The 144,179-nt window shown below is 39.4% G+C and overlaps 1 protein-coding gene across 2 annotated transcripts; it reads right to left on the bottom strand.

Annotated features, from left to right (window-relative positions):
• Positions 1 to 62,748: 62,748 nt before the first annotated feature.
• LOC130855523 (cytochrome b5 reductase 4) lies at positions 62,749 to 143,963 on the bottom strand. Of its 2 annotated transcripts, none has more exons than XR_009054329.1 (16): positions 143,751 to 143,963; positions 138,221 to 138,374; positions 116,781 to 116,881; positions 111,839 to 111,920; positions 102,404 to 102,433; positions 99,319 to 99,379; positions 97,556 to 97,613; positions 95,907 to 96,000; positions 93,813 to 93,845; positions 91,518 to 91,640; positions 79,412 to 79,552; positions 77,845 to 77,997; positions 74,926 to 75,076; positions 74,530 to 74,616; positions 65,514 to 65,652; positions 62,749 to 63,339 (listed from the first exon to the last, which is right to left on the bottom strand). XR_009054329.1 is itself a non-coding variant. In XM_057739253.1 (16 exons), exons 1-16 carry the CDS (start codon positions 143,823 to 143,825, stop codon positions 63,285 to 63,287), a joined length of 1,563 nt encoding a protein of 520 aa, XP_057595236.1. In that variant the 5' UTR covers positions 143,826 to 143,963; the 3' UTR covers positions 62,749 to 63,284. The 2 variants fall into 2 exon arrangements, 1 of the variants encoding a protein (XP_057595236.1); XM_057739253.1 differs by having other exon boundaries at positions 65,514 to 65,678.
• Between the last annotated feature and the right edge of the window lie 216 nt (positions 143,964 to 144,179).

Below are 144,179 nucleotides of genomic sequence, written 5' to 3'. Positions count from 1 at the left end.
CATATGCAGAAACATGGAAGAAAATGCATTCAGAGAAGGGCTACAGCAAGTCAAGAGGGCTGCAGCCTGGGGGGAGAGGTATTGAGATGAGGCTGGAAAGGTAAGCAGAGCCGAACCACGGGTGGTCCGCACATTAGCTTCATGGAGTCCATTACCCGCTGAGCGTGTGTGGAATCATGGATGTCTATGTATGGAAACTTTTCACAGGAGAGGTTTGTTGGCTTTCCTCAAATTCTCCAGGGGCTGAACCAGGGCTGGGAGGTAGGGAGGTCCGTTTCCCTTGCCATGGCCTGCTGCCCAACGCATGGACTACAGGGGACCCCGAAAGGGCTGCAGCATCAGCCAGGATGCTCTGGATCCCTGGGCGTGGGGACAAGGCCAAGCCCTGCCACATCACCTCAAAACATGCCGTGGTGTTTCCAGTCCTGGGCAAGGATGGCTCGACCCCGACCCTCCCAGCAGCCACACCCAGGTCCACTCTAAAGGCAAAAGGAGGGGGTAGCTAACTGGTATCTTTATAAGAAGAAGCAATTAGGACACAGAGAGAGACCGGGGCACGTGTGTGCAGAGGGACAACCATGTGAAGAGGCAGCGAGAGGATGGATCTCTGCAAGTCAACGAGAGACCTGGGACAGATCCTGCCCTTTTCTTTCCTCAGAGGAAACCAACCCAGCTGGCTCCTTGATCCTGCAGTTCCAGTCTCCAGAACTCTGAGAAAAAAAATTTCTGTTCTGTAAACCATCCAGTGCCTGGTGTTTTGTTATGGCAGGCTAGCAAACTCACAGGTGATCAAAACACAAATTCAAAATTCAAAGGTAAAATTTTTCAGAATTTGTTAATTTGGTCAATATGGTGACCACAGAGCATTAAACCTCAAATGAGGCCCTGCTAAGCGTGGAGTCCTAGCCCCCGTGCTGGCCACACGCCCATGATGCCAGGTCTTGGGAATACGGGAACAGGGACCTGAAGACAGCTTGGGATTCATCAGTGAAGAGATGAGGTGGCAGCCATGAGAAGCAGTGACATTGCTCCCTGGGAACATGAAGTGAAAACACGAGAGGGCTGGTATCAGGAGCTTAGAAGGAAGGGAGGGAGGGAGGGAGGAAGGGAGAGAAAGAGCAACTAGAGAAATTGGGGGTAGGCAAGAGGAGGAAGGTGGAACCCGATGGAGAAATGGGCACTTGTGTCTAAGGCCCAAAGTTTCGTGATTAAGAACCAAAGCCCATTGGCCTTTGCATGGAGATCGTGTGGTGGGAGTTGAGGCCAGGTTGCTCCTCGGTCAGGAATAAGGGCTGCAGTTACAGGCTACTCCTCTAAGGAGGCTGGGGAGTGGGGTGGGGGTGGGGAGGGGATGGTAGGAGTACTGAGGACCTTTGTGCAGGACTATGGAGGCCCAGGGGACCAGGAGACTGGAATCCAGCCCACACTGTCACCAACGTGCATCAGCCTGCAGGGTGGGCCAGTGGAAAGTCTCCTAACAAAGGCACCAAATGGCCTCGCCTTGAATAATAGAGCTGCAGCTAGAGCTTTCCATATTTGTGTATTTATCATCTGCACCCCCTCACTAGCTGTATGAGAGCAGCTGTTCTGTCTCCTTCTGGCGCCGGCAGCAATACTGGCACAGAGCAGGCCCAGTAACAGAGGTTGGATAAATGAATGGGATGCAGAGTTAAGGGAGAAGCTGTGTGTATTTTATCTCTGTTCGTTTGTTTCCAATGAAAGAGGCTTAAACCTGTTTATCGATTGAGAGCAAGAGACCCAGAAGGAAGAGAAAAATTGAAGGCAGAGTTGAGAGAGGAAATCATTGATGGAATAAGACACTAGAGAATAGAGTAAGAAAATCAATGAAGAAAACAGCTTGGGGCCAAAGAAAAGTTATCTGACTTACCTTTGAGAAATTCAGTAATTTGTTCATTCATTGGTGAGTACCTTGCTTTATCCTGAATCCTACTGGGGATGGGGAACTTTGAGGAAGGAAGGGTGGATATATAAGAAAACAGAAGAGAGATTCCCTACCAGCTGCTCAAGATGACGACAACTGGTGAAGAAATTTCTCGTGGAAAAAGATAAACGATGAAAGACAGCAAGGGGATCCCCAAGTGTCTGAGCAACAAGGGAAGATTTGGAAGAGGAATGAACTGGGGAAAAAAACCTGGAGACATTAGGAAAGTCACTGCAGAGATGAAGAGAGGATAGGGAAAAGGAAAGGGAGAGTAAAGAGGGGAGTGTGGTCCCGGTGGCGATGGCCAGTGGGCAGCTTCCAGGACCTGCAGGCAGGGCTCAGTGTTGGCCCAAGACCTGGGACAGCTCCATTTATTTTCCGGTTGGCCAGGAGCCATGCCAATGGGCCAGCAGGAAGCAGTAAAAAATCCAGACTTGTCTCAGAGAAGGACACATCCCTAATAGCTAATGTGTCTGGGTGAGGGAAACTTGGCAGCGATTCAGTGAGTCCCGTAATGAGGCGAGGATCAACTGAAGAAAAGGATGGGAACGAAAAATTGACATTGTTTTCAGATGTTAAACTAGATAACACAATAGTGTTACCCCTGTAACTCAACTGTTCCCAAAGAACTGGATAATCTATCATAAAAACATTATGCAGTTTCCAAACAGCTTATATTTTAATCAGAAAGATGGTGTAAAATATATAATTTGTCCTTAACCATTGTTTGCCAACTCTTCCCTTCAATGCAAAATATAATAAAATTTCCTATTTAAGAGAAAAAAAATGTAACCATGGTCAAAAAAAAAATCAATCCAAATCGAAGGCAAAAATCACACACACACACACAGTCCACTATGCAAAGTTATCCAAGGGAGCAGAAAGTACAATTGCCTCTATATAGTTGTTCAGTTAAGTTTCCTAAAAGAAACAGAAAGATACGTGTTCAGAAATCTATGACGTGAGGAGCACAGGCTGTAGCTGGCCATGTTCTAATAGAGAATCTCTCCCAAGTCACCCATGGTAGGAGCTCTCCACCAATTTTCTCAGGTGATTTGAGAATTGTCACCTTTTCCTTTCTCTTTGCGTAACTTGGATTTCATTGCCTTTTCTTGGTTATCCTGTGGCTCTTTTCAAATTAGCACAGTTGTTCCTGAGTACATGTAAACTGCTCTCCCTCACCAATTGTTCCCTTTTATTGCATGTAGCAAACACACGCCAGGGAACACCACCCACACACCTGTGCACACACAGACCCCCTCCACGGGATACCCACCCTATTCCTTCCCTCCTGAGACTTGAGCATTTGCTTGGAGCTCTCCTCTTGCCGTTAATCCTGCTGTTTCTCCAGCAGAACGGCACAGACGTCCACCCACAGACGGGGCACCAGGCAGACAAAACATCTAATGTATTTTAGTTCATGTTTGGCATTCAATCAAGACAGCGGAGCTGCCAGCCACTCTGAAATGTCAGCTAGAATACATTACACACCATCAGGCAGAGAGAGAGAGAGTGGCCCCGGGAGAGACTGTGGCCTTGTGGTGATAACTTGTAGCTAGAAACCCTAATGCTCGCATGTTTCTTTTCCTCCAAACCAAATTGTGAGCTTTGGAGTGAATTTCTGGTGGCTGCTTACTTGTTTACTATCACACAACAGTGAGGAAGATTCAGTCTGTTGACTCTGGGCTGATCGAGTCTGACAGCAAATAAGAAAGAGAGATTGGCTTGTCCTGGCTTATTTGCACCTTATTTTTCCTTAAATTGTATCACAGCCAATATAAGGCGTGCAGGAATTATTCCAAAGTAAAAAACCATACAGACTCCAGCTCTGACCTTGGAGGCTACAGCCATGTGGGTGTTCCTTACCTGCGCATGCCTCTCTCTGTCTGCATACTACCTACCTGCATGGCAACCCCACCAGTGAGAGCAAGGTGAGGTCTTGCAGCCCTGCATGGCTTCATCTTCCCACGGAGCCCACCTCCCTTCCACCTTCCTCTTCCTGGTACGTTTGCCTCAGGGGAATTTTGCACTCAACAGAGAACACACACTGACCCGGATGCAGTCCCCCAAGTGCCTGCTTAAATAGGAGCCCACCACCCCTAGCCTTCACTGGATTCCTGCAGGCTTCTTAGCAGTGCTGGGCCAGTACCCGGCCAGTCCGTTCCACACCCTCTGTGTTTCTCCCTTATCTCCCAGGAGCTTCAGGTAGTCTGGCTCTGTGTGAACTTGCCTGGGGGAGGCCGCCTCTACCCCTCAGCCACAGTCCCAACACCCGTGGCCCCCTTCCCCCTGGCCTACCTTGACACCTCACATTTATACACGCGCGCGCACACACACTTTCAATCCATTGTAATTTTATAATGATCTCAGAGATCATTAATACTCAAAAGCACTAATACTCAGAGCACTTACTCCATGCCATGCCAAGTGCTTTGCAGATGTCACATCCAGTCCTCACAACAATCCTATGAAATTGCTGCTGTTGTTATTCTTATCCCCAGTTTACAGATGTGGAAATTAGTGCTTTACAAGGATAGGAATATAACCTTAGGTGCTGAAGGCGTTCAGCATACTTCTGCCTCTCCTCAAACTATCCCTAAAACTATGCCTAACATTTCTGGCTCCACCAAAATGCACGGCTCTACTTTGTAGAAACTGACTCAAAGTGAAGGAGATGAATAATAAGGAAGAGATGTGTGTGGATATGTGTGTGTGTGTGTGTATACGCATCTGGGTATGCGTGTTTATGTATAAAATCTCAGAAAGAAATATTTAAATAAATGTAAAAACATTTAAATTCTTATTATTTTAAAAGTAACCCCAGCACTTCATAGAAAGAGATAAAGAAGAAAATTATATATCACTTCACTACCGTAAAACTACCAATGATAGCATTTTGCCCTTACTGTTAGACTGCGGCAAAGCATGGCTGTTTACAGTTGTGTTTACCTCATAATCCCAAGGTGCTCACAAATTTGTATATGTGTTTTCACTTAATCCCATCATATTGTAGGCATTTTCTATTTTATTATATAATCTTCATGACCATCACTTTTAATAGCTGTAACACTTCATTGAGTAGGTGCCACAATTTACCTCATACTGATTGATTGGTGGAGTCCACTTTTTTTCTACTATAAGTTTTGCTGCAATGATATTTGTGTTTATCTCATATAGGGGCAGATATGACAAAATTCACAGCAACTATTCTCTCAGCACTTGAATGTTCATTGTACATTTGCGGACATTTTTCAGATGTCTGCCAATAGGTGGCGCCAGCGATGTCTACCTTTGCAAGAGCCGGAGGTGGGTAACTGCAGTGAGGTACTAGCAAGAGTTTTGTTTTGTTTAAAAATTCTAAATTTCTACGTATCTCAACAATAAGAAATATAGTTATGAAGTACCCTAAGTTTGTAAGTGAGAAATTACTCAATTTAGCCTGGATGTGATAAATCTGATAACTTTACTAAGTGAAGGGGGAGAAGTTGGGAGAGAATTGTTCTGTGACCCCAAGTGGAGGCAGGTCTCAGCTGAGTGAGAACGTCTACCGAGTGACCCGGAGAGAGGCTGTGATCTGGAACAGGGTGGACAGGCCCCTAAGCAAGGACTCAAGAGGAACTGAAGTCACCCTGCAAGGCTGGGCTGGGTGCTCTGTAAGATCTCTTCCAGCTGTGAGATGCGGTGACTCTAGAAGTTATACAAAATGAGTTTTTCTTGTTGTAAAATAGAAAAGAATCAATTAGCATAACAGAATAGCTTCAAGTGAAAAGGCAAGTTCTTTTATTACGGAGCGCATTCATTCAATACACATGCACGGTGCATCTATCATGATTTGGGCATTGTTTTAGATGCTAGGCATGCAAGAGTGAGCAAAACAGGAAAAAAAAAAAAAAACCCAAAACAAAAAACCAGACTTTGTGGGGCTTATAGATACCTGACACAGTCTTCAAAATGTTTTTGTGTGTTTTTTCTTATTTGACCTCACGATGATGGCGTGAGGTGGGCAAATCTGGGATTCTCCCCAATACGCACGAGAAAGCAAAGGCTTAGAGGGTCCAGTGACTGGCCCAGGAGTACACCCTGAGTTGTGGGGGAAGGAGAAAAACCCAGCCCTATGAGCCCCTGCCCCAGGGCTCCGTGCAAGCCGTGGTGTCCTGAGCTGTGGGACTGGATTTCTGCTGTCCCAACTCTGACTTCCCAAGTGGGCAACACACCCTGAATTCCTTGAAAATTGCTGCATTTTTAACATTGCAAAGAGGTTAAACCTCAGAAGCAGTGCTCATTATGAGCCTCATATATTCTCATTTCTAAGCGATGAGGTTCTCAAGGGCTGACTGTATTTTATCCATGTTTTTAAACTCCATGCCCAGCACATAGCATGTGCTTTATCAGCGTTTGTTCATGGAAAACCATAACTCACAAATATCAAATGCTGTTCTTACACTGTGTTTTTAAAGCATGCTGTTTTCATGAAATTATAGCACCTGTATAAGTTATGCCATGGTCTTGTGACTTCAAAGAAACTAGAAGCGTAAGATAAGACTCTGGGTATCAATAACAGAAATGCTTTGTACAGAAATGCTGGCCCATGTGTAGGACTGATGTCTGGGTGAAACGGATCTGACTTCATTTCCATCTTCAAGCACTGGTTATTGTGAGCATTGCGTGATTATTTTTTTCAGTGATTTCAGTCTGTTCTGTTTAATGAAATGCTGCCCTTTCGCTGCCCAGTAGTTTAACTAAGTTCTTCACTATTGTAACTGGATTGTATTTACCCAGGATGAGAGTCATCTTGTGACATCACAGACATTCTCTGCACTTGGAAATTAAGTAAACATATCTTTCCCTGGCAGGTTTCTAGCAGGTCTTTTTTTAGAGGGAAAAGTTAATGAAAGACGGCAGCCTGCTCCCTCTTCAAGTCCTCATTACCTGAGGACAAAGCCAGATTAGACCTAGACTAGGAGGAATATATATATGCACACACACAAAAATGTATATATGTACATACGCATATACATGTGTATGCATACATATATAAATATAAACATATCATATATTTATAAATATATATACTACAGTTATATACTATATGTAATATAGTATATGTAATATATGACAAAGAATGAATAGTCACTGGAAAGGAAAGGATATCAGGTGAAAATAAGGTAAAACTCACATCTATCTAGGTAGATGGGAAACTCTGTAAAAGCTCAATGCTGAAGAGAGCTCTAAATTCACAGTGTCTGTGCCCTGGTAAAATCATTGCTCACTCTTGTTCATTTGAGAATAAAAAATGTTAAAAATCAGCTAATGGAATGAAGTTGTTTGATGGGATCTGAGCAGTGAAAGAGATAATCAACAAGGACCTACTGTATAGCACAGGAAACTATATCCAATGTCTTGTTATAACCTATATCTTTTCCATCATATATATGTATGTGTATATATATATAATATCTGAATCACTTTGCTGTGCACCACAAACTAACACAACATTGTAAATCAACTATACTTCAATTTAAAAAAAAAAAAAAAGCTTCACCCTGAGGTCTGAGTGGATTTTGCCTCCAGTAGGCTTTCTGTGAAACTAGAGCCTCTCCCATAAAGACGATGCAGTTGCTCGCTGTAGTTCATGTGCAGTGTTGTGGTTTTTCTCTGTGCCCAAGAGCATCTTCTAGAGCTGGGTTGCTTCCCTTTCACAAGACGTGATAATGGCTCGAGGAACTCAAACTCTGGTACACAAGCAACATATGAGGGGGAAAGAATCCCCAGACAGAAGTGTTCTCAACTCAAATAGAAAAGAATTTTTTCACTATCTGCTGTTTTGGGAGATCTCATCACATGGCTCCTTCCTTTGCTGAGAAGAATGGATTCTGACGTCTGCTCTCAGCATGGATTCCCCAGAGCAGTGCTCCCTCAGGCTTTCTAAGGGAGAAGCCGCTTCTTCTCTGGGAGAACAAGATTAAACAGCAGGTCTGCAACACACTCTCCTCATTAAGGAGACAGAGGTGCCCCCCAGGAAACCAAGAAGGTAGCTTGGTCTAATCTCCTTGTAAAGATGCTAACGACAGGTCTCCTGCCAAACAGAGTAATTGAATTGCTGGTGGGAGAGTCCTTCTCTAAGGAAGGGTTCAACCGTGGGTACCAGGTTGCCTAGGAATCCTTCTGCTAAACAAACATGGGCTTTGTGAACTTCAGGGGCAGGGCTCCCTGTCACAGGCATTTAAGTTCTGTAATCAGCTGAACATAAAAAAGAGAGATTTGAAGACTACAACAGTCCTCTTCTGTAAGTGATCTGACCTGGGCACGTCCCTTAGAGACCTCCTGTATTTGGCTAAGCTAGAGTGGGTCCAGGACTTCAAGAAGGGGCCTGAAGACCTGTGTTGACAGTCCTAGGCTGGTCCCTGTTTACCCTGTGCCTCTTGATTAGTTGTTGCCTTGAAATTATCAGGAAAGCTTGACCCTGGGTAAGATCTCTGATTCCTGTGAGTCTGACTGGACAGTCCCATCTGGTGATCAGTCAGGAGTCTGGTAAATGAAGAGGGAGGGGTTTGTTCAGTGTCAAATAGTAGGCATCAGTCTGTAAGGCGAGCATCACGCCTTCTCAGAAGGGTTCATAAGCCCAAGGCCGTGCCCCTTTGGAATCAACTGTGGGATCTGCCAGAGGTAAGGACCTGGGACTTGGTCTACCACGATAGGCTAGATGAGTATCAACAGGAGAAAGGGATGGAATTTAGAAAAAGTGGAGATGCCATTCCCATCAGACTAATTTCTCTCACATTCAAAATAAAGGGCCTTCATGATAAACTGCTCTCGGAATCTGAATTCAGCTAAACTCATAACATCAGAGCAGGGCCAGTGATACCAAACAGTGTCAAATCTAGCCAGATGAATGGAATATTTGAATAAAAGCAGTCAATCAGGCACATGGGACTTCCCTGGCAGTACAGTGGTTAAGACTTTGCCTTCCAGTGCAAGGGTGTGGGTTCAATCCCTGGTCAGGAAACTAGGATCCCATATGTCTTACAGCCAAGGGGCCAAGGCATAAGACAGAAGCAATGTTGTGGCAAATTCAATGAAGACTTTAAAAATGGTCCACATCAAAAAAAAACAAAAACAAAAAAAAAACTTAAAAAAAAAAAAAAAGCACAACAACCATGCCAAGCAGGAATGCAGGAATTTTCCAGGTAGCACACAGATCAGAGGATCCCTGGACACCCAGCCCTTCATCCTGCCTCCAGCTCTGCCTCTTACCAAGCCCATCACTTGAGTCCATAGAGTCTACCTTTGTCCCTGGACTTCCCAATTATTTTAATTTTCTACCCATGTCCTTTTTCATTTTTATCCCTCTGGGTTCATTCAGCCTTGGCAAGATATCTGCCTTATAAGAAGAAACCAAAGTTCATAAAACACTTTCTTCCTCATGAGGGTGGGAAAATTAGTTCCCTTTAATCTTCTGGAGAGGATTCTGCTGTACAACTTAAATGAATCTGTAAATAATGTCACTTGATTAAATTCAGATTGTGAATGTGCCTGTAGTTCCTTTGGTCACCAGAAACAGCTATCCGTAGAGCATGGATGGGACACTGAGCTGTCAGTTTCCTCCCAGGACCAGGTGAAATCATTTAACTCAAAAATCAGACAAATGGGGCAAGCTCTGTCTTTAGATGGCAATTACATTGCTTGAAAACCAGTTCTTCCCTCCAGTTTCTGAGGAAAACTCAGAGCTTGTACTGCTGATTAGAGAGCAGAGTCTTTGCCAAACTCTAATGGATGTTATGCCAGATTTTGGAAGCAGAATGAACACTGAATCATCAAAGAGCTATCAACTGTGGGCTCCATTTCAGATGTCTCTTTGGGCGGGAGAGGTTTAGCTCTATACCAGATGGAAGGTTTAAATCAATAACTCACGCTTCCTTAAATCTCACATAGACATCATTGGATTTTTTGCATTTTCTAGAGATATACAGAATATTTGCAACAGAATAAGAGATCTCAGATGCTAAGATACAAAGGAGTATCCTTATCTTCTTTCTCCTAAAGACAATTGCTTGTTTATATTTAACATTTATGTATCATTTATTGTTATCTGTTCTTTATAAAGATGAACTCATTTTGTCCACATTACAACCAAATGAAGTAGGACAGGTGTTGTTATTATCTTCATTTCCATTTTACAAATGAGGAAACTGAGGCCCAGAGAGTTTAAATAACTTGCCCCAGGTCACACAGCCTGCCCGATTCAAATCTAGAGTCTGCCCCAGAATCTATACTCTCATCCACTCTGCTCTCCTGACTTAAGTATTTTAATCATAAAATTTTAAAGCATTTAACACACTATCTTGAAATATTTCTTCTCTCTGTAAAGATACACACATGGAAACCTCCCTCGGCATGTGGGTTCGGGATGCTTCAGCAGAAAGTGGGCAGGGATCACTCCCATGATGGTGGACAAAGTGGGCACTGGCTGCTTTGACTCAACCATCTCGTCAAGGCCTGGAAAGCTCCCTCTTAGGTCTGAGTAGAGGGTACCACCTGTTTCCCTGTTCCCAGTTCCACGCCCAGGCTCCCAAGTTACTGTTGCCTCTTGGACACCAAATAACCCTCCCAAGATCACATATTCATTCAATCCACAAATTTCTTCCAGGTGCCAAGCCTGTACTTGGCACAAAGACTAATTGAGAGCATCTTCTAGGTGAGTGAAAATATAAGGATGCTACTGGAAATGTAATAAAATAAAATCAAAAGTATAATTTAAAATGAGACTGGAAAGCCCTGAAGTTACTGCCAAGTTAACCTAGCGTATGTCAGACAGACCAAAAGACAGAAATTCATCCCACTTTTATTAAGTACCAGTGCTAGACACTATGATAGTGGTAATCAAAATGAACATTATTAACTACCTTTACATTCCTGGCTCTGTACTAGGTTCTGCGGCTATATTAGTGAACAAGATAAACACAGTCCCTGCTTCCCAGAACATACAGGCTTTGGGGAAGACTGCCAAAATAAAGCAATTACAGGTGAAGTATAAATTACAAACATTCTAAATCATCTTTCTAGCTCTGATTACGTCAAATGCTGAGATTCCCTGATCCGGCAGTTATATTCTCAGGAACTCCTTCTCCAGTCTGACAATTCCTCATTTTAGAACTTTTGGAAGATACATGATACTGGGCACTAAGCAGCAATAATTTAATTGTAATCTGTGGAGTCGATCTTGCTGGGCAGGGAGAGAGATTCAATAGTTGCAACAGGCAGTGTGTGGTGGGGGGCACGGGGGAGTATCCAGGCAGAGGGATTCTTTCCACCAAAGGGGCTAGAGACGGAAAGTCAGCCACAGCCAGAGCAGACTGGGGATGGGGAGCGGGGGGAGCAAACCGTCCCCAAGAAGTCAACTGACAAAGATTCAGTACAGAAACTCTGTTGTTGGAACAAATTAAGAAAAATTTTTTTAAAGACAGAGACTTTCTGAGCAAAAGGCAGACATGAACCCAGGACAGATGGTGAGGACAAGAACCACATGGACACACACGTGAATCCAGACTGTCCTGCAACCAAGACAACCCTGAAGGATGAGCAGCGGCGATCGGCACTAGGATCCACCCTGCCGTCTTTGTAGACTGTTACTGAAGTGTAATGAACATACATCTTCTTCTCAGAATGGACAATTATTTCTTCCTGTAATCTTCATAAATTTATATCTATGTTCCTAGAGATGGTGGGCCCTTCCCAACAGGAATGAAACAAACTAGATAAGCAGAACCCTGAAGAGAGCAGCCTCTTCTCCACCAGAGCTGTGTTCTCTGTTCTCAGCTTCATTTGGCTACACATGGCAAGTGTCTGAAGGGGGACCATCTTATCAAGCAAAAATCTTTCTCTTTACATTAAGCTCCATTATTTCTTCTCAGAAAAGCATCTTGGCTCCAAGGAAAATGGCCAAGTCTTAAGCCTTGTGTATGGTTAGCATTTCACATTCATACTCTCTAGGCAAAGCCCCAATACCTTTTGGAAGACTTCATTCACTTAAGAGAGATTTACTGAAATGTGTCTAAGTATGTACAGCCAATGATAAATGTGCCAACCAGTGTGATAGGGCACATCTAACTGAAGGATGTCTCCCTATGGAGAATCTCAGTGCCCTAAACAGCGTGGAAAGGAGCCCTTGGCACAGCTACAGACTGATGACTGCCTAAGCCTCTTTAAGGAAAAGCTATTGGGGCCTCTGTGTTCAGTGGCCCAGGCAGGCTTTCAGAATTTGGTTAAACAACTTCCAGGGCAGTCCAAGCCATTAGATTTGCTTCTCTGGGATAATAACAGGAGTTTGGAAAAGGAGGTAGGAAGAGAGATCTGAGCAGTGCCCTGCGGTAACCACAGAGCCACTGACAGAGTCGCATACCAAGAATAAAGTTCTGAGACCCCAGGCCCCTTAGGCAAGTAAAGTAAGGCTGGTCAAATTCAGCACGAAAAGGCAATGAAATGTACAAACAACAACTGCCAAAAATCCCCAGGCTTCACACTGATGGAGCTGGCAGATTTACTTTCCAAAGAGGCCAACTTTCCCCAACCCCCAGCAAATATAAGTCGTCCGTAATGATAACTGGTTAAATTATTTGTGTTGTTTAACTGGTCTGGGATTCAAAGTACATACAGGCAATGTGTTGGTAAACAGAACGTGTTAAGAGACCATAGAACCTTGAAAGAAAAAGCAATTATGGGCTCAGAAATTGTTTTTATGTCATTTCCATTTCCAAAGCAAGACCTGAAGAAAAGATACTTAAAAACAAACAAAAAATCCCCTCCATTCTAGTGGACAAGTGAGAGCCTTTTTTTTCTCACATCTTTATTGGAATATAATTGCTTTACAGTGTTGTCTTAGTTTCTGCTGTACAACAAAGTGAATCAGCTATATGTATACCTATATCCCCATATCCCCTCCCTCTTGAGCCTCCCTCCCACCCTCCCTATCCCACCCCTCTAGGTCATCACAAAGCATCCAGCTGATCTCCCTGTGCTATGCAGCAGCTTCCCATTAATATACCACTGTATTTTAATTCCTATACCCTTACAATGTGTTTCAATAATTCGTAAGACTGGTTGGTACTCAACTTTTTTTTTCAGAATTTCCCTAGTTATTACTTCTTTTGTTGTTTTTTGTTAGTGGTTTTTTTTTTTTTATCATTTTTGTTTGTTTGTTCTTCCTTTTTATAAGCTCTTTATTGGAATATAATTGCTTTACACTCTTGTACCAGCTTTTGAGGTACACTGAAGTCAATCAGCTGTATTTATACATATATCTCCATATCCCCTCCCCCTTGAGCCTCCCTCCCACCCTCCCTATCCCATCCCTCTAGGTCATCAGCAATCATTGAGTTGATCTCCCTGTGTTAGGCAGTTGCTTCCCACTGGCCATCTGTTTTACATTTGGTAGTGTACAAATGTCAATACTACTTTTTCACTTTGTTCCAGCTTCTCCTTCCCCACCTCCCCATGTCCTCAAGTCTGTTCTCAACTTCACATGAGGGCTTTAATTCATAGTGCATAAGAAAGAAATATGGGTAAGGAAAAGATGTCCAATCAATACTTCCTTTCCAACCCCATTGGATATAGAGACAAAGATTTGAGAGGCAAAACCTAAAACCATGGACCTGATGACATAGCCTCTGACTAGTTTAGAGTTTGGGATTCAGAAGACCACTTGGCTTATAGAGCCCCAACCAAAAATGTCCCCGGCTCTCCCAATATCACCCAATATAATGGTTCCATCAAATTCCCCTTCAGCCATAACCTGGACCCTTTGATATCCTGGCAGAAAAGTACAGTTACAAGCTCACGCTTGTTTTACCAGCCTCTGTTCCTTAGCAGTAAGAGCAGTACCCTTGGGTTCTACGTGTCTCTTTAGAACATGAGGCCCCTAGAACACAAAGACAGGGAAAAAATTCAATCATAATTTTTGATGCTGTGATTCAAAGTGCTAGTTGCTCCCTTGAGAGAGCTACAAAGATAGCCAGAAGTCGAGACTCCCAGGGTAGTCAGCTGGCAGTAGAGGGAAGGCATTTTTTAGCGGTTATAGAAGCTTGAGAAAACATTGTTTTGAAGCTCTTCATCAGGCAATTTCTGACTCCTATCATTCCCAGGATGACCTTGCTTGTCCCAAGCCATACACCTTGCAATACCCAGGTAATTCAAAGCATTTTCTTCTAGCCAATTAGTAATCATGTTTAACCCAATGAACAAGTGACCCTAAAGTCTGGGAAAGTTCAAAGGCCTCATTTCCTGATGCCCAGAAATACAGTTTCCCCACTCTATGTCTCTCTGAAAGAATAAAGGAAAAGGAAAATTGCAATAGAATTTTTTTTTTGTAAGTTTGTTTCTTTTTGTTTTTTTTAATTTTATTTATTTATTATTTTTTGGGGGGTACACCAAGTTCAATCATCTGTTTTTATACACATATCCCCGTACTCCCTCCCTCCCTCGACTCCCCCCCCACCCTCCCTCGAGTCCCCCCAACGGAAAATTGCAATAGAATTTTACTCTTACTTTCATCCTTTGCCAAATTCTAAGGACTTTACCATGAAAATCACAAAAAATGAAGGAAATTCTGCCCACAGTTCTAAATGATTTTTATAAATCTCATTTTTTTTGTTTCTAAAGAGAAAAATATCAAAATTGTATGTGTATTTGTGTTCCCTTTTCAAGTCCAAGGCTGGGAAAATATAAATTCAGTGAGGAAACTCAAGACAAAAGTAGGAAAAAACTTCTTTAAAACAAGCCAGAAGCTGACTTAAATTGTGTTTGACTTTTTAGAAAATTATTTCTCCATTACTTCTTTCATTTGGAGGAAGCAAGCCTGTTAGCAGGGAGAGTACAAATTCCTCCAAAGGAGTTATAACCACCCTTCTCTGAGCAAAACCGATATCCGACCCAGAATGTCTTGCTGGAATCACCACCCACACATTAGCTCCTGCTTCTGCTGATGAATTTTCACCTGTATTTTTATTTTATGGGCTTTTCTAATTGAAGTTGAAAGCATCACTGACAGGCTGGTGTGACTCTAAGAAATGAAGAAATGAGCAGCGGGATTGTAGAAAACAGGAGGAGGTTATTCATCATTATATTGACCTTTGAAGTTATGCCTACAGGACCCCATAGTTTTGGTTGGTGTAGTATTTTCTTAGGGCTACCAGAGAAAAGCCCCATAAATGCGATGGCTTAAAACAATAGAGATTTATTCTTCCACAGTTCTGGAAGCTAGAAATCAGAAATCAAGGTGCCAGCAAGTTTGGTTCCTTCTGGAAGGTTCTGAGGGAGATTCTGTTCCAGGCCTCTCTCCTAGCCTGTGGTGGTTGCCAATAATCTTGGCTTGTAGATGCATCACTCAAATATCTGTGTCTCCATCACCACATGTGTGTCTATGTCTCTGGTTTCTCTTCTTACAAGGATGCTAGTCATATTGAATAAGGGGTCCATCCTACCCTAGAATGACTTCATCTTAACTTATATCTTAATTACATGTGCAAAGACTCTGTTCCCAAATAAGGTCACATTGACAGGTCCCAGAGGTTAGGACTTAAACGTATCTTTCTGTGGGACACAATTCAACTCACAATAGCTAGAAACAAATTTTTCTGATTTTAACAAAAAATGAATAAAGGGCAAGAAACCATTCTGTATAAACCATTTTATGGACCTATTTACCCCTAAAAATGTAAAGCTTTGGCTTAACCTATGAAATTTTGATATCAGCAAGTTATGTTTTATATAGAAGGCCAAAACTGATGGGCGGCTTTTAAAAGAAGCCCATCAGGTCAGTGCCCTTTGGCCTCATTGAAATAATCCATTTGAGTTGTTACACTTGGCAATCTCTAGAAATTTCCTGTTTGAAGTTGGCTTCTAGCATCAGACTTACCATGTATGATAAGAGATCAAAATTTAGGGTGTTGGAGTTTATGCAAGCCAGATATTAGAAGCTCAAGGAGGGAATCAAAGTTGGGTATCCACTTTGGAATTTTCCTACATGACCCACCAAACTTGGACTGCTTCCGGTGGAATTCCAGAACAAGAATGCTTAGAGAGTAGTTTTTCTAATTTTAGAACAGTAACTGGAGATATGCTTTAGCAGCAATTCCACTGAAGCTGGCCCATTGGGTGTTGTTCCTGTCATCCTTTGAGGGATCCTGGCCAGAAGTACGTTGTCATGGACATTCAAGTTTAGACAACCCAAACTTTGAACCAAGCAAGCCAATCAGGTGGCTTTGAGAAAAAGGCAGAGTCATCAGGTAAAAAGACAAATCATTAGGCATTTGTGACTGACTCCTCCATTTTTACCTGTTGAAATCAAATGTACAAAGCCCTTAATTTGGGAACATTATAAATGCCATGAAATCGACAACTACATAATAATTGCTTTGACTTCCACAATTTTCCCCAACATTTTACAGTGAAATATTTCAAGCATACAGCAAAATTGAAAGAATTTTATGGTGAACATCACCTAGATTCTGTCATTAACACTTCACTACATTTGCTTTTTCATATACCTATCCATTGGTCCAACCTTCTATCTACCTATGGATTTATCTTATTTTTATGCATTTCAAAGTAAATTATAGACATTAGTACATGACCTCCTAAATACCTCAGCATGCATATCATTAACTGGGAATTTCACAGCTTTTGAAGCTGTGGAACAGGCCACATAAACTATGAGGTATTTATAGCATAGCACCTCCATAAGGATAGTTTGTTTCATGGTAAGTGTCCAGGTAGCATATTACTTTCTTTGAGCATTTTAGTGAATATCTAAGATACAAGACAAGACAAACATGCTTATAAAGTTTATATTAAGATACTTTATTAACAAAATATTTAAAAAATCATTGAGGACTTCCCAGGTGGCGCAGTGGTTAAGAATCCACCTGTTAATGCAGGGGACACGGTTTCGATCCCTGGGCCGGGAAGATTCCACATGCCGCGGAGCAAACTAAGCCCGTGCACCACAACTACTGAGCCTGCACTCTAGAGCCTGCAAGCCACAACTATTGAGCCCATGTGCCACAACTACTGAAGCTTGCACGCCTAGAGCCCATGCTCTGCAACTAGAGAAGCCACCGCAATGAGAAGGCCACGCACCGCAATGAAGAGTAGCCCCCGCTTGCCACAACTAGAGAAAGCCCACACAGCAATGAAGACCCAACATAGCAAATAAATAAAATTAATAAAAATAAAAACATTAAAAAAATCATTGAGACATCTTATTTATAAATATTGGTACTATATCACTTCCTGGGTATATATACAAGAATTTGGGTTGGTATTGCTTCAGAATTCAGGCCTCACAAGTTCCCAGCTGTCCTATAACTACATTGAATGTGCTGATTTAAGTTCTCTCCAAAGACCAGAATCATTCTCTCTCTTCTAGGGCATCTCTCACACTGCTTTCTGATATAACAATCCTCTCAAATACACGCTTAAATTCTAGGTCTCACCAATAAAAACTCCTTAAAGCATTATCTTATATTTTATTAATATTTGTCAAACACTATCTTTCCATTAAAAAGAAAGCACTCTTGCCCCTTCTATTTTCATGGGTTGCTGACATTGCAGGGGTTGTCTGGATAATGTAGCCCTGCTCTGACAGAAAAAGATTCAAGTAAAACACAGCATTTAAGTGGAGAGAGATAACAGGGATAGGAAGCCATTCATAAACTTAAAAATTGAATGAAGCAATTCCTTCTTTATAAGAAGAGCAGTAAACAGAAAACAAACCTATGGTTACCAAAGGGGAAATGGCAGGGAGGGATAAATTAGGAGTTTGGGATTAGCAGATATATACTACTATATATAATATAGATAAACAAAAAGGTTATATATATAGATATATAGATATATGACTGAATCACTATGTTGTACACCAGCAACTAACACAGCATTGTAAATCAACTATACTTTAATAAATAAATAAATAAATATTAAGCACCCCCCCCCCAACCCTGCCAAAAAGAAGAAAACAGAAATGTTGGAACTCAGGGAACAGATGGCAAAGCAATGGGAGGAGATGAAACAAGAACTGGTGGAGACCAGCAAAGAACTGGAAAAGTGAGCCGAAGGATGTCATTTAAGGCTGTAAAATGAAGTAATATAAATACCAACATATATAAATCATACAAAGATACATTTTAAAAATCATTTTTTTACCAAAATTAGGAGGTGTGGGTCAGCAAGTTGAAGGGAGAATGTGACAATAAGCTTAGTTTATTATTGCACATAGTAAGGAAAAATAGATACCTTCTCTAAAGAATAAAGGGCTAATAGTATTAATATCTATAATTACACAAGTAACCACAAAATGAAAACTTCCTAAATATCAGATGAATCATCCACAGTATAAAATAAAGAAAGATCACAGACTGAAATACATTTTAAAAACTATATGGGCTTCCCTGGTGGGGCAGTGGTTAAGAATCTGCCTGCCCATGTAGGGGACACGGGTTTGAATCCTGGTCCAGGAGAATCCCACATGCCGTGGAACAACTAAGCCCATGTGCCACAACTATTGAGCCCACACACCGCAACTACTGAAGCCCGAGCACCTAGAACCTTTGCTCCACAACAAGAGAAGCCCCCGAATAAGAAGTCCGTGCACAGCAATGGAAGAGTAGCTCCCGCTCTCCACAACTGCAGAAAGCCTGCTCAGCAGCTAAGACACAATGCAGCCAATGAATAAAAAACAAAATTAATTAATTTAAAAAAACTATGAAGGGAATTCCCTGGTGGTCTAGTGGTTAGGACTCTTGTCTTTCACTGCCAAGGGACCAGCTTCAATTCCTGGTCGGGGAACTAAGATCCTGCAAGCCATGCAGCATGGTCAATAAGTAAGTAAGTAAATAGATAAATAAATAAACACTATAAAAGCCACATATATTAAAAAAATAACAGAATGAAGACAACATATGTCTTTTAAATAAATATAAATGGACTGAACACATCTATTAAAAGAAAAAGAATTCTAGACAAGTTAAAAAATTAAAACATAACTCCAAGCTGTGTATAAAATACTCATTTAAAACAAAGTGATTCAGAAAGATTGAAAATAAAAGCATGGGAAAAGTTATACCAGGTAGATATAAACCAAAAGAAAGCAGAGGTCCCAATCATAAAATCAGAATAGATGGAGTATCAGAAAAAGAATATTAAATGAAACAATAAAAGGGCATTTTATAATCCTAAAACTTGCAATTAACAGTGACTATGTAATAGCTATAAATATTCACTTGAGCATACAAAAACATAGCATTAATTTTCATAATTCAGAAAGTATAGGAAATACCAGAAAGGTTGATAAAAACATGTTTCTAGTAGAAGTTTAATTTCTGTCTCAGTCCATGAGAGATAAATTGACAAAACAATGAGTGAGGATTTAGAAGACTTAAATAATAAAATTAATATGGGAGATAAATTAATAAAAATTCAATACCCAGAAACTAGAGAATACATTTCCTTTTCAAGCATTCATGGTACAGTCAACCAAAATTGACCAGACTAGGCTACAAAGAAAATCTCAATAAATTCTTTATGATAGTGAGCTTTGCCATCCAAAAAAATCAATGGCTTTCCATTTGTCCGAATCCTTTTTTTCCTTCAGGAATATTCTATCATTTACTTCACATAGGTCTTTGCCTCATTGTTGATACACTTATTTCTTGATATTTTAATCTTATTCACTACATTATTAATAGACTCATTCCATTAAATTGTTAAACTAACTGTATACATGGATACATAGAGAAATATATATATGTGCGTAAGTATATATACATTTCTGAATATTAGTGTTATACCATACTCCTTTACTGAACTCTAGATTTTTCAGCTGCTTTTGTGGCCGAATACCCAGGAACTGCAGTCGACGTCACAGCAACCTGTAGTCCTGAGGAAGGTGGCCAGCAGAGGAAGTCCCTGCCAAGACTCAGAGCAGCCACTCATCTGCCTTCACTGCTGGGAGAGAACATGATTTCTTCCTTCTTTCCACCCTCCAAATTCATATAGTGTATATTTTATTCATACGGTATAAATTGCACCCAGAGGGGGAGAGCAAGTCTAGCGCAAGTACTCTCTGGCTTCCAATTCACCTGATATAGGAGAGGGCATACCAGGGGGTGGGAATGAACGCTGGTTGCCAAGACGAAAATACTATCCAGCATGAACATAAAATATATAAAAGTCCTTAAGAGGTCAATAAGATATAGAAAAATGGCCAAAGGATATAAACAGTTTGCCAAAAAACTGGTAAAGGTATGAATAACAATTCACAGAAAAGGATGCCTATTAACTGTCTCTTAAATGTATTTAAAGGATGTCCACACTCACTCACAAGAAGAGAAAAGCAAATGGAAAGTATCCCTAGATACCAGTTTCCATGGTTTGGAAACATCATAAAGTTGGCAACACACCATACTGGTGAGTGTGTGAGGAAACAGGTACTGGGTGAGTGTGTGAGGAAACAGGAACTCTCTGTGTATGTAGTGGGAGAGTGCAATTTGGTATCCCCTACCAAAATTACAGTGGCACACAAATATTTCACTTCACTTAGAAATCCCACTTCAAAGAATTTACCCTGTAGGTATATTTACACACGTGAAACTGAAAGAGCCAACAGCTGCATACAACCTACCTGTCCATCAAGAGGGGGTGGTTAAACAAATTATGGTATAGTCTTCAGTGGATTGTTATGTATCTTAAAAGAGAATGAAGAAAAACTTTGTGAACCACTTTAGAAATAGTTTCAGGACATTAAGTGACAAAATCAAGGTGCAGAACTTTATGAAGAGAAATCTAACCTTTAAAAAAACAAAAGAGGAAAAATCACATATTATTGCATTGGCTTTTATATGCTAAAAATTCTGGAGCTGCAAATAGGAAACTAACCATAGTGATTACCTTCGCGAGAGGACAATAAGAAATGGGCAGATGGAGGACAGGGTGGGAAAGATGTAATACTATTGGGATTTATGGTTGAATTGTATAAATGTGTCACCTAGTCAAAAATGAATAAATGATTTTTTAAATGAAGAAGATTGAAGGAAGAAAAGAATTTGGCAGAAGTTCAGGGGAAGGCTATAAAGGCAATATCGAATGACTTGAGAATAAGCCCATGAGGAGTGAGTCTGTGGTTCCGCCTAGAAAAGGGAAAGCTGAGAGGTGATAGAGCAGAATTCCGACATACAAGATGGCTGCTGGCCATTTGCCATCTTCCCTAGAAACATGTTTTAGCTCGAATATCCAAATTAGACAATGAAAACAAGAGCTAGGTTATAAAGAGAATATATACACTTGCCTTCACTGAAGCCAACCAGTCCTTGAAATACAGAGCTCTCAGTTCACTTGCTTAAATACCCTTGCACTGGCTTTTGGTCCAATTGCTTTAGAACAGAGTATAAAGCCCTTCATAACCTGCACAAGTCTACCTTTTAAACTATTGCTGTTGCTAAACACCTTTTTGCTTTCATCCCTCTCCACGATATACTCTCACCTCTGGTCTGGTTATAACTTCCTGTTTTTAAAATCTCCTGTGCATTTTCAGACCTCTATGCTTTTGCTGGTGCTGGTCTCAGTTTCTGGAATATCCTACTTCTCTTCCTAAAGGGCCCCTACTACCCACTCTCAAGACCCACTAAGTAACCCCTTTGTGAAACTGTTTTGGAGCCCTCCCTACTTACGGCATAATTTTCTGGGTCCTCCTATGCCTTCCTAAGCTGAATGCCCATATCTCTGTTTTACTGTTCACTAGGCTACACGATGATTAGTGGAATAGAGTTTTGGTGCCCCATTAAAGTTGGCAGATACCAGATGTTATCTTTTTATCCTTAGAAACCAATATTGTGGTCCATAGTTAGCACAGCACCTGGCCTCAAATTATGCTTACTGTATGGAGTGTGAGGTATAACAAAATGTAATTGGAAACAAGAAAATTTAGGCACTCATTCTGTGCTTATATATTTCAAACACTTCGATGGAATGATTACTAGTCTGTTCTCCTATGTTTACAACTTTGGGGGCAGAATCCAAGGCAATTTGTGGGATGTACTAAACAAATCCCGAGTACATTGGAATGTATTCCATTTCAAAAGACATACAGTGGGTTTGCCATCAATACAGTTGTACAATGGGGAATATAAATGTGTAAAAACGTGCTCTGAAAGTGAAGCATCATCTGTTGTACATCATTACTTGAAAACGACAATAATTTGGGTGTGTATTTTCTGATAACATGTACACTTAAAACTTCCAAACTTAATGTACTACTAATTCATTTTAGCATTTTAGTTCTTTTCCTTAAGGAGAAAATGAAGAAAGTCCACAAATGCTTCTGCCTTGACCTTACCAACACCCACCTTCACATTACTCATCACAAAATAAACAGAAATAGGTCCTCTTTTAAGAAGCCCTGGTTTTAGAAATGAGTTTCTTACATGTCAAAGAAATACATTTTAACTTATCAAAAGGTTCCAATCAGCAAATTCAATCCCAGGTTCATATTTTACATTCAAAGTCTTGTTCAAACACCTAAGTCCCTGTGCAATCATTTCACTTATCAAAATTGAGCAAATTATCCATAATTATCATACATGATCATATCATTTATCAGGAAATTGAATCAAGCAGAACTACCTACTACTGAATCTACACAAAAGAAGTGGAAACAAACTGCTGAAGTCAGGCTGAGCGGGGCTGGACTTCCCATTCCATCACGTGGACCCTGGGCAAGTGCTCATCCTCTTTAAACCTGTCTCCTCCCTTTTAAAGAGGAATAATAACAACAACATGCCTTAGAGAGCTTTGAATTACAAGTAAATTGATCGCACATGGTGCCTGGTACGTAACAGGTTCTCAATAAGTTGTGGGTTTTTTCTAAGTCATGGTTCCATCTGCCAGTCAGCATGTTCCGTGCCTTACTGTAGCTTCCTCAGTCTGGAGCACCTTTGCCATCCCCCTGCCTTACCCTAATCAGGCAAACTCATCGCGGTCCTTAAATACTCGTGTCAACTCCCCTGAGAAAATTTCCTGTTTCCCTCCAACTTTTCTAGGTTAGTTAGCCTTGAATGTTCTACTTACCTCTATCATTACCCTTATTATACTGTTCTGTAATATATGTAATACTCATCTGTCTCCCCTACTTTAGTGCAAGTTCCTGGAGAAGAGAGATTGTGTCTTGATCTGTGGTGTCTTAGTATCTTTACTTCTAACACCATGTCTGCATTTAGAAGGGAAATAAAAATAAGGGCTCTTAGATGCTTTTATTCAGACAGCCAAAATTAAAGACACTATAGGTGTTAATGATATTTTGAGTAAGAACTCAAGAGGAAATTTCCTGTTATGGCAAATAATTAAAATTTTCTAAGTCCTGAGTTAGTCATTGCTCTTCTCAAAAAATAAAAGAGTGGTACTTTTTTGGTTAATCTAAAGAATCTTAGGTTTTGAATCTAGTGTTTTCTTTGCAGTGTAAGCAGAATAAAATGGCAACTCTGCCAAAAGCAGATTCAAGCACAACACAATGTATGTCCAAAATGTCCAAAGTCCATAATAGTGTCTCAACAAATCAATAGATGAATAAAGAGTGAATGACACACTGTTTCATGTGAAGTTAAAATTTGGGAGAAAGGTTAAAAGGCTTCAACGATGATTGCCCACTGTTCTGTGCATTTAATTCTCTGATGAACTGTGTTTGAAGGTGGAAATGATGTTGGTTTCAGAATAGGGCTGGACATATGTAAGAATCCTCAATATTTTCTTCAAAGCTCTCTTCACACACGATTCTTCAATTAACTTTAATTTAATTAACAAGATCAGTTTTCAAGATGGAAAATACCACTGTAGAAAGTGAAGCAATCATTTGAATGCTATAATCAATCTCTCAATTAGAATTAGAAGCACACCTTGTTAATTAAGTTGGAGGTAATCTTACACTAGGAATCTAAAAGGCTCAGACTCTTACTCTCTATACTTTCGGTGCAGGTCAATATATCCAGATTTTGTTATTGTTGTTACCTGGAGAGGTACTCCAGTTCAAAAGCCAAGAAACCTGGTTTTCGAACCAAAAGTATGCAGAAACCTAAAATAACTCATAGTTTATTTGACACAAACAAACAGAAAAAAAAGATTTTTTATTTATAAGTACCCCTTATTATCTAAGGAAGAAGGATTCTGAAAAGTGAAGGGTTCCACCATGGGGAGGAGGTGAAAGGGTCTGAGCTCTGTAATATAAACCAGCTTCCCCACCAAGCCTTCTTTAAAGTGTTCATTTCTCAACAGTGCTTGAGGGAGGGGCTTTTTATTGGCGAATAATGAGGAGACTCTCTGAGTTCTGCTCCCAGACAGTCATGGAGTGAGGACAAAAGCTGGTCCCAGGACCCAGCCACATCTGTCTCACACAATCGTTTTAGTCTTTTGGTTTTATTCAAAACCCCAAAGGGAGCGACTAATTCCATCACTAACAGAGCTGAAAGAAAAAGATAAACTAACCCCAGCTAACGGAGGGATTATACATCCTGCAGGGGTTTGCTGCTGGTAATTGACCAAAAACAGTGGTTACTTGGAGTCAATAACGGATAAACTCTTTTGAAATCATTGAAATCAAGTTGAATGGTCCATGCTGTTACAGCCTCAACTGAAACAGCTATACCGACAGAGCTGTAAATATTTCCCTTCGAAATCACAACAGTCCAATATAAGGTATCTCTACAGTAAAATCCTCCCTCCTGGCTGATGAAATTGGTTGCCATGGTAACAGGTGAATGCAGCAAGTGGCAGAAAATCATTTTCCATCTCCAGCACAATGCCTTCCCCTTTCACAAAATAGCACCAACACTCAGACAGGCAAAGTAACAAAAAAGAAAAGCTCTAACTGTGAACACCCTAGAATTCACAGATACAGTCTCTTCCTTGCTCCACTCAACCCGTCTCCCCACACCACACCATCACCTGATCCCAACCAAAAATGTTTTCTTAATTCTTCCCTAGCATTACAACTCTTTCTCTTTGGGCTGATTTGATAGTCACAGTGTCATTTCATAGTTCTTCCCAAATGTTCACAGGCAGCCAGGAGCCCAGACAGACCCAGTAACACCCCGAGTTCCCAATTCATCCACCCTCTAAGTTCATTTACAAACAAATCCTGCTAGACCCTTACCTGTGAAGGTGAATGCATCCCTCTCCTCTCCAAATGGACCTACCTTCCCAAGTTCCTCATTTCATCTCAAGGTGGGGCCACTCTCCCTGGTCCCAGATTCGTAACTCTGGTGTCACTTTTTACTTCTGCTCTTCAGGCCCCACCAGCTCCTAAGTTTTTCAAATACTTCTTTGTAGAGTCGCTGGACTTCTTCCCTTCCCCCGCCCTCCCCAGCAACTTTTGAAATGCAAAACTTCATGATTTACACTTCAAGTGCTAACCTCTCTCCTGCCCTCATATTCTTTCTCACTGACCTATTTCCTAACCCTTGTATTATAACGTAGAAGTCCCAAAAGACTTTTCTTTTCTGGGCCTTGAAAAATCAGAGATATCCTTGTAGAGCAAAACCTGCCCTTGCTGAGGAAATGATGCGAATCAGAATCAGCTGATTTGGGTAGCAGCTCGGGCTGAAGCACCTGAAAGCGGGTGGAACTGCTGTGGGTGAGGCGAGGGGAAGAGTTTGTCACTCAGCAGTAGAGGAAGGATGTGGGAGTCAGCCAGATGGCAGAGGCTTTGCACCCCAGGGTCCCCCAAACTTTAGGGAAGTGATCAAAGGCACACAATGCCTGATGAAAGTACATAGATTCTGGTTTTGCTGAGTTTGTGGGGTTTGTATGTGCGTGCGGCAACTGGTGAAAGTGCTGTGCTTGTCATCCAGGTTGACGTGGCAGGACTCAGGCAGCCAGTTTGTCTCCCTGAGGCAGACAGGCAGCTGAGGAAAAAAACTATGAATATATGAGTGGTAAGAAATTCTCAAAACCATAGAAGGGCTCTGGATTCTCATTTGTCATGTTTGACTATCTGAAGGAGGCCCTAGCTGATGCCTAGCATACATTTTAGTAAAACTATGTATTTTATAACCTGCCTTTAACACTTTCTGGCCCAAGAGAGAGCATAAATATAAACAAATAAAAATTTTAAACTGTGAATAGGACACTTTATACATTGTGACTATAACCTTGTAAAAAGTATTTATGTGAAAAAAAATCAAATATACCGAAAGATCAACTGTTTGGTAGTGGAATTACAGGTAACTTTTCTCTTTTCGAAATGTTCTGTAACATGGTTATATTACTTTAGCTTTACTTTTTTAAAAAAAAATTTTTTTAATTAATTTATTTATTTATTGGCTGCGTTGGGTCTTCATTGCTGCACGCCGGCTTTCTCTAGTTTCGGAGAGCAGGAGCCACTCTTTGCAGTTCACGGGCCTCTCACTGCTGTGGCTTCTCTTATTGTGGAGCATGGGCTCTAGGCGCACGGGCTTCAGTAGTTGCAGTGTGGAGGTTCAGTAGTTGTGGCTCACAGGCTCTAGAGCACAGGCTCAGTAGTTGTGGCTCATTGGCTTAGTTGCTCCCAGGCATGTGGGATCTTCCTGGACTAGGAATTCGACCCGTGTCCCCTGCATTGGCAGGCAGATTCTTCACCACTGCACCACCAGGGAAACCCTAGCTTTACATTTAAAATAGGTAATTATGAAGGCTCTATAATAATGTGAGGAACTGTTCATAGAGTGTATAGAGAGTGTATTTTCATTTATTTTTTTAAGCTCTTTATTGGAATATAATTGCTTTACACTCTTGTACCATTTTTTGAGATACACCAAAGTGAATCAGCTATATTTATACATATATCCCCATATCCCCTCCCTCCCATGACTCCCTCCACTCTCCCTGTCCTGGCCCTCTAAGGCATCACCCATCATCGAGTTGATCTCCCTTTGTTATACAGCAACTTCCCACTAGCTATCCATTTTACATTTGGTAGTGTATCTATGTCTATGCTACTCTCTGACTTTGTCCCAGCTTCCCCTTCACCCCCCACCCCCAACCCCATGTCCTCAAGTCCATTCTCTACATCTGCATCTTTATTCTTGCCCTTTCACTGGGTTCATCAGTACCATTTTTTTAGATTCCATACATATGAGTTAACATACGGTATTTTTTCTCTTTCTGGCTTACTTCACTCTGTATTACAGAAGGAAATTACCTCAGCATAATAAAAGCCATATATGACAAACCAACAGCCAACATGGTTCTAATTGGTGAAAAAGTGAAAGCATTCTCTCTAAGAACAGGAACTCTCACCATTATTATTCAACATAGTTTTGGAAGTTTTAGCCACAGCAATTAGAGAAGAAAAGGAAATAAAAGGAATCCAAATTGGAAAAGAAGTAAAATTGTCACTCTTTGCAGATGACATGATATTATACATAGAAAACCCTAAAGATTCTACCAGAAAACTGCAAGCACTAACTGATGAATTTAGTAAAGTAGCAGGATACAAAATTAATGCATAGAGTATATTTTTTAAATAGAATAAAAGTAGTACTTTGGTATGTCTGCAATACTATAAAATAAAAATACAACACAGGTATCCTCCACTCTTTGAAAGTTCACTTTGCACCACTTCGGTTTTATGAAAGGCTAACATTAGCACCTGTTTTCACTAATGGAAAGAAATCCTAAAAGGATTTTTGTTTTTGTAAAAAAAGATGAAAAGCAAAAACAGCGTTCAGCATTTGTTTCGCAGTGAGCTGTTAGAGGCAGCGTGTACCCTGAGCAAGCAAAGAGAGTAGCACCACCCAGCTCCTTTCCTGGAACTACACTCAGAATCTCAGCATCAAGTTACTATAGCTTTAACTGTGTCTGTGAGCATATGCGCTTTGTCTCACTTTATTTTGTGCATCCAGGAGCTAGATGTATCCTAGGATAATTGCTTCTTCCCCTTATGCCATTCCAATTTACCAAAGGTTTCATAGGAATGCTCTACTCTGGATAGGGGGGAAACTTGTATGTGTAGATAAGAGGTGGAAAGGTGATAAAAATGGTCTTGGTTTGATTTTTATGGGAAGCAGACAGAGTTGGGTTTAAGATGTTTATTAAGGATCCCTTAGGATCAAGACTTGTGGAAAGGAGGAGGCAGGGAGAAGTCTAGCTGTACTGGTCCCTGGGAGTTGTCCCCATTGGGCCAGAATCCTTGTCCTGCATGGTCCCCCAACCCTCAGTCACCGGGTGCGGGCCACTCCAGGGAGGGGCGGCCTCGGGGGAGGCAGTTCTCTGCTGCAGGAACCTCCATCTGAAGGCTGTCTGCTGACAACACTCCTAGCAGTTGAGCCAACAATTCCTTCCTTGAAGGGAGCTCTGAGCCACATGTGTCCATATCTGGGACAAACATGAAAACATTCTGTATGGAATGGCAGGATAAAATGTCATTCAAAAATATTTTTGTGTGTAAAAATCCTTTTTAATTTTACTACATCGAATTTTTATTTCTAGAGAATGGGGATTTTAATAGTACCCGTCTCTTAGCCTTGCCATGAGAATTAAGATAAGTGTAAAGCACAAGGCCTGGCACAAAGTGCTCAATATTATCATTGTTCTTTGTAACTTTTTCTTACTTATACCATGCTGAGGGGCTAGTCCTCTTCTTTGCCTTCCTTGTGTCACTAGTCAGGGCCAAACTACCCTTTTTCTGCACCTGCTCCTTCTCTTTTTGCTTTCCAGCATTGAAAATGACATAAGGAGTTTGGGATGAACATATATACACTGCTATACAACATATATACACTGCTTTAGATATACACTGCTTGGTTATCTAAAAATAGATAACCAAGAAGGACCTACTGTATAGCACAGGGAGCTCTACTCAGTATTTTGTAATAACCTATAAGGGAAAAGAATCTGAAAAAGAATATATATATATGTGTGTGTGTGTCTATATATATATATATGAGCATATATATCTCTATGTATAACTGAATCACTTTGCTGTACATATGTATTCATATATATGTGAACATATGTGTATATTGATATATGTATTAATATATTGATACATATGAATATATTGTATATATTCATATATGTGTATAATTCATATAGATGTATATATGTATACATATGACTATAGATGTATATATGAATACATATGTATATATGAATACATATATGTATGTATAACTGAATCACTTTGCTGTATGCCTGAAACTAACACAACATTGTAAATCAACTATGCTTCAGTAAAAAAAATAATTTTCAAAAATTAAAAAAAGAAAAAGAAATTGAAGTAAGGATGTGATGCCGTAGTCATGCCAGTCTTCTTACGAGCATTTGATGACAGACAAGAGGACAACACGCCCACACCCTATGGACGGTGAAGTAGAAGAATAAACAGTCTGGCTCTTTAGTAGAGTTGTTGTGAGATGCCAGGCAACCCTGAGTTGTCTCAGTAAACAATAAATAACCTCATGATATTTAAGCCCCTCATAGTTGGGCTTTGTTACTTGCAGCTAAAAACATTTCTAACTAATATTTAGGGCAGTAGGGATAGATGGAAGATTGGGAGGAAAGAAACACATAAAGTTCACAAGCTGGCTTGAGTTCTGTAAGATGCAAGAGTTCTGTGAATATGGAAACTTCATAAATAGAACTTCATGATGAGATCCCTTCTGACCATGTCTGCTTCAAACTGATCCATGGTTTAATTTTCTGAATACCTCACTGCTCATGACACATAACAAATTAAGCCCTCCTTTGCCTCTGGGCTATATGGGGCAGGTGTGCGGGGAAAGAAAGGATGCTAATGAGATTTTCTATTACTGGTGGAGACCAGCGTGGCCATTAAAAAACGAAGCAAAAACCTGCTTCATTCAGTACACTGAGCTTCCTAAAACTTTAGTAAGAAGACCTGCGTTCTGACAATTTCCAACATCACCTATAATTTTAAGCTATACATCCTCTTTATTATTCAGCAGGCGTGATCCCTGAGGACAGATACTTTCATCTCCGTCCTTAAGAGAACTGTGTGAACATGGCTCAGCTAGTGACTGGCTGTGAACCATGGAGGAGGAATTCAGGAGCTAGGAGTTTAAGTCACTTGCCAGGAGTCTCCCAGCAAATGAGGAATGGAGAGAGAAACAGACTTTAGTGCTTCCCCAATTTTTACACTTCATCCTAACTCTCTAAATGTGCTGCTTATCGGAGGCCAATTTCAAGCTTTTCTATTGTCATAGATAAATGAAATCGACAGAAATAAAAGCTCCCTGAATGATTACTTTAAATGAGTTTCAAGAACTGTAAAGCTTGGAATTGAAACTTTATGAAAAATAAGACTGACTTCCTGGGTTGGCTTTTAAGAGTAGAGTGAATCCATTTCCAAAGGACGTGGGTGAAATCATCCAAGCCCCAGGTCCACTGATTCCACACGCTCATACACACTTGGAAATGTCAGTTATTTAGCAAGATGCTTCCCCACGTTAGTGGCACACTTGGCTATACGGATGCCCTAAATTCTGTTTTGTTTCGGCTCTTAACTTTGTGTAGGTGACTGTACCCTTTTCCCAATGAAATGATTTCTCGGTGCGTGGTTGAGGCTCCCAAGACTAGCAAAGCAGCTCCCTGCTCCTCTCTGCTGGGCTGTGTTTCTCTTCCAGCCCTCCACACACCCCAGCCCAGACACCCTGGCGCATCTTTCCAGACCTTTCTTTCAGCTGCTTACATGATTACATGTCTACCTTTGACCCATCGAGTGCTGTGCAATCAAGTCCATACATATAATGTCTACGTAGCCTGACTCTGCTATAAGGATCTGTCTGCTGCTTCTCTCAGCACATTGGGTGAATCCAGAACCCTGAGGAGGGGCACTGGGGCAGCTGGTAAGTGCAGCACTATAGATCCTCACTTTGACCTGAGTGCTTCTACAAGCAGGCCAGTTCTCAGCTCCTCTGTTCATGCTCCCCTTGGACCCTCTGCTCACCAGCAATGCCTCAGCAATGCTCAGCATCACACACAAGCTAAGAAAGTACATCCTCCCCTTAAGGGTGCCTGCAAGGCACAAAATCAGATTAGGTGATCAGAGCAGAGAAAAAGGCCTCTATAAGCACAACCCTGCAAACCCTGAACACACACATCAAATGCATAATAGACTGTTACTTTTTAAGCCCAAGCCAAAGAATGTGGCACAGAAGGGACTGGTTTTAATCTGTGAGGAAGAACAATCGTTGGCAAAGTGATTCCCTCTAATTCATGTATTCCATGAATTGGTAGCAGAAGTAAAGCTATAGGACACTATCCCCCAGACAACAGACTCTTCTTAGAGTTCTCTTTTTAGTCTAAATGTGGGTATGACAAATTGGGCAGGGTTTCCCCCAACATTGGCTGAGAGCCTTTTCCCCCATAAATCACCAGGGTGGCTTATTTAAAAATGTAATTTTGTAGACTCCATTCCAGAGCTAAATCAGAATCTCTGGGGGATGGGGATTCTAGGAGTGTTTATTTTAACCAGATTCCCAAATTTGAGACCCACCCACATAGAGAAAGTGGAGTTTTACTAACATATCAATGTTTCCCAAATGTGCCTGGAGCCCTGAGGTTCTTTTTAAACAGACTCCCAAGGCTCCATCCCTGGAGATGCAGGTTCAGTAGGTCTGGGCAGGGTCCTGGAATCTGTATGCTTAATAAGTGTTCCAAGTGATTGCTCTGGTGGGGCAAGTTTGGGGAACTCTGATAGGAGAGGATTGCAACTCACATCCCGGTTAAACTACAATAGTAAAGCTGACATTTATTATGTCCTTACCACTAAACACTCTGCTGAATGTTTTCCAATGCTGGCTCACCTCAAAACGATCTTAGGAGATAAGTGGTATTCTGATCGCTATTTTATGGAGGAGGTAAATGAGACTCAGCAAAGTAACTTGAGGTCATACAGCTCGTAAGTACCGAACTCAAGTCCTAGGAGTTAAAGGTCCCTGCTCTTTCCCAGGCGACCAGCCTAACTCTTTTTACACACCAGATAAGCACCAGAATGGAGTGTCTTCTCTCCTGTACTACACTGAAGAGATTCTCTTCCAAGTGGTTTTGCAATGTTTTGAATCAGGAATTAGTTCTCAAGGTCATAAAATACATCCTTCTTCATTTCGTAAAATGTTTTTCTGACTAAAACCTTATTTTTAGGTTTTCATTTAAAAAATTTTTTGTCTGATGTTCACATTTTATATCAAATCTACTTCTTCATCAGAACACCTGAAGTTTCACACCATCAGCTTCTCCCCCAGTGACTTTGTGGAATTCGCCTCTGTGTCACAGCCCAGAACTCAGAATTATTAATTACTGCCAAGAGCCTAGAATGAACATCACAGAATCTCCCTCTGAGTAGCTTCAACAAAGATGCTTCGGTCTTAGGTCTTTTTGATGTTTTTTTTTTTAAACTATGTCTAATGTTCACACAAAAGTTCTGGGTCAGGCTGAACTCCTGAGCTTGCAAACTAATTCTGAAATTTGCTGGAGAAAGTTTATAAAAAACAACCTTTAGAAAACTACTTCCTGTGCATACATATTGCCTGCATCTGCGATACATCAGAGAAAGGGTTGTGTCAGGGTTAGAAAAGGACATGGGAGGTCTGGGTGAGGTGGGTGTGGGGAGGAGATGAAGTTGGTCTTATCCTAAATTAATGGACATTGTATGTCATTTCTCATTCAGATTCAAAGGTGGGAAAAAGAACTTAATGGTGGGTACGCCAAGCCTGATGTTGAGTGTGGCCCGCATCCTGAAAAGTTATTTGGTTCTGGACAGTCTCTGAGCTCCAGAGCAATGGATCATGAATAGTTCAAATGGATAGGAAAAACAAATCAGGAATTGTTCTTAAAAAGTAATTGCAATCTAAAAATGGTACTGATGAACTCAGTGACAAGAATAAGGATGCAGATACAGAGAATGGACTGGAGAACTCGAGGTATGGGAGGGGGCAGGGGGTGAAGGGGAAACTGAGATGAAGCGAGAGAGTAGCACAGACATATATATACTACCAACTGTAAAATAGTCAGTGGGAAGTTGTTGTATAACAAAGGGAGTCCAACTCGAGGATGGAAGATGCCTTAGAGGACTGGGGCAGGGAGGGTGGGGGGGACTCGAGGGGGGGGAGTCAAGGAAGGGAGGGAATACGGGAATATGTGTATAAAAACAGATGATTGAACCTGGTGTAACCCCCCCAAAAAAATAAAAAAATTAAAAAAAATAAAAATAAAAAAATAAAAAAAAAAGTAATTGCATTTTTGATATACCATGTTGTTGGACTGGGAAAAAAATCAATATTACTAAAATGACCATACGGCCCAAGGCAATCCACAGATTCAATGCAATTCCTATTCAAAATACCAATGGCATTTTTCACAGAACTAGAATAAAAATTTTTTAAATTTGTACAGAAACATGAAAGACCTCGAATAGCCAAAACAATCTTAAGAAAGAAGAACAGATCTGGAGGAATCATGCTTCCTGACTTCAGACTATACTACAAAGTTACAGTAATCAAAACAGTATGGTACTAGCACAAAAACAGACACATAGGTCAATGGAACAGGACAGAGAGCCTGGAAATAAACCCACACACTTACGGTCAATTAATCTACAACAAAGGAGGAAGAATATACAGTGGAAAAAAGACAGTCTCTTCAATAAGTGGTGCTGGGAAAACTGGACAACTACATGTAAAATAATGAAATTAGAATATTCTCTAATGCTATATACAAAAATAAACTCAAAATGGATTAAAAACCTAAATGTAAGACAAGATACTATAAAAATCCTCGAGGAAAACATAGGCATAACACTCTTTAACATAAATCACAGCAATATTTTTTTTTGGTTCATCTCCTAGAGTAATGGAAAAAATAAACAAATGGAACCTAATGAAACTTAAAAGCTTTTGCACAGCAAAGGAGATCATAAACAAAACAGAAAGACAACCTATGGGATAGGAGAAAACATTTGCAAACGATGTGACCAACAAGGGATTAGTTTCCAAAATATACTAACAGCTCATACAGCTCAATATCAAAAAAACAAACTACCCAATAAAAAAAATGGGCAGAAGACAGACATCTCCCTAAACAGACACTTCTCCAAAGAAGACAGAGGGCCAACAGGCACATGAAAAGGTGCTCAGCATTGCATCTAATTATTAGAGAAATGCAAATCTGGACTACAATAAGGTATCACCTCACACCAATCAGAATGGCCATCATCAAAAAGTCCACAAATAATAAATTCTGGAGAGGGTGTGGAGAAAAGGGAAACCTACTACACTGTTGGTGGGAATGTAAATTGATGCAACTACATGGAGAATGGTATGAACTTTCCTTAAAAAACTAAAAATAGAGCTAGCATATGATCCAGTAACACCACTCCTGGGCATATATCTGGAAAAGACAAAAGCTCTAACATGAAAAGATACATGCACCCCAATGTTCATAGCTGCACTATTTACAATAGCCAAGACATGGAAGTAATACATATATATATTTAGGAAGCAAAATATATATATATATATTTATATATATATAAAATACACAATGGAATATTACCCAGCCATAAAAAAGAATGAAATAATGCGATATGCAGCAACATGGATGGACCTAAAGATTATTGCACTAAGTGAAGTAAGTCAAAGGCAAATATCATATGATATCACTCATATGTGGAATCTAAAAAAATGATACAAATGAACTTATTTACAAAACTGAAATAGACTCACAGACATAGAAAACAAATTTATGGTTACCAAAGGGGAAAGGGAAGGGAGAGGGATAAATTAGGAGTTTGGGATTAACACATATGCATCACTGTATATAACATAAACAACAAGGACCTACTTTATGGCACAGGGAACTCTGCTCAATATCTTGTAATACCCAATAATGGAAAAGAATCTGAAAAATAATATACACACACACACACACACACACACACACACAAACACACACACACACACACATATAAACTGAATCACTTTGCTATATATCTGAAGCTAACACAACATTGTAAATCAACTATACTTCAATAAAAAGTTGTTTGTTTTGAAAACAATTTTTAAAAACTGTTTAAAATATTGGGGGGAAAAGTCATTACATTTTTGTAACCAGATGAAACAGTGGCCTGTTTAATTATTGGAAATGCTTAAGGCACCACTCAGACCTGACAGCTTCAGAGTCCTTTTTCCATCTTTATTTTTCCCCTTTAAAGAAAATTTTAACAGTTTTATTGAAGTATAATTGGCTTAGAATACACTGCATATATTTCGAATGTACAATTGGATAAGTTTTGGCATATGTATACACCATGAACTATGACCACAATCAACAGAGTGAACTATGCACCACCAGCCCAAGTTTCCTTTTGGGTTATTTCCAGATTGGAGCCATTATGAATAAAACTGCTATGAGCATTTGCTCACAAGTCTTTGTGTGATATATGCTTTTATTTCTCTTAGGTAAATACATAGGGGAGGAATGGTAGGCTCATTTCATCAATACTGGCCTTTATTTTTAAGAAACTGCCAAATCATTTTCCAAAGTGGTTGTACCATTTTGCACTCCCACCAGCAGTGTATGAGAGCTCTGGTTCCTCCACATCCTCACCAACACCTAGTATGGTAGGTCTTTTTAACATCAGCCCTTCCAATAAATGTCTAGTGGTATCTCATTGTGATTTTAATTCACATTTCCCTAATGACTTGTGATGTTAAGCATCTTTTCATGTGCTTGTTATCCATAGATCTTCTTTTGTAATATGTTTGTTGAAATCATTTGCCCTTTTTTTTAATAGCAGGTTTTGGGTTTTCTTAAGCTCTTTATTGGAGTATAATTGCTATACACTGTTGTGCCAGTTTCCTCTGTACAACAAAGTGAATCAGCTGTATTTATACATGTATCCCTATATCCCCTCCCTCTCACGACTCCTTCCCATCCTCCCTATCTCATCCCTCTAAGTTATCACCCATCATCAAGTTGATCTCCCCGTGTTATGCAGCAGCTTCCCACTAGCTATCTATTTTACATTTGGTAGTGTATATATGTCAATGCTACACTCTCACTTCATCCCAGCTTCCCCTTCGCCCCCTTAATTTTTGAGTTTTAAGAATTTTTTTTAAACATTCTGGATACAAGTTCTTCATCAATCATGTGATTTGCAAATAGTTTCTCCTGGCCTATGGCTTTTCTTTTTATCTTCATAGTCCTTTATGAAGCCTATTAATGAGAGGTATCAAGTCAGCCAGCAGCCTGGGTGTTGCATGCCCACCCAGGGCCTCAGGCTGGTCTCAGGCTCTCAGGCCAGCCCACATATGGGTGAGGAAGGAAGCTCTGAACCAGAAGTGTCGGATGTGGCTCACGCATTCAAAGCCTCAGCCTTGCCTCTAATTTATCTTACAGCTAAATGTGATGTTTGGATTAAGGAATTTTCTTGTTCCTGCCCACCCGGCTCCATGTGAGAAGAGCCAGAGGAAGGCCCCAGGACCTCCCCACCATGGTGAGTCAATGTTCCAAGGTGGTGTCAGGGTCAAGAGCGGAGTGGGACCAGGGCAGACTGTGGGTAGGAGAGACAGGAAGGGCAACTGCTAGAAACAGGTACTAGGCCAGAGGCCCTCTCTTATTTCCTTATTGTTTTTCTCACATTCCATCCTAAGAGTTAGCCATTGTTACCCTGATTCTACAGCAACTTGCCGCAAATAGCAAGGCTGCAAATCAAGCTATGTGTGTCTGAGTTCAAAACCTGTGTTTTGGTTTTCTTTTTGTTTTGTTTTTTCACGATGTCACCCTGCCTCCACAATAGCCTTGCACAGCTATGGGATGGGGTTAGTGGATAAGACAGTCAACCTAATCACAGTGCCAGTCCAACCAGAGTTCACTGAACCCCCATCTGTGTGGGGAATAAAGAAAAAATTGTCTTAAATAAGCACCTGAAGGCCTGAGAAATCTCATGAAACTATTATGCCCTAGAGACAGGACCCAGTCATTTTATAAGAAATATTTTAAAATACACATGCTTTGTCCACCATATTATTTGTACATAGGCAAAGGCAGTCACTAAATTAGCCATGAGAAAATGTGTGGTCTGCAACAAGCATTTGAGGAGACCCTAGTGTTGCTCCATTCACCAATAGGTAACATAAGTACCAGTCCGTCAACCTGAAAAAACTGACTGGAATCACTCACTTGTGTGTGGTATCAACACCGCCAGGAATCCCATGTGCAAATGATCCAATCTGAAGTGATTTGAAGCCTCGGTCAACTTGATGTGACTAATTCAAATGTATAATAAAGATCTGCTTCTCCTGAACTGCAGAAAAGGATTATGTGCTTTCAGGAGACAGGTCTTCTCCAGTCACCTTCACAGTGTCTAAAAGAACATAAACTAAAAGAGAAGATTTATTGACCCTTTTAGGCAGGACGGCTTTTTCCAACTACAGAGGATTTATAACAGAACCCAGAAATGTTTATTCCCAGGCGGAACTTATTTTTCTTCCCTTCCTCTGTTTTCTTTTCCCTCTGAGTAATTTCTGCTGTGAGGGAACATTCTTCTCCGCTTCTTTCTGAAGGAATTTGATATTTATACACATCGGAAGGCTACCTCGTGAAACGGTGGTGTTTGAAAGGTAATCCTTTCACTTGTCCTAGACACGGAAATTTTTGTCCTGTGGGTAGGATGGTCCGTCTCAAGATGCAGCCAGACGTGACCCAATAGGGGAGGGTGAGGCGGTCTTCACGAGCCAGGACTTGGGTCCAGAGAGCGGCCCACCAGGGCAGTCAGGTGATGTGGGGGAGGGGACTCTGGAACTTGGAGACCCCCGCCCCCACCATGAGTCTGATAGGCTCCTAAAGGTCAACCAAGCCCTACTACGCTTATTTAAAAAGTATTTAATAAATATTTATAAAGAGCTTACTGTGGCCAGGCATCATCTTCATCATTTACAAAGACTCACCCGTGCCCTTATCATCGCTCTGTGAGGGTGATACGGTTGGGACCCCCACTGTACAGAGGAGGGAGCAAGGCACTGGCAGGTTAAGAAGCTTGACCCCAAAGTCACCCAGCCAGGAGGTGGTAGAGCCAGGCAGTGGGTGTCTGAGGCTACTCCCTTTACCCCCACCTGTGCTGCTCCCAAGAAAATCCCCATGCGGACACTGGGCCTTGGCAGCAGACATGGCAGAGTCAGAGGGGAGCGAGTGGCACTCAGGAGTCCAGGCTAAGGGAGGGTATAAAGGAAATCTGTGCGACGAGAGGGCCAGACTCAGGCTCTCAGACCAGCCCTCATGTGGGTGAGGAAGGAAGCTCTGAACCAGAAGTGCCAGACGTGGCTCATACATTCAAAGCCTCAGCCTTGCTTCTAATTTGTCTTATAGCTAAACCTGATATTCTGGTTAAGGAATCCATTCATCCATTTGCACATTCATTCACTCATTTATTCATCATTTATTTGCTCAGTCATTCAACAAACATTTACTGAATGTATCATATTGCCAGGAACTTTGCTAAATGCCAAATAGAAAACATAGCAATAAACCACAGACTGTACATTAAGATTTAATAATATCCCTCAATTAAAATAATCCCTGCTTGAGAAGCCCAGTGAATAATTTACATTTAGACTTATTTAAAAATGAAGGCTAATTTAAATTGAGATAGAAAGGAGTAAGTTTGCCCACGACTCAACAGTAGTACACATTTAATCTGTATGCTAGTCATTGAGCCATTTTGGTCAAAAGAGTCCATTTTGTCCCTTTGGCTAAGCTAATATTAAAATTAAAGAAAGTGGAATAGGAGGTGAAAATATGTTTTAATTTCAAATTCACTAAAAAGAAAAAAAAACTATAGGTACTAGTGAATCATACATTTAAATGCTAAATCAATGCTATTGTTTAAGCTATTATTCTTTTACGAACAATTTTATCAGGCATTAGCTAAATTTTATTTCATTAGCAGAGTCTAGATTTTCAAGAAGAAATGTAAATATAATAGGTAATTTCAATTAAGGCATTAATTAAATAAATTGGGTAAACTAGTGTTTACTTTAGACCAGTGGTTCTCAAATATTTTGGCCTCAGGACTCCTTTATGCTCTTAAAAATTACTGAAGACCCTAAAGAGCTTTTGTTTATGTAAATGTGCACACCATTTATCAGTATTTATCATTTTAGAAATTAAAGCTAAGAATGAAAATATATATTAACTGATTTAAAGATAACAATAAACCCACTTCATGTTAACATATTTATAATAAATATATTTTCTAAAACAATAATGTTTAGGGACAAGAGTGGCATTGTTTTACATTTTTTGAACATCTCTACTGCCTAGCTTAATAGATGCTCATATTTTATTTTGCATTCAATCTGTTGCAATATGCAGTTTTGGTAGGAAAAAAATCACACTTCACAGAGATATTTAGTTGTAAAAAGAGAGGAGCATTTTTTAAAGCTTTATTATTGAGGTATACTTGGCAAGTAAAATTTTAAAATATTTAAAGTGTACATCCTGGTGATCAAATATATGAATAGGCTGTGAAAGGATTCTTCCCATCTAGTTAATTAACTTAGTATAATGCCCTCAAGTTCCATCCCCATTGTCACAAACAGCAGGATATCCTTCTTTCTCATGGCTGAATCATATTCCATTGTGTGTATATATGTGTGTGTGTCATATGCATAAATATATGACACATCTTTAACTGCTAACAGACACGTATGTTGTTTTCATATCTTGGCTCTTGTGAGTAATACTGCCATATTACTGAATAATACTGCAATAAACATGAGAGTACAGACATCTCTTTGAGATCCTATTTTTTGTTTCCTTTGGATATACTCTCAGAAATGGGGCTGCTGGAACATATGGTAGTTCTATTTTTTATTTTTTGAGGACCCTCCATACTGTTTTCCACATGGCTGTACCAATTTCCATTCCCACCAACAATACACAAGGATTCCCTTTTCTCCACATGAGAGGAGCATTTAAATAGTCTATAGGGGCTTCCTAGGTGGCGCAGTGGTTAAGAATCTGCCTGCCAATGCAGGGGATACAGGTTCAATCCCTGCTCCAGGAAGATCCCACATGCTGCGTAGCAACTAAGCCTGCGCACCACAACTATTGAGCCCACGTGCTGCAACTACTGAAGCCCACGAACCTAGAGCCCATGCTCCGCAACAAGAGAAGCCACGGCAATGAGGAGCCCGTGCACCACAACAGAGTAGCCCCCACTCACCGCAACTAAAAAGAAAGCCCGCGCACTGCAAAAAAGACGCAACACAACCAATTAAATAAATAAGTAGCCTTTAAATAACTGTGGATAACATTCTTTGATACAATACCAAAGCTCGACAGCAGTAGTTTCTTACACCTAAACTGCATTGTGGAATCTGAAATATCAGTGAACTTTTCTACTTTGTAACATTAAAATCCACTGGTCTCTCTTGTACTTCAAGTGGATTTCTCTCTTACTTACGCATATTTTTTTTACTAGATCACATATTGGTAAATATCTGCTCAGGACGCTGTGCAGATCTTCCAAATGTTGATACCAACAAATTGTACAATATCCAAAAAAATCACATTTATCAATATCTCCATCAAGCTCATCAAAAATATCTTGTAATTTTTTTTTTTCTATTTTGGCTGTGCCAGGTCTTAGTTGTGGCATGTGGAATCTAGTTCCTCAACCAGGGATTGAACCCCAGGCCCCCTGCATTGGGAGTGCGGAGTCTTACCCACTGGACCACCAAGAAAGTCCCCAAAATATCTCTAAGTATTGGGAAGCTGTCAAACTCACAGTGGAAGACACAGGTTTTCCAAAATTCTAATCTCTAAAGTCAAAACTTTATCATTAGCAAAAAATAAAAAATTAGCCAAAAATGTCAGTCCTGGCAGTGACAGCCTACTTTGTTTTTTAAAAAAATGACTGCCAAGTCCACCAGCCTGAATAACCATAGCTTGTATGTCATTTGTTCTTTCAAGTAAAAATGATCTCCTACTAATAAAGCAGCCAGCTCAATTGCAATTCAGAGACTTTCCTTGAAACAACTACCTAGTCTATAGAAAAAATGTCTTATGTGTCCTCACTGTTTTGTCTCACATCATATTTTTCTGCTGCATCAGGTCATTGTTAAGTGAAACTGGCATTTGTTTTTTTCAGGGCGTGCATGCTGTTGAAGAACAGACACCATTAGTGCGGTGCAATTGCCTTAATTTGTATTAAAGCACCAGCATTTTTACCCACCACTGCTTTTGCAGCTTCAATAAAATGTCAACACATTTGTCCCAAGGAGAAACCAAAAGATTCAGAAAAAGTGGTTCAACGCTTTGAATTTTGCAGTGCAGCTGGGGCTTACTCTGGAATGTTCACGTCTGGGAACCTCTTCTTTGTGCTTAGTGCTGATATGAGATGAATGCCAGCAAAAAAAGTCAGTCCAGCCATGTCTAGAGATCAATCCATTTGTCAGGTGAAAGTGCAATTCTGCAGAAGGTATGCGAACCCCATCTTCACATTTGTAGCTAAATCTTGAATTCGCTAAGCTGCTGTAACCTTGGAAAGCAGTATTGCTGGGATTTCCTTTACTTACTCTCCACATCCAGCAGGCAGTAAGCAACGTCTGATTATAAAATCGTTACAGGATTTATTTGTCTCTGAGTTGTTTATGCTCCTTCAGTCACATAACTTATCCTAGAAGATGATTCATGGAGTTTTTATTTCTAGTTCAAAAGTTTGGAACAAATCATTTTTGGCATTTAAAGAGCTTATCAAGTCTCTATTTAAAATATTTGATTATTGGGAAGTCCCTGGTGGTCCAGTGGTAAAGAATCTGCCTTCTAATGCAGGGGACTTTCCAATTCAGGTTTGATCCCTGGTCAGGGAACTAAGATCACACATGCCACGGGGTAACTAAGCCTGTTTGCCACAACTACTGAGCTCAAGCACCTCAACTAGAGAGCCCGCATGCGACCAACTACAGAGCCCACATGCCCTGGAGCCTGTGTGCCACAACTAGAGAGGGGAAAACCCACATACCACAACTAGAGAGAAGCTTGGGCATCTCAATGAAGAGCCTGCATGCTGCAACCAAGACCTGATGCAGCCCCCCCCCCAAAAAAATTGATAAGATTCTTTAAACTCTGAGTTCTTGGTCTCAGAATTGGCAACTCTACATTGGCAATATAGAATGATAATTTAATTGATACTTTATATTATCTGAAAATTTTCTGTTGCATTAAGACCCAGTTGGCAAATTATTAACACCTATAAAGTGAAGGAAACAGAGCTTTTGTCATTTTGTTTCATTTAGAGCTCTGCACAGTTTCTTTTGAGTGTCAGAGAATTCTCTCGTGTTAGTTTCCACATTCTTCAGCCTCTTTAGACATGGATGGTATGACTGTGGTTTGAGAAAGCAAATCTTCTAATCTTTCCTTTTTAATGCCAAGATCCTTTCTTTAATTATAAGAAAAAATACATTATAGTTTTTAAATTTTATAAGAAAATTATTGAATTCATACAATTTTCAAATATAGGTTTTTCAATAAACTTTTAAAAGCACTGCAAATTTGTGTATATAGTATGATCTCACTTTAACAAAATTATATATGTGTGTACATCCGAATACAGAAAATACATGCAAGAATGGCCACTGACATGTTAATGGTATCATCTCTGAGTAAGATTGGTGGCATTTTAGCCATTTTTGCTTTTTCCTTTACATTTTTGTATATTGCCTAAATTTTTGCCTTTGAGTTTTCAAAATAGCATTTAAAAGCTATTTTCCTTGTTTTTTGTAGGGAGGGTACCCATTCCCAACCTTGGATGCTGCTGTGTGACGTGCTGTGGAAAGAATGAGTGGAACTAGTCAGACGATTTGATTGATGAATCTGATTAATCTACCAGGAAGTAATCTGGGAGAGAGAACTTGTCCATGCTAATCAGAGCTCGCAAAGTTGGATTTGAATACCAAAACATGAATATTTTCACTTAATTTACTAAGAGAATTATAGCTGTCAAAGTCCACCAGAGTATCATCTCATTCACAGAGCCAATATGAGAAAACAAATATGGAGTCATAGAAGTCCAGAACAGGAAAGAATTTAGAGATCATCTGGCCCAACCCTGTCACAATACAGACAAGAACACTGGGCTCCAGCAGGAGGGAGTACATCTTCCAGGTCACAGAGAAATCTCAGCAAGTATGTGTGTTTGTGGTGAAGACCAGTGCCATTTGGGAGGCCTGGGATTACGTCCGCATAGAGCTCTATCAGCCCTGGAGAAACTGTGTCCCGGCCCCGACTCTCCATCTCTCCCTTACCAACATCACCAAGACTTCCTATAAGCATCTTGTCACGGCTTCCAAATTGTCTTCTTATCGTGGTTTAATTACATTTACTCTACAATCTTCCTGCTTCCTTCAGAGTTGCCACCTTATGCTCACAAACATGTGAGATCGAAGTCTTAAGGCAGAATGAGCAGCCTTACTGCATTAATGAGCAGGCTGTTAACGTTTCTGACTGTCAATTGCTGGCTGAATCCTATTTCCAGATTCCAGAGTTCGGTCTCTGCTGAACCCATCATTTCTATTCCTTTAATGTATATGCTGTAAAGATCATCAGCCAGCAGAGCCGTGGCCTGGAACAGTAAGCAAGGAATTGGGAGGAAATAAAGGAGACACGCAAAAATCTACCGCAGGCACATTCCTTGCCCTAAAAAACTGCTTAAACTTTCAAAATGAAAAGCCAGATTGCACTGAATGTGGCTGCCTAGACATCTCAAAATACTTCTGGAAAAAGGTGAGGTAGATATTAGGGTTCTCCAGAGAAACAGAACCAACAGGAGATATATATATATATATAAAAAATAGATAGGTATATGTATAGAAATATATATATATACACACATAGGAATATATATAGAGAGAGGATTAATTGATTGACATAAAGAGAGAGGTTTATTGTCAAGCAGAGTATGCTGTATTGATGACCAATCCCAGGAAAGGACTGCAAACAATTATGCCCATTGCATCTCGGTGTTGGAATGACCAAGGAAGATACTACGCAGTCAAGCGCTAGAGAGAACAAGTCTTCACTCCCATAGAGAAGGGGCAGAGCAAGATTAGCCCCAATAGTATGCACTGGTCCTCATGGCTGGTGGGGCCACCTCCACCACAGCCAACGCAGTGCAACTGTCCTGTGAACCCCAAGCTCCTGCGCACCCCTCCCCAGCAGCAGTAGACGCACCCTGACTGGGTCTGAAATAGCAAAAGCTGGGGTTGTGCCCAAGGGCCACTGACATACCTGCTTAAAGAGGGCAAAGGAACACTCATCCAGGAGCAAGGGGATAACCTGCACAGGGTGCGCGGGCTCTTTATAGCTAAGGCCCAAGGCCCGTTCTTATCCTGCCAGGCTGGGGTGAAAATATGGTGCACACGACACAGGCTGGCAACATCTCTTTTAAGGAACTGGCTCACGCGACTGTTGCGGGCTGCCAAGTCCAAAATCAGGGGGATGGACTGGCTGGCTAGAAAGTCAGGTGAGAGCTGCTGCTGTGGTCTTGAGTCCAAGACCTACAGGGGACGGGCAGCCAGCAGGCCAGACAGGCAGGCAGGGCTTCTATGTCTTGAGGCAGAATTCCTTCTTCAGGAAACCTTAATCTTTACTCTTATGGCCTTGAGCTGACTGGATGAGGCTCATTCACATTCCTTAAAGCCTACTGATTAATCACATCTTAAATATACCTTTATAGCAATATCTGGATTAATGTTTGATCAAACAACTGGGCATCATACTCTAGCAAACTTGATTTTTAAAAAATGCATTGATTACCTTCCTTCTGCTCTAAATCACTGGCTCCCCTCTGGAAGAGCATCACTGATTCTTAATCACCCTCTCACTGTGCCCTTTCCCTGCTGGAAAATGTTCAGAGGGTCTCCATTGCCACTGTAGTTATATACACACTCCTTATCCTGACACATCACCACCACTCCCTGCATGCCCCCCCCCCCATGACTTTTCTGGCCACACATGTCACCTGCCATCGCTCACCCTCACACAGGCAGCCAACCCGTACACCTGGCTTTCCAGGTTCCGGTATTTCCTCCCCAGGCCACCGCCAGCCCTGCCCATCAAAATCTTACTGCCTGACAAAGGTCAGCTCGAAGACCAAATCCGTTAAAAAATCTTCATTGTTTGTAACTGAAAATATCTCCCTGTTCTATGGTCTCAAAAAAAAAAAAAAAGTTCCTTAAAACTTTTATTTTTAATGCTCTGCCTGTACAGAGACCTTTCCAGTGCATTAACCCCCTTCTGGATGTAAGGACCATCTCAGCATCCTCACACAACAGGCACTCAGAGATCCAAATAATTTCAGAGTTTGAGAAATAAGGAAGTAGAACAATGTTCTCAAGGTTACCAAGCAGCATGAGAATAATTTTTACTTTGAGGTGAGAAAAGCAAAGTCCTGCTGCGACTACCTGCCTCTTCCTCCTCCTGCACACTGCCTTCTGAGGCCACTTCAGTCCCACCTGTGCACTCCAGCTGCCCCGACCATGGCCTTGGAGGAAGAATATAAGGGGTACAAGATCAGTTCCTCTACGCGCTGACCCTGCTTTCTCTTCAGACGCCCACTGTGCTTTCCCAGGACTGAGACCCACTCGGTCAGTCTAGTCTTAAAGGACGAGATTCCTACCCACCTCCATCAGTTATTCCCTTGATTGGGGCTCATCGCAGCCCCTCTGCCGGGAAACAGTTTGGATCAGGGACTTATCCCAATTCACCAGCTTTTCACGTGGGGCCATGTTGGAGGACAGAGGGAACGAAAAGTGTTCACTGAATTGAGAAGGCATCTTGAGACAGAAGAATGAGAGAGGCAGCTCCCTATAGTCAATGAACCAGTTTATTACAGGGTAACTTACTCAGAGGGTGGGATTGGGATGGGAGGCGAGGAAGGTCAATGATCTGGAAGCATCTGGCACAAGGACAATGATCTGGAAGCATCTGGCATTTGCAGCTGCATTCTGCACTGCCAAGGGGCCATTGGGACAATTTTATACTTAGCCTAGGGTATGGGGGTGGGGGTAGGTGCTTGGAAACAGGAAGTACATTCCTAAGTCAAGATTCATGAATGGGTAACTCGTCTCATGGACGCCAGGAATACTGGAATACATCAGCACAGCTTTTCGTCATTGTCCAGGGACTAACTCAGCATACAGGTTACCTGGTCCTAATGATTATTGAATAATATCTATTAACTACAAAGCCCTTGATGACAGAGAAGTGATTTACTGCACAATACAGTCCTGGGTAGGGTCAGCAGGACAGGAGAAACAGTAAGGGCCCAGAATGGTGTCAGTTATGCTAACGGCCACACATTCCACCCCCCCACCCCGACTCTGACATTCCTCCACGTAGACCCTAGAGCCAGATGTCTTTATATCAACTGATGTAAGCATAAGAAATTCTAACACAATTTTATGTTTCTTATGGCAATAACTTTGAAGTTTTTTTTTAAGATTTTTTTGAAATGCACCATTTTTTAAAGTCTTTATTGAATTTGTCACAATATTGCTTCTGTTTTATGCTTTTGGTTTTTTTGGCCATAAGGCATGTGGGATTTTAGCTCCCTGACCAGGGGTTGAACCCACACCCCTTGCATTGGAAGGCGATGTCTTAACCACTGGACCACCAGGAAAGTCCCTTGAAGTTATTTTTGAAACAGAACATTCTTTGGGAATGTTTAGGTCCCCTATTTGCTGTCCCTTCGCATATGGTGGGGTCAGCCTGCTGGTCAGCTGGCATGGTCTTCATCCAGGTTTCATGTCCTAAGGCCTGGCTTTTACTGACCAGATCAGCCTGGGCCCCAGTCTCTGAGCACCCTGGGCTGGCTCAGCTGATACTCTCTTCTAGAAATGACAAGGTAGGAGAACAGGTCAGCAAGTGGCAGGGTCTAGTCATTTGAGGACACAAGCAGGTGGCAGACCAGCCAGGTGAGACTGGAGCAGATGGCTCAGCCTTGGAGGGGCTCTGATGAAGTGAGTGGCACTGTCCTCCTTTAGGTGAAACCTGAGAGTTGGTACCATCTTCTGTGCTGGACAGCATCACCACCGAGCCAATTAAGAAAGGGATGCGCCACCACTCCCCGCCCCCCACCCCCTTTCTCTTTACTGGAGCGTTTCAGCAGATGGGACACTGGTTCATCCATGGGCCTGGCCTCACTGCCTTTATATGGCCCACCAATCCCTTCATCCTTCTAGACTTGCCTCCTCTTACTCCCCTATACCCACTCTAAAAGAGATCCCATCAGCTTGAAAACCTAAGCTTCAGTTCCTCCTCCAGGAAACCTGTTATGATTTCTTAGGACTGGGGAAGGATTCTGTCTCTACCTCTTGTAGCACCCTCTGCATGTTTCTAATGCAGAGGGTGCTACTGTAATGCACCACAATTGTTTGTTTACTTATCTGTACATATTACATTAGGAGCTTCTGGATTAAAAAAAAAATTCTATTATATTGAGAGATGAAGTATCTGCCCAAAGTGGGCTCAGAGGACATCAGAAATTCTGAGTTAACAAAGGGACTAAATGGGTAAGTGACAATAAAGACCTACATGAACAAACTCTTCCTAACAACTGCACATCACTTGGGTGCTTGCAGATGCTGGAGGTAGCAAAAATTTTGCCAGTTGTGTGGGCCTTGGTTTCATGCAGGCAGGGGTGCATCAGTGAGGCAAAATGCCAGAGCTCAGCTCGTGAACTGTGACTTAGAAATAAAGTATATAGATAGTCATTGCTTTCTTATTTTCTCCTCCCTTGCCTGCCATGCTATAACATAGCATCTATGAGCTTTGCGATGAATCACAGCAATAAAGAAAAAAGCAATCCTTTTCAGTTTGCCTCTGAGATTGCAGAGAAATTTGTTATGCAGAAAAATAGCATTAACATTCTCTGAGAAAGCTTTACTGAGCTCCACCCACCCAGCCCTATCCACCATCAGTCCCTCCCATCAGAAGCACACAGGAGGCTCCTAGATAGCTTCCTCCACAAGAGGGCAGACAGCAGTATCAAGCAGTATCAGCAGTATTTCGTCTTGTGGAACTGAAAACCACAGCCACAGAAAGATAGAGAAAATGAAAAAGCAGAGGACTTTGTATCAGATGAAGGGACAGGATAAAGCCCCAGAAAAACAACTAAGTGAAGAGGAGATAGGCACCCTTACAGAAAAAGAATTCAGAATAATGATAGTGAAGATGATCCAGGACTTTGAAAAAAGACTGGAGGCAAAGATCAAAAAGGTTACCAAAGACCTAGAAGAATTAAAGAGCAAACAGAGATATGCAACACAATAATGGAAATGAAAAATACACTAGAAGGAACCAATAGCAGATTAACTGAGGCAGAACGGCGAATAAGTGACCCGGAAGACAGAATGGCGATAATCACTGATGCAGAAAAGAATAAAGAAAAAAGAATGAAAAGAAATGAAGACAGCCTAAGATACCTCTGGGACAATGTTGAATGCAACAACATTTGCATTATAGGGGTCCCAGAAGGAGATGAGAGAGAGAAAGGACCTGAGAAAATATTGGAAGAAATTATAGTTGAAAACTTTCCTAACATGGGAAAGGAAATAGCTACCCAAGTCCAGGAAGCACAGAGAGTCCCAGGCAGGATAAACCCAAGGAGAAACACACCAAGACATAGAGTAGTCAAGTTGACAAAAATTAAAGACAGAGAAATGTTATTAAAAGCAGCAAGGGAAAAACAACAAATAACATACAAGGGAACTCCCATAAGGGTAACAGCTGATTTCTCAGCAGAAACTCTGCAAGCCGGAAGGGAGTGGCATGATATATTTCAAGTGATGAAAGGGAAGAACCTACAACCAAGAATACTCGACCCAGCAAGGATCTCATTCAGATTCCATGGAGAAATCAAAAGCTTTACAGACAAGCAACAGCTAACAGAATTCAGCACCACCAAACCAGCCCCATAACAAATGCTAAAGGAACTTCTCTAAGCAGGAAACATAAGAGAAGAAAAGGACCTACAAAAACAACAACAAAACAATTAAGAAAATGGTAATAGGAACATACCTATCGACAACTACCTTGAATGTAAATGGACTAAATGCATCAACCAGAAGACACAGACTGGCTGAATGGATACAAAAACAAGACCCATATATATGCTGTCTCCAAGACACCCACTTCAGACCTAGGGACACATACAGATGGAAAGTGAGGGGATGGAAAAAGATATCCCATGCAAATGAAAATCAAAAGAAAGCTGGATTAGCAATACTCATATGAAATAAAATAGACTTTAAAATAAAAAATGTTACAAGAGACAAGAAAGGACATTACATAAAGGGATCCATCCAAGAAGAGGAGATAACAATTATAAATATATATGCACCCAATATAGGAGCACTTCAGTATATAAGGCAAATGCTAACAACTATGAAAGAGGAAATGCAAGGCAGAAATAGAGACACAGGTGTAGAGAACAAACACATGGACACCAAGTGAGGAAAGCGAGGAGGGTTGGGGGGGAATGAATTGGGAGACTGGGACACCAAACTGTACACTCTAAATATATGCTGTTTATTGTCTGTTAACTGTATCTCAATAAATGTTCTTTAAAAAAATAAAAATTAAAAAGAAAAAAGAAAAAAAAACATTCTCTGAAAATGTTCCTCTAGAATATACCATCTAGGGTCTTCCAAACAGCTCAAAAGAAGGGTTTCAAAACTTTTCCTTTAAAGAACAATTTGAGTTCATCAGTACCATTTTTTAGAACCCAGTGACAGGGCAAGAATAAAGATGTAGATGTAGAGAAGACTTGAGGACACAGGGTGGGGGGCAGGCGAAGGGGAAGCTGGGATGAAGTGAGAGAGTAGCATTGACATATATACACTACCAAATGGAAAAAAAAATAGATAGTGGGAAGCTGCTGCATAACACAAGGAGATCAACTCGATGATGGGTGATGACTTAGAGGGCTGGGATAGGGAGAGTGGGAGGCAGTCGCGGGAGGGAGGGGATATGGGGATATATGTATAAATACAGCTGATTCACTTTGTTGTACAGCAAAAACTGGCAAAACAGTGTAAAGCAATTTTATTCCTATAAAAAAAAGAGAAAATTTTGAGTCTAGCACTTCTCAGAAGAAATGCCAGCCTCAATTTTTCTTGGCTTAATTTCATTTCAAGAATAGTACATTTTCTTCTTCCAACTGAGCTCCACTCCCTAGTTCCAGGAAGAAAAGGAGTCTTTTAAACAGCCACAGTTAGTAGCTGAAAAAAAGAAAGAGCAAAGTAATGAGAATGAAAACAAAAATACATTTGGGAGGATGGACAAAACCAAAAATTCATCATTTAAAAACTAATAAAATGGCTAAAGCTTTGAAAAGATTGATGAGGGAGAGAAATAGCAAATAGGAATGAAGAAAATGCCCTTAACTGCAGATATAGATGCAATACCCCAAATACAAAAAGACTTTGAACACTTCTTTCCCAGTGAATTACAAAAGTTAAATAAAACAAACCATTTTCTAGATGAAGACATTAGCAAAACTGACTCAAAGGGGAAAAAAAGCACAGAATCCCTGCTATAGTCTAAATGTTTATGTCCCCCCAAACTCATATATTGAAATCCTAACCCTTAAAGGTGGTGGTATTAGTAGGTGGGGACTTTGGGGGATGTTTAAACCATGGGGGTGGAGCCCTCATGAATGAGATTAGTGTCCTATAAATGAGAGATCACTAGCCCCTTGCACCATGTGAGGACACAGAAAAAAAATGCCAGTATGAACCAGGAAGAGGCCTTTCACCACAATACCACCATGCTGGCACCTTGATCTTGGGCTTCTCAGTCCCCAAGATGGTGAGAAATAAATTTCTGTTGTTTATAAGCTACCCAGTCTGTGGCATTTTGTTATAGCAACCCAAATGGACTAAGACAACTCCAAATACACTTTAAAATATTAAAGAGAATCAAGAATATAAATATCTGCCTGTGGGATCAAGGAGAAAGTGATGAACACGTTTTACAAATGAACTCTACCAACAATTGAAGAAACAGATTCCTGCCATGTAGGAATTTTACCATAAAATATAAAAAGAAGAATTGTGCACTCCAAAACACACGTTACATGATCAGTATTACTCCAAAGTAAAAACCAGGTTAGAATGATTTAAAAAATGAAAATAACAATGCTAATCTCACTTACAAAACACTGACAAAAACCTCCTTGATAAAATATTAGCAAGGAAGATTCAATGATTAGAAAACAAAACAAAAATTATGACCCACCTGGGTAACTGGGTTTATCCCAAGAATATGAGCTAAGTTTAGAAAAACCTATTGTTTTTTTACATCTATATCTATATTTTATCTATTATCACATTAGCTGAATAAAAGAGAAGAACAATAAGGTCACCTTAGTAGATGGAGAAAAACATTTTTTTAATTTGATGATTTAAAAAATATAGCATATTTGTTTGCAAAATTAGAAGGAAATTTCCTCAACCTAATAAAAATTTTAACAAAAAAAATCACAATTAATATAGAAAATGGAATAAGAAAAACATTTGACAAAATTAATGCCATTGAAAATTAAAAACACGGACTGACAGATATAGAGAACTAGTGGTTACCAGTGGGAAAAGGGAAGGGGGGAGTGGCAAGAGAGAGGTAGGGGATTAAAAGGTACAAATTATTAGGTATAAAATAAGCTACAAGGATATATTGCACAACACAGGGAATATAGCCAATATTTTATAATAACTATGAATGGAGTATAAGCTTTAAAAGTTGTGGACCACTATATTGTACACCTGTAACTTATACAATATTGTACAGCAACTATATTGCAATTTAAAAAAGTTAAAAACAAATGTTATGTACATATATCTGGAGAAAACTGCAATTCGAAAAGATACATGCACCCCAGTGTTCATTTCAGCATAATTTACAGTAGCCAAGACATGAAAACAACCTAAGTGTCCATTAACAGATGAAGGGATAAAGAAGATGTAATATATATACATACAATGGAATACTACTCAGACATAAAAAAATGAAATAATGCCATTTGCAGCAACATAGATACAACTAGATTATCATACTAATGGAAAATATGAAAAATAATGTATATATATGTATAACTGAATCACTTTGCTGTACAGCAGAAATTAACACAATATTGTAAATCAACTATACTTCAATACATTAAAAAACAAAACCAAAAAGTGCTGTGCAAACCAGGAATAAAAAGAAACTTCCCTAACCTGATAAAACTTTTAAAACTACAGCAAATATCCTATTTAATGGTGAAACATTAGTTTTAAATAATTTTAAAATTGCTTTAAAGGAAGAAATAAAACAATCATTATTCACAGATAGTATTCATTCTCTAACTCAAACTTGATATAACTCAAGAGAAAAATAGACCAATTTTTAGAATTACTAATTGAGGTCAATAAGACAAATATATATTGTATTAATATAAATAGGTTGCATTCCTACATACCAAAATATACACACACATACAATTTTAAAGCATATCATGTATAATAGCAACAAAATGTAAGGTACTAGAAGTTAATCTAATGAAAATGTGCATATCTTTATGAAGGAAATTGTAAAAATTTATTGAAAGATGTTAAAGAAGTTCTATATAAGTGGAGATATATCCCATGTTCAAGGATAAGAAGAGTAAATATTATAAGGATGTTAATGTCCCCCAATAAGCTATAAAGCTTCAGTCACAATCCCAACAGTATTGTTCATAGAATTTTACAATTTTGTCCTAAAATATACGTAGAAGAGCAAAGAACCAAGAACGGACATGACAATTCTGAAGAACTTCAAGGTGGGTGAGGACCGTCATCCTGGCAGCTATACGACCTCCCTAAAGCTTGAAGAATGAAGCAACGTGGTACAGGGAAGGGCCAAAGAAACCTACGAACAGAATGGGGAACTCGGGCATTGACGCATTCATAGGTGAAAACCTGACACGTGGTGGAAGTGGCTTTGGAAATCAGAAAAGAAAGGACAAAGTAGACCAGTGTTTTTCACATTTTGTTTTACCAATTACCCACAGTGAGAAATGCATTCAGTATTGCAGTCCAAACCACAGTCATGTGTACATAGGTAAATACATACATAAAACGAAAACAGAAGATTCAAGGAAAATAGTTACAAATGACTGTGCAAAGCATTCTGGTACTTTTCTATTCAGCCCCGTTTTATTTAAACACCCACACACCCACGCACACACACAAAATTGTTGCAACCCACACAATCGATTCCATAACAGCTACAGGGTTGTAACCTTCCATCTGAAAAACTGCACTGTACAACAAGGTTCTTAATAGAGAGTTCAGTGCAGCAGGCATGCTAGTATGGTTCTCCAGGGGTTGGAGAGGGAGTCAATTTGTAGTGTTTGCCCATAATTATGGTATAAAAATTCCTACTGTGGCCAATATGAGCTAGCAATGTGTTTAACAACCAGCTAACGAGATGCCTGACAATTAACAATGAACTTTCATGAGCTGGTACGAGGTAGCTGTAGCACACCACTGATAACTGGTTATCCATATGAAATAAATAATCATATCTCTACATCACACCATACATAAACATTAATTTCAGGTGAACTAAATACCTGACACATGAAAAACAAGGATATGCATGCAAAATGTGAAAAGCAAGAGTTAGAAAAGTGCAAAACAAAACACAGTAGTATGTCTTTTTGACCCCTGGGGGATAGGAAAGGATTCTTAAATGATAGGAAAAACACAAGCCACAAAGGGAAAGCTTGATACATCTGATTACATTTAAAATAGACATTCCTGAGCATTTAAATTCATCACTTACAAGCCACAGACCAGGGTACAACATTTGCAACTCACATACACTCAGAATTTTAAAGGAATTCTTAAAATCAATAAGAAAAAATAAGCCAATAGAAACATACAAAGACACGTGCAATTAATTTACAGCAGAGACGATCTAAATGGCAGAAGAAAAAGGAAGAGAGGGAAAGAGGTATGGAGGAAAGAAGAAAGAAGAGAAAAGCTCAGTCCCACTTGGGTTAGATGTATCAGCTGGGTTCAGACTGGAAAGCAATATTCACATTCAGTCATGCAATACAGGAAATTTAATACAGAGGCTTTGGAAATCCAAAAGGTAAGGCAACCAAGAGACACAACTGTAGGAACCCCTAGGCTGCAAAAGAAAAAGAAGACGGTGTTTTCAGAATCCAGGACCGGGGCCCGCCCAGCAGGCCCTGAGTGGTGAAGGGGGCATCCAGCCAAGTCAGAGCTATGGCAGGGGCTGGCCAGTGGGAGCTGGGGCCACGGAGGAGACAAAGCCCTCCTAGACACCCCACTGGAGGCAGTGGATGGGGAGAAAGACCCTGGCTTCTCCCCTCCAATTTCCCACCAGTGCCTCCCATTAGCTGAATGAAAATGGAAGCCAGCAGGCAAGGGACCCTGGGAACTGTCCTTTCAGAGATGGGCTCCCTCCAGGAGAGCAGAGAGGAAAGATCTGAGAGCAAACAGGGAACTGCTCAACACATCAGGGGATGTGCTGAGACCATTCTGTGTCCATTAGATCTCGAATATTTCTAAAGTCAAACAATAAAAAGCATTTTAAGGATACGAATCGATGAGAAATCTAATACACTGGTAGTGAGTAGGTAAATGGACACAACCAATTTTGAAAATAGAGGTTTTTTTCTCTAGTAAAATGGAAGGTGTACACATCTGTGACCTAGAAATTCTACTCCTAGGTATAAATTCCAGAGAAAATTCTCACATATGTGCACAAGGAGACATGTACAAGAATATTAAACATTTGGAGATGGTTAAAAAATGGAAAAAATTTTCAATGTCCATCAATAAGAGAATTGTTTTTTTAATGTTATATATTCATATAGTAATGGAACACTATATCACAGTTAAAATGAAGGAACGAGTGCTACATGTATTAACATGGATTTACCCCCAAACCATGCCATTAAAACAAAGCAAGGAGCGGAAGCCCATACACAAGAGCATTCATATGAAGTTTAAAAACATAAAAGACAACTCTGTATTTTGCATGGGGATATTGTTTAGGACTACGAACAGAGGTTAAAGTCTAAAATACACGCAAGGAATGATAAACACAAAATGCAGGATAATAGTAACCCTGGGAGTGATCTAGAGGAAAACGGAATCGTGGAAGGGTCCCTAGGAGTCTTCACCAGTATTTAAGTGCTTTGCATCTCAGGTTAGGTGGGTAATACTTGCCTGTTTGTGACAGTTTCCCTCCACCTTTTTATATGTCTGAAATATTTGATTTTTATTAAAAAGATAAGGAAGTGCTGACCATCAAATTACTTTATTTCTCAACTAAAAATATCAATCCTCTTTTTGGTCAAAACTCTGAAATGCGTTTATATGAATTCATAACACAAAGTTGGTGAGAAATAGCAATGGTTTATAAACCACCATTAATTACTCCCTATGTTTCTGAACTTAAGGGCGTTTGTGATCTTTCCTCCAACAATCTCAGCTCCTTTGTTCTATCAAACATATAAAAACCCAACATTCTGAGATAGTATCAGTGGCTAATATGTATTAAGTACATCCTCTGCTTCAGGCCCCAATCATCCCCCTCCAACGTTTGAGAAAAACAGGGCACCAAGAGAGGAAGTCCATTTCCCAAAGCCACCCAGCTAACCTGGGACAGAGCCTTCTCCACACTCACTCTTCTGCCCTGCCCAGGGCAGCCCTTGTTTTCCTGTCTCACCTGAGTAATTTTTAAACCAGGATAGATACAATAAGGATGCTTCTGGCAAACTCTAGACCTGACCATAATGTGGAGCTTTCTAATTTCACAGAATAGAAAACAAAATTCAGAGGGTTCTCTGGGGAGGAGTGAGCCCTCCCTATCAGCACCCCTGGCTCTGAGGCCCTGTGACAGCTCCTACCAGCCTGTGACCTTGGCCAAGTTAATCAGGTCAACTGTATTCCAGTCCCCGTTCTACCACTTTCTGACCTGTCACTTAGCTTCTTTAAGCCTCATCACAAAAACAGTATTTAATACCTACCTCATTGAGTTTGTCTGAGGGTGCTAAGCATGTCGAAAGCTCTTGCACACTACCTGGTCCATAGCCTGAGATGGCTACCCAAGGGGCGGAGCCAACGGTGCCCATCTCTTCCCAATTCCACATTCAGTCCCCTCACATCGAAATTGGCCATAGTGAGACAGGCTGGGACCTGGGACTCTTTGCTGCAAGTGCCTGCACCTGGAAAAATGTCTCCTCCAGCAACAAAATACAAAGAAACCATAAGGGACTAAAAATAACTGTGTGCATGTGCAGTTGGGGCAAATTATAGACAACAAGATACAAAAAGACCAAAAGCCCAACTGTCACTGCTGAAGAGCAAGAAGCAAAAGCAGGGCAGTGCCCATGACCCCTGCACACACCACCAAAGGGGTGGGCAAACCACCTAAGACACTCCTCCGGCCAAACCCCTGGACGCCCGCCCCCCCCCCCCCCCACCCCATATTAGGAACCAGCTTCCCCTCCTCCCTGCCCTCCACCTCTCAGGCAGCCCACGAACAAACCTGTTGTTTGTTCTCATGCCCTCCTGCTGTGGCAGGGGCCCCAGTAAAGCCTTGCCTGAATTTCTTGACTGGCCTCTTATCAATTTCTGTTGATTAAGGAGGCCAAGAACACTGGTCAGTAACAGCAGCAAAAGGACTTAAACCACAAAAATGGACAAATTCTACAAATCAGGGCTTTTTTTTTTTTTTTCCTAAGAGCTGGTTGTTAAATATTTTACCAGCAACCCCTTCAGGATTGCTGAAATCGGCTTGTCAATGGAAAAGCACTATATAAATATTAGCTTATTGTTTAAGATTTCATGACCGAGAGGACAAAATGGAGAAACTTTCAGGATGAAAACACCTCCCACAAGAACATGGTTCTCCGCCTCCCAGAACACCTGTGCAGGACACACAGGTAAGGCCTCCCTCTGTGCCCAGGCTAGGATGGGGGGCCGCCAGGGAGCCAGCAGTTTTTCTAGAGTTGGTCCAGCACAAATGGGCTGGGCTCCATGGCTTCATTACTGCGTGAGCGGGTGGTATCTTTCACATGTTACTTTCACATGTTACTTTTAAATCTGACTGGTGTTGTGTTTTTCCTGAACCCCAGAAAGTACCGGGAACCCTGTATTTGGTTGCCTTTGCCACTTCCTAACTGGGTGGGTGAGAGAGAGTGCACCTTCTTAATGGTTCATTGCACAGAATTCCCACCTCACCGAAGGTTTAGAACAATGAATTCAAGATTTTAAAATATGAAAGTATATATATTAAAATACACCACCCCACATAAAAAGTAAATAAAATGCGCCACACAATATATGAAAGGCAACAAGGAAAATCTACATGTATAATGATTTCCGTGATTTTTTTTTCTAAACTGTGCAAGAATGTGGCTATCCTGAGACTTGCCTTGCCACAATTCTTATATACATAAAATCTTAACTTGCTCAGAAAGTGGGAAATCCTCAGCATAACAAACACCTGAATGTATTTCACTAAGAATTTTAGCAGCTTCTCCCTTAGACATGTTTACGAGCAAGAGTTATTTGTACCGAACACAAATAACTGCGTTTCTCAACATATTTGAAATGAGAGGAAATAGAATTGTAATGAAATCCACGCAGGCTGCCTCGGCAAACACTCCAAGAAGAACACTCCTCTCGCTATTCTGATCACCAGGGGCTGAGATGGCTAATTAGAAAATCCTAAGTCAGAACATAAGCTCTTCGAATTTGAGGAAGAGAGCCGACAGCATCATTTTCAGATTTACCTCCAAGTGTCCAGTTGCTAACAGAGCAATGGACAAAATGTACTGTAACATGGAAACGGTTGTTCCTCCCCGAGAGCCACGCTTGCACAAAGCCTACGTGGTTTGTATTTGCCTCCACGGCTACAGCGATGATTTTCATTATTTCATGTGTTTGCCGTTGAACCAGAACTGAAGATCTCTCATCATGGCCCTGATTGTCCTTTGCCTGCCGTGCAGACCATCCCTTCCAGAATGTTCTCCCCACTGTATCACCAGAGTTCTTTTCCTAGGATGTTAGTCATTCATCATGTATCCACTTCCCAGTTGCCTTCTGCACTATTATTTATTTTATACTCTTATTTTAGTCAAATTTAAATTGATTTGTATCTCTAAGCTTATTCTTGCCCTGAGCACTGCATATGATTTGCTGTCACAAAATGGAAAATACTCATGAAACATATCTGAAAAAGGACTTGTGTCTAGATATATAAAGAATGCTTACAGTTTAATAACAAAAAGAAAAACAATCCAATTAAACATGTGCAAAAGATTAAAACAGACACCCTACAAAAGACAATATACCAGTGGCCAATAAGCATACGATAACAAGTTCAACATCAGTAGACATCAGACAAATGCAAATTAAAATCACAGTAAGATACCACTACACACTAATTTTTAAAAGATTAATAATTCAAGGTTGTGGGGATGTGGAAGAACTTAAATTCTGATACAGTGCTTGCTGGTATGTAAAATGGTATAACCAATTTGGAAAAAAAAAAGAACTCTGGCATTTTCTTAAAAGTTTGAAACTACATTCAAAAGTATGAATATCTAACTAGTGTATGTCTCTACATTAGATATAGAAACATATGCAGAAAAAATTGGGTTTAAAAAAGTTAAATATACAGTTACTCTGTGACCCAGCAATTTCACTTATAGGTATTCATCCAAGAGAAATGAAAAAACATGTCCACGAAAAGACATGGATATGAATGTTCTGGGGACAACAGAAGCTTCTCTTGGGGTGACACCCTTCCTAAGAGCTGAGCACTTGCGGGAGGGCTGGGGGCAGCGGCCTGAGGTCCTCTTGGCTTGCTCTACTGGTGTGGAACCAGTGCCTCATTCCTAGGGCCCCGAGTTCAGTGTGCTGCCCCCAAGGTGGAGCCTCCATTCCATGAGTGGGGAATGGGCAGCAGAAGAGAAGTTTAACCAGGAAAGAAGACATGTTTTCTGTATTTCAGATAGGTCACTCTGGCATTCCGGCAGACACAGAGAACAGACTTGGGGTTGCCAAAGAGGAAGTACGGTAGGGGAGGAAAGGATTGGGAGTTTGGGGTTAGCAGACACAAACTAGTATATATAGAATGGATAAACAACTGAGGGTGAGTCAAAAATTATCTGTACTCTGGTTATCTTAAAACTTCTATAAATTCTACAGCCAGAGCGTGGATATTTTTTGACTCACCTGTGTATATTCAGTATCCTGTGATAAATCATAATGGAAAAGAATATGAAAAAGAATGTGTATATATATTTATGTATAATTGAATCACTTTGCTGTACAGCAGAAATTAACACAACATTGTAAATCAACTATACTTCAGTTAAAACACACACACACACACAAAACCAAAGCAGAAAGACACCAAGAGACTGGGGCTGGGTTGAGGTTTCCCTTTTCCTTTTTAACCTATTAGCCACCATTCTAAATATTGTAGACCAAACAGAGACTGGGTCATCTGCCCAAAGGTGGGGGTCTGTAGCTTTCAACAGACACAGCCCCAAACTAGTTTAGAACAAGTTTATGTGGCAGAGAAAGTGGACCATAGAGGAAACTGTAGCCAAGCCTTCACCAGCATAATGGAGTCAAGTATTCTGGAATGGATAGCGTCTCTCACTCCTCCATCACATTAAGGTGAAAATTGAGGGCCCATAGCAATCTTTAGACAAAATACAATTATCTTACCTTGGACATGTTTCTCTGTTCTCTTCATAGACTGTGGTAGGCAGAATGGTCCCCCAAAGACGTCAACACCCTAATGCATGCAGACTTTGAATATGCTATATTAAATGGCAAAAGGGACTCTGCAGCTCTAAAGCTACAGATTTTAAGATCAGGGGATTATCCGAGATTATCTGGGGGGGGGGGCTATCTAATCACGTGAGCCCCTAAGAGCAGTGAATCTTCTCCAGTGGGAGTAAGAAGGACTGTAGCAGCAGGGAAATTCACAGAGATCTGAAGCATGAGAGGCGCTGGCTCTACCAGTGCTGGAGGGAGCCAAGTAGACAGCACGAGAAGGAACGTGAGCAGCTTCATCAGCAAAGACTGGCCCCCAGCTGACTGCTAGCAAGGAAATGGGGAACTCAACCCTACAACCTCAAGGAACTGAATTCTACCAACAACCTGGAGGAGCCTGGAAGAGAAACGTTTGTTCTCCAGCACCTCCAGAGAAGAGCCCAGCCCAGCTGAACCTGATCTCAGCTTTGAGAGCCCTTCAGCAGAGGATCCAGCTGAGGGCCATTGGGCCCAGGCCTGTGAGCCATGGAATAAATGGGTGTTGTTTTAAGCTACGAAGTTCCTGGTAATTTGTTCTGGCAGAAATAGAAAACTGATACATAAACACATTTTTTAAAAGGAAGTAAGCAAAGCAGAATTCTCAAGGAAAAGTGACTCTGAGTATAATTCCCCTTTCTTAATGCAAATAAAGGATACAGAAGTCTTGGAACTCTTTGCTCAAGAATAAGTTACAATCCATACTCCCATCTGTGCTCCTAGGTACACGGCTGTGCTAAATGGGAACTGAGGCTCTACTTAGGGGAGCTTCTAAGGCCCTCTAGAACACACTGGAATGGAGAATAGATTACAGTGAGATCAAGATTGCAATAGGAATAAAAAAAAAGGCTGCAATAGGAAGACCAATTACCAGGCTATCGCACGCATGCATCTGAGGGACAGCTGGGCGGGGCTAGCTGGTATTGAGAAGTCAGGTTGGAGAGGGAGACACTGATCCTAATAGTTCGAGAAGGGCTGACTAGGTGGAAGGTAGCACCAGTAAATCAGAGAATTCAAGAGGAGGAGGAGACCTGGGAGAGACTGAAACTATAGGTTTATGCAAATCCATTTCAGCTGCCTTGACTAATCAAGGTGGTTTTAAGACTTGCGAGTCCTCCCACAGGCACGTAGCCTGAACAATAAGATAATCTGAGTTATTTTCCAGGAACTTGGAGTCAGCTGTGTCTAGTTGGAGCTGAGCTGGTTAAGACTGGATAGGACCACTGACCCCCAAAATGGGCACATATGAGTGGCCACTGGGTGACCTTTTGACATCAGAGGGCTGAAAACGCCACCCTCAGATTGTGCTTAAGCACCTCTGCTTCTGAACGTGCAGAGGCCTGTAGCTTCCTTACGCCTGTGCAGAATGACACTTACCCCACCTTTTTCCAACCGCCTTTCCCCATCCATGCTCCCCCTGCCTCAGACCGCCCTGCTTCTTTGTTCATTCTCCCATAATTACCCCCAGCGCCTTGCGGACCTGAGACTTGTTCTCCAGTCTTCTCACTTGGCTGTCTTAAATAAAACCTCTCTGCGGCAAACCTTGGCGTCTCGGCTTTTTGGCTTGCTGAGCGTCAGCCAGACAAACCTGGTTCAGTTACAAGATGGTCATGGCAAAAGTTTAGTTTGGGATCTACTGAATTTGAGGGGCTTGTGGAACACCCAGGTGGTAACATCCAGGTATCCAGGAGGTAACTGGATAGCGAAAGTCGAAAGCTCAGCTGATTCTCAATTAAAGATTCCAATTTGGGAATTATTAACATACAGGTTCAAAAGATGCTTATGGGTTTTCTTTTGCTTTAAAATATAGTAAGAAGAGGACTGAGGAATAGATACAAACAGAGAGTAACAGGAAACTTCGTGTGCTGGAGGTAATGAGAAAAAGTTGGAGGAGAGAGGAAAAAGGACAGAAAAGATGAGAAAGCTGGCTAAGGTAGAATTAATTGATATACTACTAACAAACTACAAAAAAAGGTGTGCCTGCAAAGTTGACTATCTTAGGGGAGAAAAAGGAGGTGGCAGGAAGGCAGAAAATGTCCTTGTTAGCCATCAGGGAGCACTGCCAGCCCAGGACTGCCAGGTCCTGCCTGGGTGAAAGACGAAGGGCAGGAGAGAGAGAAAGGGAAAGGTGACGGTGCTGACCCAGCCACTTGCACCTGGGGAGCTTCCTGGGCTGGGAGTTTGTAATTTGAGGAATGTTAATATCGTGTTCCTCCTGAGTACACTATTGATTCAGTGAAGACTTAGCTATTTACAAAACCACTTATAGGGAAGTTGGAGACCCCCTACCCCCTATTTCTGTAAGAGCAATGCTGCTATCCCGAATAAGACTGAAAAATCTAAGTTAGCTTATGAATAGCCACCTATGCCTCCAACATAGTTTCCTCATGAAAAGTTCACAATGGCTTTTTTTTGATACGCTTTGTAGAATCCCAGTCTGTGAAAGCTTTAGAAGGCTGTGCACAGCAGCTGGGAGAGAGAATAAGATGCCCACGTAGCAGGGCTTAGGAGGGCTCCCTGCTGAACCGCCAGCTGTGGGGCAAGCAGCCAGCCAGGGAAGGTACCATGTAGGATGAAGTGTTCCTCATTTTCCCAGCTGGTCTAGCTGGGCTCAAAAAGAATTTAGTTAACCCATTCCAAAGCACCAAATGATTATTTTAGGCCATGGGACCAGATGCTATACTTTCATTATGTTTCCTGATGCCTCTACGTTTGTTTAAGAATCAAAATAGTTGCCAAGGCTGTCTTCAACTTTCTAAACGCATCTAATCCAAAGCTGCGTGTGTGAAGTGTCTCCAGAATCTTTTACTGCTGTTTTTTAAAATTCCCCTTAGACACCACCCCATACTGTTGCATTCAAACACGCTTCTACCAGGAAGATTAAAAAGTACTTAAGTATATTTTTATTCTACTCTGTATCAAGGCCATAGACACACAAAATGTTTGAATCACTTAATAAATTATAACATTCCATGTTTTCATAGTAAGAACAAGGACATAAATGATCATTTCCTGAGTTTACAGTGCAATGTAAAATTTAATCTGTATTGCTAATCAGACATTTTATAGCATAGAAATGTGACCAAAATGATCATTTGCTTTATCATGTCATAAAACACGAGAGAGTACTGTGGAACAGTGATACAGTTTAAATGGTAAGGAACTTTGTGACTCATAACAAAGAATCCCATACATACTTGTTGCCATGATTGACTTTCCAGGATAAATATCAGTAGTAAAATAAGTTATGGTACAAAATAAAGTCAACAAGGTATCAATAGTGAAGAAACATTTGATTTCGTTTAAGAAACTGAAACCTGGATTCTAGTTAACTTTTTAGTATATACAAAAATGTTCTCTTAAAAAACCCTAAATAATCACAAATTTAGATAAAACAGTTGAATGACAGCTCTTCATTATGCTGTGAAACTATGGATTTCATCTTTGGAAAAGTCCAAATCATGCAGCAACCTGAAAAACAAATACAAAGCATGTGTTTCTTAGGGAAGATGTTTAAAAATAAAGAAGATCAAAGGTTACCATTGTAACCATAGTATTTCTTCATTTTCCCCATTTAGAATGTACTTTCTAAAAAACCCCACAATTATCACTTTTAAAAAATTAATAATTCCTTAATATCATCAAATATCTAGTAAGTGTTCACATTTTCAACTGTCTCAAAAATGCCATAATTTTTTAAAGTTTGAATCAAGATCCAATTAAAATCTACTACTTATGATTGATTTATATATCCTTTACGTATTTTTTGATCTATAAGATACCCTCCATCTCTCTCTCTGTGCTGCAATTTGTTGAAAAAATCAGAGTTTTACACGTTGAGTCTCCCACAGTTCTCATTGTGCTGCATCCCTGTGGTTTACTTTACAAAATGTCCCTTTTTCCTTCTTTCTCCCAAAATTTAATAACTGGATCTAGAGGCTTAATCAGATACAGGTTCAATTCTTTTTGACCAGACAACTTTATAGATACTGCTCTTTCATAAGGAGGCACATAATACCTGGTTGCCTCTCTTTGGGTATGCTAACCACCACTGATGATCTATGTACACATAGATCCATTAATTCATTAGGGACTGAAGTTGGTGATATTCTACTTCTATCGTGCTTTATTCATTTATCAGCCAAGGAATTCTATAAAGAATAACTTCTGTTCATTTATTAGGTGGTGACCCAGCAGTATAACGCACATAGAAAAGGCAGAATAAATGCTTGATTTCTTCCCCTTTATTCACCAGTTTTCAAAGGAGTTGAGGCCCTAGCATTCTAGCTTAATTTTCCCCCACCGAACAGGAAAAGCAGAAATATTGCTTAAGTATAATTCAACTTGGAAAATACTGTAAACGGAGACTGAAATCTTAAAAGTAGCTCTGTTTAAAAATGCTGCTGAAGGGGAATTCCCTGGTGGTCCAGTGGTTAGGACTCCACGATTCCACTGCAGGGGGCATGGGTTCGATTCCTGGTCAGGGAACTAAGATCCTGCACACCATGTGGCCAAAAAGAAAAATTATGTGGAAAAAAGTGCTGCTGAAAATAATGAACATTTATTAAGTACTCACTCTATGTAGTCACTGTGCTAAGTACTTCACACGCATGAATATTATCATTTATTCCCTCATATAGGTGAATGCACTAAAGCTTTGAAGGTTTTGGCCCTAGGGCACTTAGCTAATGACCACAGGATGATTGTAAGTGCTGGAGCTGGGATTCCAACCCAAACTGGCAGCCTCCAGAGCAGACACATATTCAGACAAAGGGACAGGACGGCACAGGAGTGATGAGGGCCAACGTGGGGCAGCACGCAAGCCTCTCACTATCTGAACCCACTCTACCTTTCCAGCCATACCGCCTGTCTTTTTCGTAATTAAAATTAAAAATAAAATAGCAAGAAAGAAAATTATCTAGAAAATGTTAGGTTTAGTCATATACCAAACAAGGAAACACAGGGCATTTAAGGCAGTCATATTTTAAAATCATCTAGAAACCCCACAGTGGCTGTATCTAGCCAAATATGTTAAAGTGTCATTTTAGAGTTAAATCGGATCAAGGTGATGTTTAAATACGATGATCACTACCATTGATTTTTCATTGTGCAGAGTTCAACTCTTAGTCTTGGCTCATTTATGTTCTAGTCTCTGGTTTTTGTCTTGCTGTCTGGCTTTCTCTCACTGTGCTATCAGTTAACACTCACCCAGCTGCAGAGAATGAAGGAAGATCAAAAGCTACAATGAGATGAACACTGCTTATTATGATATATTTTTGCAAAATTATTATATATTATGAAGCTTCAATGGAAGAAGAGGCTGAATCTAGTGTCCACAAAAACTATCTGGCACCAATCTTGTGAACACATCCACACTACCAACCACTACCAGAGGCCATCAAGAACTGGCTGTGTCTTACTTGTGTGCTCAGGTCTAACTCTATGCATAGTCCGGGGCCTCCGACCATTCCCCTGCACGCAGATTAAACAGTTATTATTTTCTTACGCTGTGACAGACTATTAAAGTGCAGGTTCACATGAATAGGAAGACGTGAGACCCACGTCAACTGCTATTTACAGGAGATCATCATTTTATGGTCATTTCACATTGCTGGGATTCTCTCTCCTACCACGTTGTTACTCACTTCATTCCTTGTTCTGTAAACGGCGTTGGTCCACAAATGCAGATGAGGACTTTGGAGTTGTCTAAACTTCTTTTCAAAAATTCAGAAAGCAGAGCTGGTGAAATGTACCCCTGTTTGCCATTCCATTCAGAAGTAGGTGCTGAGAGAACAAATTCAATGTCAAATCTGGAGAAAAGAAACATTTTTAAAAAGTCTATTATATATTATTATGATCATGTTTCAAGTTCACTAACACATCTTCTCCCCTGGAGAACAACTGAATATATGAAGGTTGATACACTTGATAGAAAAGCACTGGAACAGACTGTAAACAAAGATTTCACAAAAACATATAGGTAAACCCTTATTTACTAAAGATGAACTTACGCTACAGATAAGAGAATAATTTGACATTTTTATTGCACTCATTAGAAAGAGAGCTCCAAGGCATCTCTGAGAACTCCGCATTTTTATTAACAATCCGCTTGTGTAAATCACAGTAAAGGGCAATGACCAGTGACCTGTGCGTTTTAATCTGATTCCCCCCCAATGAGTCCTCGACCCTGATAACAGACAGCCTACCTGACTCCTTACTGTTACTGTCTCCATGGCCTCAACCTTGACTTCCAGTCTCCCTGCGCCACACGTGGCATCACTACTGTGAATAGCACCACAGTCCACATGGCTGCACAAACCAGAAACCTGGGATTGGTCTGCCTCACCCTCCAAGTCCAAAACCTACCCAATCCTGGCTCCTAACTCTGTGCTCTGCCTCTCTCTGCCTTCACCGCCACACCCTGCCTGTTCTTTCTTCTTTCTGTAATGTTTCTATCACACCCCACTGTTCAGTTCTTCGCCCAAGCATCACTTCCAGGGAAGCACTTGCAGCCCCACCAGTCTGGAGTCCTTTCTTACATGTGCTGTAGAAATGTTTCCCTTTTCTTCTTCTTTATAGCCCTTATATCAGGCTGTAAATACGTGGCCACCAAGATGATTATTTTATTTATGTTTTCCCCATTAGACCGGAAACTCCATGAGAGCGGGGACCACGTTTGCTTTGGTTATCACTGTGCCCCTAGTAGCCAACACACAGGAGGCACTCACTCAAACACTATGGAGTGAAGCATTTCAGAGAAAAGAAAGGGTGCAGAATTACAATGAGAAAGAAGCTTATCAAACCAAGTCTCACAAGGGAACCTCAGACCATTTCTTTGCACAGCTTTGTAATCTGTTAAGGGAACGAACTGCTGGTGAAAGGCCATAGCAATTTCAAATTCAAATTCAATTTCAAAATGGTTCCTTTGCTCCATTTTCGCAAACAATTAATTCTTATTTTCAGTACTATCAGACTGAATGCATTTCTACATTTTCCACTGGAGTGATTTAGGTGTTTTCTCAAGAGTGGCAGGAATTAATTATAGGTTCATCTCAATCTTAAGAAAACACTGAAGTGAATTGTTTCTCTTGTGAGGTGGCCTAGGGAGCCAAACATCAGAACAGAAACATGACATGGCTGCACATTGCAGTGGTCCTCACCTGGCAGGGCTGCGGCTGGGTAAACGCTCCTAAGAGCGGAGGGACCAGTACAAGCACCCCGACCAGCTCAGGGCGCGCCAGCCGGGGCCAGAGAACCCGTCCCAGCTCTCCCAGACCCAGCCTCTAGGGCTTATTGGTCCATTTGTGGAACAAGGTGGGAAAACTATATGCTCTCTTACAATCCTAATATTCTGATTTTATATTAAAAAACCCTATAGAATGATGTTTTATTTCTTACCTTCAAGGTTCCCATTTAGTTTTAGCAGCAATTTGAATCTACTTTATACAAAACAGCCTCTCCAAGTACTTTCTTTCACATTGTTTTCCTTCCCAGCACTTAAAATTAAGAGTGTTGATAATTCTGGAACGTGATGTTTGCTGCTCCATGAGGGCACAGTCCTTGTCTGTTTTGTTCTATACTGTATCCAGGCCTGCCTTAAGGCAAGTGTGCCAAAAATACTTGATGAATGAATAAAGGAATTTATTTAACAAGAAGACATACTGGTTAAAAATAAACACTATACTTAGAAGAACAAAGCCATATGCTGGCATCTATGAAATTACATATGAAAATGTATGTGAATTTGTAAGGGCATTTTTCTGGGATGAAGGTCTACAACCTTTCAACAGATTATTAAAAGGGACCCAAAAGCAGCTGCAGAACCACTATCTTAAAACATTTCTAATTATACATCGACAACACAATAAAAGATAGCAATTACCTTGTTAAATTACAAATAAAAGATAGTCTACTCTGCCTCTACTTCCAATAAGTCTGTCACTGGAATAAAACTGCTAAGATATATAAATCAATACTGTTGTCCTTTGTCATCTGAAAAAAAGCCTAACTTTACTGGGATGCTTTAAAAAAAGAAAAAAAAAAAGCCTTATCAGTGGCATCCTCTTGGCAGGCATCTACTAAAGGGTGAAAAATAACTATGATCCTTACATAAATGGTATAAATTCCTCTTGTATTTTGTATTTAGTCACATATTGGTGCCCTGGGTATACCTGTGGGGGCTTTCAATGGAAAAAGTGACTAGACGGTATGAATGCAATTTTTAGGGGATGGTAAGGAGGCTGCTATCCTGTTTATCTTCCTCTTCACAGGACTGGAAAAGAGCTTACACTAGAGTGGGAGCCATCCCAAGGTAAGATTCAAGAACATTGATAAACCTAGTGGCAGGGCAGGAATAAAGATGCAGATGCAGATGTAGCGAATGGACTTGAAGACATGGCGGGGGGGGGGGGTGGAAGCTGGGACAAAGTGAGAGAGTAGCACTGACATACATACAACTACCAAATGTAAAACAGATAGCTAGTGGGAAGCTGCTGCGTAACACAGGGAGATCAACTTGATGACAGGTGATGACTTAGAGGGCTGGGACAGGGAGGGTGCGAAGGAGTCATGGAAGGGAGGGGATATGGGGATATATGCAAAAATACAGCTGAGTCACTTTGTTGTACAGCAGAAACTGGCACAGCAGTGCAGAGCAATTATACTCCAATAAAGATCTGAAGAAAAAAAAAAACCTGAATGAAGGATTTCTTACACCGTATCAAGACATAGATGGTTACTGTGGATGGTTACTTCTGAATTTTTCTGAAGGGCAACTTATTGCCTGAAGCAATTATAGCCTTGAGGCATGAGGGGGTGCATCAGTAAACGTCCTGAAATTCCTCTCTGCCCTGTGGCTTCAGAAGTGCCAGAAAGGACTAGGACTCTTGAAAAGGTGCCCTGAAAATAAATGTTGAGAATCCACAGAACAAAAAACAATAAGAGAGAGAGAGGGAGCGGGGAGAGAGAGAGAGAGAGGGAGAGAGAGACGCGCTTCTGATGAATGCCTATGAGGTCTAATGTCAATGGAAGTAAATAACCTTGTCAAAAACAAATCATTTTAAAGTACATTTTAAAGTACATCTGAGACGAAAAATCTTGAAATACGAATGTATTCATTAGTCTAAATCGTATGCAGAGCCTGATGTCATTCAACAACGTATTCCCTCTCCTCCAGGCAAGCAGCTTCCCAGACCCACTCCTTCCTACTTCTTACACACACATGGCCCTGCCTTCCCGTTTTTACTGCCACAGCTCCAGGTGCAGCCCTTCTATCTCTTGTCTAAGATGCGGCTCTAATAACCTCACCCTCATCTGTCTGGCACATCACTGTTATACTAGTTCTAAAAACCCAGACCCAATCTCACATCTTCGCTAAAGCTTCAGCGGCTTGTCACGGCCCATAAAACAGTATTTCAGAGAATTTGGGGCCTCAGCTTTTCCTGATTTCTCTAGCTAAAGAAAAATACTACAGTCTACAGGAAAACTTGCTATTTGCTTACGGGGAAAACGGCTCACAAAATAAATAGCTAGGGGTTAAAAACATTTCTCAAAATGAATTTGATTAAACACCTGTGCTCCTCCAAATGTTAGTGGCAGTCCCTGAAAAAAAGGCTAACCTATCAAATAAGTTTGGGATACCTGGGTTAAAAGAAGTTAAATAGTTTTCTTTAGAATTTCTCAAAGCCTTGCATATGCTAAGTTCATATTAAACTTTAAGAAGATAAAACATAGTGTACGTTATTTCTCAGACTTATTTAATCATAGAGCCATTTAGGGGAATACATGAACATTTCAAGGAACACATTCCAAGAAACACCCCTGGAGGAACATCTGGGAGGAAGAGAGAGTGGTACAGGGTCCAGATTAGGGCCCATATCTGGGTTGCCTCATCGGCTGGGGTAAAAGAAAGGCATTCAAGCACCTTGTTCAACTTACTTGTGCTTCTGGAACCACTGGAGTTTGCTATCTTACAGGGGACTAAACACATTGCTGGTCCCCAAACTGACACCGGAGTACAGAAAACTTTACCTTTTGAGAGGCTATTGTCAAAATGGATCAACAGGCCTTGGTACACTTGGACTTAGTGATTCTTCTGGTGAATTTTTATCCTGCATAGTTAGGTACAGAAAAATCTGTACTTACTATGTCAAATAGTATAGAGTTGGTTAAATAAATTATGGTATGAACTCCACGACTGAATACAATGCAGCTATTAAAAATCATGGTGCAGTACAGGTTTTCTCAACTAGCACTACTGGCATTTTGGACACAATAATTCTCTGTCATCCTGTGCTGTCCTGTGCACTGTAGGCTCTTAGCAGCATTCTTGGTCTCTACTCACTAGATGCCAAGGGAACTCCCGCCATCAGCTGTTACGAGCAGAAGTGTCTCCAGACATAAACGTCCCCTAGGGTGTTGGGGGGAGAAACAGAATCACTCCAGGTCGAGAACCACAGGTATTCTATACATAGAATATACACAATACACTAAGGAGAAAATGTAGTTATAAAAAGTACAGTCAGTAGGACTACTTTATTTAAAAAATGTAAAAGAAAACAAATAATATGTGTGTATAAGTGTGTGGCGGGAGAGAGAAAGAAAGAGAAAGAGAAATGGAAAGATACAGATCATAATATTAATAACTGTTCCTTAGATGGAAAGATTATGGGTGATTTTTTTCCCTTTATATATATATATATATATATATATATATATATATATATATATATATAAATTTAGGTGTATATATATAAATTTTATAAACAAAGGGGAATCAGCAAATCATCCAATTCTACTATTTATAGAAAAGAATAGCCTACTAACTTTACTAAAATAAGGTTATTATCTTCAAAAGTGACTGCTTTGAAAGGGAAGGAAAATACTTATTATAGTTATATATTACAAAATGCCATCCAGAAGTCAATTTCATTGTCAACCTGTCCTGCACCTCAACACTAATTCTCAAAAGCAGAGTACTCAGAACTGGGGGTGGGGGGGTACCAATGTGTAAGCCTGAGCCTATCAGGCCTCAGAACACCGCTCAGTAGTTAGACCTGGATAAGTGAAATTTAATTTGGGTTTCAGTTTACATAGTAATTAGCTCCATCTGCTACTGTACATATCTACCTTCTGTTTTCTCTCATTTTTCTTAAGAAAAATAGATGTGTGTGAGATTTTGCTGGACTTGGAATGTTGTGAATCAAATTCCAACTAGCTGGAGTTAACAGTCAAGTGTAATAATATATCTGGATAAAATTCAGGCAAGCTAACTTTTTTTTTCCATTCAAATTTTAGGCTCAATGACATCAGAAACATCCTAAAAGAGTACTTATGGTCTACCTCTTTTCTGCAATTCTATTAAGGTTAGCAACATGGGAAAACGAAGAGATTGATTCCCTGGGTTGCATGAGAAAATAAGGCAACACAATATCCTGTTCCCTGTTATACCCCCAGTACAGGCACCAGGGAGAGGCTCAGAGGGAATTCATGAGTGAATGAATGCTACAAATATGCTAATTCTGGGCGAGGCCCCCACATCTGCTAACTCACTGCCCCCACTCCCAAGCAATCCTATGAGGTAGACAGTGATATCCCTGATCTACAGATGGAAAAACTGAAGCTCCCTCAGCTCAAGTAACTTGCTGGAGATCACAACCACAATGTTAAGTTTCCATTATACAACAAAGTTTCAAAGAATTTCTTTTGCTAACTATACTGTCTGGATAAACTGAGGACAAGCACAGCCTGCTTGCTGAAAATGAAAATATTAGATTATACACCACTCTCAGTATCCATTTTTCCTATCCCTCCTTGTTCCACAAAGGATTGAATGGAAAGCTGTGTCCTAATCCTACAGAGAGCAGGGTATTTCATTTGTTTTAATTACAGAACTGATTATTATTATTATTATTTTTTTTTTTTGGCACACGGGCTTAGTTGCTCCGCGGCATGTGGGATCTTCCTGGAGCAGGGATCGAACCCGTGTCCCCTGCATTGGCAAGCAGATTCTTAACCACTGCGCCACCTAGGAAGCCCAAGAACTGATTATTTTTAATAGTCACAATCCGACAATAATTTCACCAAGGAGATGTGTTCAAGTTTCACATTCTGCCATTGGAAACTTTATTACTAAAACGAGAAATGACATAGGAAAGTCAAGATGTAGGAAACGGTGATTTAACAGGTTTTAAAAAAGGCTTAAATGTTAACTAAATGACAGATGTGACAATTTAAAACCATCTTATATTAAATTTGATCTTTTACTTTCCTTCTATGTCTGGGATTCAACAATTACGCTCTGAATGGACAGTACTACCGACACCCATCAGCAAGGCTTTAAGGCTGGGTTTCTCCTCTAACGGCATAAAGTCTCAGAATATGGAAGATACCTCATAAATGTTCCAAAGCCATGAACAGACGCAAGTCCTTTGTGTTTTACAGTGAGGGTCTGACTTCGAGTCTCGGAGGGGGCATAGATTATCCGATGCTGGAAGTCAGTGCCCGTGGAGGGCCTCCTGCAAGGAGACTGTGCCTCCAGAAAGTGGAAGGAAAGAGAGGAAGCAGAGAGCGCACAGGAGCGGAGCGAGCAGGCGAGAGCAGGCAGAGAGAGAGGCAGCCCAAGAGAGAGGCCAAAGGCAGGCCAGAGGCGCAGCACTCTCACTTCTCTCAGCAAACTGGAGCGTCCCACTCACCTGGTGAGTGCTGTTAGAGCCGGTGATCCAGAAGTGAAAAAAAAGGGGCCTTTCCTCATCCTCAATCCTCCAGCCCACGCAATTCCACCAACCCAATTATGTAGACCAAGCAAGACAAAACACAACACAACACACAAGGGACTGTGTTAAAGGGCACTTCCCATTCAGAAGCTCTCAACGCATTCCTTTTACCAATTACTTCTTACATCCAGTTTTAACACCTATGGATACAATGTCTATTCACTGAAATGACAGTAAACGAATTTTTCTTGTACAAGGAAACCATCTTAAAGAATACCATATCCAAAAACTGCCAGAAATACAAAAACAAAAACAAACAAAAAAAACCTAGCTAAAAATTCTTTTTAATGCTTATTAAAGCATTAATGTCTGTTTAAATTCTTTTAAATGCTTATTTAGGAAACAGGAGCTCAAACAATCAATACAGGAACAAAACACATGTATACAGAGGTCCTCCCTAACAGCAACACAAATATCTGAGGCAGGGCTTCACAGTTTCCAAAGCATTTACACTATCTCCTCTAGTCCTCACAACAGCCTTATGGAGTGAGTAAGGAAAGATGTCATTATTCTATCTCGAAGATAAAGGGACAGGCCCAGAGGGCTATGTAATTTTTGAATACAGTTTCAAGCTAAGTAGATAGAAGGTAGAAAGAAAACCAGAATTTCGGTCTTTAGGCTTTTTGATAAATGCTGCTTCCAATTTCCCACTTTGAAAATTAGTGAAAAAGACACCTGAAAACCCAGGCATTTGTATTTCTTTAAATTATGCTCTAAGTTGCCATGCAACTACTTAAATACAGTAAATATTCTTAGGTTTATATTTTAAGTATGTAAGAAAACACTTCAAGGATAATTAAATTCAGATCATCCTTAATTTGTGCAAATTATTTACTAGAAGAGAAAGAGGGGGAGGATGGGTGACAACAGGGAGGAAAAGACTGGAAGGAACCACAGCATTACCTTAGTGAGGATGTTCAGAAAATATTCAAAAGAACTTGGAGCCCTGGGACAGCTGAGTTTCTGAGGTCTTTAATTTTTAAAATGCCTAGGACTTTATACCATACTGTCATAAATATAAATATTTACGTCGGTATTTCGTGTGACTTACAAAGTTCTGCAATTCTTAGAAATAGTTTTAAATGATTACAAAAATGCTTCAGAAAGTATGACAGCACGTCCAATTCACTCTACTAAAAATTTTGTTTTGAATTACCAACTGCTTTCAAATCTCTTTAGGGGAGATGCGGCATATGCCTGGTTAAATTATCTCACTTCCTTGGACTGTGCTCAGGCTCTTCTTTCATTGAAACAAATTGTCACCTTACTGTCTCTGCTGCCTTGTTCTACCACTGAATTCAGCCTGACTCCAACTTTTTTCTATTACCTAAACCAGCACTTCCCAAAGAGTGTACTGAGGACCACTAGTGATATTTAATACATGTTAATGCAAACAAACAAAAATGAAGAGAATCTTGCTAAACAATGCATAAGGAACCCCCTTCTTGGAAAGTCACAATGGACGTTGGCGCAGTAAAGGCTCTAAGAAATAAACATGTTTATTTTTGCTTAACCCATCTCACCAGATTTATTTGATCTGCCCCATTATAATAAGAAAATCTTGAATTACCAAACTGGCTACACTGGATCATTTTCAATGAAACCCAACTCAGTATAAATAACATAACATACACATAAAGCCCAATATATATTTTACTGATACATATTTGATGTCACATCAATCTTATCAAACAGTATTTCTTTGGGGGAGGTGTATTAACATTACTTACACTTACAGATTTTTTTTCTTTAAAGAGAATTATTGTTTAGTTTATTTTTTTGTCTGACAGCTTCCTGGTTAATTAAAAACTCCAACCAAAGACGGTAAGGCCTTGACTGACTAAACATGTATGAATATTTAAACACAGAGCCAATACCACTTTAATACCTTTTATCTTTAAATGCTAATTTCTCCAATTGGCTTCTCCAAATTATGTCATCCTCTGTTTTATTGAAGAACATCAGCTTCACTTTCCTTAAAAGAAAAAACAACAACAACTCAAAAAGTACTATTTCGATTACAGAATTTTAAATATGCATGAATAGAAAGTCTAAAAGTGAACTAGCATGAATTTTTTTTAGTGTCAATTAGGTAAACAAAAGTATCAAAATAAAGGAATACAGTGAATAAAATGGCTTGGAGTGGAGGAGGAAGAGTAAGAAATGATGACTGAGGGGTCAGAGCACATCGCTTCAGGTCCACTGAGTATTTAATTGATTTAGGATACCTTCTACTAATCTAACAGCCTCAAGAGGGATAGTAATTAAAGGTAAAATGACATACCTGAGATTGGGTATATTAGTCAAAGCATAATTCAGTATGTTAACCATTGGTGTGAAGCCTGTGCCCGCTGCCAATAAAAAGAGATCTTCTAATTCTTGGAACTTGGATATTTTAAAATTGCCCTCAGGATTGCTTATGGAAACATAATCTCCTAAACAACAAAATATACACAAAATCAGAAGAAGAAAAAAAACTCAGGAAAACTGAGACTGTTAACCTAGCTGAATTAAGAACACTAGAAGAAACAGGTTGCATAATTATCAGTTTTTAAGAAATGCAGGGACTTCTAAGAATACTCAATAGGCCCCCAAGTATGTCATTATACTCAAATTATCACTATAATCAAATTAATAATGAGATTTTATTTTACTCGTTTCCCAACATTACTTTCCCAAATCATCTGGAGTCTCTAATTTACACACTACTGCCAAATATTTAAGTACAAATTATCAATAAAGGCTTGATTGCTAAACTAAAACTAGGCACCTCAAAAGCAGAGTCTGAGTACACGTGTCTTGCATGGTACAGCGTGGAGAATACATATTCACTACTTACACGCTGATTCTTAACCACAGTAATAAGCCTAGTAGGAGAGAAAATTGAAATAGAAATGTATTCTAATAGCTTATGTTATTAGTAAATGTGTTAACTTGGCCTCCATAGAATCTCTGAAAATACCAACCAATTAAAACAAGAGCTGTCTGAATTTAATCCCCATAAAGACAAAGCAAGATCGAAACCGTACTTGGGGTATGCTACTTCCAAATCTTCAATCAAAATAGTTGAATAAACCTTTTTCTGCTATGCAGTTGATATAATCCCTATGTACCACTCATATAAGAGAATTATCTTTAGGACATTTTAGAAAGTTTCAGTGTAACTTTAAAAATAAAAAATAAGGCTGTCCACGTTTTAAAAATAATTTCAAATGCTCTGGTTTATTTTTAAATGCTTGGATGCTCATAATTTTTCCCTTTTTTGTCCTTGGCAGGACAGTAAGAATCTTGTAGTAATTGATGAGTTCAACATTAGAAAGTAACAGAAACTCCCTATCATAGTTTGAAAGGGACCATAAGATCAGAATATCCTCAGGAAAGAGTCAGCTGGTTGTATACTAAAGCAGCCTCACCAAATGATACTAACTTGGTAACTTTAGTCCACAGTCCAGTCCTTCCAATGTCATAGAGTTGATTACTCAGGCAAGGACCTGATGCTAACCAAGTTCATGAGAGATTAAAGCGCACATGCCAGGATGGCAATGGATTTTCAGGCTGGCTACCCGCACCCAGTGACCTAGTATTACACGCCGCATCCAGGGCATCTCATTCCCAGTCCTGGCAGACCAACGTTTGGGACATGTGGAAGGCCAAAATAATCATATAAAAATTGCTTGATGAACACAGAACTGAAACAAAGAAGTGGTTAACTTTACAGGGGGGGCTCACATAGGCCATAACAAGGCTTCATGAGTTATTGCTGCCATGCCAGTGTACAACCCTCTAAGGGCACCAGTATCTGTGCTATGACTAGTTCCCCTGCATGAAGTTGAAAAAACACTGATCTTGCTATTTTGGCTTTCCTTTCCCATGCTCTATGCTGACTCTCCACCCTGCTCTCTGCTACACAATCTCTATGGATACATTATAATACCATCAGTTAAGTTTCCATTTGCCACACTACAATCATGTTGTCAGTCCTTCACAAGGTGACGTCACCTTCACTAGATCTGTAGGTATTCCAAAATTCTTTAGTTCACATTTATGTTCAATATTTTGACTTATGTAACCAAAGATGACTCACCACATCTATTACATGTAGACTGCTGAGCTTAACTTTCAGACAGCAACAAATTTTCTCTATTCACTCGATATTACTGTTAATACTGTCTTAAAAGGGGAAGGGCACTTTTACTGTTAGGCAAAAGGCAGTGAAAAGTTGAAGACAGAAAAAGGAGTAGAAACGGAAACACTCTAAACGTTAGTAGATTTCATTATAGTCTCTTTATTAATTCTTCCAAAGTACTTTTATTGAGAGCCTATTAAGTGCCAACTGCCCTGCTGGGTATGGGAAATACAAAGATAAGATGATCTCTACCCTTAAACTCAAAGTCCTGCAGAGAAGGAATATTGTTTATTCTTATCCTAGAGCAATGAACAAAGTGTTAGTTACTGAGGGGTTCTGAAGAGGAGGGAGGCTTCATAAAGGAAGCAATATTTAAAAAAAATATTTTAAAAAAGGTACTTGACAGGTAGACAGAGGATCGATGGGCATTCTTCAAAATGTGTGTACCTAAGAATGAGGATGAGAACCTTGTGGAACTCTGAGGAGCACAAGTATTTTGTCTAGCGGGTGGTGAAGCTGGAAAGATAAAGTCTTTGCAGGCCATAAGAAGGACTTAATCACTTAGGTAATGGAGACTCGTCCAAGGTGTCAAAGCTGCAGAACAACATGATAAAATCTCTCTCATCAAGGTGGTATGGAAAAAGAGCTGGAAGATGCAGATTAATAGAAAGATACCAGTTGGAGGCAACTGAGAGAGACTAGTTATAGATTAGGAGAGAAATGATGAAGGCCTGATCTAAGAGGGCAGCAGAAGGGTTAGAAAGGAAAGATTAAAAAGTCACTGAGAGGGAGACTCAGCAGAATGTAGTGGCTGACGGGACCGGGAGGGAGAAAACGGGAACTCAGGGAGGACTCAAGTCCCCAGATCAGGTCGAGGATGAACAGTGATGCTGCAAGTAACAGACAAGGAATACGGAAGCAGGGACAGGTGGGTGGGATTAAGAGAACACGACTCTGGCTGCATACATGATGAGTTTAAGATATCTGACAGTCTCCCACAGGGAAATAATTAAAAGAGAGTGTAACATACAATCCAATCCAGAACACAATCTAGGTTAAAAAAAAAAAAATACTAACCGATCTGAAGATGATAGAGCTCTGGTGTGAAGAATCCAGCAGGGTAGATTTTGATCAAAAAGTAGATGTATTTATTGTTGGGAAGAACTGGTTCCTTGAACTCTGAGAGTAAGGAATCAGACACAGGTGTATATGGCTTCACAATTTCAGTACCTGGAAAAAGTCACAACAAAGAAATTCAATTCTAAAAATCTAAATGAGTGATGATGAAACATACAAATGTTATGATGCCTCGGTATATATTTAAAACTGTACACTTAATGGGAAAACAATTCTAACTATGTTCTATATGTATATAGTACCTGTATATATACCCCAAGCTTATGTGTGCCGAAATGATTTTAACAAATCAATAATTCACCCATGATATAAATAATCTGTTTTTAGTAAGTGTGGCATAAGATGATAGGGTTTTATGTTAATAAACTTACACAACCACCTATGCCAGCAGCATATAAGCTCTGTAATAGGCCACCACACAAACGGCATCAAAAGTTTACATAGAGGTGCAAGAAGACACACAATAATTTTAATTATACAACCAAATTTTTAACAACAGATACCAATGGCCAATGGGATCATTTGGGTTCCAGGAAGGGAAGAATTTCACTTTTTACTTTATATATTTTGAATTGTTTTAACAATTTAATTCTTTATATATTACTTTGGTGATTGAAAAGAATGTTAATCCAACTACTTCTAAGAATGTAATAATAAAAAAACAGAGTTAAAATTAATAAGAAGTTATATTTTAGCTAGCCATATTCTGAAGAGGAGTCACCACACATGTGAAAGATCAAAATTTTATACACGGCTCCATGACGTATATCAAATTAATCTATGTGTAAATCATAATACACTGACAATAACCGCACTGGGGAAGATTCCAGCTACTGAATGCTAACTTGGCATCAGTGACAACGAAGAGAAGCCGTGAACAGCGCCATTGTAACATGCCGCATTCACCAAATCTCAGCACGCAGCCTGTGAGGCTGATTGCTGGAAAGGCCACGAGTGTTACCTTTCGCAGCTTCAAAAGGCCAAGATGTCAGACATCAGTAAGAAGGGTATTTAAAACAAGTAAATGGGGTAATTTCAGGATGAAAATGAAGGAAAACAAATTTACACAATAAGGAATACATTTACAAGAGCTTCTTATACACATGCAAGGAAATCATTTATAATCATTTTCAGTTTCCTAAGTCAACTTCATAAATGACATGCCCAGAGTGGCTAATAGGAGACACCAGGTAGCTGTCTTCAGGGAAGACCATCTGTGTGCTCCCTCACCTTTCCTTTAAGGCTTTGTTAGTAGCAGACTGCAGTGCTGGCGGCACCATCTCCGTGACTAGTGACAATGTCTCTGGTCATACAGCTACGCAGCACAGCTATAGCTCCCACATGCAGGAACACTGCATCCACAGACCTAGCATCTGGCTGTCACTAAGTTTAGCTGCCAGAAACATTTTATTCATAACCTAAATGGGTGCTTCCTCAAGAGATTAGTATGGATTCCCAATTGCTTTAAAAGAAGCAAGTGTTTCTGCAGAGCCTCTGCTTGCCTTACCCGTGATGGTTAGCTTGAGGTAAACATGTTGCCCGACTGGCACCTGAAGATGTGTGCTTGGTGGCAGCATCAGGCAGAAAAGCTTCGTATCATGCGTCACATCTTCCTTGGAAATTAACTGGCACTTTCTATAGTATAAACCTAGAAAGTGATTCATTTTCTCTGAGTGATGAAAAAATTAAATAAGACGTACTCCCAGACCCACCACGCAAAAGCACCGACTCCGCTTTTGCTCTTTAGTGAGCTTGAATTTCACTAACAGGTCTATGACATTTAAAAAATTCATCAGTATTTTGAAACTCTTACAGTGTTAGTTTTTTTCCATTTTATTTCCTGAGATACCCATTTTCTAAAACCTGGAGGTACTTCTGTAATTTGAAAAATAAGCTCTATAAAATGAGTGTTATTTCCTCATGTCCTTTATCAGAGCATGTTAAAACCATTACAGTCGAAGAAATTAGAGCCTAGTTTATTTCTTCTTAACTTTACTCTTAAAAATAATTCCACCCTTTAAGCCTTTATTAACATCTATATAATTAAATTATAGATGTGAAAATTTTTTGATAACCAACAAAGTTCATTCTAAATTCTTTTCTTACAGAATGGAAAAGTCCTAAAACTCAAGTATTTAAGGTCTACCAATACCAGCAGTATTCAACAGCTTAGAAGTATTTCTTTGATGAAGGCAGGAAAAATATACATTCTTGTGTCTCTAGGTATGTGTGTTATATATACACAAACTAAATTCATATGTACATGAAATATAGAACACTTCAACGGTCAAAAATGATTAAAACAAAAAATAAACAGGTTTAAGGGCATAAGTTCTGATTATCTGGAAAATTAAGTGAAAAACTGAAGATGCTGTGTTTGTGGTACTAAAATACAAATAAACAAAAGGAATCAAGTATTTCTATAAACAGTGGAAATATTTGAAATACCCTAAGCTCAGGAAATATTATTTGTATATAGAGCAAAATAATACCACTTAGATTGGAAGATCTTGTTACAGAAGTTCTGAAAGCACGAATATCGTCACTTGTAAATTCTCTTTCGGATGCAAACAGCATACCAGAGTAGGCTAATGACATTGGTTTGTTTCATAATTTCCTCTCTTTTATAAAACAGCATTTACAGAGATGTATCAGGAATTAATCCTAACAAAGCATCTTATCCTATTTTATGCTCTTTTTTTAACCTAAAAATATTTAAGGAGGTGCAGAAAGATTTACTCCAGACCTTAGAATGTGAAGGCCCTACATCTAATAATCAATGGTTAGTGGAAAACTAAAATTCACATAGAATCCTAAGAAATTGTTTTGGCCACAGTTTCATCCAATTCTCTTCTTCTCTTGTTCCTTTTGCCCCTCAAAGATCCTGGTCACTAAATCATTCACCTGCTACCATGGTAGCTCAGTGTGCACATAAACTTAGAATGCATCGTTGCCAGGGCAAAGCTTAGACCATATTACAGCTAAGTGTATCGTCCCAGAGTTAGCCTGGAAGGCCTAATCCAGTACTGGACTGATGAAGGATCAAAGGTCGAGGCTCACCCACAAGAAGAAATGAAGGTTCAAATGATCTCCTTATTCCTTCCTCTAGACCTTTCCTGGGATCCAGAGTGGTACTACAATATGAGACCCTCATCTATATGTCTAAACACATGAAAATTATACATCAGACAAATACTGTTAAATAAAATATGCCCTACACTGCACCTTGAAATATACCTTCAAAATGTCCTAGCAGGGTAGGTTCAAAGTCAGGATTCTTGAACTCCTGATTTCCACTCAGGAAGATGGTGGAGGGACGAGGGCTGCATCCCCATCTATGGCCTGACCCTCCCTCTCCTCAGACCTGCTGTCTGACCCTGAGTGAAGACTTGTGTAGGCATGGGCACACCAGCCCACATGTTCAGGCTCATCTATTTGCTCTCTCCATAAGCAGCCTTGGCCACTCCTTGGATAGAAGTGGATTTGGGGCCATTTGGGCCGGGAATGCTGGGGTTCCAGATACCTGAAGCGCAGTGGTGAAGGAAAGCACCTGAACTCCAGGTGGACAATTCTTCACCCTGCATACTCCTCATCCTGCGGAAGGTGTGCGGCTGGAGAAGAGACCTTGTGTTTTTCTCCACGTGCGGAGTCCAGGGCAGGCGCCCCTCTTGCCCAGGTCTAAGGGCCACAGTGCTTTTCTGTAATCAGATTTAGTGCATATCCTCTGATGAAAAGATTCATCTTCCGACTTGACAATTTCACCTCTAGCCTTTGCCAGAAAGGATCTGCTACAGTAACTATGCTTCTCTTTAACTATACTTAAAATACAAGGAAACCCTGGGTTACACGGATTGACTGGCTTTCCTTGCTAGAGAATTAACACAGTATTCCTGCTACTTAATACCACTGAGATAATTTCACCATCTTACTGATAAAGTAATACAACTGCCATAATTTCAAAAGGACGTGCTAACAACAGGTTCTAAGAGTCTGAAGAAAAACTGAAGAACGTTTTCATCTTTCCGTTGCACTGAGGAGAGAAGGGGCACAGGCACGGTCCTGAAACATGGGGATAAAGGTGCACACGGCAGAGGCGCTGAGGACCACTATCAGCCTGGGTAATGCCAGTGCTGACGTGTCAGCGTGTTGGTTTTATAAGCAGAATTACACGAGAAAATGAGAAACCGAAAATAAATATGAGATGGTGAAACCCAAATATAAGACAGAAAAACGTCTGCCCAGAAACCTAACTTCTTTTTTTTTTAATCTTTATTTTTTTTATTGAAGTATAGTTGATTGATGTTTCAGGTGTACAGCAAAGTGATTCAGGTTTATACACACAACACACACACACACACACACATTCAGGTTCTTTTCAATTATAGGTTATTACAAGATACTGAATATAGTTCCCTGTGCTATATAGTTCCCTGTGCTATATAGTAGGTCTTGTTGTTTATGTATTTTATATACAGTAATGTGTATCTGTTAACCCCAGACTAACTTCTTTTAATAACATACATATAATATTGAGATACTCAGGGTAACACTGAAACTCTGAGGATAATGTGATTAATTGGAGTATCCTTTTTTCTTCTTTTTGAAAAGAAATTACAGCTTTCGTTCTTAAAGAGTAGAATTTCACAAGGCTAAAATAAAGACAAAGTTCAGTGGGAAAGAGATGTGAAAGAGAGCACTGGACTGGGAGTCCACACTGCCTTCAACCTGTTCTTCAGCTCCTTCTTGCTCCTGGTACCCTTTTTCTTTTCTTTTTCTTTTTTTCTTTCTTTTTTTTTTTTTGGCCACACCACGCGGCATGAGGGACTTTAGTTCCCAGACCAGGGATTGAACCCATGCCCTCTGCAGTGGAATTGCAGAAATCTAAGCACTGCAACTCCCCCTAGTACACTTTTAAAGCACCTATTCACTCTCATCTTCCCTGTTGGAAATAGGGGCTTACAGAAGTTAAATAGCTTGCCCAAGATCACAGAGCCACTGGAGAAGATGTGGGATGGGGCAAGAAGTGATGAGAGTTTCTTGCTCCAACTCACAGGCCTTGTTCAGAAAGTCTGAGAACCATCGTTCTAGACCAGTATGTTGTTCTTTAGCATCTTCCTCCTTATTTTAATCACGTCAGTTCAAGCACAAGTATCTATAGATTATCCCTTCACCCTTTACAACTCCCTACTAACTATTCAACGTCCAAATTAAGGAACCTGTTCAGCAAGTCACCATCCATCCCAGGTACATCTCTTCTTCAACATCCCCAATTCCTAGATTGTTCTGATCAACCACAGTTTTTCTTAGCATATTTTACTACTTTCAATTACCTAAATACAGGTATTCCCTGCTTTGCAAAGTTTTCCTTTATGCCACTGGCTTTTATGAACAATCTACACGAATACCTGTTTTTGCTAACTGAAAGAAATCCAAAGATGATTTTTGCTTTTATGAAAAAAAGTGAAAATAGCATTCAGCATCTGTTTTGCAGTGAGCTTTTACAGAGGCAGCATGTACCCCGAGCAGAGAGAGTAGCACCTCCAAGCTCCTTCCCCAGGAACTACACTCAGCCTCTCAGCATCAAGCCACCATACCTTTTAACTGTCTCCGAGCATCTGTGCTTTGTCTCGATTTATTTTGCGCATCTGTGAGCTAGATGTGTCCTAGGGTAACTGCTTCCTCCCTTCACACCATTTCTGCTTACAAAAGATTTCATAGGAACGCTCTCTGCTCTGGATAGTGAGGAGACCTGTGTCATTTACTTACCTCCTAATTTGCAATCTACCTTTACTCATTTCTTCCTTTAAGATCTTCCTGAACCAACAAAGGGTAACCAATTAGTGGAACTACACACTTAAAAATGCTCAAATACAAAATAAATAACCCCAAACATACTAACATCTACAATACTTAAAAATATATTGATATACATACCTAGATATGTCCACCCAGAAAAACCCACAACCTACAGCCATTCAATTCAATAGACATTCCATTCAGAATCTGGGTTATGTAAGGAGGAAAATCCAGTATTACATTAACACCTTTTGAAACAGGCTCAGAGCAAGACATGATACTGCCTCTCAGCTCAATTTTGTCAGATGCCTGAAAGGATGAAGATATTATGTTGCTGAGACCACTCCTGTTTCTGGAACCTGTCAAGGTTGAATAGGAAGCCTACACACCTGAGGGGCCTTGCCCTGGGAAACATTTTTCATATGATGTGATGATGAACTGGAGAGTTATTAATGACTGAATGAGATTCTAGTCATGGGCTCTTCTGAGCTGTATATCATTTGGTGTAAATGGTTCACAGCCAGAGACCAGGGGGTGGGATGTGAGATAAGTGAAAATCGATATACTGGCTTCTGCCCCCAGTTCTTGGCACAGATTTCTTACAACTTTGATAACATCCTAAGTGATGAGAACACAAGGAGCACCTCCTGTTCTTATGCAGCAGTGCCCCCTTACCCTGGGGGAGACACTCACTGCAAGGCCCCCAGTGGATGCCTGAAACTTCTATGTTTTTCCTACACATACATACATATGACAAAGTTGTAATCTATAAATTAGGCACAGTAAGAGGTTAACAACAACAATAAAACAGAACAATTATAATAATATACTGTAATAAAAGTTATGTGAATGTGGTCTCTCTCCCTCAAAATATCTTATTGTATAAACTTAATGCTGTTTTCACCTTAACTTATCATGAACTATGGCTGTAACTTCTGCAGTCTGAGGCACAGCAGCAAAACTAGCACCCTTTTTCCTTCTCCACAACTTCACAGATAGAGAAGATCTGTTCTTACGGTAGATCTTAGCAATCTCATACTTTGATTTTTTTTCTTTCCTTATTAAGTCAAGAACTTTCACCCTTTCACTTCAAGGAGGCACTTTATGTCTTCTCTTTGGCATACTGGAATTGTAGGCATCACTTCCCTTGCACTTTGGGGCCAGTAGTAAGCAAAATAAGGGTGACTTGAATGCAAGCACTGTGATCCCGCGAAAGTTGACCTGACACCCCAGACAGCTACTAAGTGACTAATGGGTGGCACATGCACTGGACAATGGGATGATTCACGTACCCAGGATGACGCCTTGAGATTTCGTCACACTACTCAGAACAGCAGGCAATTTAAAACTCATGGATTGTTTATTTCTGAAATTTCCCATTTAATATTTTTGGACCACGATTGACTGAGGTAAGTGAAACCTCAGAAAGCAACACCATAAATAAAGGGGAGACCACTATATTTGTCTTTGACCCTCACCTCTAACACGGGATTCCTAATACTCTCGTAAATTCCTAAGTAATAAGAGAACGAGGAACATCTTTTGTTCTCATGAGGTGACTCTGGGTGGGCACCTGGATGAGAGCTGGTCACCAGGAAGACCGAGCTATGATTAGTAGTTTAGAATTTCCAGCCCCACGCCCCACCTTCTGGAGAGGGGGGAGGGGCCGGAAATAAAGTTAATAACTGGTCATGCCTACATGAGGAACCTCCATAAAATCCCAATAGCAGGGGGTCTGAAGAGCTTCCAGGTGGGTAAACACAGCAACACTGGGAGGATGACAGACCTCAACTCCCCAGGGACAGAAGTTCCTGTGCTCAGGACCCTCCCAGACCCTCTCTCACCCTCTGCATCTCTTCCATCTGGATATTCATCTGTACCTTTTATCATATCCTTTAATAAACCAGTAAACACAAATTGTTTCCCTGAGTTCTGTGAGCTACTCTAGCAACTTAATCAAGCCCAGGGAAGGGGTCTTGGTCAGAAGGAGAGCCGGGTGGTCAGAAGGAGAGGTGGTAACCTGGGCTTGCCACTAGCGTCTGAAGTGCTGGTGGGGAGGGATCATGTGGGACTGAGCCCTTAACCTGTGGGATCTGATGGTGTCTCCAGGTAGACAGTGTCAGAACTGAGTTAAATTGTAGGACACAAGCTGGTATCGCAAAGAGTTGCTTGCCGTGGAGAAAATCCTCCACGTATTTGGGACCAGAAGTGTCAGAAGTGAAGCATTAATAGTTAGTGAAGGAGACACACAAGAGAGAAAGACAGTAGGGAGGAAGTAAGTTTTCTCCTACACAGGAAAGAAAAATCTGAGTTTTTCCTTTACAGAATCTGCCACAGTTCATACAGCAGGGCTCAGCCTGCTGTAGCCTTGCTAGCTCTCTCTTTCTGCCAAGACAGTGACCTTGATGAGCAATGACCATGTGTGCAGGGATGATGTTCAAAACACTCGAGAACAAGTGGGGCCTTCGATAGCTCAGCTGGGAGAGCGGAGGTCTGCAGAACACTTGAAAATAAACTATTTCCAAGAACTATACAAATACCTAACATTTTTGACTATGGATAAAATAACTCAAGCTCTTGAAGACATCAGAATACCTTCCTATGCTGAAGCAACAACAGTTTAGTTAGTACACACTTTTTAAAGTATTACATAATTGCATTTATTTTGCTGTTTTTAAAAATTATTGAACCTTTTCACTAATTTTGATAAGGCTTCCACTTAACCTCTAGTAGTATAGTTTTATTATTCTCACCCAAACCACTCTTGCATGTGTGAATAAGAATGTGTTCATAACACACGTTCGAACACTAGAATGGTAAGTGTGTATGGGCACTTTGCACACATTCTTCCATCTGCCAGGGTAAAACTTAATGAAACAGTATTAGTAAATTGACAATAAAGCATAGATTCCTTTTCTATCTATTACTATTAAAAATATACCTATAATTCGGGTCTCTACCTCACCTAGACTGAAGTGAGCTGAATCTTTCTTTCAAAGTGAGGATTTTGTAGAGTTAAACATTAGCATTAAGCTAGGAGACAGGAAGCCCTTTCTCCAAGACTAGATTCAACAGGGCCCACATCACTGAGCAAGGCTGTCACTAGATTTCAACATTTCTGTGCTTATCACTTTTCCTCAGTTCCTTAACTAATAATTCAGCCAACATTATACACTGAAGTGCCCGCACTGCCTGAATTCTAAGTTTTCAAAATTCTTCTATTCTATCTTTTAATAGAGTAAATAATTTCTCACTCAATTACAGCCTGCCCCATCTGTTCTGTGTTTCTTCCTATTCAGGCCATCCTGCTAGAAATGAGAAAAAGATAGCAAAATGCCAAAGCATCTTACAGTTACTGTGCAAGCAACAACTTTACACCTGCCGGGCCACGCAGACAATTTAAGAGAACAAAGCACAGTGAAGTTCCTATTTGCTATTAGAATATTTTTTTCTTTTCCAGTAATTCTGAATGCTTGTTTTAGGCAGCAGAGAAACATTCCACGCACAGGCAAGGAAGGGTTGGGGAGGGGTGAGGGTGGCTCTTTCTACACCTGCAAGAAGAGCAGTTGTTCACTGTGGCAGCAAACAGCTTGCCTGTAGAATCACAGGCCCTGCAGGAAGCCTCAATTAAACGACTATTCACAGGGTGTTGACAAGCACAGTTACAAGTACAGACGATACTTCTGTGCGTGTGCGTGTGGTGTTAGCAGTTAGGAAGCGCTGATGACAGTATAGTTCAAATCAGGCGAAACTGCCACTTTCCTAGGCAAAAAATAAACATCTGATTTCATACAGTTCAACTTGAATTATAAAGACAGTTATAGAGTCTATAGATATTTAACCTAACGGTTTATAAATAGCTGCTGACATATCAAAATTATGACACAAGTTTTTAAAATCTTGTTTATAATCTTGTATCCCAATATTCATTTACTGAGTTGCTTGTTGGCAAATCTGTAAAACTACTTTCGTCTGGTGATCTAAGTCCCTATATTAAGGGCAATCACAATTAAAATAAACATTTAGGTTGGATACAGAAATAGCAACCCAATTATCTATTAGTTTCTGACTCTTAATAGACAAGTTCTCTAGTCATCACACACACACACACACACACAAACCTACTCACTCATAATCTTCATCTCTTCATCTTTGGGAAGAAGAAAATAATTGGAAGAGCCCAAGTTACAAATGGTAGTCTGGTTCTACTCATACAATTTAATTTACTAAATATTACGTCTGTATTAATGGTAAAAATGAAGTAGTTTCCATTCTCTGATTATGTTCCTTGCTATATTTGAATCTTTTGTGTAAGTAAATTCTAGATTTGACATGAGAAGGTATTGCATTAAAAGTCTTCAACTTACACGTTTATTTTCAAACTTCAATTTTTTAACTTAGAAATTTTTGTAAAAGGAAGCCAGCATGCTAATATCATACAAATTGATAATTTTAGTAATACACATTGAAAACCTAGGAACCACGTGATAGACTGAACATTTAAAGCTACTGACAGCAAATTAATCATAATACTCTGATGATGTAATTATCAGCTTTGCTAGTACAGAAAATAACCTATTGTTTTTGTCATGATTTAAGGAAGAGAAAGGACAAAGAAGAAATTATCTACGCTAATTCCGTCAAATTTTTAAAAAAATCCTCTAAACTCTGAGTCATTTTCCAAAGTGGAAAATCTAATTCACTGAAAAATACAGGCATGGCTCCAATTTCAGACAAGAGAGCTAAAGCAGACTACGGTGGTTCATGGCAGGGATGAAAGAGTTCATGGAAAGTCTCAGGAAATTATAGGGAAGAATACCAGAGCAATGTTCCTTCTATTTCTAAATGGAGGTCAGCCTTGGTTCTCAGTATCATTTATTTCTAGGACTTAGCTTTTATCTGGTTTGCTATGATTTTCCAATAACTACATAGTCAGAAAATATCAGGGCAACAGATTTTACGTTAATAATCTCTTTTCCTTCTCATTATCTTTTACCTATTTTCTTCTGATCTGCTACATCATGCTGTTATTGCTTTATGTTCTCTCTCCCTACCTATAACACACAGTTGAGACCTCCTGCTCTGGGAAAATGAATCCATCTGACCTTTCCCACACATGACTTACATTTTCTTTCTCTACCACCTGCAAAAGGTCTGGCACAATAAGTACCCAGTAGTGATACCTGGAAAGCCCTTCATAATTTGGGGTTTTTTTTTAAAGCCACTTTCAAAGCATTTCTTGAAATTTACCTCCTTCATTCATGGAGAGTCATTCAAGGTCAAATTCATCTGTATTTGTTCTTTAGGATTACCTTAACCCTAAAATAATCAAAGGGTTACCTTAGAATACATTCAAGTTTGCACTATGTAACTTGCTCTCACTGGCCTATTCCTTGATACAAGTATTTTTGAGTCTCATGTTTGTGTATGTTCTTTCTTCCACCTGGGAAAATAATTTCTGATGCCTTTTACTTGTTTTGTACCATAGTACCTAAAATAGCCTTCTACACATAATATGTACTCAAAATACAGCTACCTGATACTTCTTTGAAAATGAAAATATAATCCACAAATATATTTTTATAATTTTAAATATTTAAAGATGGTAAACTGAATACATGCAGTTAGTTTCTTCTAATTCCTCCCTAAAATGACAGCAAAGATGTTTTTGTTCTGTGGGTGTAGTTGTTTTTTTTAAGGCCTAGCCTGAAAGGACAGAAAGAAGGGAAATAAGAAAAAAGTAACAAAAGTCTGGAGCTGACAAAACAAAGAGATGAGTGGTAATTGACTCAGTAGACTGTAAAGCTAAACCCTAATCAATCCATCTGTAATATAAGATCCCTTTAAGGCTCAGAAATTGGCAGAAACAAGTATCTCTGGAATCAGAGGGAAGGCAGAGCTAAAACCACTCTCTGGAAGAAAGTTCATTTAAGAAGCCTAGGTGCCCCCTCCCCTGCCTTCTGAAGTCCTCCCCTACTTCACACAGCCAAGTGACTGATCCTCTCCTACTCTGGCAAAATATCAGAATTTTGCTCTCTCCATAGAGGGCAAAACAAAGAGTCTCTAGATTGGATATATGTTACAGGCTGAACTGTGTCCACCTCAATTTTCAACGTTAAAGTTGTAACCCCCAGTATCCCAGAATATGACTGTATTTGGAGACAGGATATTTTAAAAAGCAAGTTAAAATGAGGTCATTAGGGTGGTCCCTAATCCAATATTACTGACGTTCTTATAAGAAGAGGGAACAGGGACACAGACACACACAGAGGGAAGACCACGCGAAGACAGCCATCTATAAGCCAAGGAGGGATCTCAGAAGTCAACCCTATCAGCACTTCCGTCTCAGACTTTTAGCCTTCAGACTGTGAGAAAATAGCTTTCTGTTGTTAGGCCACCAACTCTGCGGTACTTTTTTACAGCAGCCTTGGAAGACTAATATAGCATAGTGGGCAAAAAAAAAAAAAAAGGAAATTAAGTTTACAGATACCCCAGCCTTCTTTTCTCATTTAATTTCTGAAAAGCTGGTGCAAAGTAGAAGACTGTTGACTCTTGAGACTGACAAAATACTGGCATCAGACTTTTCCCTAAGAAATGATCCAGCCACATAGTGAATATTACTGCCAAAAAGCCACACCAACACGCACAGTTTCCAATCAGCTTTTGCACTTCCACCCTGAAATACGAGCACATAGTCAAGGATCAGCAGACATTCAAAGAAAGCATCTAATATGAAAGACAGACCAAAACAAAAAACTGTAGGAATACAGGCTACACAGGGAGACAAAAACTCTCAAACACTATCAGTAATTCTTGAAAAGAGAAGATAATAAATAGGATGCTAAAAAAAAAGTTTTTAAACAGAGATTAATTTAATTTCTATTTAAGAAAACCAAAAGAGTTCTCTGAAATTAAAAATATGAGAGCAGAAATGAGTAACTCAACAGCAGAGCTGGAAGACACAGCTGAAGAAATCTCCCCAAAAGTAGAACAAAAGGACAAAACTGAAAATGAGAGAGAAAAGACAAGATAATTAGAGAACTGGTTAAGAAGTCTTAAAATAAGAATATTTCTAGAAAGTAAAAACAGACCATGGAAAGATGAAAAATCAGTATTTCCCAGACCCAAAGGTCTTAAGTTTCCCTAATGGAAAGATTCGTGTAAAGGATGAATATTCGGCACAAAAATTGAAAACAGACCCCCCCATTAAAGTACATCAAACTGTGAAATTTCAAAACACTTGGAACAGGAGGCAAATCCTACCAATTTCCAAAGAGAAAATATGGAGTGTGTTCACTTCGTCAAAATTCAAATAGAACACTTGTAATATGCACCTTTGCCTATAAATATGTTATAGTTACATAAAAAGCTTTAAAAAATAAAAGACGGAAATGAATGTTTATCATCCTTTAGGAGTAAACCCGGAAACTGGTTTAGATAAGCAGAGAGACAATAAATGTGCCTTCTCTAACAGAAAAAAATTAGACGTGCCTACAAGGCATAAACTTAACTTGTTTATGTACCTTTTATTAAAAAAAAAAAAAACTGAAGGAGTAAATGGTTGGACAACAGTCTGAGTGGGCTTTTCCATTTAGGTATCATTACTTAATGACCCTGTTATGCCTAAATATTAGATAGCAGAGTCAGAAATTTAATCTGTTTTTTTTTTTTTAAAAGGATGATAACAGACACAATATCCCTTTTCAACTCCTTAGAGAGATACAAGGCTCATTGCAAGTGGCCTTCCAAACTCTAAGACAACTGAGCCACTGACACATTTTCACGAACCCAGCACTCAAAACAATAGCATAGCCTACCTGTATCTTTCTTTGGAATAAGTGAGTTATGATTCTCCAGGGGATGACCAAGGCATTTCCAAGAAATATTCTCTGCTTTCTTCAGGACAATCTCTATTTTTCCCACATTCTCAACAACTCGCACTGAAAAGAAGATAAATTCCATTTGTATTCATTGATACTAAATATAAGATTTTATTTTTAAACCAATCTTTCTCAAACAACCCACATGTCCCAATCTGACACGAATGACACTGAGCAACAGTGAGGTAAATAAAGTTTTGTGTACATGTTCATCAAAATTTTTTATGCCTTATTTGATGTTAAATCAGTTTAATTTATTTTAGATTCAGATTAACTTCTTTCAAATTAATTTATCAAGGGTCAAACTAATACAGAATGCTAGTTTTCATACAAGCTCAAATACAGCCATGGCAACTAATTAACACATAGCTTAAAAAAAAAAAACCCAAAATCTTAAAGATACAAATTAGCCACTGACTGGATCCATAAAAACAAATTTAATTTATACCCTTTTAACATGTCTTGGGATCTGAGGGGTTCTTCTGAGTGAATTCAGTAAACCAATATTGAGCCTAATAAACAGAGAAAAAACTCCAGGAGAATGAGTCCCTATAAAGTTCATGTCAATCTTTGATAATTAAAAATCTTTTAGATTATCTTTTTATTTTTTTTTTTAATTTTTTGGCACACGGGCTTAGTTGCTCCACGGCATGTGGGATCTTCCTGGAGCTGGGATCAAATCCGTGACCTCTGCATTGGCAGGCGGATTCTTAACCACTGCGCCACCTAGGAAGCCCCCATATCTTTTTATTTTTGAATGTTTAAAATAATTTAGAATACATGAGTATAATAATAAAAAAAAACTTTTAAAACCAAAAAGACATAAAATTTTATGAGTTGAATGTGCTTTTAAAGATCTAAAGTATATTTCTTTTTGTCTTTAGAAGTAATCCATCCTTCCTCACTGTAAACACATAATTCAGTAGCAATTAAACAACTTTTAAAGATAGATTAGTCAAATTAATTCAATTCAATGAGTACTGATTTGAAGCTTAACAAACATAAAAAGTCCTTGACTTTAAAGAGCTTAATTTATACAATTTACAGAACTTACTATGGTATACAGAAAAGGGAAGGTACAGAACCAGCATAAGGTACTTTGACAGTACTTTAAAACAAGAAACCACATATATATGTATGTATGTATGTATGTGTGTATATATATGTGTGTGTGTATATATATGTATGTGTGTGTATATATATATATATGGAATGGAATATTATTCAGCCTTAAAAAAAAAAGAAGGAAATCCTGCCATTTGCAACAACCTTTGATAAACCTAGAGGGCATTACATTAAGTGAAATAAGACAGAGAAGACAAATATTGCATGGTATCATTCATATGTGGAATTAATAAAAAAAAAGTCAAACTCATAGAAACAGAGAGCAGCAAAACAGTGCCAAGAGTTGGGGAACTGGGGGGGGGGGGGGGTGGGGAAGGTGATGGAACAGACAGAGAGTGATAAAAGAGTACAAACTTTCAGCTACAGGATCAATAAGGTCTGAGGATCTAATGTATAACATGGTGACTGTACTTGATGACACTGCCTTGTATAACTGAAATTTGTGAAGACAACAGAACTTAGGTCCATATACACACACACAAAGGTAAATACGTGAGGTGATGGGTGCATTGATTGTGTGAATCTTTTCACAATGTATACCTTTATCAAACCATCACATTGCACACTTTAAATCTTTAAATATATTGTAATTTTGTCAATTATATCTCAATAAAGCTAAAGAAAAACAAGAAAGAAACATTCTCTGATGAGTCTTCTATTGTTAAACAGTTGTGTAAAATCCACATTATGTATTTATATGCAGCAATATTCATAATTTAATATGCCCTGTCAACATTAAATATTTAAATATAAATACCTAAGAAAAATTGGTGTATATATTTAAATATTTCTACAAGCTGCATGTCAGGAGTAGGGCTGGAAGTTAGAACGGAGACAGGAATTTTCTTTCTAAGGAGAGGAAAAGGAAAGGGCAAAGAGATGAAATGAAAAAGGGGAAAGAAAAAGGGGGTGGGGGGAACTGAAATCAGAGAGAAAAGAGTACATTTAAAAATTAATGTACGGGTTTATATAGAAAACATCAGATCCTTGTTCTGCAACATGAAAAAATACATATGAATAATAAGACAAATGCTGTCCCTTCCCTCCCATGTATGTATGTATATGTGTGTGTATATGTACGTACATACATTAATTTTGGTACCTTACCAGAAAAATCTTCCTGAATCTCATGACTTAGGGCTGGAGGAAAAAAAAATTTTTTTTCAGTTAAGATCCAACTTCAACACCTATGGTCTACAAACACCATATAAGATCATTTATTTGGTTCTTTCATGCACTACTTCAAATTTTTCAAACATATCCTTAGAAACCAAATGAAAGAAACTGAACACAACCAAAATGTTGTATACAATACTTTGAAACAAATTACTTAAATATATTTCTTCAATTTTTCCATTTCTCTCCCCATTAATTAAAGAGTCAATACACAATGGCCCACAAGTGGGTAACGCACACTGGCCCAAGGATGGCCCCAGACTGACAACACTACAAATCAAGAACGGAGCAGGGCAGGGAGAGAGGCAGCACGTGAAGCACACGTGCTCCAGGGCCTACACGTGCGTGTGTGAATACAGGCCGGGCCTGCGTCTAGCTCAGTTTTTCCTTTCTTACTGTTCTCTGAGTTGAATGTTCATTCAGTTATTGAAAAAATATTTTTGAGCATCTCTGTGTGTTATGTACTTCCTAGGTGTTATGGTTACCACAGTTAGTAAAAGGGAAAAATCCCTGCTCTTATGGAACTTACATTCCAGAAGGGGAGAATACAAGAAGTAGTTTTACAAACATCTGCTCTGAAGTTCACTGTGTTAATACAGTTATGTGGAATTTACAATTCTGCATTATTTTAGTCCTTCCGATCTAATATTAGCAACCAGGAGTTCCACATTTTTGACTATGGAATTTTTATTTATTTTTTTATATGTGTGCTAGATAGTTAACTACAGTGTGAAAAAAACTAGCCATAAAGTATCTGAAACGTAAGAAATGCCGACACAGAAAAAGAAAAATCATGACAGAACTAATGAACAATGTACAGTTTTCTAGACATCTGAGTTTTTGGTTAAAACTCTCCCTAAAAGGCAATATATATTAGATCTTATGCTAACAAAAAATAGTACAGGATGTATTTCTAGAAGAAATGTTTAAGATTTGAGGTTGACAGGCACTACTCATTTTCCCAAAGATGTTTTATTAATGCGTTGATGCTCAAATTAATCTTTCCTGAAACTTAACTTGGTGGATTCTTTCCTTCAGTTTTTAATTTAACTCTCATATATCACCGTTTGTCTATGGGTTTCCAATTGCATTTTCCAGCATCACTTTATAAATAATTTGCTATTTAAAAAAAAAAGATTTGAGGTTGATTAATCTAATGAATGGGGGGAAAATAAAGAAAAAACACTTATCAACTCCAAACAAATTCAGTACTAAAGGTCCTTCATTAAAGTAGTAAAGCTGTGAGCAGAATCCGAGTCAGCTGAGGCCTGGAGAACTTCAGTCTCTGTTTTGCAAAAGTAAATGTAAATGTTCTTTACATAACAATGTGTGCTTAAAATACAGTTTTCTTCTTGCTATTTTGGTTTGTTTTGGGTCTGCCTTCTAACTAGAATAACATCACCTTCTTAAAGGGAGAAAAGGATGAAATCCTAGAGTCATTACGGGTGAGAAATGGATTAAGAATCTGCTACCTTGATTCCAGATTTTAGTCCTAATTTCCTTCTCCTGATAGATCTGTAACCTCTCAAAACAGACAGAAGTGGATTGTATGGTAGGTCTTTAGCCATGAAGGGACAGGCAGCTGAGGGGTGCAGTACAATCCTGCAGCCCAGGCTGCTTTGGCGTAGCCTCTGACTTCCCTAGACCTAGCTGGCAAGAGACAGGCCAATGGAACAGCGGCTGGTGATATCTGCACAGCAGGAGCACATGACAGGCAGGCCTCCAGAGATTTGTTTGTAGGTATTAAGTGACAGAATCTTAACAAAGCTGGGCCAACAAGTATTTCATATTATTACTGATTTTGATTGCATCTAATTGTTTAAACTTGGGAAAAGTGAGGTTGTACTGCTATTTGCTAGAGCTTTCCTTAGTATAAAGAAATAACAGAAAAAAACTGATCAAAAAATGACAAACCAAAATGACAGCAGCAGAGAAAATATTACAGTTACCAAGACTCTACACCAGTTACGACTATACTTAAAGGAAACGAAAGTTGTTTCCATTAATATAGAATAAAGTACTTACCAATATGTACAAGATAAGAAAAATCCTTGATAACTGTCTCTGCTCTAAAGGATTCACCCCGATGATCAACTATTACTGAGTCTAAACTGATATCCTTAAACAAAAATTGAAAAGAGAAAGATTAAAAAGTAAACTTTTTTCCAAACTCCCATCACTATACTTTTAAGCTGATCAGTGGAAGTTGATATGGTACTTACTTACAGAACCCACGAGCTAAATACACATTACTCCTGTTTTTCGCTCTCATACAACCCAGTTCTTCTCCTTCAAAGCATGTATCACAATTTTAACTATGCATTTGTCTATGCTTAATGTCTACCTTACCCACTCATCTTTAAGCTCTAAGCATAAGGGACTGTCTTCAGAATACTGCTCAGCACCAAGCTGGTGCTCAAATATTTGTTGGATAAATAATTTGGAAAAAAAATTAGAAGCAGACAAGAAGCCAAGGTATCTGTGTTCGTTTTTATCTTTTCACCATTATGAGACACTGGGCAAATAACACGACCTCTTAAGCTCAGCTTATCAAAAAAATAAAAATAAATTTACTAAAATTTTTAGATGTCTCTAATTTCTACATAGCTTTGGTGCAAGTTATTTTGGTACCTATCATTTACACCATACACTGAACACATTATTCCACGTAGAAACCTTCCCTTTTCCGCTAATCATCCATCATCTGTGCTTCACTGATATCACCAATGGGAGCAGACAGACCCCAGCCTCCCTAGGCCTTGCCCTCTTGGTTCCAGACCACTTGGTGAGGAGACAAGAACAAGAGGAAGCGGAACGTGGGGCAGGCAGTGTCTCTGGGCCTTTTGGCTCTTTCAGGCAGAGGCTGTTCACTCCTGCAGAACCATCAATTGCTGCTGCAGGAGTAGGAGGAACTCACCAGCTCAGATGTGGCCCTGCTACTACAGAAGTAGCATGAACTCTCAAATCCCTAGCTGCCAGAACTTGTCTTTAAAACTCAGTGGTTCCTCAAGTGTGGGAACCTTGCCAGCTGCTGGAGGATGTGTCTGGAGATGTTGTAAATTGCCTGCTTATTTGTCTGATCTCCCAGCTGGACTGTAAGCCTGGTGAGAGCTCAGTCTCTGTGAACCTGGCCCATCATTAGATTCCTGAATTCTATGACAGTGTCGAAAATGAAGCAGGGGTTCAATAAATACTTAGTGAATGAATTAACTCCTTAATTTTTGTTTCCAGAGGGCATCTAAACCCCATTAATAAGCATACCAAGCCACAGCAGTACAGTCTCTCCTGTCTCTTGAATTCCAATTTATGTGCAGGAAATTAGTTCTTATGAAAGTTACACTGGGACCCTCACTGCTGTTATCCATGCTTAAAAACAAACAGAAGAGCATATAAAATACCTCCTCGTCTATTTTTTTCCTAAGATGCAATGGCATGGTTGTTCAGAGCATATACTATGGAGCCAGCCTGCCTGGGTTCAAAATGCTAGATCTGCCACTTACTGTGTGACTTCAGGTAAATTACGTAATTTCCATTTCCTTTTCTGTAAAATAGGGGTAACAAAAGGATCTACCTCATAGAGTTGCTGTAAGTTAATACAAGAGTTCTTAGGAAAGTATCTGCATATAGCTAACATTCACTGAGTATTTTTTTTTTCTCATTTTAAACGTGTTTACCTTCTGTTTAGTATATATGACGATGGTGACTAAAGCGTCTGTTTGGAACCAGTCATAGCTGCAAAATATTTTAAAAAGAATAAATAATGTGCATTAACATATATTAAGTCATTAAGTATATAATTTTAAATATATACAATTTAAAAATATAAACTATGAAGCAATAAATACATGATTTAAAACACAGTTTAAAGTCTACAGTGAGAAATATATTTCTCTAGGTAAAGTTTTTTCCTAAATAATCAGTAGTGTTACCATGGGATAAATAATAAAGCAATCATTTCTCAATTTAAAATATCTATTCTTCCATGTATTCCAACTTGGATAAAAACAAACAACATCCTTGACAATGCACTTCTTATAAAAGTTACACACCTGAAATTCCTTTTATCAGACAATAACACAATATGTTTCCTGAAGGAGCGTGACAAAATCTGCATGCTTATTATAACCTTCACTCCTCCCTGTTACAAATATATTATTATTTTTTTAAAAGTAACTTTTAAAAAAATTTATTATTATTTTTTAAAATATTTTATTTATTTATTTTATTTTTGGCTGCATTGGATCTCAGTTGCAGCACGTGGGATCTTTCCTTGCAGTGCACGGACTTCTCTCCAGTTGTGGTGTGTGGGTTTTCTCTTCTCTAATTGAGGCACGTGGATTCAGTATTTGTGGCACATGGGCTTAGTTGCCCCACAGCATGTGGGATCTTAGTCCCTTGCATTGCAAGATGGATTCTTTACCACTGGACCACCAAAGAAGTTTCTCAAATATATTATTATTATTAAAGAAATTAACTCACCAAGGTTGTTTAATGGTCAACAATAAAAACTTAAGGAAAAACTAAGTCTTCTGTTTTGTAATAGCTTTTGATCAAACTGATTCTGCTTTTGCACTTATTACCTGTATACAGGCCCCAATGTGAATCCTAGAGGAGGTATCCTGTGGCCCTTAACTTAAAATTATATATGAAATACTTTAACAGGTATAACAAGTAAAGCAGGAGGCTGCTGCTACAGACTCACGATAGGGGGAAAAGTGGTAAGAGAAGAACTACAAATGACACACATAACACTAAGGGCATTTGAAATGTCATTAACAAAAATATACATAGATTGCTTAATTTACTAAGACAGGGTGCAATACATTTTGAAGGATTACCATTAAAAACTAACAAAACGAACTAGACATACAAAAAATAGAACAGCTGAATAAATTATGGATATTCTATGATCAATTTCCATCATATGATGGAACACAGACAAAAAACACTTTTGCGGAATATCTCATGCCATAGGAATTGATCATAGAATATACTGTAACATCAATACTATCAACATAGAGTAATATGGAAACAGGTATTATATGAATCAAAGGGGGTGGAATAAATCAAATATTAGGAGTCTATATCTAGGGTTGATGGGATTACAACTGCTTTTATCACTTCCTTCTGCATTTCTCTATATTTTCCAGGTTTTCCACCATGAATGTATGTTTTATCATCAGAAACAAATAGTTCTGAATAGTTCTTTTTTAAAGCTGTGGTGTTTAAAATGGGTTAAACTTCAGTTACGTTAAAAATTCATATTTATGGAACAGCTCATTATCCAACAATGCCTGATAAATGAGGCACTACAGTTCTTGTGTCAAAGAAGCGGGATTAATATAATAAGCAATAAATCAAACAGAGCCTTTTTTTAATGTGTATATTTTGGTGGAGAACTGATTAAGCTTTAAAGAGGTAAAACAAGAATGCATACCTTGGAGAACTAGGCCCTTCTTTGGCAAGTGGATCTGTTACTTGGCTCTTGGGAAGCATGCCTTCACAAAGAAAAACAAACAAAATAACTACAGTTCATCTACGTAGCATTTTTCTCTCCCCCCCCCCATCTTTTCAGTAAACTTCTTATTGAAATATTATAAAAGGACACAAGTCATACATGTACTACTCAGTGAATTTGCATAAGTAAAACATACCCTTGTAGCCAGCACCTTCCCTGTGCCCACTTCTACTCAGCACCCTTACCCCAAGGGTAACCACTATTCTGATTTTTAATATCATGATTAGTCTTTGCCTGCATTTGGCTTTTATAAAAAAATGGAACCATAAAACATGTTCTCTTTTGGTCTGGCTTTTTTGGTCCAGCTCTATAGATGTTGCAGTTAATGTCAAATTAGCGATGATTAATAGTAAGTAATAAATCAGGCTTGGAGCTTGCTGAGATTTTATCCAGGCTGCTGAATACATCAGTAGTTTGTTCCTTTTCATTACTATTACTACACTGTATGAATACACCATACACCAGAATCTATTCATTATTCTGTTGATGCATACTTGGGCAGTTTTTGGCGATTACGTACAGTGCTGTTATAAATATTCATATATTCATACACATATACATTCTTAAACAACACCCATCTACATTTCTGGTAGGTATATAGGACGTGTATATGTTTAGCTTTAGTAAATACTGCTAAACAGTTTTCCAAAGTGGTCGAACCAATTTACACTTTTTACCAGAAGTATATGGGAGCCCTGCTGCTCCACCACCTCACTGACACGTGGTATTCTGTCTTTTTTCATTTTAGACATTCTTGTGGGCGTGCCTCAACACGGCATTTTAGTGATAAGGCCACCAAGGCTCTGGTTTTCTGTTTTGGAACTGTTCTGAGAACACGGAAGAGCTACAGAGGTTCCACAAACACTAAGTATTTTCCTTCCACAATAGTAGTGTATTCTTTGTATCTGTAAGATTTAGTTTGGGGGCGGGGAAGAGTACTGCTGCTAAAAGACTTCTGAAAATCACTGCATCAAATATATTACTATTTCTCAAACTGTGCAGAAAAAATAAATTAACATTTAGGTTTTGGTGAGTCTCGTAATTCTTAAATTAGAAGTCACCGAAATTATATAAAGTCAGTGTTGGGAGGCACCTATGAGACATGCTAGTTTAGAGGTTTTCAAGATTCTTTTTACCCAGAGAACCTTCTGTTTAAACATGAGCTTAGGTGCAAGCAAAAGATGTCAGATGAGGCTGATTGTGAGCCCTGAGCTCAGGCCTTACTCATTCAGCTTCGTCTCCTCCCATGTAACTCTGTAGAACACATTTAATCTTCAGATGAACAGAGGTCTCAGAGATGTGACACAACAAGGCCAGTTATGAACTAACTAGCAGTGAACACTAAAGAATGCTCTACTGCAAAACTAGAGGTATAACAAGACTACAATAATTAAAATGTATTTTTTCTAAAATGGCAAAAAATATGAAAAGATAACCTTATTAACATTTTGAGAAGTGCTGAAACATATTTTATTGAGAGGTGAATGTTGTTTATCTTTTGGAAGCCTTCTACATAGATAAATGGTTAAAAATGCATTACAACCTAAGAATTTCTACAAAAAAAAGCTATCAACAGAATTGATACATCATTAGTGGATTTTGATCTCATATGACCTGATTAGGACCAGGAAATCTGGATATGAGCTCAGTGTCACTAGTGTAATCTTAGCAAAACCACTGTTTCCTGGTCCTCAGATTCAAACTAGTAATGAAATCTACCCTGCAATCTCATGAGAAAGCAAATGAGACAATTTCCAAACATTCTAAAAAACAGCAGAGTACCATATAACTTATTAAAGAACAAAATTCTGGCAGAGGCTATGAAATGACTGATTTCAGCATTGCCAAACAAAAGAAAGCACCTTACATAAAATAATCCTTCTGGAAAAGTTGAAGAAATCTGTGGTGAATGTGGGGTTGAATAAAATAATTAAAGTTAAGGGGACTGAATGAACATTCTCCTTCTCAAAAAGTATGGACTGATAGACTGATGTCAGTTTGAAGAGATCAGGTCTCTAGTGGACTGCTGGTTTCAGTTTTCAATGCTGTTTAAATAATGACACAGAAGGCAGGCGGATCACATCTGCAAATACACAGACTTACCATATATACTTATATGAATCAAATATTTGAGGTATATATATAAAAGAGGTAACTCTGCTGGCCAGACCACTTGTGCAATGTACTATTCCATTTTTAAGGCCATTGTTAACTGAGATCTTAAACGCCATTGATCCAAAGGAAGGCAACGTGGTAGGACAGAAAATGCCCAGTCCATCAGTAGTCTTTAAGGAGAGGCTGTCTGCCTAGTATCACAAGAGTCAAGCATCAGATGAAACCCAAGGACAGTCTCTCCTTTAATGCAGTGATATGCGTCAGACAAACAACTTCAGATGTTACATCACAAACTGTGTAAATTAGTCTACTTATTGTAGACTGTCTTTTCTAGTTAAAAAAGAAAAGGTAATTCACCTGGCAATCTAGCTTGTTAGCTGAATTGCTATAACTTTCTTTTGCAAATGGAGAGAAAAAAACCTATTTTTAAACATACATTAGTAATATAGTTCAGTCAGAGTAGCCCCATGCATTTCATAAGTGTCATATCAAACTTTCTGGGGGAGCTGGGGCAGAGTCAGTCACAGTGAACAGCTGACGAAGCCAGAGGAGAGGAGATTAACAGACTACTCGGCATCTGTGTAGACACTGGAGGTGAGCCTGAAGGAGGGGCGCGCTCAGCCTGGTTTCTGTGGGTGGAACTCCTAGTCACTAGAGTATTCAAGCCCAGGGCAGGTGAACACATGTTCGGGGATGTTTTACAAGGGGCTACCCTAAGATCCCTTACTGGCTGCAGTAAGGGATCTACAAAGTTCTCTGCCAAATCCTCTTAAGCTTAGGCAAGTAAGCACATCCTCTGTATAAAAAATATCTAAATATCCCAAATAATCCTGGGAGGCAATGTCATGTGACTATGATTCATTTTTTACTATAAATGTATATGACTTACCATTTAAGACTTTCTTTTCCTCACGATAGTCTGTATGGTGGTTTAGAAAAAAAAAAGTTAGGTGACAATACTATAACATTAGAGAGAAGATCGGTTAATATTATTGATTTAAAGATAACAGCCTTCTTCTTGAAGGGCTTTCTTCCAAGGCTTGAGGAGAGAAGTGAGGCTGATTAAACAGATGGCCTATGTTTTAAGCAAGTAATTTCATCTCTGAAGACAGCCAGGCCATTTCTGCAGGCGTTGGTCTCCCACTTCACTGGGTTTTTTCCTCCTTGTTTGGACATTTTTGTTCTAATATCTTGGCTAATTTCTTTAGAGAGGATATAAAGACCCAAGTTTTGTCCAGGACATCATATTCTAAATTAGTCAAAACTATCCAAACTTTATTAGATTACACTTTATAAATGAAACATACATATTAACAACTCGGAGAAAGACACCTTATTATCTTTCTCTCTTATCTAGGTCAGCACTTAAAATGGTTATTATCACTCTAAATTTAAATGGCCAAAATGCTGAAATATGTTAAGACTTTCACTTGTATATCAATGCAATCAATCAGTGCTACAAGCCAGAAAAAAATGTAATGGGTGTTCTCTTTCAGGATGGCAGCTGGCTCACAAATCTATATTATATTTTGATCACCACAAGCTCTACAACCATATGTCAAAATAAAACCCTTAGCAAGTTGCCAGAGTTAAAAAAAAAAAAAAAGAATGCCAAGCTAACACAAAATATTCAAGTAGTAAACTGAATTGACAGACAGACATTACTTGTTAAGGTGACATCATCTTTTTGTAGAAAAAGAAACAAAGTACATATATCAAAGCTTTCAAATTTTTTTGTGTTCTGATTTTCAATCAACTAGAGATCCCATGATTACTACCACTTCACTCACATGTCATAAAATACCCATGATTAAGGAGATCAGATAACCATTCTTTTTGTTTATTTTCCCCCTTTTACCAAAAGAAGTTCATAGTGAAAGGGATCTTAACAATATACACCAAATTATCATCCGCTCTCCTCATTTAAGGCTGAAAATCAGAGGCGAGGACTTGAATGAAACCCACAGCTTCTTAGCAGCAAAGCCTAGATTAAACTTCATCTCCGCTGAAACGAGCACCATGTTTCTTAATATGCCATTGTGAGAGTTAATACTTTCTTTTGCAAAGACACAAGACCTAAAAACCATTTAAATTATGCCTCAAAATGAGCTTGGTTTTTCAACTGCCAGATAAAAATCTAGTCATTAGTTTGCAAGGGATCACTGATGCCCTTGCCTGCTGACTTATTTTCATACAATTTCATCTGTCTTTGCTACTGCAGTCGTGGTCGTTTATTTTATCCAGATCTTAGGACAAATAACAAACTCACAGGAACATAAGTAAATTATAGCTATTTTCAGTGTACAACATAGTTGGCAGTTTGATGAATCTCATTTATCATGTAAAACAATTTGTTTTTATCTAAGAGGCTCACAGATTCTGAAAACGTGTCCCCAGGTAATTTGTTTCTAGGGAAAAAATATGTCATCTCATGTGATTACTTCCTGTCTGATGTGAATTGATTTGAACCTGTCAGAACTTTATGCATCCTGCTAAATTATTCACTTTCTTCTGAGTCTTTTTTTCTTTAAGAAGTACCGGTAGAAAGAGAACGTCTACTTAAATGATCTAAAATATCTTTAAAACTCCACTAGTCTACTTTTGCAACACTTTCTGAAAACTGAGTCACAGAAATAAGAGAAATTATTTTTTACTATTAAGCATATTTATATCTGAGTCATTTTAGGTACATGAGATACTTTCCTCTCTAACAAGGAATCTAACATTCTGTCTCGATAACTAATTTCATCACTTGGTTGGCTGCATAGCCAAGAAAATTCCCATCTTCTAATAATATTGGTTAGATGCCCTTGCCTGCATTACTGTGATCAGAGCCTCTGCTTTCTGGAAAGGTCGGAGTCCTTTAGAAGGTTGGAGCTGTGATCTATCAGTACCCAACTCTTCTCTGATAAGAGGGCTAGGTGACAGTTTTTAATTGTGACCCCAATCTAGTTCACCTCTGCTGAGTGGAGCCACAGAAGGATCCCCTGGGATGAGGAAAGTTTAAAAACAAACAAACAAACAAACAAACAAAACCCAAAACCCTGCCTTACTAGTATACTCAATCTTTTAAAAAATACCTTTTGACCATTGTCTTAATAGGGACAGTGACATAACAGGAAACTATTTGGATAAAAAGTTAGGAAAATACGACTCTATGTTCAGTTTGCTTATACATGCATAAAGATGATTTGCAAGGATATACAATAACATGGTTACCCACATTGTGTGCACGAGAGGGAAAAGGGGAGATGGGAGACAAAGGTGTGACCATGGCACTTCCTATTCTGGAATCGTGTGAATGTATTACTCAAAAAATTGAAAAAGCTAAATTAAAAATTTCCATACGGTCTTTTCAATATGATATGATAAATGTTTTAAAAGAGATATAAAGAAGGTGGTATGGAAGCATGGGGCTGGTAGAGGGCATTGCTATTTGGAATTTGAAAGGACTCCATTGAGGAAGTAATATTTTAGCTACATTTTGAAAATATGTATGCATTTGTCAGGAAGCCCTGAAGAAAAACATTCGAGGAAGACAAACACTGCACCTTTATATCTGAATCTCTTACACGAGGGTGAGTCAAAAATTATCTGCACTCTGGCTGTAGGATATACAGAAATTTTAATATAACTGGAGTGCGGATAATTTTTGACTCACCCTCGCATTTATTCATAGCTACATACCCCATTTTCCTCTCTCACTCCAAAAGGCTGATGTCACATAACCATCAGATAGAAGCCCAGTCTTGTTACCAGGGATCTTAGTCACAAAGTCCAAAGTGTACCATTCCATGTTCCCTTTACTGCTTTGCCTGACCAGAAGACTCCCTAGTTCTCTACAATGTGTTGAATAACCATTTTGCTCTAGAAATTCTTCCTCATCGCTAAAGAGAACTCTTCATAACACAACTGAGGTCTGATTCTTGGTTTTGTTTCTGAAGTCATAAACTCATTGCTCAAATCCTATAAAATTTAATAATTTCTGTATTTCTGAACTTTCCCTTTTATTCTCCTTAATTTATCTTTGTAAATATCTTCTGAATTGTCTTCAAATTTTATAGATCTCTCAGACTTCAAGGCCCAGAATTACTCCTTATCCTAGAAAGAGTTTACTAGCAGAATTAAAATAAAGGTTTAACAGTTCAAACACATACTCTGAAAAATTTCAAAGTATATACTTACTTATTCCTGGTTAGTTTTTCTCCCCATTATGTAACTAATCACAGCAAATACTGCATTTTTAGAAGTTCATATTTTCTGTTTTTAAGGCTATACTTTCATTTTTTTATTCAATTCTCCAATTTATTAGTTATTTTCTACTCTTGTCCTATGCTCAGAAGGATTAACCACTCCTTCCTTATTTGGAATCACCTGTATCCAAATAGACACATGTTCCAAAATCATCTTTCTCTGAAAACAAAAACAAATATTAACCTAAACCAACCACCGGCCCAGTCACAACCTTACAGCAAGACGCACTTTCTGTGCTGGCCTGCATATGCCCCCCGACCAGGGACTTCTCACCCCCCATTTTTAATTACCTTTCCTTTATATCTTTCTGGCAGGAATCACTCAGCTAGGGGGACCTATAGCAGCAAAATCAAATGAAGGCAGCCTGAGTGAGAGAGCAAATCTGCTCAGCCCCGTAACATCCACTTCACCATGACACCCGCCCCTTTCTCTCCACTAGTGACTGTCTTGCTTCCCCCGTACTAGTTAGCCTCTGAGCTGGTGTTCTGTCCACTCACTGGAGCCCTGAACTGCCCGCATGTTACCAATGAGGAAACGGAAGCTCCTGGAAGAGGGAATTTTAACTCAACAGAAGCTGACCTCCCAGCTGGCAGCCAGCCCACCCAATTAGTGATGCCACTACTACCATCATATTTAAGGATAAAAAAACTAATTCATATACAAGGGTTTCTCCACGCCAGCACTAGGCACATTTGGGGCTGGGTGGTTCTTTGCTGTGGGAGTCTCTCCTGTGACTCGCAGGGTATTTAGAAGCACCCCGGACCTCTCATCTGCCCGCAGGAATGCCAGCAGCATCTAGTCGAGCTATGACAACCAAAGCATCTCCAGACACTGCCAAACGTCTGCTGGGGAGCAAACACAACCCAGGTTCAGAACCACTGGCATATACCAAAAGAAAATAAATTATGCAAAAAAGGATAACTTTAATGAGGTGATTCTCTGCCTTACAGAAGGAAGCACCCAGGATCTCTCTCAATGGTGGGCTTCTCCAATTAAATAACTATAGCCTTTAAGGAAGGTACATATACCTACAAGCCTCAGGATCTTCACTTTTAAACTGAGTGTGTTATTGGAACAGCTCTAAACCCCTCTTCCACCTCAAGAGTATTCTACTGATCTACGATTCTAAGTGCTTTACAGTCAGTAAGTGCTTGAGGAAACAGGTGTTTAAACCAAAAACATAAAGTATTAGAAAATGATAAAACAATGAGAAATTAAGAAGAAACGTTCCTGACACTGCACTATGCCATTAAAAATGTGACTATTTTACAGAATGGCCACCATCATTAAAAACTCTACAAGTAACAAATACTGGAGAGGCTATGGAGAAAAGGGAACCCTCCTGCACTGTTGGTGGGAATGTAAGTTGGTGCAGCCACTGTGGAAAACAGTATGGAGGTTCCTCAGAAAACTAAAAATAGAACTACCATATGATCCAGCAATCCCACTCCAGGGCATATATCTGGAAAAAACTCTAAGTCAAAAAGATACATGTCCCGCTATGTTCACAGCAGCACTATTCACAATAGCCAGGACATGGAAACAACCTAAATGTCCATCAAGAGATGAGTGGATAAAGAAGATGTGGTACATATATACAATGGACTATTACTCAGCCATAATAATGAAATAATGCCATTTATAGCAACATGGATGCAACTAGAGCTTATCATACTAAAGTAAGCCAGAAAGAGAAAGACTAATACCACATGATATCACTTATATGTGGAATCTAAAATATGACACAAATGAATCTATCTGTGAAACAGAAACAGACTCACAGAGAACAGACGGTGGTTGCCAAAGGGGAGGGGGTTGGGGAAGGGATGGAGTAGGAGTTTGGGGTTAGCAGATGTAAGCTTTTATATATAGAAGTGGATAAACAACAAGGTCCTACTGTATAGCACAGGGAACTATATTCAATATCCTATGATAAACCACAATGGAAAAGAATATTAAAAAAAAGAATGTGTATATTTAATATATATATATAACTAAATCACTTTTCTGTACAGCAGAAATTAACACATTGTAAATCAACTATATTTCAATAATATATATATATATATAATGTGACTATTTAAAAATATAACATATTAAAATTTCAAAAGTACAGTTACGGTCTGGAACAGTGCTGTCCAGAAAAAATATAATGCAAGCCACAAGCATAATTTAAAATTTTCTCATAACCACACTAACAATGTACAAAGAAACAAGTCAAATTAACTTTAATAATATATTTTTACTTAATACAATATATCCAGAATATTGTCATTTCAACATGGAATCGATGTAAAGTTATGAGATATTTTACATACTTTTTTTCATCCTAAGTCTTGAAATGCAGTATTTTAGGCTTGTAGCACATCTCAATTTGGAGAGCATTTTCATGCTCAATAGCCAGCCACATGTGGCCAGTGGCTATAATAATGACAGCAAAGGACTAAAAAAAGGGCAAAAAGAACATTTTTCACCTTTGCCAGAGAATGAAGCGTTCCACATAAATAAATAATCAGTAACTGAAGTTCACCTTTTCAAGCAAAGTTTCTCCTTTTATTCATTATTGATATCGTTCTAAAGCACAATACTTTTTAAACAAAGGATTATAAAAACCCCACTGATTCTTCTCTTGATAAGGACCTACTAGTATTAATGTTTTATATTCTGACACTGTTAGCTCTTTTGTGTTCTTCCCAGATATCACTCCTACACTAGAAGCCACGAGATAAATGGAAAACTGTGTTCCCAGAACTGCTCAGCTGGGGGGAGCTTACAAAATGCTACTTCTGGATCCTCCCTGCACTGGGGTCTGGCAGGGCTGCCCCACCTAAAAGATGGTGTCAGGGATCTTGTATTGAAAGAAGCCCATATATAAAACTGCTCTTCAGTATACATACATCATCCCCTGTTAACCCCCTGGAAATCCTCATGTCAGCAAGTCTCCACCCACTGTTTCCACTTCCTCTCTGTTTTCATCCTCTATTCCCATTTCATCTCTGTTTATACCTCTGTTCCCATTTCATCTAGAAGTTCCAATTGTAGAGTGAACACAGGCTCTAGTTTGCTATAGTTGGTTTACTGTCTGCTCCCTGTTGTTCCCGCGTAACTACTAATAGAGCTTCCATTCATTCGCAAATCTGCCCCAGTTTGGACAATTACAGGGTACCCCATCTAATAGTCTCCGTAAGTCTCAGGCCAGCAGACTTCAATGACCAGTCTCTGCCTACAGGTGAAAAGCATAGGAGCTACTGTTAAAACAACAATTCATTTCAATTATCATGAACATTCTTCATTTCTGACACAATAAACCTTTCTCTTTAGTTACTTTGTGCCTTTTATATGATCTACTCATTCTGGTCAGCCTGGAGTTCAGACTGTATCTTGCTGGATCTTAAATCTCTACTGTAACAAAAACCCGACCCATCTACTTGCCATCAACGCTTCCCTATAAAATTTTTGTCTGTGCTTCCTTAATGCCTTGCAAGTTCTCTCACATCACTACCTGCTACTGGCCCCATCTCAGCAAAACACTTATAACCCAAAAAAGGCCTTACAGTGAAACACAGATTCATAGCCATGCTCTCACATACCCTGTTCATAATAACGATAATACTTAATTTTTCCCAGAAACAGAGCCATGGTAAAACACATGCTGATAATTATCGGGATACAAAGGAATAGGAAATGTAAGCAGCCTCAGTATTACAGGAGCAGAGGAGCCACTACAACAATCACTTCTACTAACCCCACCATCTGTTGCTTCTAATGCATCATCAGGTGGTTAGCAAACATCATTTAATCCTCACAATGACACTGGGATGTTTCATTCTTAAACCCCCTTTCACTGCTGAGCAAAAACACTCAGATTTGTTAACTGATGCTGAAGATCACAACAGCTTATGAGTAGAGCTTGAGGCAGAGATGAGACCTGAAGCCATGTCCATCTCTATGAAACTTGTACTTTTTCTACAGATCGTGCAGCCTCAGGAACCAATCCCAGGGCTAGAGACAGTGTGAAAAAGGAAACATGTAATTTATGAATACACAGTATCTCAGAGTCCATTTCTCATTCTAGGTAAGAAATATGTTTGTACTTCCCTGAACCAGGTGGTGAGAAGGAGAGGGAACATTCATTACCGTTTAATTCTTTACCATTAGAATTTAGTCAGAAATCCTCAGTTTCCTCAACCCTTCTGATTGTGGTTTCAAAAATCTGTTTGTTTTTGTTCATCTTAACTACCTTTACTGCATCCTTGCTATGGAATGACTTTAGGGTGTCAGCTGTTTTCTCTCAGAACTTTCAAGATACTGCTCTATTGCTCGCTCTCCTGTTGATGTTCTAGCAAATTAGCTGTAACAGCTCATAAATTACACTAGTAAATTAGCTGTCAATTTACTAATCACTGGTTTGTTAGTAAATCTGTCTCTCTCTGGCTGTTTTTCATATCTTCTCATGGTGTTCTGCAATTTTACCCTGTATAGTCAAATGGATGGATTCCTTTTTATTTCTCTTGACTGGGACTTGCTGAACTTGCTAAATCTGAGATTTGTGATTTACCAACTCTGGACAAATCTCAGCCATTCAGATGTTGCCTCTTCCTCATTCTCACTACTACTTCCTTCTGGAAATCTGATTACAAGTGTTAGATCTTATTACTTTATTCTCTGAGTCTCTTGCATATTTTTCTATCATTTTGTTTCTGTGCACCACATTCTGCACAATTTCTGATGCTCAGTCTTGCAGTTCACTCAACTCTTCTACTATGTCTAAACTCTGACTATTCGTGCTATGCACTTTTTAATTTCACCAGCTCTATTTTTCATTTCTAGAAGTTCTATTTTTTTCAATTTTACACAATTCTTTCAGCAGTCTTTTTGCTTTACTCATGTTACCAATACATTCTTATTTTCCTAATCACTTCAAACATAATTATTTTTATTCCTAATTATTTTCATAAGTATTTGTATACAAAGTCCAGGGGCTGAAATTCTGCTTGTGTTTCTGCTGACTTGCTTCCTCAAGTGTTGTTTAATTTTTTACTGTATGCTAATAATTGGCGATGTGTACCTGTGGGAATTTTGAGGGTTTTAGGTTGAAAGTTTGTTCCACCATTAAAAATGTGTACGTAAATCTGCCAAACAGCCCGGGAAACCAGTAACGGAGATGATTTTATTTCTGGGTTCGAGATTTCTAAGACCACATAGGTGGTATATATTTGAATTTCCACCTCTTCTGTGGGAAAGACTGGTTACAAATTCTCCAAGGAGATTCCTCTTTCCTCTCCTCCCTCACCTCATAAACAAGGTCAAGGCAGACTATCCTGACATTTTCCTTTGCTGTTGGACAGATTTTTTTTTCAAGCCCTCCCATTTCACTGATCATACAGACTACTCCACAGGCAGGGATCTCAGCTCCAACTCCCTGCCTTTACAGACCCAAGGTCCGGTCTCCCTCTTCCTATGTGACCATTAAAATTCCCGTGTGGCTTTGACCAGGGGTCGAACCTGGGCTCCCTGCACGGGGAGCATGGAGACTTAACCACTGGACCACCAGGGAAGTCCCAAGAAGTAAGTTTTTTTTTAAAGTACTTTAAAATGAGTTTCTATGGTAAAGAGTCAAGGAGTGGGAAGGCTCAAGGCAAATGGGAGACAAAGCTGAGAGGGAAAATTTCACTGTATAACTTTTTATCTTTTCTGATTTTTGAGTCATGTGAATACAATCACACACTCAAAAAATTAAATTTTAGGAAACCAGTCTAAAAGTCAACTCACCAAGTGTTCGAGCTACTCTATGTAACGCGAGAATAAAAGATTAATGAAGACTAAGTTCTTTCACTTCTATTATGCTTATTCCCCCTATGATCATTCTCTCAAAACATGTCAAATTTTTAAGGTAAAGTCATTGTTTCACCCTAAAGAACTAAAGCAAAATCTTTATAGTGGCTAGACCAGGAGGCCAGTGAAATGAGAACAATTTAGAGATTTACTGAAATCCATTTGCTGAAATCCACTTAAAGGACAGTCCATGTGTATCACATATCAATGCCAGGTTAGCCCTGGCTCCACGTACCTTTAGGAAGAGCAGGTTTAATGGCCATCCTGCCAACCAGGCATTCTTTCAGCATGGATTCATAGTTGACCCAACGATGAACCTGGTGTGGGAGGAAAATAACAGAAAAGCAACATGACCCTAACTCCATGAGATGCATTAATTTTCTTCTGATCAAAACTAAACACTCTCACACTGCTCTGAAAAACTAAGAAGCAGAGTCAATTAGCCAACAAGGGAGTGACAGAACAGGAGCATATACAGGGATTGTTTAGAACGATGTTCTCAATGTGTTGTCTACAGACCTCTGGAGGTTCCTGACGCCCTTGCAGATACCCACGAGGTCTCAGTTTCATAATAATAATAAGATGTCACTTGCCTTTTTCACTATATTGACATTTGCAATAATGTTGAAACAGCAATGGTGGATAAAACAGTTTGCATCTTAGCACAAATCAAGGCACTGGTCTCAATCATTATATTCTTTACCACCATAGACCCAGGAGCAGGGAGGCAGTTGGTTTCATTTAAGAATATCCTTCATGAAGTAGAAAAAACAATCTTCTTAAAGCTCAACCCTTGGTTACAGGTCTTTTTTATATGCTGTGTGACAAAATGGGAAATTCTCAAAAACACTTCTGCTGCTAAGTAAGATGGTTGCCCTGAGGAAAAACACTTAGGCAACTGTTTGATTTGCATATTAAACTGTGTTTTTTCTTGAAAGGCTGTTTATACATAAAAGAAAAAGAATGACCTTTAAACTAGTTACTCAGACTTGTGTATCTGATAGACATTTTCTTCTAAATGAACAAAGTGAGACTGTCACTTCAAGGAAAACAACTGACAGTATTTGTTGCCAGAATTACTAGTGGGAATTAAATTTAAACAACCTTTCTTGAGAGCACCTTCTCGATAACACACTAAAAGCCTTAAAATATGCAGCTCTTCCACTCAGTAATTCAGGAATTTATCTGAGAAAATATTTGCACATACACAAAGATTCAGGCACCAGGATACTCATCATAGAACTAATTATACTAGCAAATTATTGGGAACAAGCTAAAAGTCCAATTATAAAAGACCAGTAAAGGAAAGTCATAATATATTATTCAAAAAAATGTTATATAACCACTAAAATAATCAGGTCAAATAATACTGATACCAGAATTTTTAAGTATGTTCCTGAGTAAATAAGTACACACTAAAACTGCAAATATGTAAAAAACACATATGTAATTATCAATGGACACTCACTAATTAATATAAATTGAAACTTTATTCACCGAATATGTATGGAGCATCCAGTAAAGTATAAAGCAACACCTATGGGGCTATGGAGTTGGGTAGAATTTCATCAGATAGATGAAGGAGAAAGATACCCAAGGAAGCAAAAGTATGGGGTTTGCCAATCATGGAACTGATCATTTGCTCAAAGCAAGATGCATGTTGAGAATATTTGCCTTGATATATTATTTTTAGGCCCTCAAACACCAGCCTAATGACTTCAAATCTATTACACTGTCAATGGTGAGCCTCTCAGACTTGTCGGGCAAGGTGCTAGGATGACTGTCTTTAAGAATACTATTCTACCTGTCATGTTATCTAAATTGGTACTGAAGGTAAAGATATCAGGACAGTATTAAAATATTAGGGCTAGAGAGGGTGATGATGACCTGACCTAAGGTAGCGGGAAGAGAGAAAAGGTGCAATGATTAAAGACAGCATCACAGGATTTCACCAGTGACTGGACATTGAGGCACACTTGTTACCAAGACTGTTGCCCCAGAATCATACCCCTGCCCCTCCCTCAAATGGAAACTAACTGCCCTTACCTGAGTTTCAGGCCCAAATACAAAAGGAGGAAGCTGCTCTTAAGGAAACTGTGAAAGAACTGCTTAGAACCAACTGGTTAGAACCAACATGGCAGAAGACCTGACCTCTAGTGGACCTTGAGCCTCCTTATGCGATCACGGCAATGCATCAGCTAAACGACACGCCCACCAGCACCATGACAGCTGCCAGCTGCCATGACAACAACCAGAGGAGCCCAAAAAAGGACTGAAAAGGAGTGTGGCCTCAGTTCTGGGTCCAAAGCACACCCTGTTCTCGGATAAGTCATGAATATTCCTCCCACTCTTTACTCAATTCCCTCCGTTTTACCTCACCCTTCCTATGTACATGGTGTCTCAGCCTGAATAGGGCTGAGAAGTTGATCTTGCTTCTCCATTCTTTGGCCACTGAATAAAGCTTGTGCTGTTCCAGTCCCACCACTGGTTATGTTATTGGCTGTGCAAACCTGGGTAGAAAAAGAACCTCCCTGGCTGAGACAAGGGGCTCTCAGCCTCGGCTAAAGCCCTAGCACAGGTCAGGGGACCACTTCAATAACACAATGAGAGAAGGCAGAGATTACTCAACTGGTTTCAAGTTCCCATTTCCAGAAACAGGAAACACAGTAGAAAGAAAAAGAAAAAAAAAAAGGAAGAAGATGACAATATTATTTGAGGGCACACTGAGTTCAAGTGCCAAGAGGTTATCAAATCGCCCATCAGGCAACTGGAAATACAAAACAAGAAGTCAGAAGTGAGATCAAAACTAGAGACAGAAGTCTGACAATAAAGAGATTACTTAATATTCTTTGTACAGCTCAGATACTAGATACTAAAGGTATAAGAAGCTTCACCACTGTTTCTAGACTATAAAGTTGTTTACTTCTGTGGTGAGTAAAAGTCATAAATAAACATCACGGGTCTTATTAAAGCCAAGGGGAAAGCAGCAATCTGGTAACTAAAGTGTGGACAAAGAATGCAGCCTTCATTTTAGTAATCAAAGCGTGATGCAGCCAAAAAGCCATCAGCCACTGCAGCCGCCTCCTATGGTGCACCCTAAGGGGAATTCAGGATGGAGAAAAAGAGGATACTGGCCCTAGAGAGTTAAGGTGAATATCAAAGGAGTAATTTCAGTAAGCCCAGACCCTTGCATCTTCCCATACACAGAAAAGCACTAAAATTATTAACTTGAGATGTCTGCTTTTTGTGATCAGTAGTAATCTTTTGATGTTCAAGTACATATTTTCCCCAGCAAAATCTCCTATATATCCTGGTTTCTCCCTTACCTCTTTGGAACAGTTTCTCAGAGCTATCTGAGGGGCCGTTTCCGGACTATAGTCCTCAGTAATGCCTCAAATAAAACAACTCTCAGCTTTTAGGTTGTGCATTTTTTTTATTTTGGTCAACAAAAGTATTGTTGAAACTGCTAAAGAACTTAACAATATCGCAGTTCTTGTGACTTCCCAAAAACAAGCTTATTTCAAGGTCCACATAGTTGCCCAACACTAAGAAATACAAACAGGACTAGACGTTACTGGAAATTCTTCTTGCAGAAGAGTACATTCAGCATCAAGAGGTTACAGGTGCCAACTAAAAACTGGCACCTGCCATCTGCCTTTTCAAGGATGAAGTCACTGGCCACTGCAGCCACTGACCTTCAACACCCGCTGAAAGAAGTGCAGGGTGGAGATCAGGAATGAGGCACTCTGTGCTCTGGGAAAAAATGGCAGAACAGGCCTTCAGAGAGTCAGATATCTTCAGGAGATGACTTCATGAGCCCAAATTCCTGCATCTTCTCGTAACCAGAAAAGCACTAAGATCATTAACGGGGACATCTGCAAGCCTCTGGCAAAATGTGTGCTTCACTGCATGTCCCCCCTTCACTAAAATCATATAAATACTGACCTTCCCCTCTGCCTCTTGGGAGCAGTTTCTCAGAGCTATCTGACGCTGTCTCCCAGGCTACAGTCCTCATTTCGCCCCAAATAAATCTTAACTCACAACTCTCACACTGTGCATTTTCTTTCAGTTGACACAGGATAGATAAAAGTATGGTAGACAAGTTTTCTGGCAAATGATCCCAAACTTTTGTATTTGGCTTGCATTGCTAGCCAATAACAAATACCACATGACAATGGGAACTTAAATCAGCAATAAGAACCTCCCAAGGAGAATCCTATTATCACCAATGGGCAAAAATGACTTTTGTCCAACCCAGGAAAAACATTAACAGCTAATGAGATTTGGTTATTTCAGCAGATGCATGTAAGTACATTAAAATACAAAATAAATTATATCTCTGGCACCTGGGTGAAAAAATAAATCCTAAAATGGATGAGAAGATAAGAGGAACAGAAGTCAAGTTTCATTCATTCAGAAGGCAACTCTAAACATAACCCAATTTGATTCAGGTATCTCAACTGGTAAAAACCCAGTACTACAACATGGTTAATCATTGCTAAAATACAAAATAAAGCATTTGTGAGACAAAGGCAAATTTCTATTCTTCTTAAGATAGTTGTTTCAAAATAACCGTTCAGCCAATTGATAGTAATTATCATATTCTACATGATTTTTAAATAGTATAAGAGCGAATCATTTTTAATAAATGTAAGAGGGAAAGCGACTAAATATCTTTTGACCCGTACTACAGAATCTCTGCTATCACTCTGGGAAAAATATGTTTTCTATTCATTAATGACCTTTCTACCTCATATGCAGACTTAGTATAGCAAGACAGGCTGATTATGTAACAATCCCCAAATGAGAAAAGACTAAGAGTCAAGAAGCTACCTGACTTGTTACTTCCTCTAGTGGTCACTGCCTCCCGTAAGTCAACCATCACCATTATCAGAATTGACTGAAACTGAGTAAACAGTTGCCAGCAGAGGAGGCAGCAAACACTTAAGAGTAGACTCCTGGGTACAGATTTGAGAGCAACTCTAAAATGTTAGTAAAATAATTCAAAGGCAAATTAAATGAACAGTTGTTACTTACAAGCATCTCCCCACACTTCAAAATTCAAGCCAACACCTCTGAAATGTATGCCACTATTTTCTTTCTTTCTACCACTGTCACACTACTGAACCTAACAGTACTCTTCCAGTGTGATAGAATGATGACTTTCGGCACCTTACCTGATCAAAAAGGTCAGTACCATCCGATCCTGCTGCTCTCATAAGTTCGTCTTCTCCACCAGGATGATACTCCATATATGGGCTGACATTATAAACAAACCCTACATCAAATAAGGAGAAATAACACCTTAAATGAACTTCTTAAACACTGTACAAATTAGAAACAGAAGTTTCAATACATTTTTCCAAATACATCTCATTTAACAAACCATTATTTAGAGATTGAGACTGTTTGAGATTTCAGCTAACAAGTTCGCCTGCCAGTTTCATGGGTCCTGACAGAAAACATGAGTCTCCCAGGTTAGAAACAAAGGATATTTTAGTGCTTCCATCAGTAGCAGTAACTAGAATAACAGCAACAGCATGAGTTCCCTGAACCGCAATTCCCATACAGCTATGTGAAGAGGGCCAGATAATACCTGTACACTCAAGGTGCTGCATGACACAAAAGGAACCTTGAGGTTAGGAAGCTTGAATCTTTTATAATGGGCAGTAAATACACCTGCTCTTTGTTCTGGAGGGAGACACGATCTCTCTTATACTGGACAGTAAGCAAAGCTGTCCTTTGCTCTAGAGGGAGACACTAGCTCTACCATCTAAGGTTGTTCACCACACAAACAATCCCTAAAAAAGAACGACAACAGCCAGTGCCTCTGCTTGCAAGATGTGCAGATGTGCAAAAGACCTAACAGAGAACTGCCTCCAATGCAAAGAAATAATGAAACACCACATATAATGTTTAAAAGTTCTCTCTCCCCCGGTCCCTCTCCCCCCACCTCTCTCTCTCATACTACCACTCCATCATCCTCTATTGCCCTGGCAGGAGAATGTGATGAAAAAGAATGGAGCTGTCACCCATACGTTGATCATCTCAGCAAAGGCTGAGTGATAGTGACTGGGCCACCGAGGCACGCTCTGTGCAAGCATGCACGATTCTCTTCTGCAGTGGCCCAGGGAACCAAGGTTATTGTTTAGATCTTAATAATCCTGTCATCATCCCCAATATTAATTTTATCTGTGCATATATTTAACTATGTTTTCATCTTTTAAGAAGGAAGAATAGGGGACAACAAATATAGGTGAATAGATCAATGAACAGCCTTTCCAAGGAAATGAATTCCTTTTTAATCCTTCATGTGTAGTAAACTAGAGAGCAGACAAATCCAGCCCTCAAGATACCTCAAGAGTGCAAGGACAACCGGTTTTCTTACATCCAGGACTATTCCTTCTTTATGTAATGACTTCAGATCATTTAATAACCTCAGATCATTTACAATGTTCATCCTATAAAATAATCTTGGAAGAAAATAAGTTGAATTTCAGACCCAAGAAAGATACTGTTGTTTTTCCACCAGTTTAATTTTGGAAAATAACCAAGCAGTCCAGTTTTCTTTATAAAACTGCTTAAAGGCAATTTACAAAAAGAAGTAAATTCATACAATCTCTTTTTCAGTGGTCCTCCAAAAAAGTCACGAAAAGAAAAAAACAAAAAAACAAAAAAAAACCCAGCAGAGTTCCCTCATCTCTCCTTCCGCATACACCTTTCCCCACCAGATTTATAAGGATTTTTTTAAAGCTCTTTATTGGAATATAACTGCTTTACACTCTTATACCAGCTTTGAGGTACACCAAAGTGAATCAGCTGTATTTATACATATATCCCCATATCCCCTCCCTCCCGCGACTCCCTCCCGCTCTCCCTGTCCTGGCCCTCTAAGGCATCACCCATCATCAAGTTGATCTCCCTTTGTTATACAGCAACTTCCCACTAGCTATCTATTTTACAGTTGGTAGTGTATATATGTCTATGCTACTCTCTCACTTCATCCCAGCTTCCCCTTCGCCCTCCGCCCCCCCAACCCTGTATCCTCCTGTCCATTCTGTGCATCTGCATCCTCCTTATTCTTGCCCTGTCACTGGGTTCATCAGTACCATTTTTTTTTTTTTTAAGATTCTGTATATATGAGTTAGCATACAGTATTTGTTTTTTTCTTTCTGGCTTACTTCACTCTGTATGACAGACTCTAAGTCTATCTACCTCATTATATATAGCTCCATCTCATTTAGAAGGAATTTTTGCTATTGTTTGATGCTCCAAAATCCACAAACCACAAATGTTTAAAGCAATGATTAGGATCAGAATTACTCCCGATAGGCTTTTAAAGATGGAGAATGCGTTCCAAACAAAAGAATTCCAAACCTTCTCTGCAACCAAACCTTGACTCGAGTTCTAGAGTTTCTCAGGAACATAAAATCACATGATCATCTAACCTTCTGTGAGGGAATCCCATGTATTTCAGCCACCAGCAGGAAGATGACCAGGCAGCTTAACAACTATCCCTGATCACCAGAGAAATCCTGACACATCCCAGAGGCGTTCTCTGCTGCCTCCCAATCCTTTAGATCCACCCCTGTCCTCTCATGATCTCACCCTCCTTCCTGATGGACCAGGATCACTCTGGCCCTGAGGAATTCCCCATCCTCTTCAAATAGACAAAATGAGGAACGCCTATAAAATCCCTCACTATAAGGAATTAAGACTGTTAGTGTCTCAGCCCAAGAAATGTTAGATCCAACCACACTTGGCAATGTTAGTAATTTGCTAAATGTGAGACTTTAAACCCAGCCCCAAGATGCAACAGGTGCGTTTCCTCTGGTCCAGAGGCTCGCTCTTCCCTCTTTTTCTTCCTTCCTCTTATCTCCTTCCTTTTTGCCTTTTCAAAAACGTTTCCTAACAACTAAAACGTGCACCTCTGATTGTGGATGAAGAAAACAATCGCAAAGAACCTACCTTTATGCTTTTCCGTCATGCTTTACTGTATTCTATTTGCATTACACACGGTTTTTGGACAGTTTCTAGCCTCCTATGAGTTCTCACCACCTGATTTTTAGCAACTAATTTAGCAACTTTCCAAATTTTGCAATGATACAATTAACTTCTCAAAGCTCTAACTGCTCAGGTTTGGCAGATTTGCACAATTGATTGCCCATTAAATATAAACAAATAGTATTTATGGACCCACAGATATAATCTCAATTTGATGCTAAGCTATTAATAAATTCTGCAAAACCTAAATGTTAATAATGACATTAAGAACAAAAATGGGCAGGAAAGGATTCATGAAACAATCCTGAATGGTGCAAAAGTGGGCTGAGACCAAGATCCTCTGGTCACAGCCCAACTGCTGCTTTTAGATCATTTACGTGGATGACTTCCAGTGGTAGAAGGGGACTAGGGAGCATACCTATCTACCTACCTATCTATCCTCTCCTTTGTGCTTATATTTTATTTTTTGTATTTTGTTTTTTTAACTCTAACCAGGAGTACATACAAGAAAAGGACTGAGTACTGTGAAGAAAAGCAACTTAATTTCACAATATATACATATACCAAATCATGATGTTATATACCATAAACTTATACAATGTTATAGGTCAATTATATCTCAATGAAACTAGGGGGAAGAAAAGAGGTAGAGGAGCAAGTTGCTAAAACTAAAATACAGCAGTCCTATTAGAAACATATACTCTAGGGTTTAAATACCGATATAACATTTTACCATGCCCTAGCAATATGCAGAGGCACATTTTATAGCTAATTCACCCTAGCAGAGCTGCAGTGCAAATTGAAAGCACACAGAACAACAGCTACACTGAGCTCTTTCGGCAATGTACTGGTAGTACCTGTTCTAATACTTTCAACTAAATTATCTTATTTCTGTTATATGTCTGAAACTCTGAGTTCTCCAATAAGTTCTTTGAATAAAAGTTAGCCACTTCAAAATTACCAATTCAATCACAGAATGACAGAGTCTTAAAACAGAGAATTCTTCAGGCAATTTTTAAGTCTGATCTCTTATCCAGTATAGGATTCACCCCTACAGGATGTATAGACAGCATCTACACACAGCATATAGGATCATCCAGCATCTGCTTGAACAGTACCAATGTCTAGTTTAAAACTGCTTGTTTAGGAGCTTAGTTCAAGGATCAGGATCATTTCAGGTATAACCTAAAACTAATGTTGCCATTTTACACGCAAGGAACTCTTCCATCTTGGCAAAAGCTGCCTCTGGTTTTTCACATATATTTATACTTGCTGTAATTTAAACCCCAACTGCTACTGATAAAGACAATGGGTAACAACACATTAACTTTAAGTTTGTGTAAGGTTGTGTGTACAAATTTTAAAAACCCACACCAAAACGTGTAAAAGAAAATACACCCACTGCCTCACCTAGCTAACAATGTCACTACCCGTGTGCTCCTGAACTTCCCAGCAGCTAGGCCAAAAGGGATACTAGTTACAGTAGTCTCATTATCTGATCTTAAGAGGTATTAAAAGGAAACAACAAACAAACTCATTAGTTCTTTAAAGGGGAGTTGAGTTTTTCACATTGATATCGCAAAGAATTATGAATCCCTATATAGGGGCCATGGACCACAGAACAGATATTACAATTTAACAACATGCAGAAACATTCTTCAGGCAGCATTCCTCCCATCCTCCCCAGACCCAGGTAACCACAAAGGTACTTTCTGTGTCTTCAGACTTACCTATTTTGGGCATTTCACATAAATAGAATCACACAATGCGTGGTCTTTTGTGTTTGCCTTCTGTCACTCAGTATTCTATTTTCAAGGTTCCTCCATGGTGTTGCATGTATCAGTACTTCATTCCTTTTTACAGCTGAATAATATTCCATACATGGATGGACCACATTTTACTTATCCATCCATCAGTTCAGGGACATTCAGGTTGTTTCCACTTTTCAGCTATTATGAATAATGCTGCTACAAACATGAATTTGTGCATGTCTTTGCATGGGCATATACTTGTATTTCTCTTGAGTATATACCTAGGAGTGAATTTCCTGGGTCATATAGCAATCTATCGATATGTTTAACCTTTTGAGGAACTGCCAGACACTGTTTTCCATTCTCTGCAGCAAAGTGTGAAGGTTCTAATTCCAGAGAGCTCTATTTTTAGTCACTACTTCAACTCCCCTTAGAGAGGAAAAGCCTTCTGCCACCTACAGAACCTGAATCACACCTCATATTTCAGATAACTGAGCTCAGAAATGGATTGCAGCATGCTCCAAACTATTCTCAACTCCCAGCTCTGCATGACACAGCACAATGTAAGACTTAAGTGGACATTTTGTATCTACGAATCTATCTCCCAGGTGAGGCTCCCACAATTTTTCAGGTTAGGTAACCATATATGTGAACCCTAACAGCCCACCAGTAAGGAGGGAACTGCATCACATAGTTCAGGCCACATACCCACTAATTAACAAATTTTCACTTTTTATTGCTGGTTGTTGTTCTACTTTGTAAGTCAGAGTTTCAAAGTATGGTCCAGGAGCTCCTGCAGAGCTCAAGACTCTTTCGGTGGTTTAAGGCCAAAACTTTTTCATAGTACCTTTTTAAAAATCTCATTCTTTCACAAGTGTGTAAGATTAAACACAGAAGGGGATATGAGAATACAGTTGTCATCTATTAAGCCACACATGAAAGATATTTGCCAACACGTAAAACAATGCCACTTTCTCACTATGTTTTGTTTTGGAAAATATAGTTATTTTTCATGAAAATATTATTATTTATAACATATAGTGAATTTATTTTTATTTTTAAATTAAATTTTAAAATCCTTTCAATTTCTCAATTTTAATTTCTGACGGGTAGACATCAATAGATAGGACCATCATAAACAAAACCTCTTAGGGGTCGTCAATAATGCTCAAAGGAGTAAAGGGATCTTAAAAGCAAAAAGTTTGAGAACTACTGCTATAAGTAAAAGTGGTATTTTTATAATTAGCTTTTAAAATAATTTTTGTTTGAAAATTCAAACACAAATGTAACTGAAAAGCCCCCATGTTACATTCATTCAACAAAAATTTACTTAATGTCTATCACGTGTGTACAAAGTATTATGCTACTATACTGTAGGATTCCTATTTATTTCACTAACCACCACTGTTCATTTTGTTGGCTCTAAAACAAATGAAGGAAAAAGCTGTGTTCACATGGTAAAATCGTGGCATATTTCACTGTACTCGAATGCACAGATCCATTTTTGCAAGTACTGGGACTACTTTGCCATCTTGTGCTCAGTAAAGAAACTGCACATTATTTTCATTATTTTATTTCTGACGTTTACCTAGTTCTAACAACTGCTGAGACGGGGGTGTTAAAATATGCAACAATGGTTATGGATTTGAATTTTCTTTCAATTCTATTAATGTTTGCTTCATGTATTTTGAAGCTTTGTTATCGGGCATAAACAGTCTTCCTAATGACCCTTTCAACACTGTAAAGGGTCTTTATCTCTAGTAAGATTCTTGGTCTTTGTCTGGTAATAGTTTTTATCTGATATTAATATAGTCCTATCTTATTATACTCACTGTTGTTTTGTTGTGTTTTGTTTTGTTTTGTTGGCCGTGCCACGCAGTTTGTAGGCTTTTAGTTCCCTGATCAGGGACTGAATCTGGGCCCACAGCAGTGAACGCGCCAAGTCCTAACCACTGGACCACCAGGGAATTCCCTATATTTACTGTTTAGATAGTGTACTTCTTCCTACACATTCACTTTCAACCTGTATCTTTATATTTAAAGTGCATCTCGCACAGAGATCATGTACTTAGGTCTTGATACACATACTCACAGAAAATCTCTATCTATCAATTAGAATAACTAGTCCAATTACACTTTAATTACTGATATGATTGAATTTAGAGCTACCATCTTATTAGTCTCCCTCCCCAGCCCCAAGTTTTCTTTTTTTTTCCCCCCTCCAAGTCTTCTGTTTGTGTCTCTTTTCGTCTTTCCCTGACTTCTTCTGGGCTAACCAATTTTCTTTTTTAGAATTTTATTTTATCTATTGGTTTTTTAGTATACCTCTCTGCATTACATTTTAAGTGACCGTTCTCGGGATTACAAAATATATCCCTAAGTTTAACCAGTTTACTTCAGTTAATGCTGCACCCCTTCACATGTAATATAAGAACTGTTTACTACCCCTCCATCCCTGATCCTTTATGTAGTAACCCCACATTACAATGTTTTAGTTGTTGCTTTAAAAAGTCACGTATTTTAATTTTAAAAGATAAGAGGAATAAAAAAGTAATCCTATCTCTTTCCTCATACATTTACTATTTTCTAAAGACCTGAGTTTCCATCTGGTATCATTACCCTTTAACCTGATGAATTTCCTTTAGAGCTCCTTATAGCATAGGTCTGCTGATACTAAATTAGTAATTTTTGTTTACCCAAAAAAGTACTTATTTCATCTGCATCCTTAAAGTATCTTTAATGATATAGAATTCAGAGTTGATGGTGTAATTTTTTTTCTCTTTAGCAGTCTTTTTTATAGCGTCCAGGTGTTTTTCATCTGGCTGTTTCCAAGATTTTCTCTTTATCTTTGGCTTTCGGCAGTCTGAATATAATGTGCCCCTATGTGATTTTCTTTGTATTGATCATGTGTGGATTTGCTAAGCTTTTGAACTGACAATTTTATGTCTTTCACCAAATTTGGAAAAGTTTTGGCCAATATCTCTTCAAATATTTTTCTGTTTCACTCTCCCATTCCTCTCTTTCTGGAATTCCAAATAAACATATATTAGACATTTTTATTTTATCCCAGAGGTCCCTGGGCCTCCATTCATTTTACTTCAGGTCATTTTCCTCTCTGTTCTACAGACTGGATAATTTCTATTAACCTATCTGCAAGTTCACTAAACTTCCTTTTGTTAGGTCCAATCTGCTATTAAGCCCATTTCGTAAAATGTTTTATTTCATATATTGTATTTCTCAGTTCTACATTCCCATTTTTAACAGTCTCCTATTTGTTCATTCATTATGAACAGTGATGCGATTTCATATTTGTTCCTTCATTATATATCTATATTCCTCTACTTCCTTGACTATTGCTGTACTAGGTGCTTTAAAATCCTTGTGAACTAAATTCAACATCTGGATCATCTCAGGGTCAATCTCTAACAGTTGCCTTCTCTCTTGAGCATGCCTAGAAATTCTGGCCATTATAAATAATATGTTGTAGAAACTGTGGATTCTGTTACATTCCTCCAAAGAGTACTGATTGTTTTCATAGGCAATTAACTTGACTGGCCTCAAACTCCAAACTCTAGTTTCCCTTTGAGGGAATGAAAACTAAAACCTCTGTTCAATCCTCTTAGCCTTAGTTAGGTGACCCAGAGTTTGTCCATATGCAAGATTTAGAGAGTTTTATATCCCTCTCCGGATCTCTTTTTCTAGATTTTCTTCGTCATTTGTCAGTTAGTACAAATGCCCCAAATTCTGTCATCTAGTTCCTCATGCCAAGACTGGGAGCTTTAGCTACCCTTCACAGTACCAACTTGCATGACCTCAAGTTAAATGCCATAAGAAATGGCAATTCACCCAGTGACAGTTCCTTCTTCTAAATATAGATGACCCTTACCCTCCAGTTTCTGTCTGCCTTTGGTATTCACCAGTGGTTTTAGACAGCTGTTTTTTTTTAATATGTTGTCCTCAGTTTACAGTTGGTACTGGCTGTAGTGTTACTCCAAAAGGAGTTAATCAGCTATAACCAAAAACAGAACTCTACATATTACATATTATTTTAGAAAACTAGCCAATTACCTTGCTAATTTCAATGGAGACAAATGGAAAAGAAATGAATAGAAGATAAATGGATTTTATAATGATTTAAAGTAAATGTGGCCCTGGTATTTAAGAATAATATAATAAATAGAATGTAGGCTTGCAAGGTGTTGGATAATACAGTATCTTAGGATGAAAAGCATTAATTTGTCTCTCACACTCCTGAAATCTTTCTAACGTCTACAAAGAATAAATAAGACATAAAACCACAGAGACACAGAAATCAGAAGAGGAGATGACAGCAATAAAGTTTTGGAAGACTGAGAGCCAAATGACAAGCAGCAATTTACTTAGCAGAGTAAAGACAGGTGAAATAAGGCCTATGTGTAAATTGGAGGGGAACCTATAAAAAAGCCAATATATGTGCAACAGGACCCACAAAAGGTGCAGTAATCAGAGACTGCAGGTAGTTGTGAAAGTGAGGGCACCGGAGGGTCTAAATTCAATATAAACAGCAGTATGACGCTTAAATCCCCTCCGCATCTCACACAACCAAATAATAAGCCCCTTCCCCAACCCACAAGAAATGGAGGTTTACTCTCTAGAGACAATGAACCGGAGAGACATTACACTCAGAGAAACAGCACAGTGAGTGGAGGAGGGGCTTGAACTAAAAATAAGAAGTAAAAGTCTACACGTCAAAACATTAAGATCCGCCTCCTACCACCCACTGCAGCAGAACATTTATTTGCAGATGACTGGAAGACTGCAGCCTAAAAGAAAAGACTTACATGTAGTGGGGATCCCTGCCACTGCCCCCAATCAATTCATAAAAAATGTTCTGCCCATACACATGGAACTTCCATTCAGCTTTCTGTGTCACCATGCTCACCATGAAGGGGCAGAACATTTGACAAAAGCCTCTAAAATCAAGAGTATCTTAAGTACTTATTAAATTGTCAAGCTCTGGTGCACAGTTTTCAAGAGGGAAAAAAAAAAAAAAGACTAGAAATGAGACTAGCGCTACTTCAGAGAAATTAGAACCAAGTAGCAACTGTCCTGGATATAACTTAGAGCTTCATACTGCACCAACCAACTTCAAGGATGGCCAGTCCAATTAACAAAAGAGCTAAAAGAATCTGGTCTGAATGCCACAGTTTGCCCAGGAAAATTTAAATGGAATGTTATAAAGGCCTCCAAGCACTTCAGAAGGTCGACTGGCCATAATTATCAAAGGAGGTCATCTTATGTGACATTATTAGTATTAGGAAAAAGCGCCCTGACATTTAACTAAACGGAAACTGACCAGTAAAAGCATTAAAAATTAACCACCAGTCTGAGCAGTCACACTCTGAGTATTTTGAAAAAAGTCCACAAACTTCTGGAAACAATAATGACCAAAACGTTATTAGCAATAGCCACATTACTATTCTTAAACTGTATTTACAACTTACATCAATATTAAACAAGGTACCCTCTCTCTTAAAGATTGATTTTCCTACCTCACTCTCCTCTTTCCTATTCCATGGGATCATTTCCCTCTGTCTGCCTATGCATTAGGGCTACCAATGCCAGCTACCAGCACTGAACTGCCTTGCTATTAGTTACCTGGAAAAAAAAAAGCCAAATACGTCCTTATGCTTTGGGTTATTTCCTATTTTCCAAAACAAGGCAGCTGCCAAGATTAATTAAGATATAATGATGAACTTAAGAAGTAGAAAGCCACAACAAAAAACTTCTCCCACCCTCTGCAAAAAGAACAAGCCAGATAACCCGTAAAAACCATAAGATTTTGAGCTCATCAATAAGGTGAGATGGTAAGGCAACCAAATATCTAAATACCACAGTGACAAGCCCCTTTGAGGAAATGGGACACATGAACCATTTCACCTTTGACAGAGCACAGCAAAAAGATATGCTGCTATAAAACAACTGAAATTTTTTACAACCTCTTTTAGGGCCAGGTGTACACTAGTGACAATTTAGAACACTGAGAGCCTCAGACACAAGGGGATTCTGCACCCACTCAATTCTTTTTGCACAATCTTGCATATCATGAGACGCTCAAGAGAAACACTGTGGGCAGGGCAGACATGAGAAAGGCCCACAGATGCTCCAGGTGTGTACTATCTGCTCTAAGACTTGAGGGTAGAGGAGGAGTACCAAGAAAAGGCCATCTATACTGTGAGCCTGCAGGAGCACAAGGTGGTGATCAGCTACTGCTGGGGAAGGAGCAAGAAATTCACCTAGGTCGCAGATCAACCTTGACACGTGGCAAAAGCAGTCTGTTGCTGGGAAGGATAGTAAAGCCTCCCACCCCTGAGTCCCTGCACCGAAATCAGGCAAAGGTTAGCCGCTATTGGCAAGAGTAGGAGACACATCCTCCTTCACTCTGCACTGACAAAATGTATGCTAAACACTAGAGGAGGGCCAGAGAGGCCACTCAGCCCAGACTCTACGCTGATACGAAAGAGACGTCTTCAGGCACTGGAAGACAGGCCGGGAGATTGCTCACACCCCATGCCCTCTGCCCTGTCCTCCTCCTCCTCCTCCCCTACAATATAGGGCAAAGCTCAGCTGCCACGGGCAAGAAATCTGCCTGCATTCTAAACCCTGCACTGAGGAAGAGGCAGTGGGGAAGTGACAGAATCACCGAGAAAGCTCAGCCTTTGGGGCTCAGATAACGGGACTTGCCTAAGACTGAGGCTGAAACAGGAAAACTGCAAAACCCCTTCTACCACCACAAGTCTTACATCAAATAACAAGTAAGAGCCGCCTGCCACTGGGAGAGGGGCAGGAGCACGGTGAGACACCATACACAAGTATATAGGACAAGCTGTCAGCTAAGAACAGTAGACTAGGAACAATGAAAAAATCCTCCAACACTAAAGGCCCCACATCAAATACAAGGTAGCAGTAACCCACTGTTGGAGGAATCTGAAGTCAGTGGTACACAAGTGGTAACAATAACAACCACCTCAAACCCTGTTCAACTACTAACTAGACTGACTCAACCTAATAGCCAGAAAAAGTATACATTTCTGAGTGTAAATATCTCAGATTCTACCGTTCATCTATATTCAATATATAACAATTAAAAAATTTTAAGACACATTTTTCAAAATGATAAAACCCACTGTCAAAAGAGAAAAACAGCAATATAACCACACTTAGAGATGGTGCAAATATTGGAACTTATCAGACAGAGACATTAAAATAACTCTAATTAATACATTAAAAGATCTAGTAGAAAATAAGGGTAATAATAAATGGGAAATTTCAGCACAGAGATGAAAGCTATCAACAGAAGTCTAATGAAAATAATGAAAATGAAACATACAATATCAGAATGAAGAATTCCTCTGATGGGTTAATCAGCAGACTGGACACAATAGAGGAAAGAATAAGTAAACTTGAAGAAAAGTCAACAGAAATGATCGAACTGAAGCACAAAGAAAAAGATGAGTGAAAAAATAGAATGGTGCATCTAAAGAGCTGTGAGACAATCCAGTCTAATGTATATGGAACTGGAATCCCAAAAGAAGAGAGGAAGGAGTAAAAGTATTTGAAGAGATAATGGCCCAAAACTTCCCAAAATTAATCTAGAGAACCCCAAACAGAAAAAATAAAAGGAAAACCGTATCATAGTCAAACTGCTGAAAAACAAAGTAAAATCTTAAAGGAAGTCAGAGAAGAAAGAAAACTTACATTCTATAGGAAAACAGCTAAGAATGACAACAGAGTTCTCATCTATGCAAACTAGAAAATGGAGTGACATTTTTAAAGGGCTGGGGAAAATAAATCATCAACCTAGAATTTTATACCCAATAATAACATATCCCCAAAATGAAGGCAAAATAAAGATGTTTTCAGATGAACAAAAGCTGAGAATTCATTGTAGCAAACCTGCACTACAAGAAGTGTGAAAGTCAGTTCTTTAAGGGAAATCTGGATTATCACAAAGAAATACCAAGCACTAAAAATGACAAAAATGTGGGTAATTTTTGTTTTCATTTTCTTAATCTCTTTAAAAGATAAATGACTCTCTAAAGCAAAAACAGTAACATATTGCAGGATTTACAGCATATGTAGAACGAATAACAATAATAGCACGAGACAGGAGAAGGAAACGGAAGTATATTCTTACACTATATGTAAAATGGTATAACATTATTTGAAGGTAGACTGTGATAAGGTAAAAATGTATATCATAAACGCTTAGAGCAATGCATCACTTTTGCAACTTTTTTATAAGTTTGAAACTTCTTCAAAATAAAAGGTTTAACTGAAAATATTAATGACAAAAAATGGCCCTAAAGAAATCGCCGATATTTACTTAACCCCCACAGCGTGCAAAGCCTGCAAATGGAAATACAAAGCTGTACAAAGGAAAGAGAACACGTGATCCCTATCAGGCTGCAGCTCACATTCTATGAGACTCAAAAACGAATAACTGTCCATGAGTATAAATCAGAAAACTGTCCAGAAATAACAAAATTTTTGATTAAGAAACTGATATATTCCCTAACTCCAAGAGCCAATGTTCTGGAAACAGCAAAATAAAAGTCCCTCAACTGGTTACTATTTTGTGAAATCATTAAAATATCCCTACCATAATGCAGTTTAAAGTCCTACACATGACTGAAAGGATATTTACTGAACACTAACCATAAGCCCTGTACTAGATACTAGGGGTAGGAAGAGAATCTGTATATTAATACCCTGAAACTCAATTTAAATAAAAAGACAGAAATAGAAGAGGTGGCTCCCAAATGTTATAGATGTTCTAACAGAGGTCCTACATCAAATACTGAGGAAGAAAGCCCAGGGGAAGAAGCAAAGTCCAAGAGGACCAGATAAAGCTCAGGAGACTGAAAGGAAGAAGCTGTTGGAAGAAAGAAAGGAATAAGCTGAGGCTGTCTAAACAATGTAGGATAAAGAACTACCTGAGATCACAGAGGAGGCTGGAGAGGATTGGTAATAGCACATAAAGGGTCAAGTCTTAGAAAAGACTGTGCCTTCAAAAGAATGATGTCTTTGACTTTCCAGCACAAGAGACAGAGAAGAAAGAATACAGGTGTCACTAACTTGAAGTTCCTCACATTCACAATGAACAGCTATGTGTGTGCTCTTAGGCTCTTTCTCTCACACAATCACACCATCAAGACTTCACACATGCTTTTTCCGGAACCTGTAATATTGTTCGCCTTCCTCTCTGCCTGGTTAACGCCCATTTATCTTTCATCTCTGCTCAGTCTTTTGCAATCTTCACTCTCAGCACAGCAGACATCTCTTTCACAATACTCTTCAGGCTTAACACTTTGTGTTCCCACCAGATTGTAAATTCCAAAGAGCAGGGGTCAGCTCTGTTTTAAATTTCCATGTCACTCCCCAGAACCTGGTACAGTGCATGACACATAGTACACCCCAAGAAATATTGGTTATACGAGTGAACCAATATAGAGAAAGAGAAAGTTAAAATCTATAGTCTCTATTTTTTATAAATGACAATCATACACAAAGTCACACAAAAAAGCAAAAGGTATACTTCATTAAATTACTAAAAATAAAAATTGTCTCGGAAGGCTATCCTGTTTGACTGTTAATTAGCAATGTTATTTAGCACAAGAGAAGAGCTACAAGTAATAGGCACTCCATTGTAATTTCATAATGAATTAATTCACGAATGGCACTCAAAGTGAGTTATGCACAAAAGCTAAGCCAGGATTCAATCTAGAGTTGAATATGATAAAACAGGAGGCAGTACCCTGTAGTTTAAGCATAACAGCTTAGAATCAGGTTGCCGAAGTTAAACTAGTGGCTCTACTTTCATCAGCTATAGCTTTGGCAAGTTACTCCACTCTCTGTAGTAGGCATTAATGTTTTCCCTACCCACCATCCACTCTTCAGTCTGGCCTCTCTCTAGGCTACAGGATGAACTTGTGACGTAGGTTTAAGTGATTAAGTACACCACTTCCCCCTAAATAGAACTACTCTTCCAGCAATGAAAACATGATCAAAATTGTGCCAATCAGAGCCAATTCCAAGACTTTTCTTTTGGCTATTAGATAAAAGGAATAGAACCTAAAAATAACCTAGGTTAAAGTTGCTGCGGTCATCTTGCTCCTATGAAGAGTTAGTCCTAAAATGGAGCAAGCCCAGAAGGGAAACTAAAAGATAAGGGTGAAAGCAGATGCTGAGGACACCACCTGAGCCCCTGTATCAATCCTTACCTCAACTCAGCTCCACCTGTAATTTTTTGTTGATTTTTGCCTCTTGCTTAAACCAGGTTAGGCTGGAGTTTCTATGACTTACATCCATGAGTCTCCACTAATATACTTTCTCAGCTGCAGTTTCATCATTTGGAAAATGAGGATTCGCTAAGCTTCCATGCCCTCATCTGTGAAGCAGAATACCTACTTCATAGGTTTGTTGGGAAAAGTAAACACTTAGCACATAGCACAGATCTCACACATCATCAACCTGCTAAGATGTTTAAAAACAGTAAACACTTCTTATAAAGAATACTGAGCTATCTATGTGATTTTAATTAAAAATCTGAGAATTATGTGACTGGATAATACGTTCAAGTGAGCAAAAACCTCTGGTAAAAAGATAATGGCAACAGCTAAAATGTAAATCGGGATAAAAATCCCAACACTGAGTTTGCTGCTAAAAGGTAATTCAGACATTAACTAAGACTATAACAAGAGTTATTGCACGCAAATGATTGCCACAAAGATATCGATGCCAACGTTGAAGAAAAATTAAGTCACCTCCCCAGTAACAAGAGTAGAAATCAACGAACAGAAAATGGACAAGGAACAGAGAAAATCAAAACCAAAAGTTAACACTGATAAACTTCTAGTAAGACTGATTAAGAAAAAAACAAACAAAATTATCAGTATTAGGAATGAAAGAGGGTCTATCACTATAGAACCTAAAGACATTAAAGAGGTAGTAAGGGAATGTTTATGCCAATATGGTCAATAAAGGAGATGAAATTAACAAATACACTGAGAAACATAACATAAAGGCGGGCACAAGAAAAAGAGAAAATTTGAATTGCCCTAGGAATTCTTTAAAATTGAATTTGTAATCAAAAACTTTCTTACAAAGAAAATTTCTAAATGTTGGCTGAAGTCTGTAAAACACTGTGTCAATCAAACAAAACACCCAAGGGTTAGATGAGGCCCCTGAGAACACCAGTTTTTCCCCTCTAGTGGATTTTTAGTGAATGGAAGGGAGGTAGAGAGAGAGGAAGAGTCAAAAAAAAAGAAAGAAGAGATTGAATAACAGTGAAGGAGATAAAGACAGAGTAAAAGTAAAAGAAAGTGAATGGTCTCATATGTCAGTAGGACAGAATAAAATCAACAAAGACTAGATTACCTGCATTAATGGTGTATAATAGGCAACCTGAGAACTTATGGATTAGATTAGTAATGGATGAATAAGGGAAAACAGACCTGTAAAAAATGTTGGTTTGTATTTCCTAAACAAGTAAGTGACAGCAGAAGGGAGTTGTTCAAGAGTCTGCAAACTGTTAAGAAGCAAGTGAGGAGGCTGGTACACAAAGTGGGCAACAAACAGAATAGCTGAGCTACCTGGAGTAACAATACAAGATTGTTTACAGGCACTCTATATTACCGTGATAATACCTTCTATTTTTTATTAAAACATTACTTCCAAACTTGAAAAACTGCTCGTAGAAGAAAATTTTCAGATAGAAATGGTTTTGCAGCTAGAGACAGAAATACGACAGTTTCTCAAAATAGCATTGATGCAGGGAGTTAAGGAAACCTGGAGAAAAGAAACTGGTGTTGAAAAAAATCAGCTCTATTCTTGGTGGGTTTGAATCTAACCTAAAAAGTAGAAAACTTATTTTACTTTATTATTACTGTAGTATAAATAAAAGGTAACCTAAAGAACTACAGTCAATTCTCACTATTCTAGGCAGTTGCGTTCTACAGACTCACTTCCAACACTGAACTAGCCAACACTGAACCATTGCTCCTAGGGAAAAATATTAATACAAGGAGGGGTTCCTACAAGCCTCTGGTCACATTTTTTTGGTCAACCAACCAAAACAGAACCTTGTTTAATGTGTGTTTCTGCTTAAAGACAACTTATTCAATACATACTGTAGATTCCTGAACAGCCAACAGCACTATAACTCATGCCTGAACAAAGCTTATCTAACAGATATTTTCTTCATAAAGCACATTACTTTATGTAATGGGACAGCACTTCAGCACTCTCCCTTGGGAGGGTGGGGGGCACTATATACAGTGAAATCACCAACGAAAAGCACAAGATGTGAAAACTGTCACACTAAATAAATGGTGAAACATTTCTTACTGTAAGAGAGCTGAAACAAGAAGGCAGAGCATTGTCTTGTTTAATAACCTTGCCTAGGAATGCGTGCAACACCAATTTTTCACTGCATTGTGCATATCTGCAAATAACTGTGAAAGCACTGTGAGTGCTGATTTGAGGGCTACAGATAAGTTTGAGCGAGGAGGCAAATTTGAAACCCAGGAATAATGAGGACTGGTGTACTCACAAAAATTTACACTACTGTCATAGGAGTAAATTTTTTTAAAGTTGACTGTAAATGAACCTAGACATCTAGGAAATGGTAATGGAAAAACACCATTTCTTGGAATCAGTCTGCCAAGATTTTTAGTTACTGAAACATGAAAAATATAAACCCATTAAAAGTCACTTTTACAATGGTCTCAAGCAGGCCTCTTCAATTTACTAGCATATGACAATCAGCATTAGGAGAAATCACAGTATGTTCATTTCTAAGTTATTAATGAAATCCATTAAATCCCACTTGGGGAACTTAATTCACTAAGCTTTTTAACAGCAGAACAGTCAGTATATTTACTGTAATCAACTTTTTAGAAATATCATTTATTTAAATTGACTGTTACTGAGTATCAGGCTACAGTTCTCCTCACTCTAAGATTAAAATGCTGCCAAAAGATCATTTCATGACTTAATATAGCATTCCCCACACTGATTATACACGACAGTAAAATATACTACAGGGAAAACAAGGTCTGGTCTAGGCTCTACAGCACTCTCACAGATGAGTGATGTAGATGTTTATTCACACTCCTAAATGTTCATGTTCAAAGCGTCACATATTTGTAAATCACCTTTAGTTCTTGAGAGAGAGAGAGAGCAATAAAGGAGAAAACAACAATTGCATGAATTGATGGTAAATTCAACAAAATTTTTGAAAAAGCACTCTCTCTCCCATCCAGTCCCTCAATGTCCCAATTAACTCCTATTGCCTTATAGTGATTACATCACAGAGAAATGTGAGAATTAAGTGAACAAATTAGAAACTCCATATAACTGCCTTTGAGATCATTCCAGACCAATGCCCACATTTTACAGTCAACTGCCAGCCAAGTGCTCTTTTTACACCATCATTTTTAGGAACATGACTAGATTCAGCACACCTCAATATGAAGCAGAACTGCCATGTACTCAAAAAAAAGGGTCCCCCAACTATTAGCTATCAAAACCCATACCAAAGTGTATACTTTCTAAAGAGACATTGTCTCTCTTGGCCTGATCAAGCTGAAATTTGAACTGATCTAAAATTGGGGCAATTGTTAGAAAATGAATTCAATACTTTTAAAAAAAGAGAGAAAAAACATTACACCATGATACCATGCTCCCCCGTGGAATAGCTTTGATTAAAACTTGGGTCCAAACATTAGCTCTGACCTTCAAAGCTAAATGGGCATACATTCCCATTAATATCATTAATATTTTAAATTTGAACAGCTAAGGAAAAAACAATTACATTCAGTCTTGCGCTTTCTTCTACTTTCACAAAGATTGTATTAGAAATTACCAGTAATCTGTCTGTCTCACATTCCTGCTACCTTGCTGCGTTTGTCAACATCCTGGTTCACCTATTACCACCTAAACTCCCGTAAGAGCTAAATGCTTTCCTAGTCCCATTTCAATTCACTACACCCACCACCAGATCCATCTTTCCAAGGCCTTCTCTGATCACACTGTTCCCACATTCAAACACCTCCAACAGTTCACAATGCCATCAAAATTAAGAACACATTTCTCAGCTTGGATTTCAAGGTCCTCCACAATCTGCCCTAACATGCCTTTATAGTCTTTTTTTCTTATAATTCTCCAACAGGAGGCCTAAGCTCCAGAACATACCTCCAGTTTTTCTGCATCTAGACCCTTGGTTTGGCATTTGCCTCCGCTTGTGTGCACTTCCCCTCACTTCCGGTTGAAGTCCTGTCCACTGTTTCAAGGCTTATCTCTATCACAAAAGCATCTCTGATTTTCCTAACCCACAGGTCTCCCTCCCTGCAATCTGACATCACTTTCTTTAAAACCCTCATAGGGCCCTTCACTCAGACTTGTCTAACAGTCACTTATCCTCTCCTGCTAGAGTGGAGGGTCCCAGGGCAGGGCCTAAATCAAGTGCTTCTTTATTAAAATTAAAAGCCAAACTTAGAGGGGTGGGATAGGGAGGGCGGGAGAGAGTCGCAGGAGGGAGGGGATATGCGGATATATGTGTAAATACAGCTGATTCACTTTGTTGTACAGCAAAAACTGACACAACGGTGTAAAGCAATTATATTCCAATAAAGAGCGTAAAAAAATTTTAAAAATAAAAACCAAACTCTGCCAAAAGGGGGAAAAAAACCCAAAAAATCAGGCACATCTTTCTTTGCAGTCAGGGGGGAAAAGCCTAATTATTAATAGGGTAGAATACATTCTCTAACAGAAACCTTTTTAAAAGAATTTATCCTTAAATGAACAATCTTACTGGAAGAGTGTCATCCATTCAAACCCTTACAGGAGATGTGTAACTGGAAGCAACGTGTATCACTTTTCAAACATCCCTGATCCCCATCAATACATCAAATGAATAATAAAGTGTGACTGTATTATAACTCATTTATTGTGACTCATTTATCTAATAGCACTAGGATGTGAAGGGTTCACATAAGAGTTTTCTGAAAAAGTGGCTTCCTATTGCAGAAACAGCTCAGACATGCCTGTAGCCTGGACCAGCTCGTGTGAAACTGACCTCCACTTCACCCAGGCCAGCAGAAGACACTCGGGCAGAGTCGGGGGGGGGGGGGGGGGTGTCATTTTGTACCAGTTACTTGCACCTAGTGAACAGGTATGCAGCATGGAGAGAAGGCAAGGTGGGTATTAAAAACCCTATAAAACAGCAAAAGGAGCTTTTTTGTGTCTGGCAGAATCCTCTTTCCAAGTTACTGGTCTATCCACATTTTATTTCCCTGAGGATCTTGGAAAAGTTGGGCATGTGTTCTTCTGTCTCAGAACAATCTATGTCATCCCCTGCTGGAAGATTCCATACCCTCTGCCACTGAAAAGCATTCCACACTCTAGTTATATCTTTTATGGATTGAATTGTGAACCCCAAATTCATACGGTGAAGTCCTAACTTGCAATACTTCAGAACATGACGGTATGTGGACACAGCGTCAATGCAGATGTAACTAGATGAGGTCATATTAGAGTACGGCAGGCCCCTCCTCCTATGTGACCTGTGTCCTTATAAAAACAGCAAATTTGGACACACACAAGCACACAAGAAGAATGCCACATAAAGATGAAGTCGGAGATCAGGGTGACGCTACCGCAAGCCAAGCAACTTCAAAGTCTGCCAGCAAACCACCAGAAGAGAGGTGAGAGGCATGGAAAAGACTCTTCTTCAAGCCCAAAGAAGGTACCCTGATCTCAAAGTTTAGCCTGCAAAACTGTGAGATGATAAATTTCTGTTGTTTAAGCCACCCCACTTGTTGACTTCTGTTTGGGCATCCCTAGCAAACTAACAGTGCTGTTGGTGTCTTTCCATTGACCCTATCACTGGTCTACTGTGACAACCACACATCTCTTCAAGTAACCAAATTTCCTAAAAATAAGTGTTGCATCAGTTCAACAAACACACACTGATGACCTCTATGTGCAGGCACTGAGCACAGAGCAGGTGACTGACAGGGTCCCTGCTCTCATACAGGTGACAGTGTCATCAGGATAACTGACAACAAACCAAAATTACACAATGAAAAAATTACAATTGCGGTAATAGCAATAACTGACACATTTCCTTTCTTTTTTTAAAGAGAACAGTGGACATACTGAACCCTGTCTGGATGACTCATGGACATCGCTACGGAGACCCAGGGTACAGCAGCAAGCCCTTTATTGTTTTTCCTTCCCTCCCAGATGCCAGGCTGTAGGACACCATGAGACCTACTTCCATCAACTACCGTCCTATTTCTCTGCTCACTCTCTCACATCTATCCTTTTTTAGTTTGGGGCTTCTAATTTGCTGTAGGCCAGAAAAATCAGGTAACTCATATTGCTAACAAACATGGATCAAGTAATAAAAAATGCTACAAATGAGAACTAAAGATTTGGCTTTAATGTGGGCTTTCTGATTTACTTTAGATTCTGAGAAATATCTTTTCCTACGGAATTCTGTTACAAGACACAAAGATGGAACGTTATCCCACATAAACTAGGTGTTACTGAATAATTTTATTACTTGGGTATTAAATTGCCTGGCAAACACTTGTTTTGTTTCAAAGGGAATACAGTACACAGATGCTGTGAACAGTGACTTAGGGAAGAAATACCGTCCAAATTCAGAATTAGAGAATTTATTGTCCAGTGTAAGGCATATTTTTATTATCTAACTGTAAATCAAATCACCAAATAACAGGACCAAGGGGTTGTATAGTATTGCAACCGGAAAGCTGAGCCCAAAAGTTTTGCAGTACATAATAAATACCACCTACCTCTTATGCATATCCAACAATCATCTTTTTTGTTGTGTTTTTTAAGTTCGTCTTCAGTTACTTCAATTAACCTGCCTTTTAATCCTGTTAGGTCCTTTCCACTTTTGGTCAGTCGAATCCAATCCATGAGACTTCTGCCCTGTTTCAGAGGCACCTCAAAAAGGAAAAGGGAAGAATTCAATGTGCCTTCCTCAAATCGGCTGCTTTCCCTTCTCCCTTCTGCAGCTGGTCTTCAGGCCACTTCATTACTGATTCCTACTCAAAAAGATAAGAAAATTTGAACCTAACAATTCTAAAAATCTTCTTACAGATTTAGGAGGTTGTAATAGAATTATAAATGGAATACTATATAAAATACCTGGGCCATGAGGTAGGGCTTAGAAATCCTGGCACACAAATATCCATCCTAACAGTATCATATGACAAGGACAGTACTGAACCCGGAGTCAGAAAACAAGTTTTGGTCCTGGATCTATCACTAATAGGTTCTAGCCGCTTACCAATTTGGACCAAAATTTCTTTGCCTTAAAAATCAAAGGAAATTTGACAGAAGTAAATAAAAACAACTGGCTAAAGTTGATTTTCCAGATCCTCAACATACACAGAATATAAGAAATCACACGAGATAGTAATATGTTTTCTAAAAGTCCACTGAGAAACAAAGGTTATCAAATAATGGAAAAAAATAAAACTGTCACACTCTAAGTAAGGGGTTGGCAAACTGGCCTGTGCCCATTTCTGTACAGCCCTGGAGCTAAGAGTAATTTCCACATGTGGTGATGGTGGTGGTGGTGAAGAAACTGAATCCTTATGACGCCCTCAAAGCCTAAAAAATCCATAATCTGGCCCTTTGCATAAAACTGCCTACTCCTACCAAGCGGGTTTAATAACAGGATGTTTGGGATTTTGTGGGTTTGTCTGTTTTGCAAAATACCTTTTCAAAGCTTTTAGATAGAAGGTTTAATTAGTATTTTAATCAGTTAAGACACCCTAATGGAAATGTTTCAAGACTTCCAACCTGTATAACTAGTTTGTAACACAGTACCTGATACCTGTTTAATTTTAAAAGCAGTCACATTCAAGGAAGTTTACTGCTATAGAATGAATGTTTGTGTCCTCCCAAAATTAGGTTAAAATCCTAATCTTCAATGTGATGGTATTAGGAAGTGGGGCCTTTGGTAGGTGATGAGGTCGCTGGAATTAGTGCCCTTATAAAACAGGCCTTAGAGAGCTCCCTCACCCCTACTGCCAAGTATGGACACTAAAAAGCTGTCTACAAACCAGGAAATCAGGCTCTCAGAAGACACAGAATTGGCCAGCGCATTGATCTTGGACTTCCCAGTCTCCAGAAGTGTGAGAAATACGTTTCTGTAGTTTATAAGCCACCTGTGGTATTCTGCTATAGCAGCCCGAAAGGACTAAGACACTTATACACCTCACTTTCCGGAATCACTTCTATTTTAGACATTCAATTGCCCCAAAACAACCAAGTTAATAGGTCTGGGGTGTCTTCACAATTTCATATTTCTTCTTACCAATCCACATCATCCCATTCTTACCAATACTAAAACTGTCTAGGTCTCCTGGTCTTCATAAATGAAGTAAAGAGTCAGAATACATATGATCTTTCCCATCCCAAACCAAAATCACTTCTGTTTCACCATCCCATCACCTGCAGCATAGTTAAAAGTAATCTAGAAATGCAGATCTAATCTAGGGCCCTCCCTCTTTCAGTGGCTCCCATATTCCTTGTGATAATGTCTCTAAATTCCCTAGAGTGGTGTAGTAGGCCCTTCATAATCTGCTCAGAGTTTACCTCAAGTTTTGCCCCTTCCCATTCTATGGTTTAGGTAAATGGAAACCGATTCCCCACTTCCCCCACAGACATTACTTCCTCCAGGAGCCTTCTCTGACCCCAACTCTTTTGTGGTCATAACAGACTGTTTTAGTCCTTATGGCATTTATAACTGCCCCTTTACTAGTCTGTGAAGCCTACTGGACTAAACTCTTTGAAAACAGAGATGTTGGGGCCCAGGGCAGGCCATACAAGAGGAATACTTGGCCCTCTCCAACTCCCTGAAAGCAGTAAATAAGTCTCCCATGTGAAAGGTGCCTTCCCTGTACTGGGAGGTAGAAAGATATCCTTCTCACCAGAGAGAGGAAATTCAGGGCCAAGAAGCCTATCAACAAACCTTGTTACTTCTTTACTAATTTACTACCCAAGCCCAAACTTTGCTTAAATTCCTCAGTACCCAAACCTAAGTTTCTTTGTCCTATCAGTTCCCCTCAAATTTATTGTTTGTCTAAAAAGTATAAAAGTTGCCTGCTTTGGCCACTTCTTAGTGTAATAGGGAAAAATCTTTTACAAGTTAATCACTAAAGAGATATTGCCTATAAGCTTAAATTATACATAATGCCCATCTCTGGGAACCATACTTCCCAGGTAACGAGCACTAAGCTAAAACACCTTTGTTTAGCTCACAGGACACACCCTGACCAGGCCCACCTGTGAATGACTGCAGTTAACACATCCCCTCCAGAGGCTGATAGGAACCAGGAAATGTTTGACTTTACCCCCTCCCCTTTTAGTATAAAAGGAGCCTAAATTCTAACTCTGGCAAGAAGGTTCCTTTGGGGACATGATCCCACCATCTTCTTGGTTTGCCAGCTTTCCAAATACAGTCATTATTCCTTGTCCCAACAACTCGTCTCTCGATTACTGGCCTGTTGTGTGGCGAGCAGTACAAGCACGAGCTTAGACTCAACATTAAGTCCCATTTCTACAAGACCTCTGTGCCCGTGAATTAAGTTTATTTCTTTTTCTCCTGATAATCTGTCTTGTATCAATTCTATTATTAGTCCAACCACAAAAGTTCAAAAGGGATGGATAAAAGTAGAAATTTCCCCCTCCCCAACAGAGATCACATCTCCAGCACATGGTAGGTTCTCAATAAATATTTACTAGCATTCATAGAAATAATAATAGCTATCATACTGAGTGCATACTCTGCACCAGCACTGCGCTAAGGGCTTTTTTAACCAACAATCCCACAACAATTCATGGGGTTTGAAAAAAAGCCTAAGGGCTAGTAACATCTAGTGAATCCTTACCATATACCAAGACTGTGCTAAGAGAAACATTATCTCATTTAATCCTATGAACAACCCTATAAAATAGGTACCATTATTCCCATTTACACCTGAGGATACAGAGACTCAAAGAGGTCAAATGGTGGAGCTGGAAAAAACATGGGTCTTTCTCACTCAAAAGTCCATGCTTCTAACAATTATGATATCCAAACCTCCCCAAATAAGTTCTATTTTCTAAATCTTTACACATTTCATACAATCCTGACACAGGTTCTAAGATATTCAAGATTAGCTTATTTTGAACTTGAGCAGGACCCTGTGGGACCCTCCTGGGTACAGGCCCCTCCATGTCTCTGCTTCTTGTTTGTAGAAAAAGCTTCAGTTTCCTAGGCTTCCTCCAAATTCCAAAGAGCAGAATCAAACAACTAATGACTACAGAAGTGAGAAAATGCAGAAGCCAAGGAAAAGTAGTTAAGCAAGAAAAGTACTAATAGCCTGAATAATAGTCACAGGACTCCTAGTCCCTCCTGAAGTGATACAGATAACAACATGATGCATATTGAGTTGTTTTACAGCAACCAGGACCCCAAGGGATAGAAACTGCTAACCACAAACACAAAGGCCCCAGCCTGGTTGGAACAAGAGGTTGAGGATTGAGATTTCTAAAATATCACCATGTTACCACACCACCATCCAAACAGAAAAATGTCCACAAGCTAATCATGCTCCCTGGGACCCTCACCCCAAATGTTGCCTTTAAAAATCCTTGCCTGAAAGCCACTGGGGAGTTCAGGTGTCTTCAGCATTAGTGCCCATTCTCCTTCCTTGGTGCCCTGCAAATAAATGCTGTACTTTCCTCCACCACAACCCAGTATCAGGAGATTGGCATTGCTGCATGCCGGGAAAGCAAACTCAAGTTTGGTGCAGCAACAATTTCAAACAAAAGGGGAAAAAAGTCAGAGTTTTCTCTTGAATTGCACAATAATCTTATTTTGTTCTCTTTTTGGACCCAAAAGACTCACCTTTGCCATCATCAGCTGTGAAACCTTTTCCCTTTGTCTCTAAGTTTTCTCCTTTAAATGACACTGAGAACATGGCTGGTAGTTTTAATGCACAAGGGCAGAAACTCTCATACTCTAATTCAGAGATGCTTTCTTTGGAAAGGCTCTACTATTAAGCCAAGCACTTAGCTTAAGGAGAGAAACAACTCAAACACCAAGAAGGAGAGGACACGTGACTGGACAATATATGGAGCAATAAATGAAAAGTCACAGTCACATCACATCAAGCCTGCAGGGTCCAAGGCAGCATTTCTTAACCAGTTTCCTTTCCTGTGAAATGGAGATAACAAAAGCACCCACTTCATAGAATCATTGGAAAGATTAAACAAGTTAACACAGGTAAAGTACTCAGGCCATCAGTAAGCTCTGAATAAACCTCAGCTATATTATTATTATAGTTGAGGTTACAGACTTCTGAAAAGTTAATGAAAGCCACAGATTTCTGAACCCATAATTCTGACCTAGAGTCAAATTCGAGGTCCACGTGAAGAAAAGAAAGTTGCTGAAGTTCCCAAATGATGTCAATTCTGAGACTCAAGAGTTCAGAAATGAAAAAGGAGTAGGAAGTCTTGAAAACAGAACACGAAGAAGTGTTTATTGAATGAGAAACAAACAACAGGAACAAACAACATTCATGTTGCAATGAACACAGGAGACAATTTTACCAAATTCTGCAAATGTGAAACACATTTGTATTCCACCTGTTGGTAACAGTAGCTATGTTCAACAAAAACTTTAAAAAGTATTATGTTGGCTTCAAAGTCAGCAAGTGATATCAGTAGAAAAGGCAATGATAAAACAATCAGGTACCAGAGGAAGAGAGAAAGGCAGTGTGACTTAGAGAAGTGTCCGTAAACCTAGCTGGAGGTTTGTAGACATTTGTTCTCAATTCTCCAATCTTCTCTAGCTCTCGGAGTCCCCACCCCTGGTGGAATGATCACTGGTCACTGTCGCTACTGCCCAGTCTTTCCCCTCACATCGCTCACAACCCCTTCGGAAAGTGAACAAAAGAACGAAGAGGAGGTTATGTTGAAGGAAGGCGGCTAATACTGAGTCCCTACAACATGGGAAGCACAGAACCTGGCCCTATCATACATCTGAATTTAATTGGCGGGAAGAGTTGGAACAAGGGAATTGACAGAACGAGATAAAGGGATGGGAAAGAAAAGGGGCCAGCAGGTAAGAGGAAGGGAGGTTAGGAGAGTTCGAGGACTGGAAACGGCATGGGATCTGAAAGAGATCGCCAGCAAGGGCAGGAGGGAATGAAAGCTAGATGTGGTGACAGGAGGGACGGAAGGAGAGAACTCACTGTGCCGGAGCATGAAACGCCGGAGGGAAGAGAGGGCTGCTGCGCGAGACCGCCGGAGTCATCCGCTTACCTTGCTACGCCCCCCGGAGGAGACGCGCTGCTGCGAGCTGGGGCCCGGGAAAGACTGGGAAGGGACGTTCAGCATCTTGGACCCCTAGCCCGGGCCCTGCCCGGGGTCCGCTGCCGGACGAGATAGCTCTGCTCAACCGCTCTGGGGTAACGCCTCCCGCTCCGGCTCCGAGGCCGGGCAGAGGCCAAGCCCCCGACCCACTTCCGGGGTCGCCCGGGGTGAGGCACGCCATGACGTAGCACGTCGGGGCCACGGGGGGCGGAGCCAACGGGACGGACGGAGGGCCGGCGGGGGTGGAAGCAGTGCAAAGTACGCATGCTCCGTTCGTCCTGCACCCTGAATTTCAGCACCGCGGGGAGTAACAGCTATTCCGCCGAAAGATTAGAGTGAAGCTGTTCCTAAGCCTCGGTGCTGACCGAATCTGAGAAT

The sequence above is a fragment of the Hippopotamus amphibius genome, chromosome 6, assembly GCF_030028045.1.
Source record: "Hippopotamus amphibius kiboko isolate mHipAmp2 chromosome 6, mHipAmp2.hap2, whole genome shotgun sequence".
Lineage (NCBI taxonomy): Eukaryota > Metazoa > Chordata > Mammalia > Artiodactyla > Hippopotamidae > Hippopotamus > Hippopotamus amphibius.
The sequence above is the reverse complement of the archived record's forward strand: the minus strand, read 5'-3'. Positions and strand labels throughout refer to the sequence as shown.

What these genes read in the sequence shown, in the direction of transcription:
- LOC130855523 (XM_057739253.1), bottom strand. Translation starts at nt 143,825, where the DNA reads ATGCTGAACGTCCCTTCCCAGTCTTTCCCGGGCCCCAGCTCGCAGCAG. An exon ending in TTCTTATCTTGTACATATTG is followed by an intron (nt 93,846 to 95,906) that starts GTAAGTACTTTA and finishes TTTTTCCTCCAG; the next exon opens with CCCTAAGTCATGAGATTCAG. An exon ending in CCTCAAGCTAACCATCACGG is followed by an intron (nt 77,998 to 79,411) that starts GTAAGGCAAGCA and finishes GACTTTTTCCAG; the next exon opens with GTACTGAAATTGTGAAGCCA.